The 144,179-nt window shown below is 47.1% G+C and overlaps 1 protein-coding gene and 1 long non-coding RNA gene across 4 annotated transcripts; both read right to left on the reverse strand.

Annotated features, from left to right (window-relative positions):
- Window positions 1-6,228: 6,228 nt before the first annotated feature.
- LOC133754326 (exportin-6-like) lies at window positions 6,229-85,877 on the reverse strand. 2 transcript variants are annotated; one of them, XM_062184786.1, is made up of 22 exons: window positions 85,769-85,877; window positions 84,825-85,022; window positions 78,359-78,518; window positions 74,240-74,317; window positions 65,301-65,754; window positions 62,005-62,131; window positions 55,083-55,192; window positions 42,749-42,857; window positions 41,468-41,557; window positions 39,631-39,700; window positions 33,423-33,582; window positions 28,938-29,030; window positions 22,445-22,589; window positions 20,730-20,876; window positions 19,765-19,954; window positions 15,115-15,270; window positions 13,968-14,082; window positions 13,657-13,828; window positions 11,706-11,867; window positions 9,552-9,650; window positions 9,215-9,445; window positions 6,229-6,828 (listed from the first exon to the last, which is right to left on the reverse strand). In XM_062184786.1, exons 1-22 carry the CDS (start codon window positions 85,793-85,795, stop codon window positions 6,727-6,729), a joined length of 3,195 nt encoding a protein of 1,064 aa, XP_062040770.1. In that variant the 5' UTR covers window positions 85,796-85,877; the 3' UTR covers window positions 6,229-6,726. The 2 variants fall into 2 exon arrangements, with proteins under 2 accessions (XP_062040770.1, XP_062040769.1); XM_062184785.1 differs by having other exon boundaries at window positions 41,468-41,560.
- Window positions 85,878-90,206: 4,329 nt separating this feature from the next.
- Window positions 90,207-128,539, reverse strand: LOC133754324 (uncharacterized). Of its 2 annotated transcripts, XR_009865195.1 has the most exons (6): window positions 128,456-128,539; window positions 122,891-123,073; window positions 121,408-121,529; window positions 117,978-118,099; window positions 93,311-93,395; window positions 90,207-90,289 (listed from the first exon to the last, which is right to left on the reverse strand). It is a non-coding gene; the product is annotated as an uncharacterized LOC133754324 (long non-coding RNA). The 2 variants fall into 2 exon arrangements; XR_009865194.1 differs by lacking the exons at window positions 90,207-90,289; window positions 93,311-93,395 and having other exon boundaries at window positions 117,774-118,099.
- Between the last annotated feature and the right edge of the window lie 15,640 nt (window positions 128,540-144,179).

A 144,179-nucleotide genomic window follows, 5' to 3' on the forward strand; every position in this document is an offset into this window, starting at 1 on the left:
CCCTGGGCCCCTGCACCTGCGTGGGACACCCGGATGAAGCTCCTGGCTCCTGGCTTCGGCCTGGCCCAGCTCCGACCATTGCAGCTATTTGGGGAGTGAAGCAGCAGATGGAAGACCCCCCCCCCTCAAATAAATTAATACATCTTTAAGAAGCAGGAGCCCACGCTATGGCACAGTAGATTAAGCCACTGCTTACAGCGCCAGTTCGAGTCCCAGCTGCTCTGCTTTCCATTCAACTCCCTGCTAATGTGCCTGGGAAGCTTGGACAAATGCAAATCCTCGTCCCCTGCCGCCCATGTGGTGGGAGACCCAGAGGGAGCTCCTGGCTCCTGGCTGCAGCCTGGCCCAGCCCTGGCTGTTGCAGCCATCTGGGGAGTGGACCAGCAGATGGAAGAGCTGTGCGTGCGCGCGTGTGTGTGTGTGTGTTTCTCCTCTATCACTCTGCTTTTCAAATAAATAGATCTTTGAAAGAAAGAAACGCAGCACTCGGCCTCTGCCCTGGGGCAGCACCGGCGAGCGTTTTGTTCCCCGTTCGCCCTGTGAGCCTGGTTGCTACGCAGAGCCCCTAAACCCCTTGGGAGTCCCCAGGTGACAAAAGCATCTCTTGTTCCACAAGGGGAACTCCCGTTCAGGCTCAGGAGGGGTCTGGTTGCCAGGGGAGCCAGCACCCACCCCCGGGGAGGAGCAGGCCTGGGGGTTAAGTTCATCACCAGTGGTAACGTCGGCATCAGCCATGCTCACCTGAGGACGCTTCTAGAAAAACCCAGAAGACGAGGCCAGCAGAGTGGAGCCCCGGGCCCTTCGCCCCTGTCCTCTGTGGTAGCCCAAGCCCCGCCCAGCCCTGGCCCTGGCCTTCAAACCCATCAAATCCCAGGGGGAGTTTGCACGAGGACCGTGAGCGCGGTGGGCAGCAAGACGGCGCCCAAGGCACCACAGCGCCGGGCCCCAAATAGATATTTTTGGTCTTATTATTTGATAAGGAAATGCAGGTAACCTGGGGAGTGGGCACAGAGAGGGGATCTCCCCACAGGCACGTCCCCCCCCCCCCCGTCCCGCCCCGCCTCCATCCAGGGCTTTCTGGAGACGGAGATGAGTGGCCTGGGCTGGAGAATGAACAAGCCCACAACCACAGCAGGCTCCACGTTCAAGGTCCAATATCCCAGCAAACAGACCCGCGCCGCTGGGAGCCCCGGCGGGTACTGCAGCCCCTGCCAGGCGGCCGCCACCACAGGTGCCCTCCGCGCCCCCCGCCTGGGGTTTTAGGCTGCCTGAGTTTGGGGCAGCCACAGGACCGGCTGAGACCCCTTCCAAGCACTTGCCCCGGCCTAGGCTGTGCTGGGGAGAGCGGGGGTAGGGCTGGGGCAATGCTGTTTGGTTTTCGTTATTGACTAAAATTCCTGTAAAACAGCACATATACAAATTTAAATAGCACCCAGGGCCCCGCACTCTCCCGATCCCAGCCATATAGGCCTCATGTTCTCCGGCCCGCCCGCCTGGCTCCTGCCCCTGGACCTTTGCACGGCTTCGGGAGGAGCGGTCGTGCGGAGGTGGGTGCACGTCCCTGTCCCCATGTCCCCTATCCCATTCCCGAGACACAACCGGAAACGGCCGTCGATGGTTGGTTTAGCCTGCCTCGCTGGGGACCAGGCTCGGCGTGCGCACCGCCGAGGCCCACGGGAAGGAGCCGAGACTCACCGTGCGGATGAGGAAGGAGGGCAGGGCAGGCAGCGAGCCCATGAGGGCCATGCGCCGCCCGCTGCACCAGCCCGGCTGAGGGGCTCAGCACCCCGCCCCGAGGCCAAGGGGACAGAGCACACCGCGTGACGTCACACACAGCGCCGGAGCGCGCGGGGTGACGTCACAGAGAGCGACGGAGCACGCGGGCGGGCAGCACACACAGCGTCGTGTGCGACGCCGGAGCGCTCACCGCCGCGGGCAGGTCGCCTGCCACGCGTGAAGTTCCAGTTCCCCGTACATAAGGCGGGGGTGACCTTGCAGAGGGCGGAGGCCGAAGCTGGCCATCCGGGCTAGCAGGTGCCCCGGCAGGATCCCCTCCCTGCTCCGCGCCTGCTCAGTGGCTGGGGACTCTGGGCGGGAGGTGTCCCGCGGGAGCGCGCGCCGCTGCTCTGTGCTGCTGGAGCAGCGCGTCCCCGACGGCGCGTGGGGGGGGGGGGGCCGACTGACCGAGGACGGAGGCCCCGGGGGCAGGCGCCGATTAGGGGGCTTGCGACCCGCACCAGGTCCCTGGGACCCACGCCCGCCTGTGCTTCCAACCCAACGCCCGGCTAACGTGCAGCCTGGGAGGCGACACTGGACCTGGTGGCTCAAGTGCTTGGGTCCCCTCAGCCGCAGGGGAGCCCGGGGGGAGCTCCTAGCTCTGGCTGCGGCGGGCATCTGGGGAGTGGACCAGCGGATGGAACCTGGCTAAGTTTTCGTGTGCCCCTGAGTCCAATCAGAGCCCATTTTGCCAGCCACCCAGTGGTCACACTCGTGGGCTCGTGGACACGCACGTGTAGGCTGTCCTGCAGAACCCCGACACCAGCTCAGGGCTCCTCTTGCTCCCTGCCTCGCTCTTGACCCAGGATGTGGCCTCCCCCCAGCCCAGCCCCGCCTGCGCCACCCGCGAGCAAATGTCCCAGCCTAGGGACGCGCAGACCCTGCCGGGGACGGAGCCCTGCTGCGCACCAGGAAGCCAGCCGGCCCCCAGGGAGGGACCCAGGCCCCGGGCTCCTGGGTCCCGTTCCTGCAGCAGCCGGGAAGGCGGTGAGAGGGGCAGAGCGGCCGCCCCGCCCCTGGCTGGGACCAGGGCCGTGCGTGACCGGGGTCCTGTCCCTCGAGCAGATGTCCTGCGTCCCTGACTCAGCGTGAGGTTTATGAGTGACGCGGGAACACGGCGGCCGAGGCAGACCGGCGCTGGGTCTCAGTTGTGGCTGTGTGGCCTTGGGCCAGTCACGCCCCCTCTCTGAGCCCCCACGTCCTGCGGGCATTTGTGCTGGGCGGCGCAGATAATCCCAGGAAGAACAGGCCCAGAGCTTCCGCCGGGCTCCGGCCACTGCCCGGGTGGCTCAGGCTCACCGGGACAATTAACATGCGGCACACACGCAATCCAGAGTGGGAAGCGCCGCTCCCCGTGCGCCCTTCCAGGCTGGCGGCAAGGTCACCGCGACTCCCCAGGCTCCGTGTGGCCGCCAGGGACTTCGCCTCTGCAGTGGGGGCAGCGCCCTCCTGGGGCGGGGTGGGGGCTGACGAGGACATGCGTCTGTCTCCAGCTCCCCCCACCATTGTCCGCAGGGCTCTCAGAAGCTCAGGGCCGGCCCCTGCCACGCCCACACCACCATGGAAGGCCAGGTGTTTGGAGATAAAAGCACAGGCAGGCAGGCAGGCAGGCTACCCTGGGAGATGGTACGGACTGGGGGAGGAGGGGAGGGAGTGCCAGGTCACATCAGGCCTGTTGCGGCCCAGGCGGGTGAGCGGCCAGCAAGGACACGGCGTCCCTGCCTGGACGCCGCACAAGCCACCACGGGGGGAGGGGGGTGGACCTGAAGGGTCCCCGGGCGCGCTCAGCCTTTCTGGGGGCTCCTGCTCCGGGTCAAACCTTCTGCGGGGTGCTGGAAACACAGACTGGGCCCTGAAGGCTCTCAACGTCGGGACGGGGGGGGGGGGGGTCTCTTCCTCTGAGAGTAGTCCCAGGGGTCAAAACAGTGCCTGGACCCGCCTTCCAAAGAGGAAGGGTTGCCGCCCCTCCCACCGCACAGTGAGCCTGGCTGCCTCAGGTGGGACTACAGGACCCAGTCTGTTTGCACCTGCTGTGCCAGCACTGTCACTGACAAGCTCTCTCATTGCTGAACACGTCCTGGTTGGGGGTTCAGCTGTGGTAATCCCCCTCCCCACGACCTCATCCAGGCTTCCCGGGGCCCAAGTGCTTGGGCTCCTGCCACCCACGTGCGAGACCAGGATGGAGCTCCTGCCTGCTGCCTGGCCCAACCCGGGCCATTGTGGCCATTTGGGGAGGGAACCAGCAGATGGAAGACCTCTCTCCCTCCCTCCCTCCCTCTCCCTCTCCCTCTCCCTCTCTCTCTCTCTCTCTCTCTCTCTCTCTCTCTCTCTCTCTCTGTAGCTCTTACAAATAAATAAAGCTTAAAAAAAAGTCATGTTCTCGTAGGCAGTTGTCACCACATAGTGGATAAAAAGGCTACAGGCCAGCGCCGCGGCTCACTAGGCTAATCCTCCGCCTGCGGCGCCAGCACACCGGATTCTAGTCCCTGTCAGGGCACCGGATTCTGTCCCGGTTGCCCCTCTTCCAGTCCAGCTCTCTGCTGTGGCCCAGAAGGGCAGTGGAGGATGGCCCAAGTCCTTGTTCCCTGCACCCGCACAGGAGACCAGGAGAAGCATCTGGCTCCTGGCTTCGGATCAGCGCGGTGTGCCGGCCACAGCGGCCACTGGGGGGTGAACCAATGGAAAAGGAAGACCTTTTTCCCTGTTTCTCTCTGTCCACTCTTCCTGTCAAAAAAAAAAAAAAAAAAAAAGTACAAAATAGCAGGTGCTCAATTTAAAAACAAAAGGTGGGGAGCAAAATGATCTCACACTCCAATCTGCACGCATGCAGGGAAATGTGGGAGACGACACATCAGCACTGGTTTTCTGTAGGCACACAGGGTTGACTACTTTAGAGTTTTCTGGGGCTGGCGCTGTGGCGAAGCGGGTAAAGCTGCCACCTGCAGTGCTGGCATCCCATATGGGTACCAGTTCAAATCCCGGCTGCTCTACTTCCAGCTCTCTGCTATGGCCTGGGAAAGCAGAAGATGGCCCAAGTGCTTGGGCTGCTGCACCCACATGGGAGACCCAGAAGCTCCTGGCTCCTGGTTTCAAATCGGCACAGCTCCGGCCATTGCAGCCATTTGGGGAGTGAAACAGCAGATGAAGACCTTTCTCTCTTCCCTCCCTCTCTGTCTGTAGCTCTGCCTCTCAAATAAATAAATAAAAATTTGAAAAAGGAACCTCTAGCCTTTCACCGCCATGAGGCTGGTGGTCAAGAAAGACCCCAGAAAAGATGGTTATTATACAGAGGCGTCATCAGTTCCCAGGGCAAGCGGCTGTTCCGGTGGTGGATGTGGGCCACAAAACCTCCGTGGAGACAGAGAGCCCCTCACCCTCCAAGGCGGCAGGGGGAGCAGTGCCCTTTGTTCAGTAGCCCCCACCTGAGACTGCTCAAAAGGTTCACTGTTGTCCCCTCTATCACCACCCGATTCCCGTGCTCGCCCAGGACCGGAAAGCAAATCCAAGTTCAGGCTCACGTCCTAAGGCCTGCTCCGGGCCAGGCCCCAGAGCACTGAGGGCAAGAAACAGTTCAGAGGCCTTTCCGACCTCCCCACTGCCCGGTCCTGAGTCACCCAGCCTCTGTTTGCACACAGACAAGCAATGGGAGTCCCTCCACCCCACACAGAAGCAAAGGCCTCCCCAAGTCCTGCCGGAGTTCCCTGCCCATGGGTGGGGGTCACAGGCAGCCACTGGGCTCAGCCCTCACCCCCAGCAGGTGTAGGAGTGCACGAGAGCCCCTGTACCTCCCTCATTCCTGAACCGTGGCGCGAACTGGGAAGCTCTGACCCGGAGCAAGGGGTTGTGCACGCACACGCGCGCACACACACACCCCTCTGCTGCTCACACCTGCCCAGCACCCCCACAGCGATAGAAGCCATCAAACCACAACTCTCTCCCTGCCTACACTGACCCCTCCTCTTTCTCAGGAACTGCACCCCCCAACTCCTCGGGGAGCCCCACCCATCACACCTACCACAGGAAGTGCTGCAAACTCTAGGATGGGTACCTACCGTGCACGTGGACAGCTGGGCAAGGCTCCGGCACTGAGACCTGTCAGGGAGCCCTCCACCCCTGCCCTCACTCGCCCTCCCGCCATCCCCACTCCACCCTCTACCCCTGGGTGCTTCATCAAGAGGCCTCCCCTCCTGCCTCCACAGAGCCCTCAGCTCCGGCCAGGCATCCTGGGAAGGAAAGGAGCAGGCCTGGATGCCAGTGCTACCTCCCCCACGAGCTGGCTGTCCAGGCGGCCACTCCTGCCCTCGCTAGAACTGGGGTCCTGGTCCGCCCGTGGCTCCGAGTGTCCTGCCATGGAGGCCTCAAGCCTTGCCACCCTGCTCCCCCAGCAGGATGCCGGCCAGGCAGAGGCCCGAGTGAAAAGAAGCCCCCGCACCATTGTTTTTATAACAACAACATAAGCGTTTTATTTCTCATTAAGCCTCTTAGTCTCTTAGTATCACAATGGAATGCTGAGAAAACAAGAACAAAAACACAGTCTCTGTGAATCTCTGACAAAGAGCCGAGATTTCAAGGTGATCGGGGGAGGGGCTGGCAGAGGAGTCCCACAGCAGGGCTGGCGACATCTCTCCCGGGCTGCGGGGTGGAATGGTGGGAAGGCAGCGCTGTCCTCGCTGTCCTTGGCAGTTCCGCTCCTGACTGCTAAGTGCACCCTCTGCTGGAACCACAGGGGATCCTAGTGCCTCCCAGGCACCCGCCTCGTGACCCTCTGCCTCTTCCAAGCACCCTGGGAACTCCAGCCAGCGCTCCGAGGGCCCCCACAGAGCGGAGCGGAGGGACGGGCGCAGGCCACACTGCTCGGGTGTGAGGACGGCAGGGCGCTGAGGCTTGTCTGGGCGCTCTCCGCGGTGAGGGTGGAGGTGGCGGTGGTGCAGGTGGCACGCGGGGCTGGGCCTAGAGCTTCACGGTGCCGGGGGGCAGGCTGTGGTTGCAGAGTCGGTAGTAGCGCAGGTCGTTGACCAGCCTGTGCACGTTCTGGGTGAACGAGGGCAGGTCCTGGAAGGCAGGGGCACCGCTGTGGCTCAGCCGCCCTCCCACACTCCAGCTCGCCCCCCACCACATCGCGCCAGCTGCTTCCACACCCGGACCCCCACCAGAGAGGTACAGGGCCTTGCGGGACAGGGAAGGAAGGGGCCGCACCAGGGACGGCCTGCTCCTGAGCCTCCCCCACCGGCCTGCAGGCAGCCCCAACCCACCCGAGTGAGCCAGCGCACAGGGATGGGGACACATCCATGTGGAAGCCCCCCACAGTGTGAACCTGGATCTCCAGAGCGCACCGCCCAGGCTGCCCCCCTGCCACGCGGGATCACCCGACGCCTCCTGCACGGCTGCAGGCCAGCAGCAAAGCACGTGCTCAGCACACACATGAGGCCCGTGTCCAGGTGCCGTCTGCTGTGACCCCGGGACGCGCCCAGGCTCAGAAGCAGCTGAAGGCACGCCAGGCCCTCTGACCCCACCACAAGCTGCCTGCGGGACGGCTGCTCATGCCTCTTCCCTGGCCCCAGCAGGCTCACGCTGCAGGCTCTGCAGCCACCACACTCAGTCTGAATCCTGCTTCCTGGCTCTGTAACTGCCAACCATCCAGCCTGTGTCATCTGGGAACGCTGCTTGCCCAAGCCAGAGCACATAGTGAGCTGGGCACAGTGTGGCCTACAGAGGGCACTGCGAGCCCATCTTCCCAGCAAGACTGGGTGAAGGCAGGAGCTTGTGGCTTCAAACTCACAGTGAATTCATGAACAGAAGGGGCAATGCCTTTTTATCTGAGAGGCAAAGTTAGAAAGAGAGAGGGAGAGAGCGAGCTTCCATTCGCTGGTTTACTCCCCCAAAAGCCATAATGGCTGGAGTTGGGCTAACCCGAAACCAGGAGCCGGGAGCTTCTTCCGGGTCTCCCATGTGGGTGCAGGGACCCAAGACTTGGGCCATCTTCCACTGCTTTCCCAGACCATAGCAGAGAGCTGGATTGGAAGTGGAGCAGTCGGGACTAGAACCAGCGCCATGGGGGTTGCCTTTTAAACAGCAAATCGGAAGTTCCAGAGTGGAACCTGAGTGTGCTTCCCTATTTCTTCATACACACCCAAGTGCTTCTGATGTGTAAGTAGAAGCAGAAGCCGTGTTTTAAAATCAACAAGTTGACTGAAATTCATGTCGTTAGAAACTGATCATTAATACAGAATCCGGCCTCTGATGAAAGGGAGGCGGGGCAGGGATGTGGCACAGCAGGTTAAGCCACAGCTTGCGATGCTGGCCTCCCATATGGGAACGCTGATTTGAGTCCCGGCTGCTCCACTTCTGACCCAGCTCCCTGCTAATGCACCTGGGGATGCAGCAGAAGATGGGTCAACGCTTGGGTCCCTGTGGAGACCCAGATGGCGTTCCTGGTTCCTGGCTTTCGCCTGCCTCAGACTTGGCTGTTGTGGCCATCTGGAAAGTGAACCAGCAAACAGAATGTCCCTCTGTCACTTGCCTTTTAAATAAATTGATAATCTTTAAAAATATATATAAGGAAGGAAAAATACCCAAGTAGCTGAAGTGAACTTCCAGAAGCTCAGGAGAGGACCAGACAAACCCAAGTAAAAGATGATCCAAGACAAAAGTAAGTCGGATGTGAGAAGAAACCGCCCCACCACACATCACAAAGCAGAGTCGTTACGGCTGCTTCACGAGAGCAGCTGCGGCTCCCCACACTGACATGGAGGCACGGCCATGCTGTCGGGACCTCCCCTGACCTGACCCAGCATCAGGCGGATAAAGATGAACGCCGCTTACTCCACAGGGGAAGCTCCCTGAACAGCAGGCTGGGCCCTGAGACTGGGGCACCTGTGGCAGGAAGTGAAGGCAGCGCCCAGGAAGGAGGCCACGGCAGACGCCGGGCACCGTGCAGCGGCATGGCACACGTCACCAGCGATGCTTGCTGTCAGGTGGAAATGGCCCAGGCGAGTGCTGTGAGGGCCGCTCCCAGGACTGGCGGCCGCAAGGTCAGCCCCAGCTCTAACCCCGGCCCCACGGGCACAGCTGCCAGGCACCAATCTTCTCCGCCTGTCTGCAAGTTTGGGCAAGAGTACCTGGCACGGCTTCTACCACACCAGTGCTGGCCTCGGAGGAGTGCCTCCCCATGAGGAGACAAGGGCAGGGCAACGGCACAGGTCAGGACAAAGGAGCTGAGTGCTAGGCCCAGGAGGTGGGCACACGTGGCTGAGACGACAATGCGGAAGCCAAGACTGGGGAAGAGTGTGTGCCCCTCCACCGAAAGGCCCAGCCCCGGGGCATCCACTGGACAAGTTGCAGCCAACCTCCAGAATGGGCACAACTAGGCCCGGGCCCTGACGAGGCCCACCCTCACCCTCGGCCCACACTGGCCCTGCTTTCAGCCCTCCCGTCTCACCCGATCCATCTTGAAATTCCGCCCCAACACGTTTTTCTGGTTGGCATCCACACCATCACAGCCGGTCAGGAACTCCGGCAGGAAGGCTGCAAAGAAGCCGTCGAAGTCCACAGAGGCCATGTTGTAAATGGCGATGCCGATCTCCTCCTGCAGGAGGTCATGGGACTTGTGAACGAGGACCTGGAGCAGCACGTTCACGAACTGGAACAGCATGGTGGTCCGGAAGATCTTCTGCAGGCAGAGAGAGACCAGTGAGTGGGGGCCACGGCAGGTCCCAGTGCCCGACCCGAGGGGTTGGGACCTGGTCCATGGCTCAGGAAGGAGACACAGCATTTACCTTGTGGTACAGCTTCTGCTTGGCATTGAGAGTCTCCAAGTAGAAGAGATTTTGCTTGAAAAGGTGGATGTCAGGCTGGAGAAAGGACTGTCCAAAAGCCTAGGAAATAAGCCCATCATTTTATAAGCAGCATTTAAACCCTTCAGACTGGGGCCGGCACTGTGGTATAGTGGGTAAAGCCACCGCCTGCAGTGCCAGCATTCCACATGGGCGCCGGTTCAAATGCCGGCTGCACCACTTCCGATCCAGCTCTCTGCTATGGCCTGGGAAAGCAGTAGAAGATGGCCCAAGTCCCTGGGCCCCTGCATGCACATGGGAGACCTGGAAGTAGCTCCTGGCTCCTGCCTTCAGATCAGTGCAGCTCCAGCCACTGTGGCCAATTGGGGAGGGAACCAGTGGACAGGAGAGCGCGCTCGCTCGCTCGCTCTCTCTCTCTGCCTTTGCCTCTAAGTCTGCCTTTCAAATAAATACATAAATCTTAAACCTCTCAGACCAAGTCTTTCCAGGCCCTCGGCCCTAAGCACGAGCCTGCCCTTATGTGGAGGGCCACAGCGAGCGCACCTGCTGTCCCAGGCCTCCCGACCTTCGCTCAGACCTGAGGAGTGCTCCTCACAGGGCTCAGCCTGAGTCTTCCCCACGGGGTCCTGCTTCTTCTTTCTGCCTCATCTCACACCCCCCTTACAAAGCTCTGAGTCCCGTCTTTGGGAACCTGCTGCTTTCACATGGGGTGGAACATTGAAATCCACCTTTGGTGGTGTCCGTCCCAGCCATGTGTTCCTTTCCATGGCTGAGTTAGCCCATAGCACGGATGTGCCCGTTTGTACATCCATTCACCAGCAGATGGGCATCCGCACTTTCCCAGTTTGGGACAATCAGGAAACAAGCCATTACAAACACCTGCGTTCAGGTTGTATTGTTTGCCTGTGTTTATCTCAGGTAAAATACTCAGAAGTAGAACTGCCCACCAAACCATAGCTACACATAAGCAACTGCCAAACTGTGACGCTGTGACCAGCCCTGAGCCAGGGCAGCACTGGAGAGGGAGGGGGTGGAGAACAAGGACCTGGCTACTGCAACCCAAGCCCTCCAGGCAGGAATTCCCACATGTGTGTTGTATGTTTGTGTGTGTGTGCACACTGTACATGCATGCCCACATGCATGGTGTGTGCTGGCTGAAGGGAGGAGGGGTAGAAATTCCTCTGGCTTCCCCATGAGGAAAAGCACACAATGAGAAAACAAGGACAGCCCCCCCCCCATGCCCCCGATAGTCTGGGTCTCAGAATACAGAAGCCCGGGACCCGGCAGGCTAAACTGCTCCCTGCCACGCCAGCATCCCATATGAGCACGTGTTTGAGTCCCGGCTGCTCCACTTCCAGTCCAGCTCCCTGCTAATGCACCTGGGAAGGCAGGGGACGATGGCCCAAGTGCTTGGACCCTGCACCCATGTGAGAGACTCAGATGGAGTTTCTGGCTCCTGGTTTTGGCCTGGCCCAGCCCCAACCATTACAGCCATTTGGGGTGCAGACCAGTGGATGGCAGACCGCACCCTCTCTGTCTCCTTCTAACTCTGCCTTTCAGATAAACAAATAAATCTTCTTTAAAATCAGTCTTTTAAAAAAAACAATACAAAAGCCTGACAGCTGAGTGCAAAAGGCAGGGATCATCTGACAGCAGCTCCCAGCAGCCCAGCGCTGCCCATAGGGGCCCCCACTGCCAGGAGCCTCAGGACCCACACAGCTCACTTTTCTACCAGACAGAAGCATCACCACTGCTCACTCCTAGGGCAGCACCTCTGCTGATGGCCGTCCCCCACCCCCCACAGCATGAATTAGTGCTGGGGGTGGGTGCGGGGGGGGGGAGGGGCAGGAGGCAGGCAGTAAGGAAGTGACACTTGTCAAACACCTGTAAGCACCACACACTTTGTAAATGTGATCTTACTTAGCCACCCCTCCCAAAGCAGGCAGGATCAACCCCGTTCACAGAAGAAGAGACAGAGGCTCCCTACATAGTGAGAAGCTGGGCTGGGCTTCAAAGACAGGACATGCTGCAATGGCCAGGTGGAAGGAGGGGGGACCACACGCCAGGAAGTCAGCCAAGGAACAGGCGGGCCAACGGACCCAGAGTGGGGTGCGCCTGTCCTCGGCCCTTCCTCACCTGCATGATGGCACTGAACTGGGGCTCGTTCTCCATCTGCTCCTCGGCTAGCCCCCGCTGCACGCTGGCCAGCACGGTGGACTTGAAGAAGTACCTCCAGTTGTGATGGAGGGTCCGGAAAAGGAGCTCAAACAGCTCGGCCTTCACATCCGGGGAGGGCCGCTGTGGAGACACACACGGACGCTCAGCCCTTCCCTTCCCGCAGCCTCGGCCCCGCGACAGAGGCCAGAGAGATGCCTGCTGCCAGCAGCAGGGCACCACCTGTGCAGAAAACCCGAGCCGACAGTGTCGCCGTGCACATCAGGAGCCCTCGGCAGAGACAGACGCCCCCAACAGGGCCCAGGGGCCCTTTTTCTGATGGAAGCATTCAGCTCTACACACCAGGCAAAAAGGCAGCCGAGTGAAGGGCCAATTAGGACCACAGATTCTCTGTTCTGAAAAATGCCAATATGACCGTCCCATCTTGGTGCTGTTGTTCACTTTCCTAGGGCAAAATCTCAATTCCAGCTAACGTGTTGGTGTTAGGCAACCTCTCAGGCTAACAACAAACAAGATGTCTTAAAAGCAGCTAGGGGCCGGCGCTGTGGCTCACTAGGCTAATCCTCCGCCTTGCAGCGCCGGCACACCGGGTTCTAGTCCCGGTCGGGGCACCGATCCTGTCCCGGTTGCCCCTCTTCCAGGCCAGCTCTCTGCTGTGGCTAGGGAGTGCAGTGGAGGATGGCCCAAGTGCTTGGGTCCTGCACCCCATGGGAGACCAGGAGAAGCACCTGGCTCCTGCCATCGGATCAGCGCGGTGCGCCGGCCGCAGTGCGCCAACCGCGGCGGCCATTGGAGGGTGAACCAACGGCACAAAGAAGACCTTTCTCTCTGTCTCTCTCTCACTGTCCACTCTGCCTGTCAAAAAAAAAAAAAAAAAGCAGCTAGGAGAGCGAAGTTTACAGAGCACTCAGGAACCACCAAGAAGCCGTCAGGAGGACCTCCTGGGGGAGCCACACACCACGCTGATCGCTCTCTGGACCCGGCTCGCTCTTCCTGGCCTCGGAGATTCTGAGCGCAGCAGGAGAGGGGGAGGCAGCTCAGCAGGGTTTCCCAGCTTAGCTCAAAACCTCCAAATCAGCGGACAACAGGTCCAGAGGTCTTTGTAGAACTCAAAATTATAAAGCCCAGATATATTAATTCAGCCTTGATTAAAATGAAACCGGCACCAGAGGCCACAGGCTTCCGTGGCAGGAAGCCATACAGGGCTCCCGTGTGCGTCCTGAGGCGAAGCGACCATTCCGGCCGCTACAGGGCTGGTCTCCCCTCAACTCGTGCAGCCACTGAAACTCCCATGTCTCCGTGTGAATGCTGGATGGACTGAGAGAGCAGATTCAAGCTAACTGTGGTGCCTGAGAGTGGCTATCACACACCTGATTACTAAGTACAGCCCCCGCACTGTAACCCCCGAACCGTGGCCTCAATAAGCCTTTGCTTTCCCAAAGACCCTCCTCTAAGGCATCTCAAAGTAACAACAAGCAGACTAACACAGCAACCGCTTACTTTGTTCTTACAACGGACAGTTAGAAATGTTAACTCTCACAACTCAAGTTCCACCTGTAGGACCGTGGCAGGTACCATGCCGAGGGACTGAGGACACAAAGCTTCCCTGTGACACGGAAGCTGCCTCGCGCCCTTCAGGCCGTGAACACTCTTATGAGGGCAGCATACGTGGTGATGTGTGTTGACCGATCTTACCGACCTAACCCGTGATGGTCAACCTGGCACATGCACACCACACTGTCTCTAATGGATTTAATCAATACAGAGAGACTGTACAAAGCTAAATGCCATCTTTCTTGGAAAAACTACTTCACAAGAATACTACAATGACTTGAAAACACAATGCCTTTTCCTATTTCAATACTCCCCAAACTCAAGACGGGGTAGCACACAGCACGGCCGGCCCTCCTACCTCCGCGATGATGGGGTACACCTGCTCCATGCACAGGGCGATGATGCTGGGGAGGAAGGGCTTGAACACCTGGCCAGGCTCCTGCACCACCACCTGCAGGATCTTCAGGAACTTCTCCACCACGCGGCAGCCGGTGCTGCCCTCGTGCAGGATGCTCTCCGCCAGCTGCTCTCTGCAGACAAGAGGACGGCACACAGTCACCAAAGCCATGCTTCCCTGCCGACCAGCCAGTGCCCGAAAGCAGCCGACAGCCCCAGGCCCCACTGCTTCTCCCTAGAACCCAAAAACCTCGGGCAGCAGCCGGCGGTTACCTGGTAAACATGTTGAGGAAAGTCTGTATGATCTGCTCAGTGAAAGGCACGCCCATCTGGACTCGAAGGCCTCGAAACAGGGTGAGGAAGAAGCTCAGCATCTCATCAGTCACATCTAAGGGAAAGAGCAAGGCAGGAGGTCACGGCGAGGCTCCGAGGGGTACCCAGCCCGCGCTCGCTGGACTCTTCCGCAATCTACACTCTCTCTCCCCGAGGCTTCCTGCACCACCAGAGCCAGTGACAGGAAGCAGGAATGATAGAGCACACGCAGAGAACACGGCTCCGGTGCATGGACCTCTGCTCCCCGGGTCCCCACAGGAACCAATGATCAAGCGAAGCCCTCACAGCCCAGCCTCCAGCACGATGGATCACTGTGTGTGCACGCTGACCACTGTCCAGTGGGATCAACGCCTGGGACTTCAGCCACTTCTCTCCCTGACCACAGCCCCTGCACCTGGGCCAGGGGGCAAGTGGCTCAAAGTGGATAATGAGGGTATACACCGGCTGCACAGCTCTGCCCCATTACATGGATTAACTGCAGAAAATACTGGCTACATGTAGCGCAATTCCAATCCCACATCTCAAACTGCACAGAATGAGCTTGTAAGCGGCCATCGGTGAGTGTGTGCTGACGGTGAAGCCCCTGGTCCCCTCCAGGGAGACAGACAAGACCACGGTAAGTACTCTCATGATGCAGGCCAACAGCCCCAGGGCAGGAGTGAGCCTCCATCAGCGACCGGGACCAACTGGGACGGGCCACAGGATCTCAGCCAAACTGCCCCACCGAGGAGCTGAGCAGCTCTAAGCTGAAGACATTCTCTCATCGCTGTCATGGAAGGTCCCGCGACTCCCACGTCCACTCATGTTCCAGAGTGGCCAAGGCAGACTCAAAAAGGCCAACCAGGCCAGGGGCCTCAGCGACTCTGAGCCACATGACAGCAGTGCCGAGGCCACACTGACAGCTCTGCCCACTTCCCCAAGCGGTCTTGGGCCCAGCTGCCCCCGCAAACACCATGGTGCCCCACCCTGAGCGCAGCTTCCCCCTTCCCCACTCACTGGGCAGCCACAGTGAGTGCTACCCCTCTGACCAACTGCTCTGGCTCTTGGGAGTGCCATCCACCAGTGAGGCCTCTGGGCCAGCTCCTACCTGACTGATGGATAAAAGCTGGAAAGAGGGCCAGGGAGACCTGAACGGATTCCTGCAGCGACTGGTAGCAGATCTGGCGGGACTTGGTGGACTCCCCAGAGATATTCTCCACGATGTCTTCTAAGACACTAAGTGTCTGGTGGATGATCACTTTGGCTGCAAATTGAGATCAGGGTGCCGATTACGATGCGGCTGAGGAAAGCAGGATGCGAGGGAGCACGGGGGAGGGGAGGGAACTTGCAGAGGCATCCAGAAGACGACCAGGAAGCCCGGCCAAGGGAGCAGGGCCTCTGCAGGCTGGGGTGCCAGGGTTTCTCTCTGTAGCCTACTCTCTAGGTACTTGTTTATCTTACTTCTCTCTCTGCTGCCAGGACTCCAGCTGCCCACCTGCTTGCTCACATTCTTGCCCCTACCCACTGGCAACAAGTCCACAGGAAAAAATAAATAAAATGAAACGATCCCCAGGTCAGGTGCCTGAGATTCAGTCAGAACTCCACACTGCCGAATGGGCTGGTGAGCGAATCACCACAAGCAAGAATGGACACGTGCAGTCAGCCTGCTCCTCCAGTGTGGTCACGCACACACACGGCTTGTCCAGTCCTCAGCCGAGCAGCCTGCGGCCTGATGACACGTATCATTCTGGGTGACACAATCTGACAATGCCCCAGTGCATGAGTTCACTTTCTGAAACCATGCAGAATGCAGGGAACTGAAGCAGTGGCAGCAAATGGGCAGTGAGAAACCCCTGGCTGTGAGCCACACGCAATCCCCAGATGGCTCCACACGCTGGGCTGGATGCCTGGCAGCCCCATCTTTGCCGGGGTGCAACTCAGACACGAAGCTGGGACAAGGTGAACAATGTGCCTGGCGCAGGAGACAACCCAGGACAAGGAAGCCGTCACTGCTCCCAGCACATGTGGAATGGAGCTTCCCACCAGCCTCTCCAGGGGACCCCATGGCTCAGCCTGAGCCTGGTGCGCTTAACCTGGCGACCTCCAGAGGCTGACCCAAAGCCGGCTGAGAGCCAGCTTCCGCCTGGCAGCATGCTCTGAACGTCCCCACACCCCGGAGCCCAGCCACCTCTGTGGGGGTTGACGCGGCTGCAGGGAGGGGGGAGCAGAAAGTCGTGTTCAGGAGGTAAGAGATTTAGGTCTGGCCCCCAACTCTGCTTGATCCTGAGTGCCGGTTTCCTCCTCTGAAAACGTGGACAGCACCACCTCACCTGGAAGGCCGAGGAAGGACAAAGACAGCAGCCCACAGTAGGCCTGGGCCAGCACACCAACCAGTGAACACCACCGAATGAGGAGCCACTCACAACAACTCCAAGCACATGAACGTTTCCCACACCAGGCAACCACAGGCCCAGGGGGAGAGACCTCTGCCCCGAAGACAACTCAAACAAAAACAAACACTTATTTAGAAATCTCGGAAAGCACTGCAGGTCTGTGTAAGAGGAGTGTGGGAAGTGAACTGGGCTCCACCTCCACAGGACAGGTGTGGGAGCCCCTCAGACCCAGCAGTGAGCCCTGGGCCCACCACTTTCTCTAGGAGCCTAAGCAACTCCCGCTTGCCAGGCAGCAGCGAGACAGTGCCTCTCCGATGGTCAGATTTACAGACACTGCCTGAAGCAGGTACAGTGACCACTGTCAATCATGGGGCAGGTACACATCACTGCACCAGAAACCGCTCCAAACAATCAGAACGGACCATGGAACATTCAGAAAGAACGCCTAGACTCTCCAAGCATGCCACGGTCATGAAAGTGAAGAGATAGGGGTGCTTTCCTACAGGAAAGGAGACTAGAGATGCGACCCTGGAATACAGCCTCGGTTTTTCAAACACAAAAAAAGAGTATTTTGGTAATAACTACTGGAGAAAATTTAATGTGGTGTATACGTTAAATGCCATTACTTCAACACTGCCCCACATCTTGACCACGTTAATGGTGTTTGCTTACAGTGCAGACAGCACCTTGTTCTGTAGAAAGGCAACACTTTCACCATGGAAGTGGTGACGTCTGTCCATCTCTAAAAAGGTGTGTGTGTGTTGGTAGGAAGAAAGCACCACCATGGCAAAACAACACCTGGTAAAAGCTGGGTGAAAGATACACAGAACACACAGACTGAACAGACGAAGCCGTTCACCTTACTTTTCCAACTATTACATAGGTGTGAAGCTACTTCAAATTATAAAGCTGGGACAGGAAAAAGGATAAGATATGTCTCACAGGATCACAGGGAAGACCAAATGAAATAATGTACACAAAGTTTTCAACCCATTCAACAAATGTTAACCATGCTCTTAGCTACATTCACCCAGCAAACCATCACTGTCACTCAGCTGACACGACACTTTCCAACCCTCTGAAATGGTCTTAAGGCTTGCTCTGGACAATGAGCTGTAAGAACCACTGCTCACACCCCTCCCTAGTGTAAGCACACATTGAAATGGGCCCTTCACCAAGCTGGATCCTTAAGCCCCAAGTTCGATGTATAGAAATGTTTTCTTGGGGCCAGCGCTGTGGCGTAGCAGGTAAAGCCGTCGCCTGTAGTGCTGGCATCCCATTTGAGCGCCAGTTCAACTCCTGGCTGCTCCACTTCCAATCCAGCTCTCTGCTGTGGCCTGGGAAAGCAGTAAAAGATGGCCCAAATCCTTGGGCCCCTACAAACACGAGGGAGACTCTGAAGAAGCACCTGGCTCCTGGCTTCAGTTCAGTGCGGCTCCAGCATTGCAGCCAATTGGGGAGTGAACCAGCAGATGGAAGACCTTTCTCTCTGTCTCCCCCTTCCCCTTCTCCTCTCTCTGTGTAACTCTGAGTTCCAAGTAAATAAATGAATCTTTTAAAAAAAGAAGTGTTTTCTTGCACTAAAGCCACTAAGCTATTGGGTTGCTTGTGACCACAGAGCTCACCCTAGCCTATGCTGACTGAAATAATTACCAAGCACGGTCAAGTGAGGAAAGAGAGCCTTCAGCTTTGTAAAACATGACTCCACAACAGCTGCACACGTAATGCCCACACTGTTTAATCTTCCTATACCTTAGTATCCTCATGAACAAACCAAGACAATTAACAGTCCCTAACTCATAAACTGATGGGAGAATTCAAAGAATTACTGTTTTTGAAAAAAAACTCGAAAGTAGGATCACAGAGCAGAGTCTGAAGTCGGGTGCTGGCACAGCCAGAGATTGGATGTGGATGCAAATCTGCCCTGGGGGACCGGTCCCAGGACCCCCCAGAGCCATGTGTGGATGCCCGGGTCCCTTACATAGAATGGTGCAGTGCCTGCAGAGCACCCAGGCCCATTCCCTACCCACAGACCCCAGGGAAGCATCTCCAGATTCCTTAACACCTAACGATGCTAAGTCGTTTTAGGGAAGCATGACAAGAAACAAACCTGTACATGTTCAGTACAAATGCAGCGTTCTTCCCAAATATTTTCAGCCTGCAGCTGGATGAACCCAGGCATGTGGAAGCCATGGACAGAGACCTGAGTGCCCAGAGTGGTTTACCTCAGTAGGTAAGCTACGGCAGGTGCTGTGCAGTAGTGGGTGCAGGCAGCTTGAGAAGCCCACACTCCATGTCACAGTGCCTGGATTCAAATCCCGCCTCTGCACCCAATTCCAGCTTCCTGCAAACGTACAGGAAGGCGGCACAGGTGGCTCAAGTACTTGGGTCCCTACCAACATGTGGGAGACTCAGACTGACCTGGCTCCCAGCTTTGGGATGGCACAGCCCTGGCTATTGCAGGCACCAGGGGAGTGAACCAGCAGAGGAGAGGTGTCTCATCTTTGTTTCTCTCTCTCTTTCCCCCTCTCCCTCTTTCTGCCTTTCAAATAAAAAAAATACAATTTTTAAAAACATAAGTAAGCTACTATTATCCAACTATAAGCATATAACATAAGATACATTTAAAAATAAAAAAAGAAAGAATAACAAGGCATAGTTATATTGGTTATTTTCTAAAATATTAAAATTGACAAATTCAGGAATGTTCCTTTTCCTTCTTTATACTATTCTAATATTTTTGTACAATGAACACACATTAATCTTCCTGATTAATGTTCTTAAAAATACAGAGTATTCTTTATTGTATCTAATAATTCATGAAGCATTCTACAAGCGACATCATCTAAAAATATTTCAACCTTTTCTTACTGTGAAAACAAACTGTATTTTGAAAACATGTTTTACTATCTGCTATTTCAGGAAGACTTTCCAGAAAACCTGACACCACATACTTGAACAAGAGTTCTGGTTCTTTTTTTCCCCCTCTTTAATATAAACAATCGAACTTCAGGTGCTGTGTGTAAAGACCCCAAGCGCTTTCAAAACCTCTGAATTATTTTATTTGGAAAAAGATCAGAGGTTTGTACAAGTATCAGAAATGGATCAAGTCACCATGGCTGTATCTTATCGATGGGAAGGCACCATCAACAGTGACATCCACAAACGTCTGTCTTAGTCTCTGGCATGTTGGACACTTACGCCAGACAAGGGGCAACCTGCACTCAGAAGTGGATCCAGCTGACGAGTTCACCGATTTCTACCTGGTGACAATGGACAAAGGACTTCACATCAGGAGCCTCAGGTGCAAATCTCATCTGCCACAAAGAACAATCCTGCCCTACCAATGTCCTTGGGTCACTTACTGTCATCCAGTGGCACCTTTCTCTGCGGAGTGACGGCACTGGGTTTCAGGTCGCGATAGTCCCGGGAGAGCGCGGAGATGAGGCTGGCATGGTTGATGGAGCGCACAGGCCACTGCTGCTCATTCTCTGGAAGGTTCGGCCACGGAAGCAGTAAGATGTTAGAGAGGGCTCGGCACACCAACACCTGCGCCTAAAAGAGACCCCAAAGGCATCCATCGGAGGTCAAAGAGCAACAGCAAGCCCGGCCGCCGGCACCCACTGCACACTCTGTGCCCAGAGCCCCAGCCGGGGACTCTGGCAGCTCTGTGGTCCAACCCTAAGGCAAGCCAGCGAGGACAGAGGAATGCAGCAGTAAGACCAAGTCTGAGGCTAGGGCACCCCAGTGCCAGGCTCAACAGTCAGTCCTGGCCCTCTTCCTTCCCATCTCATCTGGCACTGGAAGCTCTACAGGGGGAGCAGCCCCTCAGCGGCTGGTTGCCCACACTCTCAGAAGCTGCTGAGAGCAGAGCCGGCTGGCGTCTCTCCCCACCCACAGAGCCGTGGTGCAAGGAGAGCAAAGGGCTCCCACCCAGGCGCTCCCCTCCTATTCCACTCCTCTGTTCATTCGAACCTGAGCCTCCTAGAAGGGGTCTAAGACACTGCCTGAAGCTCTTCAAAAACCACACACACAGGAACAACAAAACCTGGACTGGTTTGGACCAAAAAACCATAGAGAACCCTCAGACCACAGACCAAATTACCAGGTGTCGAGGCTGCAAAAGCCATCGCCTGTCAAGAGGCGCCTTCCCACCCCCGACGGGGCCGCACCCTGACTACACTGGAAAGGGCGCTGCGAGGATCGCTGAGGACCACCTGCCTGTGCCGCCCAGGTAAGAACTCTGTGCGGGCACGAGCTGCCCGCTGAGTACGAAGAGGCCACACTCTTCTTCCTCTGCTTTCCTGCAGCTGGGGAGCCCGGACCTCACCTTATCAACCAGCCGCTGGGCAGAGGCATCAGTGATTCTGTTGAACACTTTCTGCACTGCAGGGATACTGATCAGAAAGACAGGCCGCACAGTGGTGGCCAGTGAGACCAGCAGGTGGCACGCAGACAGCAGCAACTTGTCCTGGACCTGGAAAGGGAAGAGGGCGTGTCAGCTCAGCCCCACCCTGGGCAGACAGGGACTGGCAGAACTATACTGAGGCAGCCATGAGCTGACCCTGGCTCCCAGCTGCCAATCAGAGCACCCAGGCCAGACTCAGTGACGATTCCTGGGATGACTTCAGGCCCGCAGCGCCTGCCCCAAGCCGGGGTCCCCTCTTCCAGCTCCTTCACCGTCCCTGTGACTCTGAACTCTGTCACCCTCAGCTCAGCCATCTGGCAGCCCCCTCAGTCACACGTTCCCACACAACTCCTCGGCACATCACCAAGGGACCCCTTCCAACAGCCTGGGACCCCCCCACCCCCGCACTCCTCACACCCAGCCACCTGCCTCAGTCCCACCGTGTGCACTGCGTCAGCCACGCTGGTCTCCCCTGTGCCTTTCTGCTCAACTGCCTATGACGGCCGGGGACACACTCCACGGTCACTTTGAAGTCAGCATGAGGGAGAGCATTTTCTAAGAGTGGCACGAGCATGATGAAAATGACATGCCACAGGATCAGGACAGGTAGAGTTGTTCAGGAAAAAATATTACGACAATTCCCTAGATCCACAAAATATCCCCCAGTCTCAACCCAGGATCTCCATTTATCTAAGGAGAACACTTAACAGGCTAAAGCAGCATTGGTGAATGCATGCACTGTTTTCAACAGCGGCAGCCTGGGGTCCAGGGATGGCCTGGTGGTTACTGAGCGTGCTGCTAACTCCTACAAATCACAATTAAAACACAACCTAAATTTATGAAAAATAAAACATTGTTCTTACTAAAACAATACTGTGCTAAAAGTGGTACATGTTATGCATGCATGGTTAAAACTGTAAGACAACAAAATGAAAACAAACTTCTACACTCATGGGCTCCAGAAAACAGGCACACTGCGAGTGGCAGTCTTCCTGGAGGACAGCACATTGGACTCTGGCAAACTACAGGACAGGAGCTTCTGCCAGCAGAAATCCATCTCACAGCCCCAGCGGCACAGGGGAGCCCCCCAGAACAGCCCTGGGCAACGGGAGAGACCAGAGGTGCTCTGCATACACACAGGAGACCCAGGAGCACCATGAGGCAAACAGCCGCACCACTGGCTATCTGTGAGCTTTTCCTTCTGGGTAAAAGCCCAGGGAAGTCTACAAAGATATACAACCAATGCTGCCTGTGCCTGCCTTGGAAAGGAAAATGCTTTGGAGGGGAAGATTACAGAGTATCACAAACTCTTGAGTCTGTACATGTGAATACGACTTTACTTTTTCACAATGAGCACGAAATTGCTCATTGTGGGACTCACAGAGCTAAAAAATAAAGCTGTAATTGAACGTACAGGGGCTCTGGAACATTCCTGTTTAATTTGCACTACCTTCGAATTCCATTTGTTCAGGAGCTTTCTGAAAACCCCTTTGCTTGTGAACTACAACTAAAAATGAGACACACTGCATCAGAATGGCAAGAGCCAGGATCTAACTGTAATTCTGATTTCACGGTAAACAGGCAGATGGACAGAAGGACGGACAGAGGCCCCGGCATGGCCGTGCAGGTTTGAGGACCTTGGTGTTGATCAGAGGTGTGATCGCATCCATGGTGGTGGAGATGAGCGTCACAAACTGCTGCGTGTTCTGCCGATGAGCTTCGCTACAGTACTGCGCCAGCCAGTGGGAGTAGGCCTGGAGGGCGGCCAGGGACTGGGCGTGCCTGCGAGAGGAACGAGACAGCTCAGGTGACTTTCATTCCCCTAGGATGCAAGAATTCCATCCACGGCGTGTGCTGGCCCAGGACCCGGGCGACCGCACAGAAATCACCTACTTGCTCACACAGAACCTAAAACCTACAACACTTGTTATCTAAGTACTGCTGCCGCCACCTAGAACCCAGAAGGCACTTAAGTAGAAATAGGCCATCACATTCAGTCCCTCTGTGACACACGTATCTTCACCTGAGATGATAAATGATAAAAACGCAATCAAAGAACTTAGTGACAATGTGCTGCCTTTAGAGCTAATAAAGCTTTTTTTTAGTAACATGATTTTTTAAAAATTATTTATTTGAAAGGATGAGATACAGAGACAGAGGGAGGGAGGGAGAGAGAGGGAGGGAGAGAGAGAAAGAGAGAGGGAGAGAGGGAGAGATGTCTTCTATCCACTGGTTCACTCCCCAAATGGCTGCAACATCAGAAGCTGGGTCAATCCAAAGCCCAGAGCCTGGAGCTTTTTCTGGGTCTCCCACATGGGTGCAGGGGCCCAAGGACATGGCCATCCTCCACTGTTTTCCCAGGCACATTAGCAGGAAGCTGGATTGGAAGTGGAGCAGCCAGGACTCGAACTGGCACCCACATGGGATGCCAGTACTGCAGGCAGCGGTTTTACCTGCTATACCACAGCACCGGCCCCAGAACTAGTAAAGGTTAACACGCAAGGTGTGGACAACTAACAGGTATTACAGCTTTGCAAATAAAGCTTTGATAGAAGATTCTGGAGGCCGGGCTAAGCCTCTCCCTCTCTCAGTATGTAACTCTACTTCTCAAATAAATAAATAAATCTTAAAAAAAAAAAAAAGATTCTTGAACTTGAACTTCCATCATGCCATATGTTCTATCTGGTTGGACGATAACTGAGGCGCAGGCTGTCTGACTTCTGTGATCCGTGCACTAAGACAGACATTAAGAAGCCTCACTGCTCATCAGAGACAATGAACAGGTCTGTAACAAAGAGAAGAGCTGTCTCAGAGTTTCCAACCCACCTACAATGAATTACTCCCTTGCAGTTACAGCAGTGAGGCCACTGGGGGGCACTCTGAGATGATGTAATATACTGCTCCCTGCTGTCTGGCTCCAGATCCCTGCCTCCACCACTGCTACTCTGGGGGCTGCAATTGGTCTTTCTCCATCTTTCCTTTTCTCTTCCCTGGCTGGCATCCCCTAAGAAGAGCCTCCCTTCCTCGCGTTTTCTGCTAACCCACTATAAATGCACGGATTGTTTTCACTGACCACGGCGTAACCCACTATTATCCTGCTAAACCATTCTTTTCTCGAGGCTGGGCATTTCCTTCCTTCCTGACTCAACACATTCCCAGGAACTCCTGCTGCAGACTGGGCGCCTTTCTCCTTCCAGGGGAGCCTGTGAGTCAAGTCCAAGGCCAGGCCCGGGGCAGCACTGCTGCCGACTGCCACGCCTTGGAGCTGGGACACAGGCAGACACCACTGTAAAAACCAAACTCAGCACCAACAACTACATGGCAAATCCACATTAGGCACCTCCTGCTAGGATGAGAGACACCAGCAACTGTCTAGTAACAATGTTTAACTTGATCTAACACCGTGGACACTGGACAAACCCAGGCTACAGAGTGCTCCTTAAAAACATTTTTGTAGGTCTGACTCTCCACCAGGTCAGTCCTTAGTCTCTGCTCGCCAACCTGTGCACACACACGCGCAGACGGGAAACTGCTCGAGGTTACAGGCGACACACTTCCTGTGTGCTTCATGATTAGTAAAGTCTGGATTAAAAACAGATACGAAGATATTCCTGGTAACACTGGGGAAACCTGAACTCGGACTATACTCCACACAGTACATGATATTATGGCATCCACTACATTTTTTTGAATGTTGATTATGGCATAATGGTCACATAGGAGAATTATATTATTCCTAGGGGATAAGCACATACACTCAAGGATTTATGGACAAGGTGATAGGTCTGCAAGTTATTTTCCTTCTTTTAAAGCTATCTTTGTGGGACTGGTGCTGTGGCACAGCAGGTTAAGCTGCTGTCTGCAGTGCTGGTATCTCATGAGCGCTGCTTCGAGTCCCAGCTGCTCCACTTCCAATCCAGCTCACTGCTAATGCCCCTGGGGAAGCAGTGAAAGATGGCCCAAATGCTTGGGCCTCTGCACCCACACAGAAGACTCAGTCAGAACAAGCTCACTGCTCCTGGCTTCAGCCTGGTCCAGCCCTGGCCCTTGCAGCTATTTGGGGAGTGAGCCAGCAGATGGAAGACACCTCCTCCCCCACTCCTGCCCCACAGCCACCACCTCTGCCTCTTTGTAACCCTGCCTTTCAAATAATTTTTTTTTTTTTGACAGGCAGAGTGGACAGTGAGAGAGAGAGAGACAGACAGAGAGAAAGGTCTTCCTTTGCCATTGGTTCACCCTCCAATGGCCACCGCGGCCGGCGTGCTGTGGCCGGCACACCACGCTGATCCAAAGCCAGGAGCCAGGTGCTTCTCCTGGTCTCCCATGCGGGTGCAGGGCCCAAGCACTTGGGCCATCCTCCACTGCTTTCCCGGGCCACAGCAGAAAGCTGGCCTGGAAGAGGGGCAACCGGGACAGACTGGCGCCCCGACCGGGACTAGAACCAGGTGTGCCGGCACCGCAGGCAGATTAGCCTACTGAGCCGCGCCGCTGGCTCAAATAAATAAATCTTTAAAAAAAAAAAAGGAGTTGGCAGACTTGTTCTGCAAACCCAGAGTTGAAATGTTCTAGGCTTTACGGTGACATATACTGCACGTCACAGCTGTTCCGAACAGTCAGGGATGATGCGTAAATCAACAGGTAAGGCCGTGTTCCAGTAAAGCTTTACAAAGGGCAGCAGGCCAGATGTGGCACGGGCGCTAGGCCTCGGGACAGGGCCATGTCAAGGACAATGACTCTGGTACCAGACTGCCCCTTTCTCAGGTCAGACTGCCCCTGCACCAGGTTTCCTGGCCCTCAAACTCAAAAAACTCTCATTATGTTGCCCATTCTTTTCCTCAACTTTCCCACTTCTGTGCATCTAATCGTATATATACTTTAATACAGATCTCGTTTTCTTGGGAGAGCTACTTAAAACATGGTAACACCAGGCTGATTGCAAGGCTCTCTAATCAGAACTTGCCACATGAGTGTTTCTATGGGCCACCAAGGTGTCGTGGGAAGCAACTGATCTGAGGCCAGTGTTACAGGAGGTGAGAGGAATTCCCAGCCGAACACAGAGAGGAGTAAGCAGAATGAGAGTCATCACAATACGCTGCAAGGGGCAGCGGGCGAGCAGGTCAGGGGTTGGGGGGCTGAGCACTGCTGAGTGCGGACTGCAGTCCGGGAGATTCTCCCTGAGGCACACTGCCGCAGAGCAGGGGCTTTCCCAACACTAGTGCTTTCCTCAACGCCAGGGGCTCGGGCGACCGCCACATTCCACTCTGCCCCAGACAGAGGCAGCAGATGTCAGCACTGCTTCTGACTCCTTCTCTGGCCATCCTGTAACACACAGGAGCCAGTGGGTTCATACTGTGGCCTGCTGATGAGCACAGTCCAGTAACACCCCGTCCCCAAGTCCCCACCCCTCCATCCCTTCCACAGGTTGCTTTCCTGATGGTTTCCCAAGTCCGTGGAGTTTCTCGAAGTGTACTCTCCTGCTTCTTAACAACCTAGGGTTCTTGTTTAATATGCAAACACCTGAGCTTTGGGCCATCCTGCCACAGTCAGAATCTCAGAAAGACTGTGTACTGTGTATCCTACTGTGATACAATACATCTACGTTTTCATCTATGGCTCCTGGCTCACAACTCCCTAGTCCCTATAATTTCCTAACTGATTAGGACAGGGGCTGGCTTTGTGTGTAGCAGGTAAAGTTGCTGCCTGCAATGCCAGCATCCCATATGGGCATTGGTTCAAGTACCAGCTACTCCACTTTCAATTCAGTTCCCTGCTAATGCACCTGGGAAAGTAGCAGAAGATGGCCCAAGTACTTGGACCCTTGCACCCACATGGGAGACCCAAAAGAAGCTCCTAGCTTCTGGCTTCAGCCTGCCCCAGCCCCGGCTATTGCAGCCATTTGGGGAATGAACCAGAGGATAGAAGAATGGGCCGATCTGAAGACAGGAGCCTGGAATTTCTTCTGGGTCTCCCACGTGGGTGCAGGGGCCCAAGGACTTGGGCCATCTTCTACTGCTTTCCCAGGCCACAGCAGAGAGCTGGATCAGAAGTGGAGCAGCCAGGACTCAAACCAGTGCCCATATAGGATGCTGGCACTGCAAAGTGACAGCTTTACTCATTATGCCACAGCACCAGCCCCAGAATAAAATAAATCTTAAAAAAAAATTAGGGCAATAAAAATATTTTTTTGTACTGTATTTCAATAAAATGAAGCTACATATATATCAGCTGTTAAAATGTTGGTCTTTAGTCCTCGGGTCCAGCCAAGTTTCAGAGGTGGTACAGAGATGGTCTTTATTACTTACGGCAAACCCTTTCAAGCACACTTCCAGAGCCCACGTAAACATGAAGCATTTCTGGGGAAGCCCCCAGTAACCACAGGACGGGAACTCGTCCAGGAGAACCAGCCTTAAGACCAGAGGGTTGGAACCTCCAGCTCTACCCCTGCAGCAGGCCTACATATGCAGCTTCTACACAAACCCAAAGAACTTGTTTCAGCAAACTTCCAGATAACCCTTCCCCCAAAAAACCACCCAGCCCTATTTTAATCTCATCACAATCAACCAGATGTCCCTGCAGGTGGGCTCAGTGACACTGAGAAGAGGACTCAATCCTGGAGTGAGCTCCCCTTTCTAAGAAACCTCCCCCAACCCACGGGGGCTGGGTTCAGGATCCTGAGAATTAGTGGTCTCTAGTCCTCATCTTCACCTTAGTGATGCAGAAAGCCAAAACAGTCCTCATTAAGATGTCAATCTCCACCCCCACTGAACATGAAAAACACGGAATATACGTGATAATTCAGTGGGCATGTGTTCCCACCCCCTTGTGAAAGAGCATAACCTTTCCCAGAATGACCTGGAAATTTAATGAATCTGTATGACTTCCCTGAACGAGAACTGTGTGAGGACCTCTGCCTTATGCAGAAGCCTGGTTTTCAGTCATGGAACAACCTTGCTCTGGCTTGAACAGCCCAAGAAACCCATTTCTACTTAAATGAGTGCCTTCTGGGGCCAGCGCTGTGGCGTAGAGGGTAAAGCTGCCTCCTGCAGTGCCAGCATCCCATATGGGTGCCGGTTCAAGTCCCGGCTGCTCCACTTCCGATCCAGCTCTCTGCTGTGGCCTGGGAAAGCAGTAGAAGATGGCCTAAGTCCTTGGGTCCCTGCACCCACATGGGAGACCCAGAAGAAGCTCCTGGCTTTGGATCGGCCCACCTCTGGCCATTGCATCCATTTGGGGAGTAAACCAGTGGATAGAAGACCTCTCTTTCTCCCTCTTTGCCTCTGCCTCTCTGTAACTCTGCCTTTCAAGTAAGTAAGTCTTTTTAAAAATAAATAAATAGTCACTGCCTTCACATTTCCATTGGCAAACACAGGAGACAAGAACCCATGGTTATTTCACCCAACTGCAGAGGATCCTTGGGGGGGGGGGAGATACCCCTTCTTTCACACCTTGCCCTTTCCACCTGCTGCCTATTGGTACCCTCTGTAACAACCTTTATAAGAAAGCAGTAAACACAAGTAAGTGCTTCCCTGAGTTCTGTGAGCCTCTCTAGCAAATTAACTGACCCTGAAGAGGGGACTGTGGGAACCCCAATTTATAACCAGCTGGTTAGACGCTCAGATAACCTGGGGTTATCTGACTGGTGGGGAAGCACGGGAGGGCAGTCTTGCCAACGGATTCCTTAATTTATGGAACCTGAAGAACAGAACGGAGAGAACACCAGCTGGTGTCCACTACAGAATTAACTGCTTGCCTGCTAGACACACAGACACACCTGTGAGTGTGAAACTGTCTTTTCCACATACCACGGTTTCAGTCACTTGTCTGAGACTCACAGCACACAGGTGTTTCCACACCAGTCCCCACACACTGATCCTGCTTTGGTTCCCACCACACCACGAGCTTACCACCTCCCAGCCACAGGCCCTGTCTCAGCTTGGACAGTCTCTGCTCCCTACAATGTCTACCCCAGCTCTCATCAGCCTGACAAATCCCAGTCACCTTTGCCCAAGACACAGAGCACAACCATCGTTCTCTCAGTCTGGGAGTGTTCCCCTTCACAGCAGCTGCTACTGTCCCTGTGAGAGAGAGTAGGTAAGGTCTCTCCGGAGAACAGGCAAACATCCAACTTACACGTCAATGAGGTCCGGTTTCAATACTGATGGCACGGCAGTTTCAATGTTGTACAATTTGATCTGAGATCCATACAGAGTGACCTTGACCAACCTGTTGGCAAAGAAATAGGCAAGACAAATATTCAGCTTATGGCCTGCAGCAGACAAAATGGACAAGATACCAACAAAAAGGTCCCAAGGACAGCTTTTTCCTCATACAAAAAGGAATCAAGATCAGACCTCAATTTTATCCTGAAAATAATCTGAGATGTGTATGAAGACTGACAGACAAGGACACTTACACTAAGCACTACTTATAGAAATTTCCAAAACAATATAAATATCCAGAGAATGCAAATTAATGTACATAATAAAATGATGCTTGAATATTTAATGACAAATATCAAGGTCTTTGAAACATGAAAACGCTGTAACAAAATATACACAGAACATATTCTAACTTTTTTTTTTTAAGATTTATTTATTCATTTGAAAGTCAGAGTTACACAGAAATAGAAGGAGAGGCAGAGAGAGAGACAGAGACAGAGAGAGAGAGAGAGAGAGAGAGGTCTTCCATCCGCTGGTTCACAGCCCAATTGGCCACAACAGTCAGAGCTGTACACGATCCAAAGCCAGGAGCCAGAAGCTTCCTTCAGGTCTCCCAAGTGGGTGCAGGGGCCCAAGAGCTTGGGCCATCTTCTACTGCTTTCCCAGGCCATAGCAGAGAACTGGTTTGGAAGTGGAGCGGCCTGGTCTCTAACTGGCGCCCATATAGGATGGGATGCCGGCACTGCAGGCAGCGGCTTTACCCACTACACCAAAGCGCCAGCCCCCTAACTTTGTTTTTTAAGGCTCTTCTCCTAACAGAAGAAAGGCTGGAAGAATTTTCACTGGAACAGGCTCATCGGTGCCATTTGCTCTGGGGATGGGATGGAAGAGGTAGATGATGGATGACCTTTTTCCTCTACTGCCCTTTATTTCCAAATCATCTACAATGAACTCATAACAAGGAGAATAAAAAAATGTTTTTAAAAAGTAGATCTGCTCTTTGGATGGTTTATCTAAATAGGCTGACATGGATCTTTCTATAAATACATTTAATGATAAAACCATCTTAGCTTTCATTTAAAAATCATTTTTATAAGGAAATGTTTCAAGTAGACAGATACATAAGAAAGAAAATACAGCAAAATGTCCACTGCAGAATATAAGAATTCTTCAGTTAAGTATGTGGGTAAATGGAATTAAAAGTATGAGTTTGTTTTGGCACAAAAACTTTTTTTCAACATACATGGGAAATGCATATGATGAAACCAACTATGCAAGGAATTCAAAATTGCTTTTGCACCAAAATAAACTCATACTTTTCATTTAACTTTCCATGAAGTTTTTGAAGTATCCTTGTTTGGTGATGGGTATTCCTTTTATAATACTTTGGACTTTGCTGAAGATTTAAGAACTCTGGAGTGGGTGCTGTGGCATAGCAGGTTAAGATGCCGCTTGAGGGGCCGGCTCCGTGGCGCAGTAGGTTAATCCTCCACCTGCAGTGCCGGCATCCTATATGGGTGCCGGTTTTAGTCCTGGCTGCTCCTCTTCCAATCCAGCTCCCTGCTGTGACCTGAGAAAGCAGAAGATGGCCCAAGTGCTTGGGCCCCTGCACCCACATGGGAGTCTGGGAAGAAGCACCTGGCTCCTGGCTTCGGATCAGCGCAGCTCTGGCCACTGTGGCTACCTGGGGAGGGAACCAACGGAGGGAAGACCTTTCTCTCTGTCTCTCCCTCTCATTGTCTGTAACTCTACATCTCAAACAAATAAATAAAAATCTTTAAAAAAAAAAAAAAAAAAGATGGCGCTTGAGACTCCACATTGTGTGTCAAAGTGCCTAGTTCAAGTTCCAGCTATTCCATTTTCAATCTGGCTTCCTATTAATGCATCCCAAAGGCAGCAGGTAATGGTTCAAGTGTTTGGGCCCTGCCACCCATGTGGGACATGCGGATAGAGTTCCTGGCTCCTGGCTCCAGCCTGGAATATTGCATGCATTTGGGGAGTGAACCAATAGATGAAAAATGTATCTGTGTGTGTGTCTTTCTCCCTGTCACTCTAACCTTCAAATAAGTAAATAAAAACCTTAAAAAGAAAATGTTTATGATCAAACTTTAGAAGAGGGAGAAATAAATGCTTCTAGAATAAACTGAAGTGTTTTTAAGTCCAATTCTCTTAGAATCAAGTTGTTGAGCTGACTGGTTCACAGGGCTTGTTGGGTGCCAAAAAATAACAGTACGAAATAACCAGCTCTGTTCAGGAAACTGGAAGAGCCTCTCTTGCTGGAGACAGACATCTCTTTCCTAAGTAAAGGGGGAAAAACCCAAGACCTGGCTACATTATCTCTGTGCTTCTCCTATGGAAACCTGGGGATGTAGCCATCAACTTGGGAACTTGCTAGAGGCAAACTGCCCCATCCTACCCTCAGGCTGAGTGTGCAGGTGCAAAGACAGAACTGGAAGTTGGCACCTCTGAAAAGCGACCACATTCTGAAAAATGCTCCTCTCTGAAAGGAGGAGAAAGCAGGATTTTACTCCAAATAGAAATATTACAGCTTGGGGCTAGCATGGTAGCACAGTAAGTTAAGCTGCCACCTGCAATGCCCGCATCCCATGTGACCACAGGTTCAAGTCCCAGCTGCTCCACTTACGATCCAGCTCCCTGCTAACGCACCTGAGAAAGCAGCAGTGCTTGGCCCCTGTCATCTATGTGGAAGACTCAAATAGGCTTCCAGGCTCCTGGCTTCAGCCTGGCCCAACCCCAGCTGTTGCAGCCACTTGAAGAGTGAACCAGCAATGGAAGATCTCTCTTCCTCTCTGCCACTCTGCCTTTCAAATAAATATATGCAAGTTTGGAGAAAAAAAAAAGAAGAACCACAGATTGTTTGGGGTTGGAGAGCTGTCATAAAGGGCACTTGCAATCAACAAAGTGAGGGTTAATAAAAGCCAAGGTTTATGGGAAGTTCTAGGAAACCATGACGCTAACTAGGAATCAAAACTGTTCTTATCAGTAAGGGTTATACAAATGTGCATTTGATGTAACTCTTCAAAGCCTGTTTGACATTAAAAACAGATTTCTAAATGTCTTTTTAAAGATAGAGTTAGACAGTGAGAGAGAGAGACAGAGAGAAAGGTCTTCCTTCCGCTGGTTCACCCCCCAAATGGCCACCACGGCCGGAGCTGCTCCAATCCAAAACCAGAAGCCAGGTGTTTCCTCCTGGTCTCCCATGCGGGTGCAGGCACCCAAGCACTTGGGCCATCCTCCACTGCCCTCCCGGGCCACAGCAGAGAGCTGGACTGGAAGAGGAGCAACCAGGACTAGAACCCAGCGCCAATATGGGATGCTGGCGCCACAGGCAGGGGATTAACCAAGTGAGCCATGGCGCCGACCCCTGGTAAGCAGTCTTAATATTAGGTCTGTCTTGCAGAAAGCACAGACCCTGCTGATCACGTGGGCTATGGAGATGGCGCAGCCCCGACAAGAGCCCCTCCTGACACTTCATTCAAATAAGATCAAACAGCAAGTGTCTCCTGTCAAATGATGACTCTAGGGGCTGGTGCTGTGGCGCAAGGGTTAATGCCCTGAAGCGTTGGCATCCCATATGGGCACCGGTTTGAGACCCGGCTACTTCACTTCCGATCCAGCTCTCTGCTATGGCCTGGGAAAGCAGTGGAAGATGGCCCAGGTCCTTGGGCCCCTGCACCTGCATGGGAGACCTCAAAGAAGCTCCTGGCTCCTGGCTTCGGATTGGTGCAGCCCCAGCCATTGCGGCCAATTGGAGAGTGAACCAGTGGATGGAAGACCTCTCTCTCTGTGTAACTCTGACGTTGAAATATATAAATAAATATTTTTTAAAAAAATGATAACTCTGGATCTCTCCTACATCTCCTCACTGCATACACAAGGTGAAGATGGCTGACAGTAAACACAGGTAATGGACCTAACCCTGGGAGACACCAGCGCCCCTGGGCTCCACACAGAAAGAGGAGGAAAGCAGACTCTGGATGTAGTTTGGGAAGTGCGCAGCATTCAGACTCAGTAAGCTGCCTACCATCCCAGTGCACCCTCTTGTGAATTATGGGACCTGAGCAGGGTCTTTGCCATCTCTGAACCATAACCTGCTCAACGATAAAATGGAGCTATCTGTATCTCAAAGAATATGAAGGTAATTACAGTTTTTTGAAATTTTGTGCAGTTTTTCATAATATGCACTTTCCATGAGCTCTTTGAATATCCCTGTATGCATGCATTTCAAAAATTTTTGCACCAAAATATACTTTTAATTCCAGTTTCCTGGAACTTGTTAAGCACCTTGTAGGATGAAATGAGATAAAACGTGCAAAGCCACTTTTGAGAATAGCTTCCGACTGTACGCTGCTTTTCCTGTTTCTGTGAAAGGGGCACACAGAAGGTGCCCCAGAGCTGAGGAAGGAATGGCCCCATATCACAGCTGCTGGCCTACCTCTCCACGACCGTGAGGGCGTCATTGAACCTCGCAGCAAACACATCCCCGATAAAGTACTCAGCCAGGCGGCCCGCAGCCTGCAACAGGGAACTCAAGTCTCTGAGGGAGCAGTGCAGCCGCCGACAGTCGTTCTCCGCCGTGATGTTCAGCCTGTGTCCTGGAACACAGCAGCCCACGAGTGTTCAGGGGAAGAACAAGCTTTCGTTAAGCAAGACCACAGCCTGCGGCAGCAAGACCAACTGCTGAAACCAAGCAAGCCGCTAAGTACTTCCCAGGTCCAATGCCACCCCTTGGCTGCTCCAGTGGCTGGACAGGGACAGACAGCTGGTTGTGCTAATGGGGACCATGGGTCTAATCTGGTTCCTCTTCATCCAGGAAGGTGCAGACCTGGGGAGGACCAGGGGGCTTGCCCAACATGAGTCCTATCTCTGGGGCTAAAGCTAAATCTGTGACTCTAAACCTGCTGCCATTTGCACATGGCCCTGTCTCAGATGGAAATCTGTGGGCTCACAGGCAGGATAGCCTGGCTAAGAGAACAGGGGTACAGTCAGCACCCCAGCCAGGAGGACTGTATGTAGTACAGTACATACTGAAGGGCACAGAACCTGGGTGCGGAAGACCCGATTCCCTGCCACTTCCTGGCTCTGTGCCTCATCAGACTCTTCTGAGTCTCAGTTTCCTCATCTTTAAAATGGGGATGTGGGGGTAGGGGTGCTATCTACTACTCCAAGGGCAGGAATGCATTTAGGAGCCTGTAAACTAGGTTTGGATGACTACAGACACCACAAAGCTGGTGGCATCGAAGACCCCCAGGTCATTCCTTGTCAATGTAACTTCTGAGCAAGGGAGAGGCTTAGAGGAAGGCTAAGGGCATCCTTGTTCCGTCACTTCCTTGCACTGTGTGCTCCCTCTCCTCACCAGTGTCCACAGACAGTGAGCACGACCAGGCCAGGGGAGCCCTCCTGAAACCCGCTGCCCCGGGCGTCTGCAGCCCCTCGGCTCCCTCAGTGTGCTTCCCACCCGCCCTCCACCACCACTTCTGTCTTCACCCTGTTAGGAAGCCAGCACCAGCCACCCTCCCTCGGGGCTCCTCCACCACCTTCCCAGAGCCCAGACGGAGCACACAGTTCCCTTCAGCAAGCAGCCGGAGCCCAGAGGCTCTCCCCTGCTAAGAGCCGGGGGCCCAGACTCCCCAGTATCAACCCTGTGGGACGTGGCCTCCTCCCTCCATTCCGTCAGCAGGGCCTACAGAACGTCCCGTGCCTCACGTCTCTTCCCCTGCATGAACTGTTTTCTCCGCCTTGACTGCACATCATTTCACCCTCTGCCACACCAGGGCCGGCTACGTCTTACGTATGCTTCATGCTCAGCAGGCACCATCTGTTCTAGAGGCCTCCTGCCCCCTCCTGTGTTCTTCATGACACCCCACACCCGTAAGGAGGTAAGCTAATGACTCCCGAGTGCCCAGCAGTATGGGTGATGCCCAGCACAGCCCTGCTACAGACCAAGTGGACCACAGATGACTCAGGTGACCTAGAGCAGGATGGGTCTCGGGGCTTCACTTGCTCGTGCTGTCCTTGTGAGCATCCACTTCCACCATTCCGTTCCCAACTGTAAGGGCTGTCAGAACGCACACAGCACCCTGGGACTGGCACTGTTTGTAACTGTCAGGAATGAGAGCTGGCAGATGAGGAAGTGACTTAATGCTGCCTCAGATCCTACATTAACTTCCAAGTGACAGGGCTGGCAATAGGGGCTGGGACAGCCCCCCCCCAGAGACAGGAGCCTGGAAAGGGGGACACCATTACAAGGGATCACATTTCAAAAAGCAGGCAAACAAAACAAAGGGCAATACAAGAAAGGAACTAACTAGAAGAGACACAAAGGCCTGCTTTGACCTGCTCCAAATCACCTGCTCCCTCCTTCTCCACTGAACACAGGAGCGCCTCGGTCCAGGAGGCCGGCCTCTCAACCCACAGCAGCCCTACACAGGCCACCGGGAGGGGGAGCCAGCCCTCCACAGGATCAGCCAGGAGGGAGTTTTGGCCATGTTTGTCATGTGAGAGGGTCACTGCCTTTGTGGACCACAGAATGACACAGCCCTAATCCCTCAGTTGGCAAAAATACCACAACCACACACCTTCTGAATGTCAATGGGACTTCCAGAGTTACAGCTGGGCAACTGACTCCTGGGGTCGGTTTCTAAAACCTGGTGCTTTACTGCAACCAAACAGGGCTCTGTGGGTAACAAGTCCTCAGGGTAAAAATGCACCCCGATATAGGGGTGTAGGGGTAGGACAGGCCCCCGGGGAGAGGAGGTCCGCTTTTCTTTCAGCAAACAACGTGGGAAGGCTGCTGAGTCGGCAGCAGGAGCCCCTCGCTCTCACTAGAGGCAGCCATCTTCACCTGCGCGCCCTCTCCCGCCAGCCTCCACCCGCACCACTAGCTCTCAACTTACTCATTGTACTTAGCACCTTGAGCCGAGGACCCTCAGGAGTATCTAACCATGACGTTTTTAAATATTTTAAGCATACAAGGGAGACATTCTATGCTTCTCTTAAAAATAAACCCAAAGCACCTCCCCAAATCAAGTCTCCGTTTGAGTATGATCCTTAACAGTTATCAAAAAGCTTAAAAATTTCCCTGAGCTAGCTTCCCCCTTCCGCCTATCCCAGCACTTCCCTCCACCACTTGGCCCTTCTTGTCTCGACTGCATGCTAGGTAGCTCAGTGCCTCCAGAGGGAGCCATCCACCTTGGCACAACTTGGCAAACGGGGCAAACTTGCCGCCTCACTGTCCCCCTCCCACTCCTTGAGGGCAGAACGCAAAGCAAGCCAAAGTTGGCTGAGCCATGACAGCCACGGGGTGCAGGCAGGGGTGACATTCTTCCAAAGCTCCTCCTGACACCTGCAGCCCTGGGTTCCTTTCATAACCCCCTCATCCCCTCCTCCTGAGAATCTTCGCCCTTACAATCACTCCCTGCTAACCATGCCCTAATTTGTCTAGCAAAGTGCAGTAGCTAGAATAGAAAACAGCCCAAGAGGGCCATGTATGTGCCTTAATTATTAGACTGAGCCATGTGAAACTGCTGGAATCTGACCACTTCTGACCCAACCACAATGCAATCCCACACAGTTCAACATAACACAGGTATGCCAGCTAACATTCCCGTTCATGAAACCTGCAGCTGGTTCTTTCCCAAATCAAATCCTGCACCCCTATCCACTGCAGCCTAGAGATCTAACCATTACCACCAGAAAATCATACAAGGAACCGACTAAACTTGAGGAGGTGGGCCAGTGTCCCACTGTCAAGTTGTTCAGATCCACCCGCATTTTCCATTTGGCCAGTAGAAACAGATTCCACCCCCACCCCACAAAAATCACAGATCATCTGCCACATAGAAGCTTCAGATGCAAATATTGCAACACAGAGAGCTTTAAAGAGATAAAATGTCAAGGCCACACAAAAGTTTTATCTCCCATCCATAAACCAAACCAGCCTGAAGCTGCCTGGATGTGCCCTGAGCCACATCCAAAGAATAGCTCCTTGGCAAACCATTCCTGGGGAAAAAGAAAAATCTTAATGTTAAACATAATTTAGTCTTCTCTTTTTTGTGGGGGGGAGGGTTAAGGGTGAGGGAGGGAGAGGTATGAAAACTAACATTTGAAGTATTCCACTTTGAAAGAACAAAAAAAATCATAGGGCCGGCGCCGTGGCTTAACAGGCTAATCCTCCACCTTGCGGCGCCGGCACACCGGGTTCTAGTCCCGGTCGGGGCGCTGGATTCTATCCCGGTTGCCCCTCTTCCAGGCCAGCTCTCTGCTATGGCCCGGGAAGGCAGTGGAGGATGGCCCAAGTGCTTGGGCCCTGCACCCGCATGGGAGACCAGGAGAAGCACCTGGCTCCTGGCTTCGGATCAGTGCGATACGCCGGCCTCAGTGGCCATTGGAGGGTGAACCAACAGCAAAAAGGAAGACCTTTCTCTCTGTCTCTCTCTCTCTCACACACTATCCACTCTGCCTGTAAAAAAAAAAAAAAAAAAATCATAAACCATCCAGGTCTCCCCTATGGGTGACAGGGTGTCCCATGGGGGACAGGGTGACAGGGTGTCTTCAAGCCATCACCCGCTGCCTCCCAGGGAACACATTAGCAGACAGCTAGAACTGGGTGCACAGACAAGACTCAGACCCAGGCACTTCAATATGGGCTGCAAGTGTCCCAAGAGGCGACTTGAATGCTGTGCCAAAGCCCAGCCTAGTAAGAGGGTTTCTTAATCAACCAACAGCAGGTAAGGCAGAGAGGAAAGGATGCCCTGCCGAGGGTAGAGAGGTGCACCACGGTGTGCCACAGCCATACGACACACTCTGTCTTGGGCTACCGAGGAAGTGGAAGTAGAGGAAATACCAAACAGCACATGGGCCTTCTGAATTTGAATGTTCTAATGAACGATGGGGGAGTTCCTGCTAGGCTGGGAAACATCCCTGTAGGCTTTGCTGCTGGCCAAAATGTACACCCAATTGTCACGAAAGATCACAGTGGCAGAAGAGGGCAAGAACTGCGATTGGCTGCCATCCACACAGTTCCACCATGAGTTCAAGCCTGGGGTAGAACATAAATGCAGGCTAAAGGAGGGGCTGTAACCTACTGGGGGAAAAACGGCTTCGTTTCTGTTGAGAGGCAACGAGCCTGACGAATATAACGTGGAGGTTGTCTGGGGGGCAAACGGCCATGGGAACCAGGGAACAAACTGTCCTCAGTTTCAATGTTTTAATAGCTTTCACATTGGAAACTTGGCTTCTGAGCCACCACGGGACGGGGCAATGCTTCGTCATGCATCAGAAAGTTCATTTTACAACAGGAAATAAGTATTTCTCTGGCCTGTGAAGCGTTCGCCACTGGAGTGTGTAACAAGGATCGATGCTGAGGATGAGATTTATAATTGATCTGGAGGAGTGAGCATGCTGTGAAATTGCCGGCTAATGGGCTCCAATGATGGCAGGTATGTGCCATTTGGATTAGGGAAAGATAAATGAGATGATCGTTCTAGGAGAACCTCTGCGTCATCAGTCACTTCCCAGGAAAAGGATTTAAGACTCACTGCAGATTGTTTTCTCACGACAGACTCCACTCGATGCTCAACAGCCCATTATAACAGCGCACAAGAAGCCCAGGGGCCCTCTTTTCTTTAATAGATCAGGAACATATTTAGGGCCCTGAATACAATCTAATTTGAATAGTGGCCCTGAGGGAGAGACCACCTGGGCACAATTATTTCCAGCAATGGATTCTAGAAACATATGCAGCATTTGTGCATGGTCAAATGATTTTCATGAGTGCGGCCAGTGTACTTTAAAGACATGTTTCTTTTGAAAGTGCCTTTTACAAAATGCTGTGTATGCTGTTCTGACCCCTCTACAAAGCCAGAGCCTACACTTGGGACAGGTGGAGTCCCATCACCCTCAAACATCATCTTGGGACTAGCATTAACCAGCTGTGTGAGCCAGGAGAAATGAACATCAGTGATGTCTCTGAACATCAATTTCCTCTTCTCTGAAACAGAAGTATTTACTAAGTACACCTAACACCTCACAAGGCAGCTGAGAGACTTCAACAACCTAAGTAAGTAACACAGCACCTGGCACATAAAGAGTCATCAATGAAAAACCAAAACACGCTAATCCCACACCCCACACGGCGAGGCCTGGAACCTGCAGCCAAAGCCTTCCCAGCCAGCCCCAGTCAGGGCCTCCCCTGCCACTCACAACAGGAGAGCCGGGGAACACTGCTGCCCAGGGCGTGCCACACGATTCAGCTCGCTCGGAGGCAGCTCCCAAGTCCCCTGATTCTAGCACCCAGGCCAGCCAGAGTACTGCAAAGTCCAAAGTCACCTTCTTCCATACTTGTTGACTCAAAGGACCTAAGGAAATACCCCAGGATATTAAAAGTCTTACCTTTTTGCTCCAAATGAGCTTCCTTACCAAACACCACTAGGAAACACTGTTATAACCTCAACTTTTACCTGTCCACAGCTGAGCGTGGGTTTTTAGTTTTCCCTGTTTAGAAGTGGGGGGGAGATTTTGTGCAGGGATGAGGGTGGAGCTGCAGTGGACAAATCACAGTGTAACAGCAGAGGTGGCAGGAACTACTAGCAGTCCAGTTTTCTTTTTTGTTTTATGAAATTAGAAAATCAAATCCAGTTTACCTGACCCTGAAGTAACTATAAATTGCTGCAATCCCAAATATACTTCTAAATTGTCCTGAAGAACTGGGAACTGGAAAAAAAAAAAAAAAAAAGATTTTTTTTTTAAAAACTCGTAAATCTAAGTTTTAAGAGCATTCTAACATTAAAACATCACAAGTACTTATGGGAGACAGGCGCAATCAAAGACTATTTTCTTGTAACCTTTCTATTCATCTAGGAGCAGTATGCTCCTCTTAGGTACCCCCTGCCCCAACAATTTCTTAAAAAGATTTACTTATTTATTTGAAAAGCAGAGCGACCGGTGCGGGGAATAGGGGGTTGGATAAACAGCTCTTCCTTCTGCAGGTTCACTCCCCGAATGGCTGCACCTGCTAGAACTAGGCCAGGCCAAAGCCAGGACCCTGGAACTCCACTCATCTCTGCTTTCCCAGGTGCACTAGGAGGGAGCTGGATCACAAGTGGAGCAGCCAGGACTCAAACTGGTGCTCTAGTACGGGATGCTGGCACCACAAGCAGTGGCTTCATCAGCTGCACCACAAAACCAGCCCCATTTTCTACAATTAAAACCACCAATTAACATATAGAATAAAAAAGAAAACAATATATCAGTTCAACACTTTTTTATTCAAAAAGGCAGAGAGACAGAAATCTGTATCATCTGCTGCTTTATTCCCCCAAAAGCCCACTAAAGCCAGGGATTAGCTAGGCCAAACCCAGGGGCCAGAAACTCCATCCAGGTCTCCCAAGTGGGTGGGCAGGGGCCAAGCACTTGGGCCACCATCTGCAACCTCCCAGGGTGTGCACTAGCAGGAAGCTGGGACGGGGGGCAGAGCTGGGACTTGAACCCAGGCACTCTGATCTGGGTGAACCAAGCAGCAGTTTAACCACCGTAACAAGCACCTGGCCCTTTTTCTTTTCTTTTCTTTTCTTTTTTTCTTTAAGCAAAGGGTGTTGGGGTGTTCACTATAACACTCCCACCAGGGGACATCAAGCCCCCAAATGACCTATACCTTCTAAGATTCTGAGACAAGACCATATCTATCTACATATAAATCCAAGACCCTATGCTTGAAAGAAACCTGAGACATGGCTTATTAAAGTGCATGGCAAAGTGAAAAAAATGGGCTAAAGCATTTGGAAGTCCATTTGCTCATGTAGCAGATAGCACTGTGTAAGCTCAATCTTTCTAAGGCTGCTACACTCACCACACTAAGATAAAAACAAAACAAACATGACAGGCCCCTAATGAGGGCAGATGGCAAAGTAAAATGACGTTGCACCATTCAGAACCCAAGACACACCTAGATTGTTCAGCACCAAAGCTGACCCCCAAAAGCTATCTCGCCTTTGAGGAAGAAATTAATTAAATCAAATCTCTCCCAATAATAAGCACCATTTAGAGAATGACAGACGATTCCAGCACATAAATACAGGAAGAGAAAGCCAGCAATTTGCCAAGAGAGAGCTCTGAAGAGGCGCGCTTTGTAGCAATCTAACTTTTATAAATAACATCTCCTTTGCATGTCTGGCCACCTCTGAGCTACTGAGGAAGGCGTTAGGCATTAAGGCTTTGCAAAAATTCCTGTTACAGCCAAGACTAAATAGAGCTCCCAAAAGTTGATTTATTTTGTATAGATGTTAGTATTTGTTAAGTCTGATAGTCAATTATGGCAATTATTTTTCTCTGTCCAAAAAAAAAAAAAAAACCATATAGATACTACATGGACATAGACAGAGTAAGGGAGAGGGTGAGGGAGGTATACAGGTGAGTGCAACAGCCATGCCACACGAGCAAGCAAATAACAAGACTCTCCATTCAGCTTCCAAGGTGAGTTACCAGTGTGGAGAAGGCATGCGTGGGAAGGAGCTCCATCACTTTGGCCACCACCTCCAAGCTCTGGCGCAAGTACCGCTGCCACTCTGTCTGCTGCTGTGGGGACACACAAAGTCATCAGCTTTCCCAAAGAGGCAGAACCTAGTCACTTTCCCTGCCAATCTCTCTGCTGCCTCAAGTCCACTCTTCCACATCACATTCTGAAGGAATGTAAACTGACAGAACCAGGTTATTTGGTACCATAAAAAGACCAAACTAGAATATTTTTTAACCCAGTGAATTGATTATATAAAAAATCATTTCCTCAGAAAGCAAATGATCCAGACAGAAAAACCCACTTTTTCCCCTAGGACCACAGGAATTCAGAGATAAAAGAGTCACTTGTGAACCACAGACAGGCAGCATCGGCATCCTCTGGGGGCTTGTCAGAAATCCAAATTCTGTGGCCTCACCCCACCCTCCAGCCTCCAAGCATGTTATAATAACAAGCTGATCCAGTGAGCCTTAATGATGTAAAAACTTCAAACACACTGGCCTAAATCATAAAGTTATTCAGAAATGGAACTCAAGTTTGCCAAGCACCTACTGTGTCCCAGGCACACAGGGAGGCTTTCCCTTCGTGTGCCTAACGTAACTGCCAACATGGACAGTAAGTCATGTCACTCTCCTTTCAGCAAGTGAGGAAGTTAAAGCTCTGAGAAATTCAGTACCCAGACCTCTAGCTCCTCTTGAGGCTGCAGGGATTCAAATCCAGGCCATCTGGTTCTCGGCACCCGGCGCTTTCCAACCCAAACATGGCTACCCTCAAGGTCTTGGCCATGCCACAGTCACTCTTATTTTGAGAACAAGAACAGTTACTTGAAAAATTTTAAGTGCCTGGTGGTTAAGAAAAAGGAACACTAAAGTTGTGTCCTTAAAAGACATTCTCCTCATCAATGCTGAGCATGCCAGCATCAATAAATTCAAGATCCATCTGAAGAAGTATCAGCTTACAAAATACACTCAAAATGGACTTCCTTTCACAATGGTCATATCAGTTAAGGACCTCTTTATTCCCAGCAGTTTCCAGCTAGTCCAGGGTGGAGAGCAAGGAAGAAAAACAGAAAAGATGTGGAGTTCTCTCATGGAACCACTTTGCACTCCTCTGCTCACGTTCTGGTCCACATAGGTACAAATGCCTACAAAACATCTTTCAGGGAATGTCCCAAATAGAGCAGTAAGAGATTTTTTGAAAAGTTACAGATCTCCGTTCTGATCCATGGCACAACACACAGTGCTGCTTACATCGTCATCCAGAGTCTCATCGTCCAGCTCCTCCAGCTGGGCCTGGTTGTATCTGAACTGGATTCGATTCAACACCTCTGTGAGCAAGAGGACCAGGGCATCTTCGTACCTGTGTGGCAGGAAGACATTGAACATCAGGTGAAAAGCAGCTCAACTCAGATTTTGGAAAGGCTTCTGCACTACAAAAGGAATGGTGTCCATGTTGGATGAATATGTACAAGGAGCATCTAAATTCCTGACGCTTAGCTTATGGGTCAGCAAGTGTGTATGTGAATAGAGTAGCAGCAGCTATGTCCCAAGTACCACGTATCTTCTTATGGAAAGACCCTTTTATTATTAAATAGTACCCTTCTTTGTCTCTATAATAATTTTTGTCCTGCGGCCAGTGTTACGGGTTAAGCCGCCACCTACAATGCTGGCATCCCACATGGTCCCCAGATCGTGTCCTGGCTACTCCACTTCTGATCCAGTTCCCTGCTAATGTGCTTGGGAAAGCAGCAGAGGATGGCCCAAGTTCTTGGGTCCCTGTACCCATGTGGGAGACCTGGAAGAAGTTCCTGGCTCCTGACCTCCGCCTGGCCCAGCCCTGGCCATTTGGGGCCAACTGGGGAATGAACCAGCAGCTGAAAGACCTCTCTCTCTCTCTCTATCTCTATCTCTCTCACTCTCTAACTCTGCCTTCTGAATAAACAAAATAAATCCTTAAAAATAATAACTTTTGCCTTGAAGTCCATTTGCCTGATATTAATATAGTATTAATTAATTAATCACTATTAATTAATTAATATAGTATTAATATATTACATGGAGTATTTTTTCCACCCTTTACTTTAAACCTGTTTCTGAATCTACTGTGAGTCCCTTATGCAGGTGAATCATAGTTGTTTTAATCCATTGCACCAATCTCTGCCTCTAATTGGAGAATTTAACCCATTACAGCTAATGTAATCAGTGACAAGGGACACTTGTTCTCTGCTTTCTCCACATCTCATATTCCTCAATTCCTCCATTACTTCCCTCTTTCGTGTTGAGACATTTTCTACTGTAGCATTTAGAATCCTTTATCATCTTCTCTAGTCTAGATTATGGGCACTGTACAGAAACATCAATCCAATGACTCAGTGCTTCTGACAGCTTTGAGTGGCAGGTGCTATCATCACTATTTTTCTGAAGAGGAAAAAACAGTTAACAGAAGGTGAATTGCCCACAGTCACAAAGCTACCAATTTTGTATCCAGGGTTCCTGTACTCAAAATCTCAAGTGCTCCCTACATATAAACCATCAATGGGCTTCTAGCCTGCTCTACCCAATCCTCTAAGAAGACTTAGAAAGCAGAGGAAGAAATGGAAAAGGCTCAGGAAAACTGACCCTTTGGTCTGTAACAAAGAGTAGTTTCTAAAAAAATAAATAAATACTCAGAATCCTAAGTATGTCTATCACTCACGTGTGAGAACCTAACTCAGAAGTAAGCAAGTCATAGGCAACAGTTCCTCCCACAAGGGCCAACAAACCACTCATTTTCAAGAACTATGCTGCCTAAACATCTGCCCATCCTGTTCGGCACCACCAACAGGGACAAGGGATGAAGACCGGAAGGCAGGGGAGGGGTGAGGGCGCTCCACTCTTCCTGTGGGCTCGCCATCCTGGCAGCATTGCCCCAGCAATGGCCAGCTGAGAACAGCAATCGGTTCCAATTCCAGCCACATCCCATATGCCCAGAACCAGCCAAACTGTGAACCCCAAGCTGGGCCACTCCCTCTCCTTAAAGGAAGGGATCCTCGTTCCACAGTTCCTCTGAACTCCCGCAGCAGCAGGGTGGGCCTTTCCTGGATCTGAACCCTAGCTACACAGGCTGCCGTTCTGATCCTCCAGATCTGTCAACTCCAACCTCTTTCCTTTGTACTCCTCATCTTATCAGTGTTAGCTCAGTGCTCTCTTATTTATTTAAAAGTCTGAGTTAGAGAGAGAGAGAGAGAGAGAGAGAGAGAGAATCTCCCATCCACTAGTGCACTCCCTAGATGGCCACAACAGCCAGCACTGGGGCCAGGCTGAAGCCAGGAGCCAGGAGCTTCTTCCAGATCTCCCACAAGGGTGGCAGGGACCCAAGCACTTGGGCCATCCTCTGCTGCTTTTCCCAGGCCATTAGCAGGCAGCTGGATCAGAATTGAAGCAACCAGGACACGAACTGGCACCCATATGGGATGCCAACATCATAAACAGCAGCTTTACCGATGTCGCCACAACACCAGGCCCCTCAGTGTCCCCTTCCTAAAACCTAATTAGTCCATTTCCTACATTGAATTCTCTGTTAAAATCATTAAGAGTGGTCTCTGTTTTCCTGATGACCCTAACTAATATATACCACCAAAGCTGAACAACAATACAAAGACCAAATGTAGTCCATGCTGTCAGAGTTACACAAACCCTTAAGAGTTTTCACACTTCAGAGTCTGGCAGCAATAAGAGCTCATTTCTTTTTTTTTTTAAAAAGATTTATTTATTTTATTTGAAAGTCACAGTTACACGGAGAGAGGAGTGGCAGAGAGAGAGAGAGGTCCTCCATCCGCTGGTTCACTCCCCAGATAGCCACAACAGCCAGAACTGCACCAATCTGAAGCCAGGAGTTCTTCCGGGTCTCCCACGTGAGTGCAGGGGCCCAAGCATCTTCCACTGCTTTCCCAGGCCATAGCAGAGAGCTGGATCGGAAGTGAAGCATCTGGGCCTCGAACCAGCACCCATATGGGATGCCGGCACTGCAGGCAGCGGCTTTACCCACTACACCACAGCACCTGCCCCAAGAGCTCATTTCTTAACCAGAAACAGAGACATTGCCCATCCACCTCTTACTGACAAATGACTGAACAGCCAAACAAACACCAGTCCAATGCTAGATGGACAACTGAGCACAGCCCAGCAAAGAATGCAGGCAGGGAAAATGACTTAAAAAAAAAATTAGTAAATTAGCGACATCTGTGGGGAAAATCACTCCACAGAGTCAAACCCCACTTCAGTAGACTTCAGAGGAAGGTGTAAGATCCCACACACAGGCCTGGAGCTTAGATTTGCCACTTGCTTACCGAAGTTTCATGCTACACACTGCTGTGACAGACCAAAACATTTTCACAGTTTTTCTAAGGAAGAAAAGCCATTTAAGACCAGAGGACAGACCAAAGAAGAGATGAATGCTGCCACCTACATAACTGTCTTCCTGGACTTTGTACACAATGATAACCCTAAATTAGACCAAAAATTCTTAGAGGCAGTTGGTGACTCTGGCTGCAAAAAAAAAGTACTTAACCACTTAGAAAACAAAGCCCCACCTCAGGAACAGGCTAACGCATACACAGAAAGCTGACAACCCAAGAGCACGCAGTGGGGGTTGGGAGAGCACAAGAGTATGGCAGGTGCCTGCCCTCTCCACACCCATTCTCCTCTTCTGCCTTGAAAGACAGCACTGCACTGAGGCCAACTGAAAGCATCTTGATGGAAAGATCAATGGGATCAAAAGAAGCCACTGAGTGGAGCTTCTGGGAGAAGTTCTTTTGCCCGGGCTCTCCCACTTCTCATCCTAGCTGCTGGATTGTGGCTGTGGTATCCGCAGCACCGTCACGTGTGCTGTGCAGGTGTAGAAAAAACATGAGAAGATCCCAAAGTGACATGACACACAGAGGGGTCACCAACCACTTCTCAAGGGAAATACCACCAACAGATGACAACCTGACAGTGACACAGAGGTGGGAGTCTGAGGACTTTCAGGCTGCTACTGCGACAACCTCCATGAGGCTCTTCAGGTGGCAGGTGGCACAGACTGAACTGTGTCCCGGGCCTGCCCTTCCCCAGTGCTAACACCCAATCCTCTCCTAACCCTCAATGCGACAGGGCCTATAACGAGGCAACAATGGTTAGATAAGGTTATAAGAGTAGGACTTTAATCCACTAGGACTGCACCCTTAAAAAGGAGAGAACTTTCTCCTCCCCACACATGCATAGAAGCTGGCTGTGTGAGCTCACTGTGAGAAAGCCATCACCTGCAAGCTGCCCGAAAAAATCATAGCAGAGACTAAATCTGCCAGTACCATGACCTGGGACTGGGAGCCTGTGGAGCTGTGAGATAAATAAATGTCTGTTGTTTGAAGTCACCTGGTCTGTGGTACTAGAGAAGGTAAATGATAAGGAAAAGAAAGCGGTAACTTCCAAGAATGAAGGAAAAGCAAGAGAGTTGGCAAGCATTTGAGAGAAAATAATAGACTATTTCTCTCCTAAGATCTCTAAAATACAGATGATTAATGAAAGCAAAAATCAGAACACTGATCAAGTTTTCAAAGTACATGGACAGGGGCCGGCGCTGTGGCATAATGGGTAAAGCCATCAACCACAGTGCCGGCATCCCATATGGGTGCAGGTTCAAGTACAGCTGCTCCACTTCTGATCCAGCTCTCTGCTATGGCCTGGGAAAGCAATAGAGGATGGCCCAAGTGCTTGGGCCCCTGCATACACGTTGGAGACCCGGAAGAAGCTCCTGACTCCTGGCTTTGGATCAGCACAGCTCCAACCGGTACAGCCAATTCGGGAGTGAACCAGCAGATGGAAGAGCTCGCTCATTCTATCGTTCGCTCTCCCTCCTCTCTCTGTGTAATTCTGACTTTCAAATAAATAAATAAATCTTTAAAAAAAAAGTACATAGATAAAAGCGTGGTAAACACAACATGAAGCGGGGCATGTGGTGGCCGGTTTCTCAGAGACACCGCGGTAAGATGCTGATAGGAAAACGTAGGCATATGTACTGCAAAACCCAGAGCAACTACCAAAACCCCACAGAAAGAGATCTACAGCCAAACACTCAGTAGTGGCACTATGAAAGGAAAACTAAATGCAAAGGCAGCTAACATGAGCCCTAAGAGAATGAAGCTAAACTGAGAGAACTGAGAGGAGACACATGAGAGAGACACACCTCTCTCAGTATCCAACAGAGGAAGTCAGAATAAAGATACCCCATGTCACCTCTACAGCCAACCTGACCTGACACTGTGGAACACTCCACTTATGACAGCATGACACTCATACACGCTCTTCTCCCAAGTGCACAACAAACAACTCCCAAGGAGACAGGGTCACAAAATAAACCTTACCAAATCTGAAAGAATCCAAAACACACAAATTATGCTTACAGAATACAATAAAATCCACCTAGGAAACAGTAACAAAAAGACATGTGGAAAATGCCCAAATATTTGGAAATCAAACAGCAAAGAAGAAATATCCAGGGAAATTAGAAAGGATTTTAAATTGAATCAAAATGTGATAAAGCCAAAGCAATGCTTAGAGGGCAACTGATCAGATTAAATACTTCTATACACAATGGACAGGCATTTGGTGCAGCAGTTAAGCCACTGCTCAGGATACCCACATCCCATATCAGAGTGCTGGGCTCGAGTCCCAACTCTGATTCTGATTCCTGCTTCCTGCTTATGCACACCCTGGGAGGGAGCAGATGATGACTCAAGTAGTTAGGTTCCTGTCACCCATGTGGGAGATGCTGAGTGAGTTCTAGGCTCCCAGCTTCAGCCTGGCCCAACCCAGATTTGCAGGCATCTGGGAAGTGAACCAGAGGATGGAAGATCTCTCTCTGTCTCGATGCCTCTGTCTCTTGGTCTTTCAAATAAAATTAAAATAAACAACAACAACAAAAAAGCTCTTGTATACACAAGAGAGATAAACCTATACAGCTCACAAGTTCTGAGGATGAAATAAAATTACAAATATAAAGCTAACTACATAACAGATACTCAATAAATACATAATGAGAGTGGGCCTTTAGCCAAGAAGATAATGGTTGAAATTCAGCTTACTTGGGGCTGACACTGTGGTGTAGTGGATAAAGCCGCTGCCTACAGTGCTAGCATCCCATATGGGTGCTGGTTTGAGATCGGCTGCTCCACTTCTGATCTGCTATGGCCTGGAAAAGCAGTACAAGATGGCTCAAGTCCTTGGACCCCTACACCTGCAGTGGGAGACCCGGAAGAAGCTCCTGGCTTCAGATCAGCGCAGCTCCAGCCGTCGGCCAATTGGGGAGTGAACTAGCAGATAGAAGACCCCTCTCTCTCTCTCTCTCGTTCTCTCTCTGTATAACTCTGACTTTCAAGTAAATAAATAAATCTTTTAAAAAAATAAATAAATAAAATACCTGCTTACCACATTCCTGGGTTCGATGCCCAGGCCAAGCTTTTAACTCCAGCTTCCTGGTAATGCAGACCCTGGGAGGTAGCAGGTGATGGCTCAAGTTAGTGGTTTCCTGCCATCCTTGTGGGAGAACTAGATTAGGCTCCTGGTTCTGGGCTTGGGCTCTGGCCTAGCCCTGACCATTATGGGCGTTTGAGGAGTGAACTAGAGGACGAGGGTTCTCTCTGTCTCTTTGAGACTCATAAATAAATAAATAAGATGAATAAACAATAAATGAACTGAACCAAAAAAGAAAAAACACAAATGTACAAATAAAATTCCAAGTTAGATAACAACAGACTGAAGCATAATCCTGAATATTGAGTTTTTTCAACCCAATAAAATAACTGACACCACATTCACTTGCTCTCTGGGGCAGTCAGCAGCAAGGATCTCTCTTCACAGGAGCTAGAGAGTGGTCAGAGCTCTGATGTAAGCCTAGGTAACACCTTCTATCAGCTGAACCAAAATGTCATGTGTGACAGCAGCACTTCCTCTTTAGTAAGCAGAGTGACCCACGCTCACTCCTCTGTTTACAGCCCAGTGAAATGTCACCTGGCACCACTGTGCCCGCGGTGGCCAGCACCCCCTAGCACCCCCAGCAGTCTCCTGCTGAAGGAGCTCACAGGACATGATGCAATGACTTCAGGCTGCCTCACACGCTCAGGTGTCCTCATCTCCTATACACGGGCAACTCCCTTCACACTGACAAGCAAGAAGGAAAGGGAGTGACAGAGAACGGGAAAGAACACATGTTTATGGATGGGGCACCTGCTGTCCGTGGGAGTACCCTGTACACGCTGATCCCTTCCATTTTCTCAACAGCTTAAGAGGAAGGCACAACCATCCCCAGATAGGAATGAGGAACAGGGAAACTGAAATCCAGGCCTTGCCACCAACTCAAAATGGCAATCAGGACAATCTAGCCTCCCAGTACTTCTGCTCAGCAGGGTATATGGCAGAAGGCTCACCCCAATAACAACTGCAATTCTCTATAGCTCTGGTCAAGAAACTCTGGAACACTCTCAACTGAGCAGGAACAAACAGAGTTACGACTTCCAAGTTCCTATAACCAAGAATAACCCATGTACATTTGTGCTTCTAAATCTGTAGCCTACAATGCCTACCGCTTTGTTGTGATGAATGATGCAAAACCTACAAACCACAAGGGACAGGAACTGAGTGCTGCCTCTGTGACTTAACCACACCTACGTTTCCCAATTAAGACACCAAGAAAACATTTTTGACTGCTTCCTGCAAGATCAGTTGCTTCTGAAATTACAGCTTAAGACACAAACGCTGACTACCAAAGCATTCCATCTTCTCCCAGATAGATGTCACTAGCTGGAAGCCCTCTGATCACCTCTACAAGCTCTCAGCTAAAATAAACATCACCACCAGCAGCCAGCACTCTTTACCAGCTACTGTGGCAAAACAGAACTTCTCTGATATACTGGGGTGATTGTCAAGCTTTCAACACTTTCATTTAAAAGCTTTTGAGGAACAGGTGTTTGGCCTAGCAGTGAAGTTGCTGCTTGGGAGCCTATATTCCACAGCACAGTGCCTGGGGCTGAGTCCCAGCTCTGCTCCCAATTCCAGCTTCCTACTAAAGAGCACCCTGGGAGGCAGTGGGGAGCCCGAGTGACTGGGTACTTACACTCCTGTGGGCGATCTGCAGTGGGTTCCCAGCCCCCAGCGTCAGGCTGGCCCAGCCACTGTGGACTTCTGGGGAACGAGCTCAATGGAAGCACTGCTCTCTCTCACTTGTGCATTCTCACACACATATTTAAAAAAGGTTTGAGCACATCTACATACACATGTAACATAAGGGTGACCAAAAATACATGATAAAGATTTATTTATTTGAAAAGCAGAGAGAGGTACAGAGAGAGAGAGAGAGAGAGAGAGAGAGTAAGGAGGGGCTCCATCCACTGTTTCATTCCCCCAAACAGCAATGGCGGGGGTAGGCCAGGCTGAAGCCAAGACTCTAGAACTCCATCCAGTTCTTCCACATGGGTGTCAGGGACCCAAGGTGTACCAGTAGGGAGCTCAATCAGAAGTGTAACATGGGGCCTGCACCATGGCTCACTTGGTTAATCCAAAGCCTGTGGCGCCAGCATCACATATGGACACCGGGTTCTAGTCCCAGTTGCTCCTCTTCCAGGCCAGCTTTCTGCTGTGGCCCGGGAAGGCAGTGGAGGATGGCCCAAGTGCTTGGGGCCTTGCACCCCCATGGGAGACCAGGAAGAGGCACCTGGCTCCTGGCTTCGGATTGGCGCAGCACTGGCCGCAGCGGCCATTTGGGGTGTGAGCCAATGGAAGGAAGACCTTTCTCTCTGTCTCTCTCTCTCTCACTGTCTATAACTCTACCTGTCAAATTAAAAAAAAAAAAAAAAAAGGAAGTGTTAACACCCAAGGCTCAAACTGGCATTCCAATACAGGATGCAGGCTTTGCCAGCAGCAGCTTAACCTACTATGCCACGCCAGTCCCTAAAAATTTATTATAAGCTGGGGCCGGCGCCGTGGCTCAACAGGCTAATCCTCCGCCTTGCGGCGCCGGCACACCGGGTTCTAGTCCCGGTCGGGGCACCGATCCTGTCCCGGTTGCCCCTCTTCCAGGCCAGCTCTCTGCTGTGGCCAGGGAGTGCAGTGGAGGATGGCCCAAGTGCTTGGGCCCTGCACCCCATGGGAGACCAGGAGAAGCACCTGGCTCCTGCCATCGGAACAGCGCGGTGCGCCGGCCGCAGCGCGCTACCGCGGCGGCCATTGGAGGGTGAACCAACGGCAAAAGGAAGACCTTTCTCCCTGTCTCTCTCTCACTGTCCACTCTGCCTGTCAAAAAAAAAAAAAAATTATTATAAGCTGAAGCTCAAATATTTCCTCTGTGCAGCCCAGTGGACTGACACCCACATTTTTGCAATCTCCTTCCCTAGACCACTCGGGAGTGTCTGACAGGACAAGCAGTTCACATGCTGGACACCCCATAACAGACCAACTCTGAAGAGTTTTTTACTTTGCTTACTAAAGGTATGAAACTGTTATACAGAAGTATATGCTTAAAAACCTAGTGAAAAAAATTTGAAAGTCTCATTTAGAATGATAGTCAAATGATCAGTGGTAAACAATCATCATGTTTAAAGCAGTTCAGGCTGCACCATTAACAACCACAGTAGCAGAACAGACGCCTGGGCTAGCAGGCCAGCATCTGCAAGTGGCTACTGGCCTTTTTTAACTGTCCACCGGCCTTGTCCCTTAACCCCTGCACAGCCAGGAGACAATTTCTATTACTTATTGCTGCTGGTATCAACACAGCAACAGGCAGACACTGAACCAGGGATTTTAGACACAGGGCTTCCTTAAATCTTGACCACCCTCCAGGAGCGGTATTAGCATGTCTACCTTGCAAGGGGAAATGTGACCAGCACATGACTTGAGCAGAAGCAGACAAGGAGTCTCATCTCTCCAGACTACTGCCAGTTCTACTGGCACAGCGGTCTGCACTAGTGAGCACTTCATACTAACAGGCTGCTGCTGTGGATTTTCTCAGTGGAACTATATTCTTCACACCTCCCATTCCCACGGTGCTTTAAAAAACATTTTCATAGTAATCATTTCTTCAGTTGATTCTCTCAACAAGCCTGTGCAATCTGGAAGCTATATATATTTACTACTAAATATAGAAATATCAGGCACAAACACAGGAGCAAAAGACATACCTGTTCAGCATACAAGAAAAATATATGGGTGGAAGTACCTTTTAGTCAACAACTCATTCAAAAACAAAATTGCTTAAGTTGGCCACTTCACCAAAACCAGGATCTACTATTGTGTAACAGTATCTGATACAGGAACACAGAACGCTAGCATTAAGCACATGTGAACAGAAACCACAGCAACTGGGAAGCTATTCTGCAATCACAAAAATGTTTGAGAACTACCACCCAAAAACATGCTTAAATTTGCAATGCAAATATCTCTTTATCTTAACAAGTCACAGAACCGCGGCTTTGAAATGGCTGTAGATGTGCGGGGGAGTCTCTCGTCTCCAGCCCACTCCATTCGGCACATTTCTGGGGCAACAGTGTTCGCTAACTCTACCACCAAAGACTGAGCACTTGCAATGTGCCAAGTGGTCTTAATATGCTATTTCATTATGTCATTGAATGTCTCAACAATTATCCTCCCCTTTTTACAAATGACAACACAGAAGATCTCAGTGGCTACACAGAAGCTACAAATGCAGAATTCAGACCAAGGGCTGCCTGAAACGCAGTGATGGCATCCACACTATTCTAACCCCCTCACCCACTGAACATGTCTCACACACAGTGACCACTTAATCTGACTGCTCTTATAAATACTGTGCTGGGCCAGCAGTGTGGTGCAATATGTTAAGCCACCACCTGCAACACCAGCATCCCAGATGAGCCCTGGTTCGGGTCCCAGCTGCTCCACTTTGGGTCCAGTTCCCTGCTAATGCACCTGGGAAAGCAGTGGAGGATGGCCTTAGTGCTTGGGCCCCTGCACTCACGTGGGAGACTCAGATGGAATCCTGGTCTCCTGGCTTCAGACTGGCCTTCCCCTGCCATCGTGGACATTCAGGAAATGAACCAGGAGACAGAGGATTTCTCTTTCTCTTTTTCTCTGTAACTCTGCCTTTCAAATAAATAAATCTTTAAAAATACATACATACATGCATGCATACATACATACTATGCAAAGAAGCAAGAACCACGCCCAAACTGCGTAAGACCTGCAGACCCTCTTAAGTAAGTACGATCAAGTGCCTAGAGCTAGATTACTTAGTACTCTCCGGCTCTGACTGCACGTGTGCACTACAAATCCAAGAGCTGGGTTTAATTTACATGGAAACCACTCTGCACCTACAATGCAAAAGACAGCGTTTTGTCTCCTTCCTAACTGCCCGCATCCTGAGGATATGATGTATGTATCTCACTAAGAAAAGCAGCCATTTTATTTCCTCCCTAAGTGGACCCTTCCTTTATTTTCCTAGCATGCTGAATCTCCAATTTCCCCTCCCTCTTGTTGACACCCAGGGGGTACTAAGATTATATTGTACAGGAAATAATTTTCTGCCTGCAAGCAAGAAAAATGGACTTCAGAAACACAAGGGAGGAAACCAAATCTCTCCCCATTTTCTGTATTAAAAAATACAATAGGGGCCGGCGCAGTGGCTCACTTGGTTAATCCAAAGCCTGTGGCGCCAGCATCCCATATGGGCACCGGGTTCTAGTCCCGGTTGCTCCTCTTCCAGTCCAGCTCTCTGCTGTGGCCTGGGAAGGCAGTGGAGGATGGCCCATGTGCTTGGGCCCCTGCACCTGCATGGGAAACCAGAAGGAAGCACCTGGCTCCTGGCTTCAGATCAGCACAGCTCCGGCTGTAGCAGCCATTTGGGGGGGGTGAACCAACAGAAGGAAGACCTTTCTGTCTGTCTCTCTCACTGTCTAACTCTGTCAAATAAATAATAATTTAAAAAAAAAAAATAACAAGTACAAGAGATTATCTCAAAAGTGTTTGATTATAGGTTAATTTCTTTACATCTTCCTATACATCTTTTCTTAGTTTTAACAATAAATATATTTTTTCATGACAGGTATTTACTAATTTATTTAGGAAGTTTTCAAATACATATGAAAAGAATAAAAACACAGTGAGCCCAGCTCCTAGCAGGCAACTTTCACATCATGATCAAGCCAGGGCCAGCTCTGCCTCTTCTACACACCACCACTTCCCTCCCTACCCCAGTGGGTTATTTCAAGCAAACCCCAGATGTCACATCATTTCATCCAATAAATGTAGGTACTTATTTGTATCTCTAAAATAAGGGCCTTTAAAAAAAGTAAGATACCACAAAAGCAATATCACACTTTAAAGATTAACAATATATATTACTTTTTTAATCAGAAAAAAAGTCAAGAAAATAGGATATTTAAAAGACAAAAACAAAGAAGATACTTAGTAGTATCACTGCCCAGACAGCGCCGTGGCCCAGTCTCACTGGACAGGTCTGGTCGCACCGCAGGCTGCCCTTTCAGGCCACAAGAGTAAGTGGTGACAGTGACTATCTCTAGTTATCAGTGTTTCTGGGGTTTACCTGTTGAGAACTGCTTCCTTGTCTCCCAGACGACTTTTAATTTTACTTGTCAGATAGTCCAAAAAGAGCGTCCAGATATCCAAACAAGAGAAGTAACCTTCGTGAGTAGGCTATGGTACAAAAGAAATCCAGACAATGAGATTACTTCATGCAACTATTCTTCAGAAACACACACACCAGTGTTCATTTCCACCAGAATGGTGAAACCATAAGCCTAGACTCCCTTAGTTTCCTAGTAGTCCTAACTAGTGGGTTTTAATCCATCAACTTTCACCACTGGGCCCTACTGAACCTAACAAGTCTAGCATACCAGGTAGCACAGTACTGGGGAGACACCTGGCAGGACAATCTGAGGGCAAAATGGGCCAAGATCTTAAAGCCTGAGGCTGGTGGAGAAGGCTCTTCCAGACCAGGCAAGTCAAATCTGTTTTAGAGAAAAACCAAGATCCAAGAACAAGAGTTGTTCAAGATCAGGGTAGGATCAGATCCTTTTGCATCCTAGGTAACTTGATCAATGGAGCAAGTGAGCCCAGAAAATGGTTTGTTACCACCAAAAGTAAGTTTAGTGGCTCCAAAGGTGACAGGTTTATACACTGAGAGTCTGGAAAGTAACATTTGCAGACTCCCTATGTAAGAGACTGAAAACTGAGCTCATTAAGTCTGACCCTCAGGGCACTGTCACATTTGCAGAAGTAGGGCTGTCAAACAGGCTAACAGCGACCTCTAACCCAGTAGTGGTGGGCACAAAGGGAGAAGGCAAGAGCAACCATGTAGAGCCCATGCCTGAGTTACTTTCTCAAGAGCCTTACGATTCTATTTCACACAAAATCCACACGCTACACTCTCCAACACATGAGCCTTCCCATACACATCCATTTTCAACCTGTGGCCCCGGATCCCTGACACACCCACTCGGATTCTCACTACTTCCCAGAAGCCTTTGGCTTTGCTAGTGACTGCCTCACTGAACTTCAAACTTGGGTCAGGATGAGACAAGGAAAGAAATAATGCTATTATCTTCTTGGATCAGTTTCCTTCAATTGATGAGCCACAGGAAATCCCAAAGTTCCAAAACCATAAAAGAAATTTGCCCAAGGGAAAACATTGGGTGTAGCATGCAGTGAGAGTTCTGCACCTAAGCTGAACTCTGAGCCATAAAAACCATAGCTTAAAAAAACAGGTGAGGGGCCGGCGCTGTGGCACAGTGGGTAAAGCCGCCACCTGCAGTGCCACATCCCATATGGGCGCCAATTTGAGTCCTGGCTGCTCCACTTCCAATCCAGCTCTCTGCTATGGCCTGGGAAAGCAGTACAAGATGGCCCAAGTCCTTGGGACCCTGCACTCGTGTGGGAGACCTGGAAGAAGCTCCTGGCTCCTGGCTTCAGGTAGGCGCAGTTCCAGCCGTTGCAGCCAACTGGGGAGCAAACCAGCAGATGGAAGACCTCTCTCTCTCTGCCTCTCCTTCTCTCACTATGTTAACTCTGAATTGCAAATAAATAATAAATCTTTAAAAAAAAAAAAAAAACAGGTGAGGTCCAACCTCACAACCCAAAGGGTAGCCCTAGAACACGACTGTGCAGCTCCATGAGGGCCATGGACAGGAGCAACTTGAGGAAACGAGACGACCACACCCTGTCTCCACCTCATACCTGGCAAACCAGGACGTCTGTGACATGAAATGAACCAGGACAACAAGCAGGAGCCTATCTAAGAAGCCATGCAGAAGTGATATGGGTAGCTGGTCAACTTGCTGAGCCTCCCTTGAGTGAGCTGTCCTTCCTTCATCTGAAAATACCCGCCAGTCTCCTCAATGGAACACGCCTGGTCAGAGCATGCGCAAGCGCTTTTTAAAAAGCAACACCACGTGAATCCAGCCTTCATGGCCACGTCAAAGTACTTTACAGTCCTGCATGCCATCCGCATGGCTTCGATTAAGGACTGATTAAGGATTTCCTGTACAGCTCAAGACTGGAAGCAAAGGTTAGCAGACACAGCCCAGCGCAATGTGGAACACCACCGTTCACATTCAGACCCGCACGCTGCGCCGGGCCCAAGCTGCCCCTGACCTGAACGGCAACAATCACTGCACACACAGGTTGGGAAAGGCAAAACATGGCAGGCTGACTCCACATCTGGAGTCACTTAACTTTCCAGGATCTTCATAGACCTATTTTTAAATGTACCTGTATATATGCTCACATTTACTTTTCAGATTTCAGGGCTAATGGATCACTGACATTTTTAAATTTTATTCATTCTTTTTAAAATTTTATTCTTTTTTAAAATTTTATTCATCTTCTCACTCATTCATTTGTTCACTTATTTACTTATTTAAGAAGCAGAAAGAGACTTCTCACCCACTGATTCACTTCCCAAATGCCCACAACAGCCATGGTTGGGCTACGTCAGGCAAAAGCACAGCAAAACCAGAGGGTTCTGGTAAGCAGTGAGAATCCAAGGGGATGTATCAGGACTGCGGGCCACAGGTCGAAACAGATGTGTATGGATGGCAGTAACCTAACTACCTGAGCCGTTACTGCTGCCTCCTGGGGTCTGCATTAGCAAGAAGCTGGAGCCCGGTATCAAACCGAGGTGCTCCAACATGGCAGCGGGTGTCATAACTGCTACACTGCTCCCTGACAGGTTCTCTTTAAGCAGCTAAAGGGCTTACAGTGTTTAGCTTTGACTGGCATTGATTTATTTGATCTAACAGTCTTGGAGAGCAGAAAGATATTTGTCTTCTCATCTTAAAGTAGAGTCACTTACACCAAGGTGACAAGACAAATAAGGAAAAGAATGAGAACAAGAATGTGGCTCCTAAAATCTCTGATCCAAGGCACGTACATCATGGTGTCACAGTAGAGCTGTAGCTTGGGACGCCACATCCTTTATGGATGCCAGTTCGCAACCTGGCAACTCCACTTCTGATCCAACTCCCTGCTGATACCCTAGGAAACACAGTGAAAAATGGCCCAAGTGTTTGGGCCCTTGCCACCCACATGGGAGACCCTGATGAAGCTCCTGACTCCTGGTTTGGGCCTGGCTGAGTCTTGGCCATTGAAGTCAGTTGAGGAGTGAACCAGCAGGTCTGGAAGACCTCTCTCTCTGTGTCGCTCCTTCTCTTTGAGGCCTTCAAATAAATAAATAAAAAGGTTCATGGTATGGCCAGCACTGTGGCGTAACGGGTAAAGCTACCACCTGCAGTGCTGCCATCCCATATGGGGGGCAGTTTGAGTCCAGGCTGCTCCACTTCCAATCCAGCTCTCTGCTATGGCCTCGGAAAGCAGTACAAGATGGCCCAAGTCCTGGGCCCCTGTACCCATGTGGGAGACCCCGAAGAGACTCCTGGCTTCTGGCTTTGGATCAGCTCAGCTCTGGCCACTGCAGTCATTTGGGAAGTGAACCAGAAGATGGAAGACCTCCGTCCCTCCGTCCCTCCCTCCCTCCCTCCCTTTCTCTCTCAAATAAATAAAATAAGCTTTCAAAAAAAAAAAAGAAAAAAAAAAAGATAAATGAAGAGGGGCTGACGTTGTGGGTTAAAGCTCGACATCCCATAAAGCAGCAGAAGATAGCCAAGCAGTCGTGCCCCTGCCACCCATGTGGGAGACCTGGATGGAGTTCCTGGCTCCTGGCTTCAACCTTGCCCAGCCCCAGCCATTGCAGACATTTGGAGAGTGAACCAGCAGAAGGAAGATTGAGATCGATTGATCTCTCTCTTTCTCTCTCTCTCTCTCCCCCACCCTATGTAACTCTGCCTTTTAATAAATAAATCTGTTAAAAAAATGCAGAAAAGGAGAAATGGTTAAAGAAAGACACAGTAGCACCACTCTTGGTCTTTTTATTGATCTTTCAAAATGTTTACCAATACTAAAACTTTAAAAATTTTAAAAGACAAAAATATTGAGTACTCATAATAACTATCTAGATAAAAAGAAGCAAGACATGTTCCCACTTTACAGACAACAAAGCTATGAGAAAATAAGACCCTACTTTTAGTGAATAGGTAAGAGCTTAAAGCTCTCTCTGGAGACCATTTAGTTCTTGAGTCTTAACTCAAAGAACTCCCTGCCATCAGGCCTTGATCCTGGACACGCGCCATCTTTGCTCTGCTCTGCCTCCCCAGCAGCCAATCTACAGTAAGCGGAAACAGGGCACCTGCCTGGTTCTTGTCCCTCTGCCTGACACTCAGAATCCCTTTCCATCTCGGCCTCAAGGACACCCACTCCCACAGTTAGCAAGTCTAGATCAGAAAGAAAACTTCCCATACAGGAAGACAGGAGAGAAGGGAGCTTGGCCAACAATACCTCTGGGTAAAGCGAGGACATGTGTCTTACTGCTCCCAATATACATGTATTTGTATATTCCAGTTCAATGGAAAACACATAGATATCTAGTAGGAAAAATTCATTAAAGACAAGCACTAGACAGGCCAGTAGTGAGGCACAGTGTATGACACCACATCCCATACTGGAGTTCTGGTTCAAGTCCCAGCTGCTCCACTTCCAATCAGCAGATAATGGTCCAAGGGCCTGGGCCCCCGCCACCCACATGGGAGACCTAGATAGAATTCTAGGGCCCTGGCTTTGGACTGTCCCAGCCCCAGCTGGTGCAGCCATTTGGGGATTGAACTAGTAGACAGAAGACCTGTCTCTGTCTGTCTGTCTGTCTCTCTCTCTCTCTCTCTGTCACTCTGCTTTTCAAATGAATGAATCTTTTTAACAATGAGCACCAGGAATGACCCTGAAGCCCATCTTCACTGCAGTCAATATTCTTAAGTGGAAGAACTGAAATCTAAGGAAATTAAAGGCTTATTCAAGGACCCAGATCTAACAGACACACCAGAGCTCAAACACAGATCCCTTGGGACCAAGTCCAAAGGAGGAAGCATAGCAAACACATGCACACTTTAAAATATTTTTATAGCTTCCTTTCAGATCCCCTTTTACAAAGGGAGTAAATCTCTAGACATTTCCACCAAATTTTCCAGATAACCCCTTCTTTCTGACCTCAGCAATGGCTCCTTATCTCTCTCAAACCTGCTATCTTAACCTACCCACTCAACACTCCCTTTACCTGTCTATATGCTCTCAAATCCTCCTTTCTTCCTGGTCTCCTTGACGTTTTTCCTATATCCAGCTCAAAATGGTCCCACCTCTGAGGCTCCGCTCTTACATCCTCTCCCTCTCACAACCTCTTCATCACCTCTTCTGTTCCCTCCTAGGCCTGGGGAGCTCGGCGGGTTTCTCTTCTTCTTCTGCACTCCCTGGCCCCTCTGTCAGGCACCCTGACTCTCCTTCGGGCTTTGGTCCTCTTCCTCCTGTCCCTTCTCCCAGGAACGATTCACCCTCACATCCAGTACTCTTATTCATACATGCCAAGTCTCGCTGCGAGAAAAGGGAATTTCCACACCAAACCCTTGTTCCAAATCCCCCACCACACACATACACTCCTTCCAGCCTAGAACTTGGTCTTTCTTCCAGCCTCATTCAGCCACTCTACTTTTAAAGCAGATACCCCACCGAGCCAGCAGTTTCAGTCCCTATCCAGGGCTGGGGAACAAGCAGCCTGTGGGCCCTCTATAGTCTGCGAAGTCATTTGGTCTGGCCCTGCCAAGATAACCACAGGTGGGACTCAAAATCCAATCACTCTATAGCAGGCTAATTTTTAAGTTGGTAATTTCATATGCTATGCAAATGATGTTATAAATCTCCAATGGCCCTTGGCAAAGAAAAGGTTCCTTACCCTTGCACCAACAGAACGATCTACCTGTATATCAAAAAGCACACAGAAGATGTTCACGGCAGCAAGAAGCATGGTCACCAAGAACTCACGGCAATCAAATCAGCAGTGGAGTGGACTTTCAGACAACGGCTTCCTGGACCACAATGGAAATGAACAAACTGCTGCCACACACCACACAAAAGACTCTCCCAAATGGCACAGCAAATCAAGAATGCAAATAAAACAAGCACATGCTATACACTTTCATTCTAAGATCCACCATAGGCGAAATTCATCTAGTGTTAAGGTCGATTCTAGGATTATTTCTGGAGAGAAGGGGGTAAAGTGACCACAAAAGAGCTTGGGAGGATTTCTGGGGTGCTGGTGACGTCCTATTTCTTACCTTAGATGGTGTGGTCATTTGGGGAAAATTAATCAAGCTGTATGCCTACTATTTATGTACTCTGTATGAGTGCCATACTTCAACCAAAGGCTTTGTAAAACACACACACACACACACACGTATGAGGGACAGGCCATGACAGAAATGCCTACTGGACTGTGGTGACTACTGCACAGCTGTATCAATTCACGTCACATCACTGAAGTGTACTATTACAAAGAGAGAATTTCATGCACGTAAAATCATACCTCAATAGAAAAATACGTCCACAAGAACACCAGGTCACTAGGCTAGAAACTCAGAGACAGACCCTGCTTGTGAAGGTGGTATGTCTCGCTCCTGAAATACGACAGGAGGCTCAAAAAACTATTTGTTAAATTGGAAAAAAAGAAAAACTGAACACCACCAAAACTACCTCTCAAGAGCTTCACCATAAATAATTTTGTGCAGAGTTTCAGTGAACAAAATAGAACTAAAGGTGCTAATTGCGGACTTTTTCTGTATTCTGCTTCTCTAACATAACAGTAATTAAGAGCAGACTCTGTGGGTCCAGTGCCTGGCTCCACCACTTGCTAACTGTGCAGCCCTGATCAAGTAACCCTTTGAGCCTGAGTCTCTGGTCTGGAAAGCGGGAGAGAATAACAGTCACAGTACCTACATCATAGGGTCACTATGATGACTACATTTTAGCTTTACACATCAAGCTCTGTATCAATGTCTGGGAAATAAGGCTTACTCCCGAAAATGAACAAGGCAGACTTGTTTCCCGGGGAGGGAAGGACAGTTTTGGTGCTTTACCTGGTGAAACGTGTACTTGAACAAAAGTGTCAGAAACTCCACCACAGGGAATTGGGAGTAGGACTCAATTCTTCTTAGGTGAACACTCACAAAGAGCCGCAGAAAGTCAGTAAACTTCTCAACGTAGCTAAATGAGACAAGAAGACAAAAGGTGACCTAAGAAACCCAGCCACCTCCAGAGAAGGGGACTTAAATTCAATCCAAACTTCTTTCACAGAGAACTGTACAGCTTTATGATAAATTTTCAGTTTAAAAACATAAAGGCCTGCAGCAATTACCTACAGGACAGGCAACCCTTCATTCCATTACCACCTGAAACATAGCAGAAAGCAACTTCACTCCTCAGACACTGTCTCCTAAAGCCTTCCTAAAGCTAGTGCCCTCAGATTTTCTAACTTGTTCCTGTTATGACCCAAATGAAGTGAAGGCAGAGAGTTACTGCTCTAAAGCTCCCGGGCAGACCACTGCGCCATTTCAACTGACAAGTCTAGAAGGCTGGTTTTCCTTGCTAGGAGGCCAACATACTACAATAGTGCTCGCGTAAGAACAAGTCAGTTCAGGCATCCAGGGAAGGTATACTCAGGCTTCTAAACGAATGTTCATTTCCCTGCTCTGGCTCCCTGTGCTAATTAAACATAGCACATCCTGCACCACTCTAAGTGTGATTCCAAATATAAAGCAGAGTGCCTGGCAGAGCTGGGCAAGCTCGGGGACTATTTAGTCTGATGCCTCCAGTCTACAGATGGAGCCCAGTGAGATAAAGTGACAGCCCCAGGCCACTCAGCCGGCACCGGGGCTCTGGGCCCAATCCAGGATCTCTCTTTCCACATCACAGTGAATTCCAAATTCATTTGTATTCACAAAATCATTTCACAGAAGAGTAAGGGGCACGGCTGCAAGGGTAAGAGAGTTTTGTTATTAAATACACAGCACATCATCACTCCCACATTTCAGAAACTGTCATTTTAAGCCCCTAAATACCAAAAGGTGCTTAGAAAATGAGATGGACATACCCTCTTAAATTACATTTCAGAGACCAACAAAACAAAGGGAAGACTTACTAGGCCTTAGCCAAAAGTTAAATAATGGCTGAAAGCAATTCTGAAACTCATAACTGCAAAAGGTTGTTTTTCAGAGCAGAGGTATATGAAATAGGAAAGGAGAAGAAGAAAACTGCTCCTCAAAGAGCACAGCCCACATTCTTCCTGGGACCTGTGCCCCTGCGGGCAGCCAAGCTGCCTGCCTGGCCGCCATGTGGCTGGCTGACATCCACGTGTCTGTATGCAGCCTTTGAAAATACACAGAAATTTGTTTTGATAAGGAAAATGGCTGTCTTTGGGGACCATGAGCCAAATACTTGAAAAACGGGCACTAAAATCAATGGTTTTCAGAGAGAGGAGAGCATGAAGAGACTTCCCTCTGAGGGCTCCAACACTAAAACTCATGAGCCGGAAGTCCTTGTTCCTCAGTCTTCTCATTACATTATACATAGTTTTACATGGATCTCAAAGCCATCAACCGATTACTGCTCTTTAAGAAGATGCACTCAATTCCCTACCGCCCATAAAGGAACAAAGAGAAGTCCTGGGTAAAGTATCAAGCATTTGGATTTTATTTTAAGCTCCAACCCAATTAAAAAAAAAAAAAATACAAGGCTTTCAGATTTTATTTCACCTCATTTTCTTTCCCTTGCCCACCTTCTGGTACAGGAGCTAATGAACAGTAGAAAGTTAGGGAAAAAAAAAAAAAAAAAAGGCAGTGGAGTACGAGGAGAGAAGCCAAGGGCCTGGTTAAGCAGCTCCTAAACAACTGAGAATGGATTGAGCTGTTTAGAATTAGTGGTAAGGGACCCCAGAGCCAGGAAGCAAGCACACAGGGTTGTTTATGTCACCTTTCTGCTTCCAGGTACCTCTCAGCTTTCACAGGGCAAGAGGAAGCATAGGATTAAAATATAAAACCAAGAGCAAAACAGTTATATGGAACAAATCAGTACACAGAGAACCCATACCCTCCGAATGTAAGCCATAACAAGGTGTCTATGACTCAAAACAACCAACATTTGACAAGTGGTACAAGCAGCTAGGTTTTTTTTTAATTAACATATGATAACAACCTTCCTTAAAGCTAAAAAAGATAAGAAATTGTATGAATATTGATTTCTTTGAATTCATACAGAAAGCCATGACCAAATAATGAAAAACAATACTTATGGCATTAAGAGTTCCTTTGTGATTACACAAAGCAAATGTCACACAAAAGTTATTTACATTGAACCGAATCAAAACTATCTTACGTATCAATTTTTTTAACATTAGAAAACTTAAAACAGTCCAATTTAAAAAGCACTAAACCTTCTTAGCTTTAGACACATATTCTACCAAATACTCTAAAGAAAAGGAAATAGCTGAACTCTGTAGCACTTAATAACAAAAAACTTTCCAAGGAAAACTGATTAAAATATAACTTCTGCTGCTAGGTAATCTATAAATATTCACTACTAAGTCAATACAATTTATCAGTCTGGAAGTTTCAGAGCAGACAACAGGACTGTCCAATTTCCCTCGTGTTTTTACACAGCGGTAGCATTATGCTAACGAAGCTGTCAGATGCAGAAATGACATCATCTGCAAGGAAGCAGACAGAGAGACCCTGACTCAGAGTCCTCTGCAGAGTCCTCTTTTAGGGACAAAAAAAAAGGCTAGGGAATTTTAGGGTCCATTAAAGGGAGCGATAAAGAAATAAACATAGATGTGTATCAACCTGTGCCCACCTTACCATCCCTATCTTTGGATGATAACTTGCTGTCTGTGTAAAACTCACATAATAACAACACTCCTAGACACTGCAAGATGTTCATTTGGGAAAAGCCAAATAGTAGAAGCTGACAAGCAACGCCAAGTGAGAAAGGCCACTGTGATGCCTGTACCTCCACGGACCTCTTCTCCTGTGCTTGGCTACGCATGAGCAGCAGTCTCAGCTCCTGCACCACCTCAGACCTGCAGGCAAATAGTGAGGAAGAGGGGGAAAGAGGAGTGGAAGGGAAGACAGGAGGAGGATGGGGAAGAGACAACAAACCTGCACAATTCACATCACTTTTCAAACTCAACTGAGTTCCCTTTACCACCCTAGCCCTTCCAGCTCATCTCGGACTTACTGGTGCACACCTACCTTTCTGATCCTCACCAGAAGCCCCATATTCTGAAAGCAAAGAGGTTACAAACACTATGCGGCACAGCGCGATACACAGTCACAGCCCCTTCTCAGGGCACAACCGGCGGCATGCCTGCTTTCATTACCTCTCATCAAGCTCCTCTAGCCTGCTCTTCACCGTGTGGGCATTGTTATCCTTGGTGATTTTCTGCAGGAGGTAGAAAGTCTGCTGGAACATACGCAGTAAATACTCCTCGAATTCCATAGGCACACAGTTCTTGGACATGAGTTCATTGATGCAGGACATGGCCAGGACCCCAAGCCGACCACGCTCCTGACCCAAGACACAGTTCTGGCTGCTGCCGTTAACCGACGCCATCTTTCTAGCCCGGATGTCACAGCCAAAGCGCGCAAAGTGGAAGATGGTGGTAAGGAGGGACGGGGTGATGCTGGCAGACAGAGGAATCCAACTGAAGAGATGGGCCAGGCACTCCAAGGCCAGGGAACAGATATACTCACTCTCCACATCAAGGATGGGAATTGGCTGATTCAACAGTTTGGCTGAACTAGGGCTCTGCAGCAGGTTACTTAGTAGGTCACCTGAAAGTAAAAAAGGCTTTGAAGGGCACCACTATCAAATCTCCTACAAACTACTTTAAGGAACTCTCCTTCAAAGACAAAAAAAAAATCAATTCAGTTACCTCAGAAATCAGTATGTTCAGTATTAAATGCCAATTATAAAAAGTTGACAGCAGAGAGCTGGCAATGTGGTATACCAGGTAAAGCTGCCACCTGTGATGCCAGCATCCCATACAGGCGCTGGTTCAAGACCTAGCTACTCCACTTCTGATCCAGCTCCCTGGTAATGTGCCTGGGAAAAGCGGTGGAAGATGGCCCAAGTGTTTGGGTCCCTCATTCATGTGGGAGACCTAGTAGAAGCTCTGGGCTCCTGGCCCAAACCTGGCCATTGTGGTCATCTGGGAAGTGAACCAGTGGATGGAAGCTCTCTTTCTCTTTCTTTCTCTTTCTCTTTCTTTCTCTCTCTCTCTCTTTTTCTCTCTTTCTCTTTCTGTGTGTGTGTGTGTGTGTCCCTCTAACTCTGCCTTTCAAATAAATAAATAAATCTATAAAAATAAAAAAAGTTCACAGCAAAGCAAAGTAACATCTTGTTCTGATTCTCATGGGGGAAATATGGATATAACCTTAGCATTGACTTAAATTTAATTTCAGTTAAGATCTGTGGAGTAGCAGTTTCCAGGAGGCAGAAAAAATGGGGATAGAGGAGCTGTTTTGCAGCTGTAAAACTCCATGCTTATCCAAATTATTCTTTTCTTCGACTGTCCCCCCAAAATCACAATCTTGTTTTTGAAAAAATGACATATGATCATTAAGTGAATTTTAAAAATCCCTAATACCATACATAAAGCAAAACTCGATGGATTAAAGAGTTAAAACTTTCAGCTCTTAACTGAAATGTAGGGCCAGGAAAAAGAAGACTTATGAAAACTACCCAAAGACAATTGTTAATTAAAACAAGGATAAACTCAATAACATCAGAACTAAAGAGTTTCTAATCAATGAAAACAATTATGGGAAAGTGACCAAGCAGATAAGACAGCCAAGAAGATATAGTCACAATTTCTAACACCAAAAAGAACCAAAATGTAAAATATATAAGAAAAATGCTGTACCATCATAAGAAGAACCCTAATATGCAGGTGGGTAGTGGACACAAAGGATGATTTTCAGAAGAAATTCGAAGGGGGAACAAGTGCACACAGAGATATCAAATTCACTAGTAATCAGAAAATGCAAATTAAAAGGGGATGGGAAAAGAACACTGGAGGATGGCCCATGTGCAGGGCAAGGAGTGGCTGTGGGAATGTCCATGCAGCACTGGCAGGAGGAATAGCCACTCTGAAGGGATCCTGGCACTCTGAAGTCCTGGACACATTCATATAGCCTATCACCTGACCACTCCCCTCCTGGCAAAGTTCCAAAGCCACCCTCACAAGGGGACAGGCAGTGGTCCGTGCGGGTGTGGGAACTGGAGACAGCCTGGCGTCCTCGTTAAGAGAGAAAACAGGTAAAAGCTGGGGGTGTGGATGCAGATGCCATGGCCTAACAGGCCTGGGCAACACAGATGGGGAGACCTTCCAGACACATGCTGGACCAAAGTGAACCATGGAATCACAGCACAACCACATCATTACTTATATTGAAATACATGGACACAAAGCAGGAAGGGTATACAACATGCTACCGGAGAAAAGGATGTACACTATATACATACAAAATGGCTGTTCACTGTAGGGAACTGGGACAGGAGGAGAATGAAGATGAGGGGAACAAATAAATGAGAGGAGCCTGATGTAAACCCATACTCCTCAAGTGCTACAACTAAGCACTTGTGATGAGCACCTGTGGTTTACACTGTTTAAACCACGCATCACTACAAAGCAGCAAGTCTGAAGTTTGGCCCAGGAACCCTAGAGGGTCCAAAATGCTTTCAGGAGTTGATAAATTCAAAGCTATTTTTTAAAAAACACCAAGATGGGGGCCGGCGCTGTGGCTCAGTATGTTAATCCTCTGCCTGCGGCGCTGGCATCCCAAATAGGCACCGGTTCTAGTCCCAGCTGCTCCTCTTCCCATCCAGCTCTCTGCTGTGGCCTGGGAAAGCAGTAGAAGATGGCCCAAGTCCTTGGGTCCCTGCACCAGTGTGGGAGACCTGGAGAAAACTCCTGGCTCCTTGCTTTGGATCAGCACAGCTCCGGTCGTCGCAGCCATTTGGGGAGTGAACCAGCAGATGGAAGACCTTTCTCTCTGTCACTCCCTCACACTGCCTGTAACTCTGCCTCTCAAGTAAATAAATAAAATCTTTAAAAAAAAACAAAACAAAAAAACACCAAAATGTTCTCCTCTTCGCTAGTTCTTGCTGTCTTGCAGGTGTACGGCAGGGCTTTCCCGGGGCTGCGTTATCCGTGCTACTGCATCAGACAGGACACAGAAGCTGTCTTTCACTAAACCACATATTTAAAGACATCTGCAGAAACGTAAAACAACACCACTCTTTCAGTAAATCTGTCGTTTTGTTTTGGAAAATAAAGTTATCATTTATTAAAATATATAATTTAATAATCATAATGGATTCATCATGGCTATTTTTAAGTGAATTAACAAATATTTATAAATTTTCTTACCTTTAATATCAATGGATGTAACTCTATGAGGACCTCTATAGTTTTTAAGAGTAAAGGGGCGCCAAGGACAAAAATCAGAGCGCCCCCCCGGGCTATACATCGTCAGTGGATCCAAGAACCTGCACCAACAGAACTAGAATTTACCAGGCCCACTCCCACAGCCACTGCAGCAGAACCAGAGGGGCCAGGAATCCATGCTCTGCAAGCTCTCTAGGGGCTTCTTTTGCTTGCTGAATTTTTTGCAAGCACTGAACTAAAGGAAATCATCCAAAATGAAATGGGAAGAAAGCTGTACAATTATTTTAGAGAAAACAAAAGAAGAAAAAACCATCAAAACTCTAAGAGAACTTTCCTAAAATAGATGTGACTCAATAAAATAAAAGGGCATATTCTGTCCCAAAGGAAAAAAAAATGGCAGTGATCCATATTAAGAAACTGAGGGGTGAGGAAGAAATGCAAGCAGAAAAAGTGCACGCACAAAGGAGAAAACGTTCCTTCCGATTTCTTCACAGTAACATTCAAAGCCAGAAGACAGTAGCACAGGGGCTACAGGTTCCAGGGCAAAGCATGTGTGAAGAGGAAGGTGACTCTTCCTCAAGCACGTGAGACTCAGGTAACACACTGCCCTCACAGTCTTCTCAAGGAGGCTCCTGGGAAATGAAGAGTGAAGGGATGGAGACGCTGCGGCACAGGGACTAACGCTGGCCTTGAAAGGAGCACAGAACCAGGAGTAAACACGCACAGACGTTACACTTGCTCATCTTTCACAAGCAAGACATCCTAAAACAAAGGTCTAAAAATCAACACATGCAGTCAGAAACTGGTTTTCAGAGCAAAACATCTATGACAATAAGAACACCCCCACTTGCTGTACTGCTGTTCTCTGCTTAGCCAGGTACTAAAAGCTTCACCTGCACATTCTCATTTAATGCTCACTCCATCTGCGAGTCACTAAGGCCTGCAGCTGGTGAGAAGTGTATGCATAGATCTGTATTTAAAACCATGCACTATTAGCTGTCACGGTGCTCTCGCAGCGGGCTCAGTTCCAGGCCGGCCCCCAGGGCCGCCACACAGCTGCTCTCACATGGCGAGCCCACGAGTTTGTCCTTTGATTTTAATTATTTTCTAAGGAAACCCTGTCCCTCTCCCAGCCTCGTGCACATATGTACTTAGTTTTTATAGCAAAGAATATAAATTTGCTGTTGATTTTTCTATGAACTTTTTACAGAAAAAAAAAGATCCTGAATAAGAAAAAAAAAAAAAAAAACATGCACTATGTGGATGAGAAAGATATGATACCCTGACTTTTACTGCCCATCAAAGCCAACTCAGAACTGTAATCTTTACACAGTTTCATTCAGCACACATTTTTCTTTCCATTTGTCCAATCAGAGAGGTGGAGGCTGCCCAAGCGCAGTCTGAAGGCAGACACACCAGTCTGCCTGCTCTCATTCACCCTCAGAGACATCTATTCTCTTTTTGCAACCAAGGACACGGACGGCCAGAAAAGGTATAAAGGCACAAAGTAAGTGGCAGGGGAAGGAAGCAGGGCAGAACTAGGGACACAGTTAAGGCCAAGCCCTGGAACGATGTTTCACATCCCTCCCTGCTCCACCGCTCACTGGCGATGGGAGCCCAGCAAGTTACACTACATGAGCCGTTCCCTTATTTGTAAACAGGAGCTAAAACCACCACCCCATGTCACTGCAGTCTGTTCTAGTGAGATGAGGGGCCACTACGGGGGTGGGGTTAGGAAACAAACCAATGATTCCGGAACCATCCTGAGAACTATTCCATACATACCCCTCAAACCTTCTTCTACATCTCGTCACAGTAACTGTTCAGACAGGTCCCTGGACTCAGTTCAGACAGAAAGCTCAATTAAAAGAACACATAAGGGAAAAGAGACGAAAAGCCTAAGGAACTAATGATGAGGGGCTGGAGGGGAATTCAGGCGAGCAGGGGCGGGATGTGCTAGGAATCAGCCTGCTTACTCACTGGCCCTAAGGGCTCTCAGGATGGACTTCTTCTACAAAACTAAGCTTGTGGTCAAAAAAGCTGTACAATTTTCTAGAAGTTTCAGTGCTTAACTTGGTGTCTAAACTGCATACTCAGTTGAGCAAAAACATCAAAATAAATGTTAAGTCATCAGCAATCTCCAAATAATGAAGCAAGACCTGATGACTTCACTTAAGCATCATAAAGAGAAAAAAATGAACATGCAATTCTTTTGTTTTTTTTTAAAGGGGAAGTATATCAGTTTAAAAGCTTACTTAACTCCTAGCCATCATCCCCCACGACACTCAATTTACTTTGCTTTCCTCAAACCAAATTCAAGACTTTAAAAAAATGTAATGCTAAGTATTACATTTACATTAAGTATTACATTAAGTTTTGAGGAAGCAGGCATGCCATCTTTGGCTTTGCTATTTGAAGGCATCGTCAGTTCACATTGTATTTCACTCAGCCTTCAAACAAAACTGAGGCAACACCTAAGAGGTAACCATCTAGTTCTGATGTTCCCTAACTTGGCCCCAAGAAAAATAAAGCCTACCAAAGCATAAACTGAGCTAGCTCAAAGCACACATCTGATCAAAGGCAACTGAAGGGCATGGCTTTCAGCAGTGGAAAAGAATCCCAGAAAAGCAAGTCTTACCACAGTAAATGGCCAATGCTAACCGAATGCTAAGCTGGTCCTACACCACCTGAAGACAAATCAAATGTGGAAGAACTACTCTTTGTGAACTCTGTTTACATGAAATGAAGAGCTTAAAGACTGCAAATTGTACAGTACTGAAAAGTGTTCGTTCAGTTATAAAACTAAATCCATGTAACCTCTGCAAATCTTTCATTAACCATTCAAATGTAAAATATAAATCTGCTAAGCTGCCTCAAATATCCACCTAAAGAATGATGGTTGCACATAGTACAAATAAAAGTTCCACTCTTACAGACTTTAAATAGACTCTTAAACTCTCTAACAGTTTGCAATCCAAGTACAATATATGGAATTTGGAATAAATTAACATACTATGAGCAGTCCCCCAAACGTCATGATATATTTTAAATTGTAAGTAATACTACAAGCGTTTCAACTTGCATATACAGACAACAAGCTACATCTGGGCTTAGGGACGCCTCATTTCAACAGCCCAATGCCTTAGGTAAGGAAGAAAGATGTGGAAACGTTTCTCACTAGCCACACCAACCTTTACAGGACAGGAAGAAGGATGTGCCAACTCACAGGATGTACTCTACTTGGAAAGCATTTGTGATCACTGAGTGTCAACAGAAACATTAAGAAACCAACAGTTCCTGCTCAGCTACAATTTCCTTTCTCCATCCATCCTTAAAATTAGTCATTTTTAGATGACTTGCACTCTTGACTTTTTAAAGAGCTATCAGCAAGTCAACAACAGGAGTAACTGTGTACTTACGTCTCATGTGGGATCTGTCCTTAATTTGTTGTCCAATGTGAATAATGCTATAACTAGTACTGAAACAGTATTTTTACACTTTGTGTTTCTGTGTGGGTGCAAACTGATGAAATCTTTACTTAGTATATACTGAATCAATCTTCGGTATATAAAGATAATTGAAAATGAAAAAAAACACATGGTTTTAAATTGGACATTGCATAGAAAACCAGTTTTTAAAAAATATTATGTAGGATCTCTGTCCTTAATGTGCTGTACATTGTGATTTAATGCTATAACTAGTACTCCAACAGTATTTTTCACTTTGTGTGTCTGTGTGGGTGCAAACTGTTGAAATCTTTACTTAATATATTCTAAACTGATCTTCTGTATATAAAGAGAATTGAAAATGAATCTTGATGTGAATGGAAGGGGAGAGGGAGCGGGAAAGGGGAGGGTTGCGGGTGGGAGGGAAGTTATGGGGTGGGGGGAGCCATTGTAATCCATAAGCTGTACTTTGGAAATTTATATTCATTAAATAAAAGTTAAAAAAAAAAAAAAAGAAAGAGCTATCAGTAACTACATACAATAACCAGCAATCGACACACTACTGAATAACCACCGCAAATATGTACAGGCGTTTAGCAGATTATCCTTAACCAATGGAAACCCAATGCTGACTACTGCCAATTGGACCCCAGCATGTCCTGGTGGCCAACAGAACTTTCCCTGAGCTTCCCACATTCCTGTGCATCTCCTTGGGGCAGCTGACCACCCTGCAACCTCTGCAGAATGGCACACCTCCAGGCTCACACAAACTCAGGACAAACAATGCAGCCAGGAAATTTGAGGAAAAGAGAAGGGAAAAAAAACATAGCCAGGCCGGCGCCGTGGCTTAACAGGCTAATCCTCCGCCTTGCAGCGCCGGCACACAGGGTTCTAGTCCCGGTTGGGGTGCCGGATTGTTTCCTGGTTGCTCCTCTTCCATTCCAGCTCTCTGCTGTGGCCCGGGAAGGCAGTGGAGGATGGCCCAAGTCCAGGGCCCTGCACCCCCATGGGAGACCAGGAGAAGCACCTGGCTCCTGGCTTCAAATCAGCAAGATGCGCCGGCCGCAGTGGCCATTGGAGGGTGAACCAACGGCAAAAAGGAAGACCTTTCTCTCTGTCTCTCTCTCTCACTATCCACTCTGTCAAAAAAAAAAAAAAAACATAGCCTATATTATGGAGCCGGCGCTGCAGCGTAGCAGGTAAAGCTGCCGCCTGCAATGCTGGCATCCCATATGAGCGCCTGTTCGAGTCCCAGCTGCTCCACTTCCAATCCAGCTCTCTGCTATGGCCTGGGAAAGCAGTAGAAGATGGCCCAAGTCCTTGGGTCCCTGCACTCAAGTGGGAGACACGGAAGAAGCTAGGGGCTTCGGATCAGCACAGCTCTGGCCGCTGCAGCCAACAGGGGAGTGAACCAGCAGATGGAAGACCTCTCTCTCTGCCTCTCCTTCTCTCTCTGTGTAACTCTGAATTTCAAGTAAATAAATAAATCTCAAAAAAAAAAAAGGAGGGGTAACAAATTTGGAGGGACAGCAATTATACACTGAATGGGCAGAAGTGGACAACATAAACATAAGATCAAAGGTGCCAGGGGCTGGTGTTGTGGTGTAATGCGTAAAGCCGTTCCTGTCCCAGCTGCTCCACTTCCAATCCAGCTCCCTGCTAATGGCCTTGGAAAAGCAGCAGAAGATGGCCCAAGTGCTTGATCCCCTGTCACCCACGTGGGAGACCTGCATGAAGCTCCTGGCTTCAGCCTGACTCAGCCCTGGCCATTGTGGCCACTTGAGGGGTGAACCAGTGGATAGAAGATCTCTTGCTTTCTCTGGCTCTAACTCTGCCTTTCAAACAAATAAATCTTGTAAAAAAGAGAAGGAGATTAAAGGTCCTTCTCGGGGCAGGCATCTGACTTGGTAGTTCAGATATCCATGTCCCATACTGGAATGCCTAGATTTGATACCCAGCTCTGGCTCCTAACTCCAGCTTCCTGCTAATGTACATGCTGAGAGGCAAATGTGATGATTTCAATAACTAAGTTCCTGCCACCCATGTGGGAGACCTGGATCGAGTTCCCAGCTCCCAGCTTGGCCAAGTCCCAGTGACTGCTTTTAGGCAATGAACCACTGGAGAAGAACTTACTCTCCTGTCTCTCCCTCTCAAATTTAAAAAAAAAAAAAAAAAAAAAAAAGCAAAAAAGCACCATCTTCATCTTCATGATGGGCAAGGAAGAAGCAAGATGCAGTGTTCAAAATATTATATAAGAAAGTACAAGTACTTCTGAGGAACAGCAGAAAATTCGCTCCATGGAAAATATGGCCAAAGAGAGATTAAGGAAGAATCAATACACATCTGAGGCAGCTAAGCTGGTGCTGACCCTGCTGAGATCCCCTGCTGCACTGAACAAGAGGAATGCCACAGGGACCATACCACTTTCTCCTGAGGTCGGGGATGGCGGTGGAGTGGCGGCAGTAATGCTGTGCTTGTCCCAGACAGTCTCCAAGATACCTATCAAGAAAGAAGGAACTGAGTGTAAGAGAGTCATACAGTCCCACGTGTGAAAATCAGATTTAGAGAAATGACTCATTGTCACCTTTGATCAAACATCAGTACTTAAACATCTCTGTATCCAATGTCCTCTGGCAGCTAGTGGCCGTGCCTCACCACTGCACTGCCCACTATCTTCTGGAGGGCACTGTCCCCACTCAGAGGATCTCCGTTGCGCCACCCTGACCTTACAGTGTGGCTTCTCCTCACTATTTCCCCCAACACTGGCCTTCACCAAGGTCACCTGCGTAGACTTAGAGGCCACTTTAATCCTGATTCTCCTTGACCACTCTGTGGCATTCCATGCGACTGCCCAAACCCTTCTGCCAACAAAGGGGCCTTGGGTACTGCTCTTTCCTTGTTTTCCCCAGTTTCTTGGAACTCAATTCTCTCTTCTGCTCACCCATCGCTGACACACCCACCTCCCAGGTTCCCTCACTGGCCCTCCTTTCACTGTCTCTGCTGGACTCAACCACCCTCTGTCATGGCTTCAACAAGGCAGACTCTGAAGCCTCACCAGTCTGTCTGTCTGTCTGTCTGTCTCTCTCTCTCTCCCTCTCAGCCCAAAACTCACCTTGACTATACAACAGGACTTTCAAAAGTTTACGGATAACAAAATAAAATGGTATATATTTTGGTGAAAAATTTTTTAAAACCCACACATGACGGGTTTTCCAAAAGCTCATGGGAGGGGCCATGGCGCAGGTTAATCCTCCACCTGTGGCGCTGGCATCCCATATGGGCACCGGTTCGAGTACCGGCTGCTCCTCTTACAATCTAGCTCTCTGCTATGGCCTGGGAAAGCAGTAGAAGACGGCCCAAGTGTTTGGGCCCCTGCACCCAAGTGAGAGACCTGGAAGAAGCTCCTGGCTCCTGGCTCCTGCTCAGCGTAGCTCCGGCCATTGCGGCTATTTGGGGAGTGAACCAACGGAAGGAAGACCTTTCTCTCTGTCCCTTTCTCTCACTGTCTATAACTTTACCTCTCAAATAAATAAATAAAATCTTAAAAAAAAATAGCTCATGGAAAATGCATATTATGAAAAAAAACTATGCATGGATTTTAAAAAATGTTGGCACCAAAGTAAGCTTTTCTTTTAATTCCCTTTTCCATGCACTTTCAGAAGTACCGTCAGTATACCAAACAGCTACATGACAGGAACTGACACAAGGCAAGACATCCACAGATCTGCATATAATCCAGCTATTCCCTGAACATCACTACCTGGATAGCTTTCTCTCAAAAACCTGCCACTAAGCTTCTTCCATTCCTCACCAGTAAATGGTACACTCCACACATCCAGGCAGCTGGACCCTGCTCAGCCCATCTGGCACGGCCAGCCTCCGGGCCAGCGCACACAAAGGCTTCATCGAAGTGATCCATTCGCTGTTCCTTCAGTGTGGGTCTTTCCCTTGCTCAACCCCTGACCTGCTCTTCTGTCCTAATCCCAACCTAACTGCTACTTGTCTCCATCCCTCAGAATGTCAACCAGCTGTTGCCTCTTCCAGGAAGTCTTCTGCCTGCTCCATTTTGCCTGCAAATAAAACGTACTTCTATAATTCTTAGGACACTGTTTTTTTAAAAAAAAAAAAAAAAAAAAAACAGGTGCAGGTGTTTGGTCAGTGATTTAGATGCCTGCATCCCAGATCAGATTGCCTGGGCTCCAGTTCCGGCTCTACTTCCAAGTCCAGCTTCCCACTAGTGCACATCCTGGGAGCAGCAGGTGACGACTGCAGCACCTGCCACCCACACGGGAGACCTAGTGGAGTCCCAGGCTCCTGACATCAGCGTAGCCCAACCTTGGATGCGTGGGCATTTAGGAAATTAAACAGTGAATGGACGATGTCTGTCTCGTTCTCTGTCTCTGTCTCTCTCTCTCAGATGAATTAAAAAATAAAAAATTTAAACCACTATTCTTTTGTTTACTTATCTCTCCCCTACTAGAGTATAAATTGCTAGAGGGCAGGAACCATGTTTTATTCCTTTTTACATCCAATAAAGAAACTGGAACATAAGATGATCATAGGGGCCAGCACTGTGGCGCAGTGGGTTAAAGCCCTGGCCTGCAGCACCAGCATCCCGTATGGGCACTGGTTCTAATCCCAGCTGCTCCTCTTCCAATCCAGCTCTCTGCTATGGCCTGGGATAGCAGTAGAAAATGGCCCAAGTCCTTGGGCCCCTACACCCATGTGGGAGACCCGGAAGAAGCTCCTGGCTCCTGGCTTTGGATTGGCGCAGCTCCAGCCATTGGGGCCATCCGGGGAGTGAACCAGCGGATGGAAGACTTCTCTCTGTCTCTACCTCTCTGTATAACTCTGTCTTTCAAATAAATAAAATAAATCTTTAGGAAAAAAAAAAAGATGATCATAAAGGTTTGTAAAGATAATCTAGTCTCAAGACACTTAACACTACAACATGGATAAATATTGAAAACATTATGTTAAAGGAATGAATTCAGACAGAAAGGTCATATATTTTACGATTCTATATTTTATGATTCTATTTTTATGAAAAGCCAAAATAGGCAAATCCATACAGACAGAAAGTACAGGAGTAGTTGCCATGGGTCTGGGGGCAAGAAGAGTGGGAAATGACTGCTAATAGCTACAGGGTTTCTTGTGGCGTGACGAAAATGTTCTGGAATTAGACGTAGTGATGGGTGCACAACCTTGTGACTATGCTAAAAGCCACTGAATTGTACTTGTTTTTCTTTTTTTTTTTTCCTTTTTTTTTTTTTTGACAGGCAGAGTGGACAGTGAGAGAGAGAGACAGAGAGAAAGGTCTTCCTTTGCCGTTGGTTCACCCTCCAATGGCCACCGCGGCCAGCGCGCTGCGGCTGGCACATCGTGCTGATCCGAAGGCAGGAGCCAGGTGCTTCTCCTGGTCTCCCATGCGGGTGCAGGGCCCAAGCACTTGGGCCATCCTCCACTGCACTCCCGGGCCATAGCAGAGAGCTGGCCTGGAAGAGGGGCAACCAGGACAGAATCTGGCAACCCAACCAGGACTAGAACCCGGTGTGCCAGCGCCACAAGGTGGAAGATTAGCCTGTTGAGCCACGGCGCCGGCTGAACTGTACTTTAAAATAGCCAATTTTGTGGTATGTGAATTCTATCTCAATTTTTTATTTTTAAGCACAGTAGGACACAGAAGTGTAAGACATGGTCCCTAACTCTAGAAATTTAACATCAACTTGGAGTTTCTCCATTACCTCTATAGATTTAGGGGAGCATAGGAGCACATGATTAAGTTCATTCTTGAACAATCATTCTTTCAGCCAATTTTCAGTGCCCGCCTCATGTCAAGCACTAAAGAAGACATACAAAAGAGAAAAGTTCCTAGATATCTGGGTGGCACTAGAGAGAAAAATACTTCTTACTACGGGTAGCAGCCAGGCTGCAGCACCTCCAGGGTCCATGGCTGGCACTGCACGTGCCACCTCCCCAACATGCAGGCTCCAGCAGCAGCACAGGAGAAACAGCCTTTGGGTCCCGGTGTGCTCCGCCCTCTCTCTTCCTTTCTTCCTGTCTCACTTTGTGGTTTGCTTCCTGTTTGCTCTCATCCATTACACACAATAAGGCAGCTCTAATCAGACAGAAGAGGTGAAATGCCACAGACAACTACAAGCTGGTGCATGGGCTGATACCATGGAATGGGTGGTTTTCACATCTTCCAACTTTCTGACTTCTGATCTTTAGTTCAAACTATTTTAAGCGACTGTCCCTCACCTTAAATGCTATAACCAACGTTTCAATTGCTTTGCTATGATCTGCACTATACTTCATTAACCACAGTTACAACGAGGACCAAGTAATGAAAGACTAAAGGAAAACTACTTACAAGCCTGTTCTGAGGTACTGTTGAGTGCTAGACACTGGGCTATAGGTGCTGGGAACGTAACACAGAATTCTTCATTTTATGCTTAGTCTCAGAAATGCTGAGTGCCAAGGCCTGAGCACCGGGGATCCACGGCAGGCTACTGGCCTTGGCACCACCAGACTGCTCACCTGTCAGAAGCCCAAGTACTGTCTGCACCTGGTCCAGCAGCAGCTTCCGCAACTCCTCCTTCCGAGCCACACTGAGGTCCTCCCGGGGACAAGCCAGCTCTTCTGACGTTGTCTTCAACATGATCAGCCCAAGGGGGGTTGTCACAGGAGACTGGATCAACTGCCAGGAAAAACAAGTTCTGAGCACAGCACCAACTAATAAAGTACAAAGAGGACTCAGTAGTACTAAACTTGTGAAGTATCTCTATGTTTGTTTAATATGAGGGGCCAGTACTGTGGCGCAGTGGGTTAAAGCCCCAGCCTGCAGTGCCAGCATCCCACATGGATGCCGGTTTGAGTCCCAGCTGCTCCACTTCCGATCCAGCTCTCTGCTGTGGCCTGGGAAAGCAGCAGAGGATGGCCCAAGTCCTTGGGCTCCTGCACCCATGTGGGAGACCCAGAAGAAGCTCCTGGCTCCTGGCTTCGGATCAGTACAGCTCTGGCCATTGTGGTAATTTGGGGAATGAATCAGGAAATGGAAAATCTCTCTCTCTCCAGCTCTACCTCTCTCTATAACTCTGTCTTTCAAATAAATAAAATTTTTAAAATATCCTATATGAACAGCCTACATAAATCAACACTAATCAACACACACACACACACACACACAAATCATGCTCCATATAACAATGTTTCTATCAACTACAGACCACATATACAGCAGTAGTCTCCTAAGATTATAATGGAGCTGAGAAACTCCTAGGGCCTGTATTTTTACTGAATCTGTCTCATGCTTAGCCATGTGTTATAAGTGCCTGCAGCATTCAGGACAGTAATATGCTGCTCAGGTTTGTGGCCTGACAGGAACCAAGTCTGAGTCAGTACATGTTACAGGGACACAATCACCGAACGATACCTTTCTCAGCTGTATCCCCCGTCAGGAAACATGGAACTGCAGGTATACACAGTGATGCAGACATCAGCGACTGGGCTACACAAGCCAACCTGTGGTCTCTTGAACATTCAGGCTAACTAAACTTCACAGCTCTAAGCTTTGCAGGCAAGCCAGCAACAAGCACAAAGGACTAGGGTCATGATCCCGCAAATCCCTAAGTAGCCAATCAAGTTACTTTTTCTTTTTTTTCTTTTTTTTCTTTTTTTTTTTGGACTGGCAGAGTTAGACAGTGAGAGAGAGACAGAAGAGAGTTATAGACAGTGAGAGAGAGAGACAGAGAGAAAGGTCTTCCTTCTGTTGGTTCACCACGCAAATGGCCACCATGGCCCGAGCTACACCAATCCGAAGCCAGGAGCCAGGTTCTTCCTCCTGGTCTCCCATGCGGGTGCAGGGCCCAAGCATTTGGGCCATCCTCCACTGACTTCCTGGGCCACAGCAGAGAGCTGGACTGGAACAGGAGCAACCAGGAAACAATCCGGCACCCCAACCAGGACTAGAACCCAGAGTGCCGGCGCCGCAGGCGGAAGATTAGCCTAGTGAGCCACCGCACCGGCCAAGTTAATTTTTCTATCACCTGTAATATTTCTCCTTCCGTAAGAAGGTTTAATTACAAAAGAGGAAGAGAAAAGATACACCTTCAACAGCCTAACAATATTTACACCTACCTCATCATTTTCACAACATTTGGATCTTTCTAATACATTTTTTTTTAAGTTTCCAGAAATGATCAAAGTGAACTGCCACTAAAAACTCCGTTGAATTATATGCTGCAATCTACACAGAAGCAACAATTTAAGGAATACTTCACCTTTTTCTTTAATCTTAAGTAACTAAAGTTCACTCCTGGACTGTTACTTACTCAGGTTACAAAACACAAGCTTTAGGGAAGAGGAAGACCCGTACAGACCATTCAGTCTCACCTCAAGAAATGCAGGCACTTTCCATTCCCTTGCAAACAACTCCTCCGGAATGGGAACTCAGCCTAGCTCCCACACTGGAGCACCTGGGTCCTATACCTGGCTCTAGCTCTTGACTCCAGCTTCCTGCCAATGCAGACCCTGGGAGGCAGTGATGATAGCTCAAGTAAGCAGCTTCCTGCCGCGCACATGGGAGACCTGAATTATACCGCCAGCTCACCAATCTGGCCCAGTCTAGCCCCAGCTGCTGTGGGCATTTGGGAGTGAACCAGAGGACTGGAGCACTCACTGTTTATCTGAGAGGCAGAGAGAGAGAGAAGAATAGAAAACTCTTCCCATCACAGATCAAAGAGAAGCTCATCCCGCAGAGTAGGGAAAGTACTCAATGGAACTCAAGGTAGATTCAACTGCCCTCAGAAGCAGAGCTATGTAAACCCAGCAGCAATGAGCACCATGTGAAAAATGCTCCCTTCAGAATCAGTTCTCTCGAATGCTAACACTTCAAGTATACCCTACACAAGTGTTCTCTTCATTTCCTACAAATCTGACTTATTTCTAACACCAACTTAACTTCAGTAATGCACTAGGGGAGGAAGAGGAAACCCTCATCTCTCCACTCACTGTCCCTACATGAAGCAGAGCAGACCCTCGGTATACATCTCTTTCCATTCGGAGACCTCCGGGTTCTCACACTGGACTCTGAAAACTGCCATTCCTTCCCCTTTTTCCATTTGTTTTCCTCTCCTACCTCTTTCCTCCCTATTTCCCAACCCCTCATTCTTACTCTCTCAGAATGCCTACTACTGCCACGTACCCCATTTAGCAGTACACACTTTCTTGCAGATGGAAAATGCATCTAAGCTGCCCAGAAATTTAAAAAAAAAATCTACAACACAGAAAATCTACCTTAAAGCTCTCCCTATCTCATCATTTGGGGAGAAGGGAAAGAAGGTCAGACAAAAATGTGAATGAAAGTTATTCTTTATGTGAGGGAAGGGCTTGCTCACTTGTGCACTTATTCTTCTCTTCAGCTTGTATCCACAACTTTTCATTAAAATGGTGTTTCCCTTCACCTTCTTCACATACATCATTTAAGCGCATAACATAGGTAATTCTGCAATTTATTTTTTTAAGATGTATTTGTTTACTCGATAGGCAGAGTTATAGACAGAGAGAGGGAGAGACAGAGAGAAAGGTCTTCCATCGCTTGTTCACTCCCCAAATGGCCACAATGGCCAGAGCTGGACCAATCCGAAGCCAGGAGCCAGGAGCTTCCTCTGGGTCTCCCATGCAAGTGTAGGACTCAAGCACTTGGGCCATCTTCTGCTGCTTTACCAGGCCGCAGCAGAGAGCTGGATCAGAAGTGGAGCAGCCGGGACACGAACCGGTCCCCTATGGGATGCCAGCACTGCAGGCAGATGCTTAACCTACTACACCACAGTGCCAGCCCCCGTCTCTGCAATTTATTTTAACAGACAATAAACACCTTTAAGCTGAAGATCAGGGGAAGGTTTCCAGTGAACTTCTGAAAAGGTTCAGCAGTTTTTATTACATAATCAACCAACCACAGAAGAAACAGTAATTTTCCCAATGCTGCTTCGCCCCTTAACTGTCTGGCCCCAGGCACATTCGGCTCAACAGATCTCAGGAATCTAAGAACAAATTCTCAAAAGGAGCCATGAGTGTGCTGATGCAGGTGGAAGGGAGGCGAGGACCATCAGGGTCTGTTTCACCTTCAATTGCTTCTTCTCCAGTGGCCTAGAAAAGGCATAGGCAACCCACAGAGCTGTAGGTATCTTCTGGGATTCCAAACCAACTGTTCTCTGCCTGGTAAGGTAATTACCACAATTATAACATAAACTGCACACATACCAAGCCAAGCAACACAGAGTCTGGGAATACAAAAAACTATGCACCACAGACTGCAAACAGACCATGAGGGAACTGAGCCAGAAAAACTTTTTAGATGGTTTACACAAAGGATCATGTGACGATAAAACTGATTCCATAGCCTGTCTGGTCTTGTTTAGCAACACGGAAGAAAAGGTTCATTCTATCACATAATCAGAAATGTCAGCAGTTGAGCACTGGCTCATGTGTCACTGACCTGTTGCATGCATAAATAAGAAGCGGGAAATACTACAGAGGGAAGGGGTTTTAAGGATCACTTACTCCAACTTGCACTTTAGAGGAGGGGAAGGGGAAGCCCCCAAGTGGCAGGTGTCACTGAAATCAGAGTAGATTTTACAGAAAGCTGGGTGCAGGGACCACCCTGCTCCTCCAGGTCCAGGGGCCTTGCCACGAGGCCGTGTTTCCAAATAACAAAGGCTACATGAGGGTGGAGTCATTTCTGAAGGGGTGGGAAAGGGAAGTAGCAGAGGCCAGAGGAAGACAAGCGGCCTTCTGAAACCTCCATCAGCACTTCACCTAAAACTGCTCTTCCAAATTCTCATCATCAGAGACCAGACAGGAAAGGTTCCATTCTCAGTCCCAGGGATGGACCCCAGCTGGGCAGAAAGGGCTCCTCCTCAATCACTGCTGTCCGGACTGTGGCTCTCTGTCTCCATTCCCTTGCTTCTTGTCACTGAGATCCCAACCTTTCTGGTCTTTGCATCTCCAGCAGGCTTCCCCAGCTCCCTCACAGAGAGCAGAGGGAGCTATCCCAAGTGTTCTCAACTTGGAAAAAGGCAGGGGCCTGGGAGCGAGCTGGGAAAGTCCTTCTCACCTCCTGGCCACCCCCGGGGTGCTTTCCACTCACAGGATATCCTCTCTGCCCAACACTCCACTCCCCTAGATACCCTCAGGACTCAGGCTCTGCTCTAGGCTCCGGCCCCCAGCGAAGCCCTCCCCTAAACACACCCAAGGATGAGCCCTGTCATTTAAGCTGGAATCCATCTCCTTCATGATGCTCAGAACTGCCTCAAAGTCCACATTGGCTTAGTGTGCACTGCAGCCTCCCCTCAAGAGCAGGAATCTGACAAAAGCACTCTGCATCTGTCCAGACCAGATCCTCACCACGCGCTTGCTCATAAGCACAAAGCTGGTACTCAACAGTTCACCGAACAGATGCATCATCTCCCTAGGGAGATCAGACCAATCAACCGCTACATACATCACAGCTGAATCACTAAACAAAACAACCAAATGAAGAATCTGTGCCACTCTGAGAGGCAATCTGAGAGAAGTAATACTGACACTTGGGTTTTTTAAATTGCCGCCTCACTCAAGAGGTTTGTGGGGAGAGCAGATAGAACATTAGAAAATGACACTGTTCTGGAAAGTCCTGAGCCTATAGTTGCTATAGTTGCTGACACTAAAACCAATTTTCAAAGAGTTCTTATTTCTATAACTGCATACAAAGCCAATTTCCTATACCCCAAAACTGTCTCGAGAGCAGGACAATGTTTCCAAGATGATCAGAGGACTCCAATGAGCAAAGGCACCTCCCTCTCAGCTTTCAGGTCCTGACCACACAGGAGGGACATACAAGTCCTGTCTTTGTAATTTGTTTTTTTTTTTTTTAAGATTTATTTATTTATTTGAAAGGCAGAGTGACAGAGAAAGAGGAAGATCTTCTATCTGATGATTCACTCCACAAACTGCCACAATGGCCAGGTGATGCCAAGAGCCAGGAGCTTCTTCCACGTCTCCCATGTGGATACAGGGGCCCTAACACTTGGGTTATCTTCTGCTGCTTTCCCAGGCCATTAGCAGGGAGCTGGATCAGAAGTGGAGCAGCCAGGACACAAACCACCACTTTGCAGGCGGCAACTTATCTGCTGTGCTACAACACTGGCCTCAGAACACAAAAGTTTTAAACACATGTTCTACATGAACCTACTCCCCTTCCTCTACCCCTGGCCTGGAAAATCCCCCTGAGCAATAAACCTGGCCGTCGCTCCAGACTCCCCTCTTCCTCAGCCCTGCCATCTACCTGGACTCTCTCCTACAGGCCTCATCTCCACCCACCAAGTAGGTCTGTTTGCCTCAAATCCTCCTTGTGCTGTCCAGACTTTTAACAACAGCAACCTCACTGGTCTCCTCCTCCCTCACCTCATTCTTCTGCAATCCAGACTGGAGCTGGAGTCATCATTCCAACGTAAAAGTATGGCCATGTCTTGTCCCTTCTCAAAAGTTTCCAATAGCTCTCAAGGAAAGACCTTGAATTTAACATCGAAACCCCCTGCCCATCAGTCCAGCCTTCTACTCTGCCACAGCCACCTCCTCACCACTGACACGAGGCCACTCTGCACATACTCGCTCTACAGGAATCATCACAGCACTGGATAACCGCTCGCACAGCTGTTCTCCCAAACTACCTAGCATCGTCTTTCCACAATACCTGGGACAGCAGAGAACAGGCTTTCACATTCTTGCTGAACGGAATTTCACAAAAGGTTAACAAAGCGACCAGGTTTCACCCATGTTTCTCCACTGCACAAAGATACAACATGTCTCAAGAATACAGAGAGAAGTGAACATAATCATCCCCCCCACAGTCACCTTGCAGCTGCAGTTCCAAGATGCTACTCTTAAAACTCCTCTGCAAGACAAGGAAATAATCACTTCTACAAACCAACTGTGTATAAGATAAAGTTCCTACGTACATCCTTACCTGTAAAATGTTAGTAAAAAAGTCATGGTAGAACATGGGCCAATCCTGACGTCCAATATCAACAATAACTTTGCAGAGTTTGTTCCGGATAAAGTAAGGTAAGGTTTTATGGTGAGCCAGAAGGAGTTTGGGCAGGCAGCCACGGATTTCCATCTTATCCTGAGATGGGACCCCAAGCCACATTTTATTGATCAGATTCTGCAAAAAATATATATCTTTTAAATTATAAATCTATATAAACAAAAATAACTGATTTTCATCCCACAATTAGCTATATAATCTCAATAAACAATAAACTTATTAAAATAAGTTTAGGGTAATCTGACAAGAATAATAAAAATGTTCCAACCTATAACACAAGTCCAGCCCTAGGATGATCTGCTAAATAATTCAGCAGGGACAAAAAGCTTTATGGACAAAAACTTTCCATTACACTACAGCCTCTAGTGACCACCAAAAATCAACAACAGAAATAACTATATCATCCAAAAATAGAATGGCCTGGTGTACAATGACACCACCACTTTTAGGAACATAAAGCTAAGTTGGAGGTGGGGAGAATACAAAATGGCACAAGCAATATGACTGTAACTTCAAATTTTTTAAAGCATACACAGAAGACAAGCAATGGAAGGGAGCTGATAGAAGCAAGAGTCTTTGTGGTTGGAGATGATGATAACTAGCTATCATCCCCTCCTCCCGGTAACAGGGAGAGAACAGGTACATATTCCCACAGCAACCCACCTACCCAGCCCTAAAGGTGACCACCCACCTGCCTTTCCTAGGGCGAAGAGGGAAAAGTACCTGGCAACAGCAGACTTGCAGACAACAAGGGCAGTGTGGGAAGAGGTCACAGAGCCCAGGCAGCACCACCTCTCAGGTGTCTGCAGAGCAACCCTGTAGCTAGAAAACACCTCTCAGAAGAGTATAAGTGATCTACTTACCTCAAAAACCGTTAAACTGTACATCATTACATAGTCATTCCTGGTGCTGGAGAGAAAGTACAGGCAGAATCTCCAGGCTCCTATCTGCTGGGCAAAGTTATTAAGAAGCTCCTCTGGAAAAAGCAAAACGACAACAAGACTGTGAACATACACGAAGCTAACGTACACCAGGGCTGTCGTACTTTTAAACACACCTCTCTCCATATAACGAAAATGGAGTCAAAACCAACCATAGAATTCAGCTGATTATTCAAGAAAGAGAAAGAAAAAATCCCATTTTTTTTTCTGTCTCTGAGGTGACCACCAAAGCTGACAGTGTTTTTAGCCATTAAAAAGCCAGTAACTCTGCTATGGAAACTTCTTTCTCAGTAGAGAAACTTTCACTGGCAAAGTTCGTATTTAAACTGGTGTGCAGAAAAAGAAAAGATCAAGACTAACCTCACAAAGAAAAGAGGAGGAAAAATGTGAGAGAGTTCAAGATGGCAAACTCTATTTATTTGGATTGGTTTCCATTTAAAACAGCACCAAAAATAAAAAAATTTAAAAAAAAACAAGTAAGGGTAACACTCACAAGAGCTGTCCAAAGCAGCCACATATCACAAACTAGAAATGGTTCTCCTCGTCCTTAGGCTGCGACGGCATCAGTCAGAGTGCAACAAGAGCAAGTACTAGAGCTCTCTCCCCATCATCCTGGGCATGCTCCCACTTGGTCACTTTGACCTGACCCACTAGCCATGAAACATCATCGCTAAGAGATTCTAAGAAGACTGCAGCAAAGAGAGGGTGACGCTGCTGTGAGTCCCCTATAACTCAGATTAAAGCTCCATGGCACCTCATTAAAACTCCACAACAGCAGGCTGAGAGTCTGTCCTACTGATGAAGCGGAGGTTTCTATGAATCCCAGGGGTGGAGTCAGGCCAGACACAGTGAGCCATGGCTAGAAAGGAAGCACTCTGGGCTCTGCTGCGGACTCTGCCACGAATTTCCTGTGTGCCCCAGACCAGGCAACACTCCCCGGTGCTCCCATCTCCTCCACTGGGAAAATGACCAGACGGCATCTTGAGGCCCCTGCTAACAGGATCATCAAACTCTGGAGCATTAGTAATTCACCTTTGCACAAGGTGGGTGGAGCCCTTTCAGAAAAGGCCTCCCCTGGGGCCGGCGCTGTGGCAGTGGCTTAAAGCCCTGGCCTAAAGCACTGGCATCCCATATGGGTGCTGGTTCTATTCCTGGCTGCTCCTTTTCCAATACAGCTCTCTGATACTGCCTGGGAAAGCAATAGAAGATTGCCCAAGTCCTTAGGCCCCTGCACCTGCATGGGAGACCCGGAAGAAGCTCCTGGCTCCTGATCAAAGCAGCTCCAGCCGTTGCGGCCATCTGGGGAGTGAACCAGCAGATGGAAGACCTCTCTCTCTGTAACTCTTTCAAATAAATACAAAATAAATCTTCAAAAAAAGAAAAAGAAAAGAAAGGTCTCCCTTCTTTCTCCCAGCTAGCTTAGGAAAAACCTTCCGTTTGTTCTAAGAAATAGAAAAGAATCAAGAAGCAGTTCCAACCCACACACTCAAATAAAGCTGCAAAGGGAACTGATCTAAGACATGCCCACCGGAGAGAACCAAATCCCCGGATTTCCCTTAGCCTGAATGTAAAGGAGACATTTGTAGCATCTAGTTATTTAAAACTACTTTAAAATCAAATTAGAACACGAACATGTTCAGAAGGTGACACTTTTAATTCATGAACACACAAAATGAGCAAGATTTTATTTACAAATCAAAAATTATAAAAAGGGGCTGGCGCTGTGGTGTAGCCAGTAAAGCCGCTGCCAGCAGTGCCGGCATCCCATACAGGTGTCAGTTCCAAACCCGGCTGCTCCACTTCCGATCTAGCTCTCTGCTGTGGCCTGGGATAGCAGTAGAAGATGGCCCAAGTCCTTGGGCCCCTGCACCCACATGGGAGACCTGGAAGAAGCTTCTGGCTCCTGGCTTTGGATCAGCAGAACTCTGTGGTTGCAACCAATTGGAGAGTGAACCATCGGATGGAAGACCTACCCCTACCTCTTCTTCTCTCTGTGTGTAACTCTGACTTTCAAATAAATAAATAGGCACCGGCGCTGTGGCACAGTGGGTTAACACCCTGGCCTGAAGCACCTGCATCCCATATGGGCGCCGGTTCAAGACCCGGCTGCTCCACTTCCGATCCGGCTCTCTGCTACGGCCTGGGAAAGCAGTAGAAGATGGCTTAAGTCCTTGGGCCCCTGCACCCACTTGGGAGACCAGGAAGAAGCTCCTGGCTTCTGGCTTCGGATCAGCGCAGCTCTGGCCATTGTGGCCATCTAGGGAGTGAACCAGCAGATGGAAGACCTCTCTCTCTGTTTCTACCCCTCTCTGTAACTCTGTCTTTCAAATAAATAAAATAAATATTTTAAAAAATGTATAAAAGCCGGCGCCGCAGCTCACTAGGCTAATCCTCCGCCTTGCGGCGCCGGCACACTGGGTTCTAGTCCCGGTCGGGGCACCGATCCTGTTCCGGTTGCCCCTCTTCTAGGCCAGCTCTCTGCTGTGGCCAGGGAGTGCAGTGGAGGATGGCCCAAGTCCTTGGGCCCTGTACCCGCATGGGAGACCAGGAGAAGCACCTGGCTCCTGCCATCGGATCAGCGCAGTGTGCCGGCCGCGGCGCGCTGGCCGCGGTGGCCATTGGAGGGTGAACCAACGGCAAAGGAAGACCTTTCTCTCTGTCTCTCTCTCTCTCACTGTCCACTCTGTCAAAAAAAAAAAAAAGTATAAAAAAAATTAAGAGAAAAGGGGTTGGTGTTGTGGCATAGCAGGGTAAGCTGCCACCTGCAGTGCCAGCATCCCATATGGGTACCAGTTTAATTCTGGGCTGCTCCACTTCTGATCCAGCTCCCTGATAATATGCCTAGGAAAGCAGCAGAAGATAGATCAAGTACTTAGGCCCCTGCACCCACATGGGAGACCCAGAAGCAGCTCCTGGCTCCTGGCTTCAGCTTGGCCCAGCCCCAGTCATTGTGGCCATTTGAGGAGTGAACAGTGGATAGAACACCTCTCTCTGTCTCTCCTCACTCTCTGTAGCTCTATAAAAATAAATAAATCTTTTTTAAAAAATTAAAATCCAAAATCATTTCAACTAAAACAAAACAGAACAAAAACAAAACAAAACAAAAAAGAAAATTAAAGAAATTCGAGTGTGTGTGATACAGCAGACTAACGGAAGTGAAAGATCTACCTACACTGGCAAAAATCACCACCGCTATTTTTTTCTCTAAGTCTAAAACTAACCAGGGGATCAATTTGAGGGCAAGAAGAGGGCAGCCCTGCTGAATAAGAAAAGCAGCCCAGGGAAGCAGGCAGCATGGTCTTCCAAGCCACATGCCTGACCATCCCGTGGGGGCTCAGCTTCTCTCAGGGATGCCTTGCTGATCAACGCTCTGGTTCTCTACAGTACTCTCCCTCAGAAAGCCAAGGCTAGGACAGGATAAGTTCACAGCAGCCATCCACGTGGAAAATTAAGAGGCACGTGGTAGCAATTGCCAGGAGCAGCTGGGATGCTTCGAGAAGCAGGAGCAACAGAGACGCAGCCAAAGGGCTGCAGCTCACCTGAAAAGCAGAATCCCAACAGAGCTTTGGACCCAAAGCAGAATTGCCTGTAATGTTTAACTGGACTGCTTGATCTAGAGAAGTTATTCTCTCCTTTTTAAGTGCAGACACTGGTCTTATTCATGTAATCCCTTTGACACTTAATCCTATCTTTTTGATCAATTATGAACTTAAATGGGTCAATTTAACAAGAAGGCATTGCCACATGCCACCTTGATGGGATTGAATTGGAATCCCTGGCACATTTCTAGCTCTACCATTATGGGTAAGTCTGAACATGGCCCATGACTTCTCTGGGTATCATCAATGCATTCATGGCATCCCTGCCAAAGGTCTCCATCCATTCCCAAAACAAACGATTAAAACTTTCTCCATCTTTGTTGGTCTGCTCATCGACATACAAATTTGAGTTGCCTCTCTGAAGAGTTCCTGATGATACAACCCAAGAGATGCCTGGGGAAATGATGTTATTTGCTATCCTAAGGTTCTGAAACTTAGAGCAAGTGCCTCTGGTATTGACTCTGGCATGTGAATCTCAGCCACACATGTGATGCAGTGTCTCTAGGAAGGGAACCTCTGTTCTGCACATTCTGTGCTAGCAAGGGTGAAACACTCAGCAGTGAGTTCTTAGGGCAGACTCCTGCCCTCTATTTTATGTCACCATATACAATACTTGCTCATTAGCTGGGGTCACCATGCAAGATGGATCACACCCCTCCTGGGCCTAAGCTCTACCCCCTGGAATGCCATCCACAGTGTTTGTTCTCCTAGAGGTTCCTCTTGAAAATACATATAGGCACCTGGAGGACACCTGCTGTACTCTCACCTCTAGGCCCAGAATCTGCAGCAGCAACCTTTTCACTCCACCAGCTTGGACTTTTAAAGACGTGCATCTTGACGGCACCTGACAACATGCAAATAGGAATCAACAGAGCACATCCCTGCCTAAATAAAGATCATAGCACAAAAAAGATCTGGAATAAACCCTAGAACACATCCCTCCATGAGTCTTTGCATCTTCTCCTTTTTTGCTTTTTCCCTCCCTACTGAACCCTCTTAATCTTCACACAGTACATCCAAGGTCACCTGTTAGGTGCCTTATGTCACATTCAGTTGGAGTCAACTTTCCCTCTTTGTAATTTTGCTGTAGCCTTTAATTCGGAAAATATTTATATGGAATTATTTTTCTGCCTTTTTGAAATATATGTACATACTTTTCACAGAATAATAAGATTTTGCCAATCTTTTTGAAACAGAAATATCTTTCTCTACTACCTAGGAAGTACCTCTTTGACTTGTAAATATCAAAGAAGACAGTTCGAAAGTCCTGGTTTTAGTAGGAGACTAGGTGCACAATTTCAAAGGCCAATTTAATTCAGTGTAAAAATACTTTCTGTCATAAAGTCTCAAGTATATTTTCCCTTTGAATACAGACACTTAGCAAGCACAGACCAAGCCAATTACCATAGGACTTCTTATAAATCATATATGAAAAATGTATTATCAAATATCCTTATCAAAGATAATTTATATTAACAGTATGTAATGGGTTAGATCTGTTTTTAATTAAACTGACATTTCTTTCTATTGTTTCAATTTCTTACTGGATTTCCAATGATGACACTGAATTCTTGAGTAATGAAGAAATTTCTTTCTCATCTCTTACAAAGAACCTTTCTAGTTGACAGATATTTTTTTAAAATATATTTCCAAACACTGCCCACAAAGCATATATAAGCATATAAGGTATCCTAAAGCTTCCCTTTAGTGGGTCCTTGGAAGATGCCTTAGAAGTCCCTAGAATCCCAGGATTCCAGTAATTGAGCCACCACTGATATTGGCGCTTGTTACTTACAAAAATCTGTACTTGGTACTGTTTGCATTCTATAAGCACTTGCTTAAAACAGTTAACCAGAGTCCTAGCCAAGCAGTGTTTCCTTCTTTTCAATGCACCTTGTATGTTGACGTCTGAAACTGATTCAGATAATGTGGTACCCAGAAGCTCAACTACACACATGCACGTGTACTGAAATGACCTAAAGATCTGAACTTCAGCTTCTTCCTCGTGACAAAAGGGCTGTTAATCTGCACCAGGAGACTCCTAATTCTACTCCTCTCCAGGCACTTAAATAGTTTCAAATTCTGGGCCTGGCCCAGCCTAACTGTTAAAACCATTTGGGGGAATGAACTAGCTAATGGAAGCTCACTCTCTCTCTCTCTCTCAACTTTGCCTTTCAAGTAAATAAATAAACCTTTAAAAATAAAGGTGTCCAGCAATGAATGAATGTTTTTTGTCAAGCATGTTATCATTTTACAGTAAATCTAAAACTTTATGCTGCCATATATGAACCTTTATGAGGAAATATAGATGTACTTCATGTCTACAAGTTTATATTTCAAACTACTACAATGAAAATTTTGAAGAATAAAAATATATTTCATCATTAAAGAAATGATTTAAGAGCCAGTGCTGTGGTATAGAGGGTAAAGATGCCGCATGCAGAGCTGGCTTCCCATATGGATGCTGGCTTCAGTCCCAGTTGCTCCACTTCTGATCGAGCTCTCTGCTATGCCCTAGGAAAGCAGCAGAACATGGCCCAAGTCCTTGGCCTCCTGCACCCATGCAGGAGACCTGGAGGCAGCCCCTGGCTCCTGGCTACTGCCTTTGGATTGGCCCAGCTCCAGCTATTGTAGCCATTAGGGAGTGAACCAGCAGATGGAAGACTTCTCCCTCTGTCTCTGCCTCTCTGTAATTCTCTGCCTTTCAAATAAATAAATAAATCTTTTAAAAAAGAAATAATTTAATATTGATTAACTATAGTCCTGAAAATAAATGACTACAACATCGTAGTACGAATGTTAACACATTTAAAAAAATCTGTCTTCTAAAGGAGTAGTATTAATGTTTGGAACCTGTGACCTAAATTTGCAGTGAAGTACAACTAAAAACTTCTAATTCCCGAGCCATTAAATACTGACAGTTTGTAGAATTCTCAAGTTATTACATATAACTCAGATTGCTACATGTGTTTCTGATTCTTACTAGGAGGAATAATTCACATCATACACACACACACACACAACACCCCACAGGCTCATACTTTTTATTGTGTGCTTCCATTGTATTCACTTAAACATTTAACCAATATTTAATTCATATACAATACAATTCCCCAATTTAAAGAGTATACTTCAATGGTCTTCACATTATAATCACGTGGTTGTGCCTCCTTACTACAGTCAATTTCAGAATATTTTCATTATCTTACAGAGAAACTCCATACCTCACAGCAGTCAATGAACTTGTTCTCTAAATTCCAAAGTTCTAAGTAACGCTAATATATTTTTTGTTTCTATGAATTCGCTTCTGTGGGGGCATTTTTGTATAAATTGCTTAATATAATATGTGGTTTTTAAGATAGACTTACGGGGCTGGCCCCATGGCTCACTTGGTTAATCCTCTGCCATCTACTCCATTGTTTCCCAAATAATGGGTGTTGGTAGATTGTCTTTGCCCAGATTACAAAACCATCTAGCATAGGCATAAAGACTGGTAGTATCCTTTTCAGTGAATATACAACTGTTAGAATAGATGCAACAGATCCCATTAATTAGTGCACATGCTCCTGGTTTTGCCAGTATGCATTTTATGGCCAGCTAGTTGTCCATGACTGTCTTAGAGCACCCACGGACTCAAGCAATTGCCATTCAATCTGGCCTGAAGTGTAGGCTCTAGTTTGGCCCACACAATAAACAGATTTTTAAACAGTTTTCTATGGCCTAGCAGGATCTCCTACTGTCATACTACAAGAACTATGGAGTTTTCCTCACAACAGCAGCCTTCTGAGAGAATAAACGATAGGTAAAACATGTGTGCCATTAAGTGTAGCAGGTTCAATATGATAAAAGCAAAGATTTTACTCACCCTTCTTCCCTTTGAAGATGTATTCGAGATCTTCAATGCATTCACAAGCGTGAGCAGACTTGTTCTCTGTGTGCACCTGTGAAGACTAAAGAGGTAGAACTGAGATCCTTGACAAATGTACCCAGCTTGGGATGCCCTGAATTTGACTTCACTAGGAGTGCTGAGGAGCACCTGGTAGGATCCCTTTCATTTAGGCTGCTGTGGATCAGAGGAAGAGTCTTTGCTCCAAGTGTCTCTTAAGCCTTGGTCTCCTGGGGACAGGCTGTTCATGACTTTTGGGACCTGGCACTGTGAGAATTTTATTACCATAGTCCATTAGCCTCTTGTACAGGAAAAAGATTAATAATAAACTGTTATCTGATCCTGTATTCCTGAGTCAAAAGGGTGTCAGAGGTGAAGAAGACCTTTTTATATAGCACTTTAGGCAGTTTTAGAGAAGCCTCAGGTGTCACTTTGATCCTGATGGCAATAGGTAAGAATTTAAGTCATGATTCTGAGGTCTTTTGGCAAAGCTTAGCCAGCATTATCTTAAGAATATGACTAACTTTTTGAGTTCATTTGATGACTAACGTCCCCAAGGGGCATGGAGATAAGAAATCCCTAAAGCAGTCACTACATGTTGAGGTACTTTCTTCAAGACAATATGTAGCCTTTACCCTCTACATATGCAAGGAACTGCTGGCATTAAACCTACTCTTCCAAAACAGTGAGAGTCATATATTAATAATCCTCCGTTCAGTGCATGGCCTTATGATTGACAACCCACCTCCAATGGCATCCTTTGTGTCTGCAGTCAGGAGCGCTCTTCCTTTCCAAATTGCTCCATGTGCATGGAACTCAAGGAAAAAAAACTGGAGCCTGTAATATTAACTCACTAGCTCTTCCCTCATTGCAAGGCTCTAGTTAAAGCAGTAACTTTGGCCTTTTCCGATCAAGTGCTAGATGGCAATGTCTGAGATTCTATCAACTAAGACCCACTGTGCCATAACCTGCCTTTTTAACTTTATAATGATAAGAAAATCAAAAAAGAAATGAGATTTTTTAAAAAAATAAAGAAATGAGATTTTTAAATAAAATACACACAGACAGAAAGCAAAAGTTTCTGGGGGAGAAAAGAGGAAAACCAAAACGAAAAGAACAACAAAAACAGCAATAAAAAGAACAGGCAAAACAACAGGATATGAGTCAAAGTAATTATTAAGATTAATGCTATTCACTATCCTAATATTTTAAACAAACACTATATATGAAATATACTATAATCATCAGTGAATCAAAAAAATAATCGAATGTGAGGAAACAAAAATAAGGAAAACAATAACAGACAGTAAAACACTGATTCTTATAACTAAACTAAAAAAAAAAAACTCCTAAGAAAATAAATCATTAGGGATAAGAAAAAAATACAAAAGGTGAGACACACAACAAATAACCAATTAGAAAAAGAAAAGAGAAAGTAAACAAAAAAAAAAGAAATTACAAGAAAATCAAGAAAGAAATGAGATTTATAATAAAATACACATACATAAAATACAAAAGTTTGTGCGGGAGAAAAGAAAAAAAACAAAACAAAAAAAATAAAATAAACAGCACTAAAAAGAACAGACAAAAAAACAGGTTACGAACTACATTAACGATTAAGCCTAGTAATATTCACTATGCTAATATTTTGAACAAACACTATATGAGCATTACATATACTCACTAGTAATTCAAATGAATAACCAAATGTGACAAAATAAAAACATGGAAAAATGTAACAGGTAGTAAAACACCAACTCGGATACCTAAACTTACAATACTAATCATCCTATGTAAATAAAGTGATTACACAGGAGAAAAAAATAAAAAGTGAGGTAGACAAGAATGAAACAAACAGCAAATGCAAACAAAGAGTAAATAAAAGAGATGACAAGAAAATCAAAAAAGAAATGATGCTTTTAAATACAATGCACACAAATAAAAATCAAGGCTGTGGGGGAAAAAGAGGAAAAACAAATCAAAAAGAACAAAATAAATGCCATTAAAAAGAACAGGCAAAAAAACAAGATACGAAAAACACTAATTATTAAGATTAATTCTATTCCCTATGCTAATATTTTCAACAAACACTACATACGGATACACTATACTCATCAGTGATTCAAACTAAAGAGTCATAAGTGACAAAACAAAAACATGGAAAAATGTAACAGAAAGTCAAACACAAACTCGGGTACCTAAACATAGAATACTAATCCGCCTATGTATATAAAGTGATTACAGAGGAAAAAAAATTAAAAAGTGAGGTACACAAGAATTAAACAAAAAGGAAATGCAAACAGAAAGTAAATAAAAGAAATGACAAGAAAATCAAAAAAGAAAGGATGCTTTTAAAGAAAACACAAACAAATAAAAAGCAAAGCTTGTGGGGGAAAAAAGAGGAAAAACAAAACAAAACAAAAAGACAAAATAAACGGCACTAGAAAGAACAGGCAAAACAACAAGAAATTAACTACAATAATAAGTAAGATTAATTCTATGCCCTGTGCTAATATTTTCAACAAAAACTACATATGAATGCACTATACTCATCAGTGATTCAAACTAAATAGTCAAAAATGACAAAACAAAACCATGCAAAAATGTAACAAAGTAAAATACCAGCCAGCAGAGCCACGGCTTAACAGGCTAATCCTCTACCTTGTGGCGCCGGCACACCGGGTTGAAGTCCCGGTTGGTGCGCCAGATTCTATCCCGCTTGCCCCTCTTCCAGGCCAGCTCTCTGCTATGGCCCGGGAAGGCAGTGGAGGATGGCCTTGGGCCCTGCACCCGCATGGGAGAGCAGGAGAAGCACTTGGCTCCTGGCTTTGGATCACAGAGATGTGCTGGCCACAGAGGCCATTTAAGGGTGAACCACTGGCAAAAAGGAAGACCTTTCTCTCTGTCTCTCTCTCTCTCCCAACCCACTCTGCCTGTCAAAAAAAAAAAAAAAAAAAGAAACAAAAAAACACCAACTCTGATACCTAATCTTAGAATACTAACCTTCCTATGTAAACCAAGTGATTACAGAGGAGAAAAAATAACAAAGTGAGGTACACAAGAATTAAACAAAGAGGAAATGCAAACAAAGTAAAGAAAAGAAATGACAAGAAAATCAAAAAAGAAATGATGCTTTTAAATAAAATACACACAAATAAAAAGCCAGGCTTGTGGGGGAAAAAGAGGAAAAACAAAGCAAAAAGAACAAAGTAAACGGCACTAAGAAGAACAGGAAAAACAACAAGATATGAACTACACTAATTAGTAAGATTAATTCTATGCCCTATGCGAATATTTTCAACAAACACTACATATGAATACACTATACTCATCAGTGATTCAAACTAAATAGTCAAAAGTGACACAACAAAACCATGGAAAAACGTAACAGAAAGTCAAACACCAACTCGGATACCTAAACTTAGAATACTAATCATCCTATGTAAAAAAAATTAATTAAAGAGGAGAAAAATAAAACGGTGAGGTAACGAGAATTAAACAAACAGCACATGGAAACCGAAAGTAAATAAGGAAATGACAAGATAATCAAAAAAGAAATGATGCTCTTTTTTTTAAAATAAGCTCCATTGCACTTTACATTTTTTTTTTTTTTGACAGGCAGAGTGGATAGTGAGAGAGAGAGACAGATAGAAAGGTCTTCCTTTTTGTCATTGGTTCACCCTGCATTGGCCGCTGCGGCCAGCGCATCATGCTGATCCAAAGCCAGGAGCCAGGTGCTTCTCCTGGTCTCCCAGGCGGGTGCAGGGCCCAAGGCCTTGGGCCATCCTCCACTGCCTTCCCGGGCCATAGCAGAGAGCTGGCCTGGAAGAGGGGCAACCGGGATAGAATCAGGCGCCTCGACCGCGACTAGAACCCAGTGTGCCGGCGCCGCAAGGTGGAGGATTAGCCTGTTAAGCCACGGTGCCGGCCAGAAATGATGCTTTTAAAAAAAAACCACGCAAATAAAAAGCCAGGCTTGTGGGGGAAAAAGAGGAAAAACAAAACCAAACAAAAAGAACAAAATAAACAGCACTAAAAAGAACAGGCAAAACAACAAGAGATGAACTACACTAATTAGTAAGATAAATTCTAGGCCCTATGCGAATATTTTGAACCAACACTACAAAGGAATACACTATACTCACATCAGTGATTCAAACTAAAGAATCAAAAGTGACACAACAAAAACATGGAAAAATGTAACAGAAAGTAAAACACAGGCCAGCAGCGCCATGGCTTAGCAGGCTAATATTCTGCCTTGTGGTGCCGGCACACCGGGTTCAAGTCCCGGTTGGGGCGCCGGATTCTATCCCGGTTGCCCCTCTTCCAGGCCAGCTCTCTGCTATGGCCCGGGAAGGCAGTGGAGGATGGCCCAAGGCCTTGGGCCCTGCACCCGCATGGCAGAGCAGGAGAAGCACCTGGCTCCTGGCTTTGGATCACAGAGATGCGCCGGCGGCAGAGGCCATTGGAGGGTGAACCAATGGCAAAAAGGAAGACCTTTCTCTCTGTCTCTCTCTCTCTCCCAACCCACTCTGCCTGTCAAAAAAAAAAAAAAAAAAAAAAAGAAAGTAAAACACCAACTCTGATACCTAATCTTAGAATACTAACCTTCCATGCCGGCGCCGTGGCTCAACAGGCTAATCCTCCGCCTTGCGGCGCCGGCACACCGGGTTCTAGTCCCGGTCGGGGCACCGGTCCTGTCCCGGTTGCCCCTCTTCCAGGCCAGCTCTCTGCTGTGGCCAGGGAGTGCAGTGGAGGATGGCCCAAGTGTTTGGGCTCTGCACCCCATGGGAGACCAGGAGAAGCACCTGGCTCCTGCCATCGGAACAGCGCGGTGCGCCGGCCGCAGCGCGCTACCGCGGCGGCCATTAGAGGGTGAACCAACGGCAAAGGAAGACCTTTCTCTCTGTCTCTCTCTCTCACTGTCCACTCTGCCTGTCAAAAATAAAAAAAAAAATAAAAAAAAAAAAAAAAAAAAAAAAAAAAAAGAATACTAACCTTCCTATGTAAATCAAGTGATTACAGAGGAGAAAAAATAACAAAGTGAGGTACATAAGAATTAAACAAAGAGGAAATGCAAACAGAAAGTAAAGAAAAGAAATGACAAGAAAATCCTAAAAGAAATGATGCTTTTAAATAAAATAGACACAAATAAAAAGCCACGCTTGTGGGGGAAAAAGAGGAAAAACAAAACCAAACAAAAAGAACAAAATAAACGGCACTAAGAAGAACAGGCAAAACAACACGAGATGAACTACACTAATTAGTAAGATAAATTCTAGGCCCTATGCGAATATTTTGAACCAACACTACAAAGGAATACACTATACTCACATCAGTGATTCAAACTAAAGAATCAAAAGTGACACAACAAAAACATGGAAAAATGTAACAGAAAGTAAAACACAGGCCAGCAGCGCCATGGCTTAGCAGGCTAATATTCTGCCTTGTGGCGCCGGCACACCGGGTTCAAGTCCCGGTTGGGGCGCCGCATTCTATCCCGGTTGCCCCTCTTCCAGGCCAGCTCTCTGCTATGGCCCGGGAAGGCAGTGGAGGATGGCCCAAGGCCTTGGGCCCTGCACCCGCATGGGAGAGCAGGAGAAGCACCTGGCTCCTAGCTTTGGATCACAGAGATGCGCGGCCGCAGAGGCCATTGGAGGGTGAACCAATAGCAAAAAGGAAGACCTTTCTCTCTGTCTCTCTCTCTCTCCCAACCCACTCTGCCTGTCAAAAAAAAAAAAAAAAAAGAAAGTAAAACACCAACTCTGATACCTAATCTTAGAATACTAAACTTCCTATGTAAATCAAGTGATTACAGAGGAGAAAAAATAACAAAGTGAGGTACACAAGAATTAAACAAAGAGGAAATGCAAACAGAAAGTAAAGAAAAGAAATGACAAGAAAATCCAAAAAGAAATGATGCTTTTAAATAAATTACACACAAATAAAAAGCCAGGCTTGTGGGGGAAAAAGAGGAAAAACAAAGCAAAAAGAACAAAGTAAACGGCACTAAGAAGAACAGGAAAAACAACAAGATATGAACTACACTAATTAGTAAGATTAATTCTATGCCCTATGCGAATATTTTCAACAAACACTACATATGAATACACTATACTCATCAGTGATTCAAACTAAATAGTCAAAAGTGACACAACAAAACCATGGAAAAACGTAACAGAAAGTCAAACACCAACTCGGATACCTAAACTTAGAATACTAATCCTCCTATGTAAAAAAAGTAATTAAAGAGGAGAACAATAAAACTGTGAGGTAAACGAGAATTAAACAAACAGCACATGGAAACAGAAAGTAAATAAGGAAATGACAAGATAATCAAAAAAGAAATGATGCTCTTTTTTTTAAAATAAGCTCCATTGCACTTTACATTTTTTTTTTTTTTTTTTTTTGACAGGCAGAGTGGATAGTGAGAGAGAGAGGCAGATAGAAAGGTCTTCCTTTTTGTCGTTGGTTCACCCTGCATTGGCCGCTGCGGCCAGCGCATCATGCTGATCCAAAGCCAGGAGCCAGGTGCTTCTCCTGGTCTCCCAGGCGGATGCAGGGCCCAAGGCCTTGGGCCATCCTCCACTGCCTTCCCGGGCCATAGCAGAGAGCTGGCCTGGAAGAGGGGCAACCGGGATAGAATCAGGCGCCTCGACCGCGACTAGAACCCAGTGTGCCGGCGCCGCAAGGTGGAGGATTAGCCTGTTAAGCCACGGTGCCGGCCAGAAATCATGCTTTTAAAAAAAAACCACGCAAATAAAAAGCCAGGCGTGTGGGGGAAAAAGAGGAAAAACAAAACCAAACAAAAAGAACAAAATAAACAGCACTAAAAAGAACAGGCAAAACAACAAGATATGAACTACACTAATTAGTAAGATAAATTCTAGGCCCTATGCGAACATTTTGAACAAACACTACATACGAATACACTATACTCATCAGTGATTCCAACTAAAGAATCAAAAGTGACACAACAAAAACATGGAAAAATGTAACAGAAAGTAAAACACAGGCCAGCAGCGCCATGGCTTAGCAGGCTAATATTCTGCCTTGTGGCGCCGGCACACCGGGTTCAAGTCCCGGTTGGGGTGCCGGATTCTAGCCCGGTTGCCCCTCTTCCAGGCCAGCTCTCTGCTATGGCCCGGGAAGGCAGTGGAGGATGGCCCAAGGCCTTGGGCCCTGCACCTGCATGGCAGAGCAGGAGAAGCACCTGGCTCCTGGCTTTGGATCACAGAGATGCGCCGGCGGCAGAGGCCATTGGAGGGTGACCAATGGCAAAAAGGAAGACCTTTCTCTCTGTCTCTCTCTCTCTCCCAACCCATTCTGCCTGTTTAAAAAAAAAAAAGAAAGTAAAACACCAACTCTGATACCTAATCTTAGAATACTAACCTTCCTATGTAAATCAAGTGATTACAGAGGAGAAAAACTAACAAAGTGAGGTAACACAAGAATTAAACAAAGAGGAAATGCAAACAGAAAGTAAAGAAAAGAAATGACAAGAAAATCAAAAAAGAAATGATGCTTTTAAATAAAATACACACAAATAAACAGCCAGGCTTGTGGGGGAAAAAGAGGAAAAACAAAACCAAACAAAAAGAACAAAATAAACGGCACTAAAAAGAACAGGCAAAACAACAAGATATGAACTACACTAATTAGTAAGATTAATTCTATGCCCTATGCGAATATTTTCAACAAACACTACATATGAATAGACTATACTCATCAGTGATTCAAACTAAATAGTCAAAAGTGACAAAACAAAACCATGGAAAAACCTAACAGAAAGTCAAACACCAACTCGGATACCTAAACTTAGAATACTAATCCTCCTCTGTAAAAAAAATTAATTAAAGAGGAGAAAAATAAAACTGTGAGGTAAACGAGAATTTAACAACAGCACATGGAAGCAGAAAGTAAATAAGGAAATGACAAGAGAATCAAAAAAGAAATGATGCTCTTTTTTTAAAATAAGTTCTATTGCACTTTACTTTTTTTTTTTTTTTTTGACAGGCAGAGTGGATAGTGAGAGAGAGAGACAGATAGAAAGGTCTTCCTTTTTGTCGTTGGTTCACCCTGCATTGGCCGCTGCGGCCAGCGCATCATGCTGATCCAAAGCCAGGAGCCAGGTGCTTCTCCTGGTCTCCCAGGCGGGTGCAGGGCCCAAGGCCTTGGGCCATCCTCCACTGCCTTCCCGGGCCATAGCAGAGAGCTGGCCTGGAAGAGGGGCAACCGGGATAGAATCTGGCGCCTCGACCGCGACTAGAACCCAGTGTGCCGGCGCCACAAGGTGGAGGATTAGCCTGTTAAGCCACGGTGCCGGCCAGAAATGATGCTTTTAAAAAAAAACCACGCAAATAAAAAGCCAGGCTTGTGGGGGAAAAAGAGGAAAAACAAAACCAAACAAAAAGAACAAAATAAACAGCACTAAAAAGAACAGGCAAAACAACAAGATATGAACTACACTAATTAGTAAGATAAATTCTATGCCCTATGCGAATATTTTGAACAAACACTACATACTAATACACTATACTCATCAGTGATTCCAACTAAAGAATCAAAAGTGACACAACAAAAACATGGAAAAATGTAACAGAAAGTAAAACACAGGCCAGCAGCGCCATGGCTTAGCAGGCTAATATTCTGCCTTGTGGCGCCGGCACACCGGGTTCAAGTCCCGGTTGGGGCGCCGCATTCTATCCCGGTTGCCCCTCTTCCAGGCCAGCTCTCTGCTATGGCCCGGGAAGGCAGTGGAGGATGGCCCAAGGCCTTGGGCCCTGCACCCGCATGGCAGAGCAGGAGAAGCACCTGGCTCCTGGCTTTGGATCACAGAGATGCGCCGGCGGCAGAGGCCATTGGAGGGTGAACCAATGGCAAAAAGGAAGACCTTTCTCTCTGTCTCTCTCTCTCTCCCAACCCACTCTGCCTGTCAAAAAAAAAAAAAAAAAAAAAAAGAAAGTAAAACACCAACTCTGATACCTAATCTTAGAATACTAACCTTCCTATGTAAATCAAGTGATTACAGAGGAGAAAAACTAACAAAGTGAGGTAACACAAGAATTAAACAAAGAGGAAATGCAAACAGAAAGTAAAGAAAAGAAATGACAAGAAAATCAAAAAAGAAATGATGCTTTTAAATAAAATACACACAAATAAACAGCCAGGCTTGTGGGGGAAAAAGAGGAAAAACAAAACCAAACAAAAAGAACAAAATAAACGGCACTAAAAAGAACAGGCAAAACAACAAGATATGAACTACACTAATTAGTAAGATTAATTCTATGCCCTATGCGAATATTTTCAACAAACACTACATATGAATAGACTATACTCATCAGTGATTCAAACTAAATAGTCAGAAGTGACAAAACAAAACCATGGAAAAACCTAACAGAAAGTCAAACACCAACTCGGATACCTAAACTTAGAATACTAATCCTCCTCTGTAAAAAAAATTAATTAAAGAGGAGAAAAATAAAACTGTGAGGTAAACGAGAATTTAACAACAGCACATGGAAGCAGAAAGTAAATAAGGAAATGACAAGAGAATCAAAAAAGAAATGATGCTCTTTTTTTAAAATAAGTTCTATTGCACTTTACTTTTTTTTTTTTTTTGACAGGCAGAGTGGATAGTGAGAGAGAGAGACAGATAGAAAGGTCTTCCTTTTTGTCGTTGGTTCACCTTGCATTGGCCGCTGCGGCCAGCGCATCATGCTGATCCAAAGCCAGGAGCCAGGTGCTTCTCCTGGTCTCCCAGGCGGGTGCAGGGCCCAAGGCCTTGGGCCATCCTCCACTGCCTTCCCGGGCCATAGCAGAGAGCTGGCCTGGAAGAGGGGCAACCGGGATAGAATCTGGCGCCTCGACCGCGACTAGAACCCAGTGTGCCGGCGCCACAAGGTGGAGGATTAGCCTGTTAAGCCACGGTGCCGGCCAGAAATGATGCTTTTAAAAAAAAACCACGCAAATAAAAAGCCAGGCTTGTGGGGGAAAAAGAGGAAAAACAAAACCAAACAAAAAGAACAAAATAAACAGCACTAAAAAGAACAGGCAAAACAACAAGATATGAACTACACTAATTAGTAAGATAAATTCTATGCCCTATGCGAATATTTTGAACAAACACTACATACTAATACACTATACTCATCAGTGATTCCAACTAAAGAATCAAAAGTGACACAACAAAAACATGGAAAAATGTAACAGAAAGTAAAACACAGGCCAGCAGCGCCATGGCTTAGCAGGCTAATATTCTGCCTTGTGGCGCCGGCACACCGGGTTCAAGTCCCGGTTGGGGCGCCGCATTCTATCCCGGTTGCCCCTCTTCCAGGCCAGCTCTCTGCTATGGCCCGGGAAGGCAGTGGAGGATGGCCCAAGGCCTTGGGCCCTGCACCCGCATGGCAGAGCAGGAGAAGCACCTGGCTCCTGGCTTTGGATCACAGAGATGCGCCGGCGGCAGAGGCCATTGGAGGGTGAACCAATGGCAAAAAGGAAGACCTTTCTCTCTGTCTCTCTCTCTCTCCCAACCCATTCTGCCTGTTTAAAAAAAAAAAAGAAAGTAAAACACCAACTCTGATACCTAATCTTAGAATACTAACCTTCCTATGTAAATCAAGTGATTACAGAGGAGAAAAACTAACAAAGTGAGGTAACACAAGAATTAAACAAAGAGGAAATGCAAACAGAAAGTAAAGAAAAGAAATGACAAGAAAATCAAAAAAGAAATGATGCTTTTAAATAAAATACACACAAATAAACAGCCAGGCTTGTGGGGGAAAAAGAGGAAAAACAAAGCACAAAGAACAAAATAAACGGCGCTAAAAAGAACAGGCAAAACAACAAGATATGAACTACACTAATTAGTAAGATTAATTCTATGCCCTATGCGAATATTTTCAACAAACACTACATATGAATACACTATACTCATCAGTGATTCAAACTAAATAGTCAGAAGTGACAAAACAAAACCATGGAAAAACGTAACAGAAAGTCAAACACCAACTCGGATACCTAAACTTAGAATACTAATCCTCCTATGTAAAAAAATTAATGTAACAGAAAGTAAAACACAGGCCAGCAGCGCCATGGCTTAGCAGGCTAATATTCTGCCTTGTGGCGCCGGCACACCGGGTTCAAGTCCCGGTTGGGGTGCAGCATTCTATCCCGGTTGCCCCTCTTCCAGGCCAGCTTTCTGCTATGGCCCGGGAAGGCAGTGGAGGATGGCCCAAGGCCTTGGGCCCTGCACCTGCATGGCAGAGCAGGAGAAGCACCTGGCTCCTGGCTTTGGATCACAGAGATGCGCCGGCGGCAGAGGCCATTGGAGGGTGAACCAATGGCAAAAAGGAAGACCTTTCTCTCTCTCTCTCTCTCTCTCTCTCTCCCAAACCACTCTGCCTGTCAAAAAAAAAAAAAAAAAGAAAGTAAAACACCAACTCTGATACCTAATCTTAGAATACTAACCTTCCTTTGTAAATCAAGTGATTACAGAGGAGAAAAACTAACAAAGTGAGGTACACAAGAATTAAACAAAGAGGAAATGCAAACAGAAAGTAAAGAAAAGAAATGACAAGAAAATCAAAAAAGAAATGATCCTTTATATAAAATACACACAAATAAAAAGCCAGGCTTGTGGGGGAAAAAGAGGAAAAACAAAACCAAACAAAAAGAACAAAATAAACGGCACTAAAAAGAACAGACAAAACAACAAGATATGAACTACACTAATTAGTAAGATTAATTCTATGCCCTATGCGAATATTTTCAACAAACACTACATATGAATAGACTATACTCATCAGTGATTCAAACTAAATAGTCAGAAGTGACAAAACAAAACCATGGAAAAACCTAACAGAAAGTCAAACACCAACTCGGATACCTAAACTTAGAATACTAATCCTCCTATGTAAAAAAATTAATTAAAGAGGAGAAAAATAAAACTGTGAGGTAAACGAGAATTTAACAACAGCACATGGAAGCAGAAAGTAAATAAGGAAATGACAAGAGAATCAAAAAAGAAATGATGCTCTTTTTTTAAAATAAGTTCTATTGCACTTTACTTTTTTTTTTTTTTTTTGACAGGCAGAGTGGATAGTGAGAGAGAGAGACAGATAGAAAGGTCTTCCTTTTTGTCGTTGGTTCACCCTGCATTGGCCGCTGCGGCCAGCGCATCATGCTGATCCAAAGCCAGGAGCCAGGTGCTTCTCCTGGTCTCCCAGGCGGGTGCAGGGCCCAAGGCCTTGGGCCATCCTCCACTGCCTTCCGGGCCATAGCAGAGAGCTGGCCTGGAAGAGGGGCAACCGGGATAGAATCAGGCGCCTCGACCGCGACTAGAACCCAGTGTGCCGGCGCCGCAAGGTGGAGGATTAGCCTGTTAAGCCACGGTGCCGGCCAGAAATGATGCTTTTAAAAAAAAACCACGCAAATAAAAAGCCAGGCTTGTGGGGGAAAAAGAGGAAAAACAAAACCAAACAAAAAGAACAAAATAAACGGCACTAAAAAGAACATGCAAAACAACAAGATATGAACTACACTAATTAGTAAGATAAATTCTATGCCCTATGCGAATATTTTGAACAAACACTACATACTAATACACTACACTCATCAGTGATTCCAACTAAAGAATCAAAAGTGACACAACAAAAACATGGAAAAATGTAACAGAAAGTAAAACACAGGCCAGCAGCGCCATGGCTTAGCAGGCTAATATTCTGCCTTGTGGCGCCGGCACACCGGCTTCAAGTCCCGGTTGGGGCGCCGGATTCTAGCCCGGTTGCCCCTCTTCCAGGCCAGCTCTCTGCTATGGCCCGGGAAGGCAGTGGAGGATGGCCCAAGGCCTTGGGCCCTGCACCTGCATGGCAGAGCAGGAGAAGCACCTGGCTCCTGGCTTTGGATCACAGAGATGCGCCGGCGGCAGAGGCCATTGGAGGGTGAACCAATGGCAAAAAGGAAGACCTTTCTCTCTGTCTCTCTCTCTCTCCCAACCCACTCTGCCTGTTTAAAAAAAAAAAAAAAGAAAGTAAAACACCAACTCTGATACCTAATCTTAGAATACTAACCTTCCTATGTAAATCAAGTGATTACAGAGGAGAAAAACTAACAAAGTGAGGTAACACAAGAATTAAACAAAGAGGAAATGCAAACAGAAAGTAAAGAAAAGAAATGACAAGAAAATCAAAAAAGAAATGATGCTTTTAAATAAAATACACACAAATAAACAGCCAGGCTTGTGGGGGAAAAAGAGGAAAAACAAAGCACAAAGAACAAAATAAACGGCGCTAAAAAGAACAGGCAAAACAACAAGATATGAACTACACTAATTAGTAAGATTAATTCTATGCCCTATGCGAATATTTTCAACAAACACTACATATGAATACACTATACTCATCAGTGATTCAAACTAAATAGTCAGAAGTGACAAAACAAAACCATGGAAAAACCTAACAGAAAGTCAAACACCAACTCGGATACCTAAACTTAGAATACTAATCCTCCTATGTTATCTTAATGAGAAAGCCCCAGAGGCTTAAAGGGTTAAATACTTGTAAAATCCTACAGGTGCTTTCAAAAATACTGTGAAGTAAGCAAGTGCCTCTTGTTGGTTGATGAGTTTATAATTTTAAACATGGCGACTTAAAGTCTTTTGTCATCCACAGTTATATATGATCTGCTGCTCATAAAACTAAAGCGTTGTTGGTTCTGTGTTTAGCTGTCCTCCTATAGGTTCCTATGGACTTTTTCCAGCCACTTCTATTGTATTCAGTACTTTGGGATGGCTCTGTAAACAGATGAAGCCAATAATGTATTAACAGTACCAACTGAGAGAAAGTATGGTTAACTGAGGTTACTAAAAACAAAAAGCAATTCAAATCAATTGGCAATCTACAAAAAGAGTTAAAGATTTTAAAAGCTATTATTAAAATTGCTATATTGGTCTATTATGCTATATTATATGTGTGTACATATTGTATGTCCACATGGGGAAATTTTATTAAGAGTTTTATTTTAAATGGCTTATAGATAAGATTGTCCATAAATTTAAGCTGCTAAAATCAATCAAAGATACATTTTAATTTGTGGGACCTGAATCTGTGTATCATATGTTTTAGACTTGTTGGTAGAAAGAAACTAAAAACATTTTAGATGGTTGTGCTTAAGTTTACTGGCTAAACAAACTACACCATGTTAGATATTTAAGAGGTGTTTTCAAATACATGATTCTTAAAATTTATAGAAGGCATTGGACCTTCTGGTAAATGTTTTCTTAAGTTGTTATCTAATGGTTGAAACTGTTTGCTAAGTATTCATGTGATATTGCTATTGTCAGCAAGCGATCTAGGACTTGCTCCCTCATTTCTCTATTCTAAGCCCAACTTATTCTTTCATTTCTCTATTCTCTTCAACGTAGGAAACTAATTCTATTATGAAGGAATCTGTAGGATGCACAATTTAATCTTTAGACCTTATAAAAGAGATGGCTAACATTTTTCTGCAATAGCATAGCCAAAATAAGAACTCAAATAATAATCTCATAGCTAGATTCACTTCGCCATCAGCGAAGTATACAGTAAGTAGAAAAAACCTCCCTTTCAGACCAAAGGGAAAGAAAGTTTTAAAGTGAGAATATAATTTTCCTCATGGGCATTGTCTACCTTAGAAAAACTACTACAGAACATGCCTGTGACTATAGACTTGTAGTTCAGGCCACCGAAAATTAGAGATGGGACTTGGCCACTCCCTTGACTTGCATCCTCTGGTCTGCTTGAACAAAAACCAGGAGGAAAAGAAAGCTCGGCATCAGAAGCAATGGGTGGCAGGCCTATAAATGGCTGATCTGTACAGTGATCTGCCCTCAAGGAGACCCAACAGGCCAGTCCACTGCAGTGGCTTTCAATGTGGTAAGCCTGGGCTTCAGCAGAAGTCAGCTTGTGAAGAGCCCTGGCAGCACTGCCAAGAGTTGGATCACTGGAAATGGACCTGCCCTGGAGTCGAAGGATGCCCAGGTCAGAGCCACAGATCTTATTGGCTCTAAGCTGAAAAGCCCTTCACTCAGCCCAACTTCCAAAGTGACCACTGCAGCTGAGGGGATGGTCAAGTAGGGTCAGCAACATTGCAGGCAGAACTGTAAATTTCTTGTTAGAGATGCCCCCTGCCTTTACCTGGCCAGCTCTCCTCCCAGGCCAGCCAAGTAATGAAAGTCAACAGAGTGCCTTCCCCTAGGAGGTTCACACCTCCCTTAGGATATACCCCATGTGAAGAGATAGATAGGTCTGGGCCTCTGAATTTACAAGGCCTAAAGCCCACCAGATTATTATCAAGCCCCTTCCATCAGGTTCTATTTGCCTCTCAATCAGAAAACTTAATTGTAGCTTAGACAGCACCTTTCTTAGCTCCTCTAATAATGACTCTGTCCTTTGTTCTAGGCCCTGTCTAGTGCACTTGGGCCTCATTCCTTTGTAATCATAACCTCTACTCTACCACCAATGGCTCTACTCCCAACCTGTGTTTACTGATGGTCCTCTTCCCCACTTAATGCTGTATAATTGTTCTAACCTGGTAAATGCCACTCTTAAGATCATTGGTTACTATCCTCACTCTGTCTTTTATGACCTTGTCTAAATATGATCAGAGTCGGCAAACTTGGAAGGCTTCCATAGCCTTGGCAACTCATGACGACAGCCTAGGATGGTTACTGGGGCCATAAACTAGAGTGTCAATTTGTTGGGTCAACAACAGGAGCCACTGTGCACTTGCTCCTCATGTGGGATCTCTGTCCTTAATGTGCTGTACATTGTGATTTAATGCTATAACTAGTACTCAAACAGTATGTTTCACTTTGTGTTTCTATGTGGGTGCAAACTGTTGAAATCTTTATACTAAATTGATCTTCTGTATATAAAGATAATTGAAAATGAAAAAAAAAAAAGAATACTAATCCTCCTATGTAAAAAAATTAATGTAACAGAAAGTAAAACACAGGCCAGCAGCGCCATGGCTTAGCAGGCTAATATTCTGCCTTGTGGCGCCGGCACACCGGGTTCAAGTCCCGGTTGGGGTGCAGCATTCTATCCCGGTTGCCCCTCTTCCAGGCCAGCTTTCTGCTATGGCCCGGGAAGGCAGTGGAGGATGGCCCAAGGCCTTGGGCCCTGCACCCGCATGGCAGAGCAGGAGAAGCACCTGGCTCCTGGCTTTGGATCACAGAGATGCGCCGGCGGCAGAGGCCATTGGAGGGTGAACCAATGGCAAAAAAGAAGACCTTTCTCTCTCTCTCTCTCTCTCTCTCTCTCCCAAACCACTCTGCCTGTCAAAAAAAAAAAAAGAAAGTAAAACACCAACTCTGATACCTAATCTTAGAATACTAACCTTCCTTTGTAAATCAAGTGATTACAGAGGAGAAAAACTAACAACGTGAGGTACACAAGAATTAAACAAAGAGGAAATGCAAACAGAAAGTAAAGAAAAGAAATGACAAGAAAATCAAAAAAGAAACGATCCTTTATATAAAATACACACAAATAAAAAGCCAGGCTTGTGGGGGAAAAAGAGGAAAAACAAAACCAAACAAAAAGAACAAAATAAACGGCACTAAAAAGAACAGGCAAAACAACAAGATATGAACTACACTAATTAGTAAGATAAATTCTATGCCCTATGCGAACATTTTGAACAAACACTACATACGAATACACTACACTCATCAGTGATTCCAACTAAAGAATCAAAAGTGACACAACAAAAACATGGAAAAATGTAACAGAAAGTAAAACACAGGCCAGCAGCGCCATGGCTTAGCAGGCTAATATTCTGCCTTGTGGCGCCGGCACACCGGGTTCAAGTCCCGGTTGGGGCGCCGCATTCTATCCCGGTTGCCCCTCTTCCAGGCCAGCTCTCTGCTATGGCCCGGGAAGGCAGTGGAGGATGGCCCAAGGCCTTGGGCCCTGCACCTGCATGGCAGAGCAGGAGAAGCACCTGGCTCCTGGCTTTGGATCACAGAGATGCGCCGGCGGCAGAGGCCATTGGAGGGTGAACCAATGGCAAAAAGGAAGACCTTTCTCTCTGTCTCTCTCTCTCTCCCAACCCACTCTGCCTGTCAAAAAAAAAAAGAAAGAAAGTAAAACACCAACTCTGATACTTAATCTTAGAATACTAACCTTCCTATGTAAATCAAGTGATTACAGAGGAGAAAAACTAACAAAGTGAGGTACACAAGAATTAAACAAAGAGGAAATGCAAACAGAAAGTAAAGAAAAGAAATGACAAGAAAATCAAAAAAGAAATGATGCTTTTAAATAAAATACACACAAATAAACAGCCACGCTTGTGGGGGAAAAAGAGGAAAAACAAAGCACAAAGAACAAAATAAACGGCGCTAAAAAGAACAGGCAAAACAACAAGATATGAACTACACTAATTAGTAAGATTAATTCTATGCCCTATGCGAATATTTTCAACAAACACTACATATGAATACACTATACTCATCAGTGATTCAAACTAAATAGTCAGAAGTGACAAAACAAAACCATGGAAAAACGTAACAGAAAGTCAAACACCAACTCGGATACCTAAACTTAGAATACTAATCCTCCTATGTAAAAAAATTAATGTAACAGAAAGTAAAACACAGGCCAGCAGCGCCATGGCTTAGCAGGCTAATATTCTGCCTTGTGGCGCCGGCACACCGGGTTCACGTCCCGGTTGGGGCGCCGCATTCTATCCCGGTTGCCCCTCTTCCAGGCCAGCTCTCTGCTATGGCCCGGGAAGGCAGTGGAGGATGGCCCAAGGCCTTGGGCCCTGCACCCGCATGGCAGAGCAGGAGAAGCACCTGGCTCCTGGCTTTGGATCACAGAGATGCTCCGGCGGCAGAGGCCATTGGAGGGTGAACCAATGGCAAAAAGGAAGACCTTTCTCTCTGTCTCTCTCTCTCTCACAATTACTCTGCCTGTCCAAAAACAAAAAACAAAAAAAAGAAAGTAAAACACCAACTTTGATACTTGAACTATGAATCATGATCCCCCTATGTAAATAAAGTGATTACAGAGGAGAAAAAAACAAAAATGTTGAGATACACAAGAATTCAAAAATTAGCAAATGAAAACAAAATTAGAAGAATGACAAGAAAATTTAAAAAATGATGTTCTTAAATAAAATACACACATAAAAAGCAAAAGTTTGCGGGAGAGAAAAGAGGAAAAACAAAACAATAGAAAATAAACGGACTAAGAATAGGCAAAACAAAAGGATATGAACTACACTAATTAGTAAGATTAATTCTATTCACCATGCTAATATTTTCAACAAACACTACATATGAATACACTATACTCATCAGTGAATTAAACTAAATAATCAAAAGTGACAAAACAAAATTATGGAAAACGATAAGAGTAAGTAAATCACCAACTCTTATAACTGAACTTACAATACTGGTCCTATGTAAATAAAGTGATTACACATGAGAAAAAAAAATTAAAATTTGAGATACACAAGAATTAAACAATTAGCGAATGGAAACAGAAAATAAATAGAAGAAATAACAAGGAAATCAAAAATGAAGTGAAATTTTTAAATAAAATGCACACTTAAAAAGGAAAAGTTTGTGGGGGAGAAAAGAGGAAAAACAAAACAAAACAAAACAAAAAGATCAAAATAAAGGGTACTAAAAAGAACAGGCAAAACAACAGGATATCCACTACACTAATTATTAAGATTAATACTATTCACTATGCTAATATTTTGAACAAATAGTATATATGAATTACACTGTACTCACAGTGGTTCATACAAAATAATCAAAAGTGATGAAACAAAAACATGGAAAACTCTAACAGAAAGTAAACACCAGCTCTTTTAACTAAACTTACAATACTAATCTTCCAATGTAAATAACATGATTACAGATTAGAAAAAAACAAAATGTTGATATACCCTAATTAAACAATTAGATAATGAAAACGGGAAAGTAGTAGAAGAATTGACAAGAAAAATTAAAACAGAAACGAGGAGATATTGAAATGAAGTAAAAATGCACAGGTAAGTAGTAAAAGATTTTGGTGGAATGGTGAGAACAAAATGAATAGAACAATAAAAGAACAAAATAAACAACACACTAACAAGTAATAGACAAAACAGCAAAATATGGAAAGACACATGGCTTCGTCCAGTTCTCACTGGTCAGCATCCAACTGCTTCCTGGAAGAAATGGACAAAATCCTCCGCCAAGTCAGGGATTCAAATAGGCAGCTGGAATGACATCACAATGTACCTCCCAACATCACAGCAAGAAATGGACACATCACAGTTGGGGATACTCCATGGCAGTTTCCAGCAATATCTGTCCATTTGATTAAAGAGAAAGTAACCCCAGAAAATCTTTGCTTAGGTTAGTGATAGAAATTGCTATTTATTTTTTGCAAAATTAACACATGTAGAATGTTTCAATTGCCTCCTAAAGTCTACACCCCAAATAGCCTTTCCTTCCTCTTTAACATCTGAGTGATAGGTCCCAACATGATGGGACCACTTCCCTGGCATCATGACACTACCACAAAATGTTCTGTTGCCCATGACAGCTCAGGTGCATTGTTCATATCTGTAGAGCTGAGCGGGAGATGTCTTCCATCATTTCCCCTATGTTCATGCTCAGATTGCTCATTGGAATCCCTGGAGGACCACGAGGTAGTGGGCTGATGTGGTCCAGTGCAGAAGGCAAAAAAAGTGCATACTGAAGAATCTGTAGCCCACAAAGCTATGCTTCAAATTGTAGGGAGTAAAGCAAGACATTCCCAGAGATTTCAGTGCTTTTTTGCTATTGTAACAAGACCTTGTCTTGGGTATTTGAAAATTTTCACACTGTTCTCAAGGCTGGGGAGAGTAAAATTGAAGACCAGCAGATCCAGTAATTTGAAAGGGCTCACTTTCTGCTTCTATGTTGGTGCCCTCTTCAAAAAACTGATAATGAAATGGAAGGCTGGAAGCCTGCTATTTACCATATGTGTAAGAGTTGAAAGAGAGCATTGTACCCCTTTAAATACACCAGTATGACTGAGTTCAACATGCAAACATTAGGGAAAAGATGGCCCCTTTTTGAAGTGTCCTCACAAGGTGGAAGAAGTGAGTGGACCCCTCCAAAGTCCCTGCAGAAAGTCCCTCATCCTGGGTCTGGTGTTGAGGTGCACTGGTTAAGCTGCACTCTGCGATGCCAGCATCCCTCTATGTGCACCATGTTAAGCTGCACTGTACTGCCGGCACCTCTCTATGTGTGCTTTAAAGATTCAATAAGTTGGGGGGCTAGGGAATGATACAATGAAGTTTGTGCTTTTGGAATGTTCCTGTTGGGATGTTAATGCAGAATCTATAGTAAAAACCTCTTCAAGACTAGAGCCACTAAGAGGCCCTGAAGTGATAAAGACCTAGAGCCTAGGTCACAGACCCAACTGACTGAACAGAGGGAATGAGAGAGCTGCAAGCCCCCAAGATGACTCTTCTAAAATGACTGAAAAACACAGAAGTGCACCTTAGAGAACTTTGTTTTTGAGAATGAATATTTATGAATATTCATAATGAAGAAGAAACTCAAAAATCTAAATAAAAAAAATTTGACTTGTATAAAATGGGCAAATAACCTGTGCAGATATTCTCAAAACAGGATTTACAAGTAACCTACAAGTAATGGAAAAATGTACAATGTCACTAATCATCAGGGAACTGAGAATCAAAATCACCATCTCATTCTAGTTAGAACAGTTTGATCAAAAGATAAAAGTAATGAGTTCTGGTAAGGGTGTGGGGAAAGGGGATCTCTTGGTAGGAATGTATATGACTGTAGCTATTATGGAAAACAATGCAGCCAATCCTGAGAAACCTAGAAAAAGCACTGCTATATGCCTCAGTTATCCTACTACTTATGTGTATCTATGAGTTGAAAGTATATTGAAGAGACATGTGCACTCATGTGTAATGTTGTACTATTCACGGTAACCACGATGTAGAATCAGGTGCCCATCAACTGCAGAATGGATAATGAAAATGTGGTATACCCATGCAAAGGAATGTTAACAGAGTGGGAGGCCAAGGCAACTTCTACTACTTTCCTAGGCATAGCAGAAAGCTGCATCACAAGATGAGTAGCTGGGACTAGAACCAGTTCCCATATGGGATGCTGGTGCTTCGTTCCAGTGCTTTAACCTGATGTGTCACAGTGCAGGCCCCCAGGCATACTTCTAAGGGTATAGTTTAGAAAGTTTCCATAGGACTCCAAATCCCATTAAAATAGATGGTAAAACTCCCATCTTAATTGTTCAACTGGAGGCCAGTGCTGTGGTGCATTAAGTTAAAGCCGCTGCCTGCAGTGCTGACATCCCATATGGGCACTGGTTCCAGGCCCGGCTGCTCCACTTCCAAACCAGCTCTCTGCTATGGCCTGGGAAATCAGTAGAAGATGGCCCAAGTGCTTGGGTTCTTGCACAAGCGTGGGAGACCCAGAAGAAGCTCCTGGCTTTGGATCAGCTCATCTCTGCCCATTGTGGTCATTTGAGGAGTGAAACAGCAGATGGAAGACCTTTCTCTCTTTCTCCGGCTCTACCTCACTCTGTAACAACTCTTTCAAATAAATAAAATAATTTTTTTTTAAATGTTAAAGGAACATATTATGTGTTAACGTGAACATATAGATAGGATTAAGTGTTAAAGAAATCATATGAATAGCATCAAGTGCCTGGTAATAATAATAGAATTAAAAAGGAGGGAATAGGCCGGCGCCGTGGCTCAACAGGCTAATCCTCCGCCTTGCGGCGCCGGCACACCGGGTTCTAGTCCCGGTCGGGGCACCGATCCTGTCCCGGTTGCCCCTCTTCCAGGCCAGCTCTCTGCTGTGGCCAGGGAGTGCAGTGGAGGATGGCCCAAGTGTTTGGGCTCTGCACCCCAGGGGAGACCAGGATAAGCACCTGGCTCCTGCCATCGGAACAGCGCGGTGCGCTGGCCGCAGCGCGCTACCGCGGCGGCCATTGGAGGGTGAACCAACGGCAAAAGGAAGACCTTTCTCTCTGTCTCTCTCTCACTGTCCACTCTGCCTGTCAAAAATAAAAAAAAAAAAAGGAGGGAATGTCCAACATGAGAAGCAGTCCACATAGCAGACTTATAGAATGATAATCTCTTTAAGTAACACTCTGACCTCAGAATCAGTCCTTAAGGAATTTGGATGTGTCTGAAAAGTCCATGAGAACATTTCAGACATGGAAAGCCAAGACACTGTGTCAAAAAATATCCTACATGAAGGATCGCTGTGACTGTGACCCCATTAGAAAAAAAGGAGCCATCAAAAAAATGTACTTTTCTCTGAAGGGAGGAGAGAACTTCCACTTTGTTTATGGCCTTGTCTAAATTCTGCCAGAGGTTGTGGTATTAAAAGCCTTCCATAGCCTTGGCAGCTCATGGCAAGAGCCTCGGGTAATCACTGATGTCATAAATAAGAGTGTTAATTGTAAAATTAACAACAGAAGTCTCTGCATTTACTCTCCATGTAGGAACTCTGTCCTTAATGAGCTGTACTATGAGAATTAACTGCAAAACTTGATCTCAAACAGTACTTTATACATTGTGTGTGGGGATGCACACTGTTGAAATCTTTACGTAGTATAGAGTTGATCTTCTGTATATAAAGTTAATTTAAAAAATAAAGAAGAAAAAGTATGAGATAGAGGAAATAGGAGAGCTGGATAGGGAGGTGGAGGTGGAGAGAGATACCCTTTCTGCTAGTTTAATCCCCAAATACCCATAGCACCTGGGCTGGGCCAGGCCAAGGCCAGGAGTTGAACTCCATCTGTGTCTCCCATATGGCAGTCAGGAATCCAACTCTAGGCCATCATCTTCTGCATCCCAGGCACATTAGCAGAAAGCTGGATCAGAATATTTTAAAATTCCATCCCAGGCACTCCAGTATGGGATGTGGTCACCCCAAGGGCAGCTTAACCCCTGCAAAACGCCCATCCCTGAATGCTATCACATTCTTAAGCACTGTACAGAATATTCACTATACTTTTTATAGAAATATAACTTATACTAATCTCACACACTGCAACTTTGTTAAATTTATTAACTGAAATGGACTTTCAGTGAACTATTTAGTATTCTTTTATACTTTGGATTATATATTTGTCACAAAAAATCAAGTTTTATTCCTTGCTCTGCTGTCCAAAATCCTTTTCCCCGTTTTCACATTACTTTTTTTCAGCAGAAACCTTCCTTACGACATTTAAAAGACATGCACAAGAAAATATTTGAGTCTTGTGGCCAACTATTTGGGGAAATCATTTTGCATTCCTCCATTATATGCAATGTTTACTGTAGGCTTTCCTTAGGTGTTCTTTTTAAGATTTTGATATTTTATACATTTTGAATGAAAAGAAAGAAACAGGGACAACCAGAGGAAGGAGAAAAAGTGATTTACACACAGAGATCTCTCCCGTATGCTGATTTCCATAACAGATCCTTGCAACATCCAGAGCTGAATCAAGGCCAGAGCCAGGACATGGGAACTCAGTGTAGCTCTCCCAGATGGGTGGCATGAACTCAAACACTTGAGACGTCACCATTACCTCCCAGGATCTGCATTAGGAGGAAGTCAGGAAATAGAACCTGAAATTGAACCCTTGCACTCTGATACAGAACTTGGGATTTCCTACATGTATGTGAATTACTAGACTCAATTCCTGCTCCCCACAGGTGATTTTTATCTAGTTGTGGAAATTTCCTTCACATCTTAATTTGCTTAGGGTTTTAATCATTAATGGGTGGTGGATTCAGCCAGATGATTTTTCTTTTAAGATGATCACATGCTCTTTAAATTCACATTGTGTTTTTTCTTAATATGCATTATTTTCTGTTTTTCTTTCTTTCTGAGATACTTATTTTCAAAGAACTTTTTGAGGAGCCCTCATATCAACAAATTCATTTTATTTAGCACCAAGATTTTTATTAATTAATATTTATATCAATTAATATGGTGGTTCTTGCATCAATTTTGATAATTTTTATTCTTGTAGGTGTTTGGTCATATTCCATGTTTCTGAATTTTCATGGAAGTTGTGGGAAAAATAAAGTGAAAGAAGAATGCACAGGACAATCTGCCATCACACTCTACTTCAGTTTATTCCGATGTACCACATAGAAAATAACTAACTGCTCTATGTGCTACTCAGTTATTTTATGAGACAAATGAAATATTGTGCATAATGTAAACTGATATATTGTGCCATCTGGCTTTAGGTTTTACCAACATGACAAACTGAGGGTACATTCTCTTTTTTGTCAAAATTTAGATAATGGACATTAAAACAAGAAAAAAACATAAAATTGTATGAAGAACAACATAAACATGTTGATCTGATGAACCAATGCTTAAATCTAATATGTTACACAGCATCCCATTTACATATATTTATATGTAAGCATATAGTATTTTAAATGAATAAAATATCAGGGCGCATAGGTTAAACCACTGCTTGGGCCCCTCGCATTCTATTTGGCGTGCTTTTAGACCAAGTCCTACTTTGCTTCCTACCCAGCTTCTTACTAATGCACACCCTGTTAGGTGGAAGATGAGGACTCAAGTACTTTGGTCTCTGATACTCACATTGGATACTCAGATGGAGTTCCTGGCTTTTCACTTCAGCTTGGCTCAATCCCAGCTTCTGGGCATTTAGTCCTCTCTCTCACACTCTCCTTCTCTGTCATTTTCTTTCTGTGTTACTTCACCTTTCAATTAAATAAATAAGATTTGGAAATTCAAAAAAAATTTCAAAATATTTAAAATAAGCATAATGATTCACTTTAATAAGGATAAATTTATGTATTTAAAACTATAATAGGTGATATTAAACTTATCACAAACTAAATGTTAGTATATTGTAAACATATATATAAACATATAAATGATAAGTAACTTTACTAAATTGACAAGATATTAAAATACACTTATAGACAATATTTTAACCAGTTCACACAGAGAGAGAACATTATTTCCAAATAGGAAGGCATTTGAAACTTTCAAGGTTTATGGGTCCAGTCATGTCATAAAGGCATAAATCTAAAAATCCTGTATTCTATCATCTATGAAACAATAGAAAAATTACCAATTAAAGTGTTACCAAGAAGTCATTTAGACACATGAAAACTTTACTGAAGATCATCTTACATTGCATTGCCCCAGAATTATTTTTCAGGAATCAGAAAAGTATTAAGTGGGGATTGTGATTATTGCAGTCAGAACATGAAATCAGATAGATTATTCAGCTAAGAATTCTTACAAAATTATCTTTATAAAACAGAAAAATATTAAATGTGAAATGTGACATATTCCAGAATTGTCTGAAATGCCAAATTATTTATAGATTTGTATAAAACATAGATTTGTATAAAGCATAAAATTATTTATAACACATTAAATATATGTCATCACTGTGAAATCGTTATCAGTGTAAAGTATATTACTTGGTCATTAGATGTTCCAAGATAAAAACTCTAGTATTTCTTTTATTTAAAAAAGATTTATTTACTTGAAAGTCAGAGTTACACAGATTGAAGGAGAGGCAGAGAGAGAGAGAGAGAGTCTTCCATCCCCTGGTTCACTCCCCAATTGGCCACAATGGTCAGAGTTGTGGCGATCTGAAGCCAGGAGCCAGGATCTTCCTCCAGGTCTCCAAGTGGGTGCAGGGACCCCAAGACTTAGGCCATCTTCTTGTGCTTTTCCAGGCCATAGCAGAGAGCTGGATCAGAAGTAGAGCAGCCAGGGCTCGAACTGGCGCCCATATGGGATGCCAGCACTACAGGTGGTGGCTTTACCCGCCATGCCACAGTGCTGGCCCCAGAAATCAAGTATTTCTTATGACATCATGTTGTCTTGCACAAACTATCCCTGTGAAATATTCCACTCTGTGTGCATTTGATGTATACATGCATATGATAAAACATATACTGCATGTTCCTCAAACTCTTACATTACAACCATTATGCTTACTTCCCAGTACAAAAATCATTAAAATGTGCAAGATCATCAAAAGGAACATTGGAGAATTTCCCAGAGCCCAACATAAATCAAAACAAAAACTGAGAGGACAAATCAAGCTGAAGGACTATTTTTTCCCCAGGACAGTGGCTAAATACTTGAGCTTCAACCCCCTGTGGGTAAACCAGCTCTCCCTCTGGCGAACTGGAATAAATAAGAAAATATGCCAACTCGTGACTATCCAAAGGCTAGGCATAGCCAAAGTATGCACTAAATTGGAACTAATGAAGCATACAAAAAAAATAAGCTACTAGAACTGAGTTTCAGATTAGATAATGGAATTACATTTCAAATATTTAAATAAATATCAGAAAATGAAAGAATTGAAATAATAATGAGCACGAGAAATAAGAACAAGGAACAGAAATATTGATCATATTTGTAAAAGAACAAAATAAACATTTGAAAATTGTAATAAACAAATATACAATACAGAGTTTAAACATTAAGTTAAACTCAGGTTTTCCATGTCTGAAATGCTCTCATGGGCTTTTCAGCCAGATCTGAATGTCTTAAGAGCTAATTCTGAGGCCAGAGTGCTGTTTAGTTCATTTGTCATTCTACGAGGCTGTGGTATGGCCTGCTTCTCATGTTGGATCATTCTCTCCTTTTTCATTCTATCTATTGTTATTACCAGACACTTGGTCTTATTTATATGATCCTATGACACTTAGTCCCACATATATGATCAATTACACACTTAATATGATTTGTCTAAATATTTGTCTAAATAAGATTGGAGTTGGTGAACTCAAAAGGCTTCCATTGCCTTAGCAGCTCATGACAAGAGCCTAAGGTGATCACTGATGCCATAAACAAGAGTGTCAATTGTTAAGTCAACAACAGGAGTCACTGTGCACTTACTCTGTCTTTAATGTGTTATACTATGTGAATTAATGGCATAACTAGTACTCAAAGAGTACTTCACACTTTGTGTTTCTGTGTGGGTGCACTGTTGAAATCTTTACTTAATATATACTAAATTGATCTTCTGTATATAAAGATAATTGAAAATGAATCGATGTGAATGGAATGGGAGAGGGAGTGGGAGATGGGAGGGTTGCCGGTGGCAGGGAAGTTATGGGGGGGGGGGGAAGCCACTGTAACCCAAAAGCTGTACTTTGAAAATTTATATTTATTAAATAAAAGTTTAAAAAAAAAACAAGTACATGAGCTGCCAATCACAGTGTGCACTAACACTAACCTGGATCAGAAACAGAGGCAAAATTTGCACCTGGGCACTCTAGTATGGGATGTGGGCTTCCCAAGTGGTACTTTAATTACTGAACAATATGCCCACTAAAAGACAAACATTTTTGTCATCAACTTATTAAAACCAAAAGCTTTTCCATGATATATTGTGCAAAACAATGAATATTCTCTTATCGGAACTGATAAGCTGTTCTGTACTCATAGTGGCATAGACATGGACCACAACACACTGAACACCACGATGACTGAATCACATGTCCACATTATGAGGGAGGTGGATGAGATGATAAAGTCCACCCAGTACATGACCAGTATTTAGTGACAGCCATCAGATTGGTCTGGGTCACATTGGAAGATGCCATTGTGTGGAAGAGTGTGCTAGTACTGAAACACAAACAGATTAACCATATGAAAAAGAATAAGTAGAAGATGAAATGCATGTATTTATACTTAAACTGTGCTGACCAGGAGGTGCTAGGACTGATGGTGATGGCCTAGATGATGCTCAGGAGGCAGGTGGTGCAGATGGAGAGGCCCCTCATCATCCTGTTTACGTCGAACAAAGCCTTACACTTGAATTCAGTCCATACATTCAATGACTCAAACAGGTCTGGAGAGTGCAAAAACAGCATAGTAGTGAGCAAAGCAATGTGGACAAAGGCCAGGTGACAGCTGGTCAGGTCAGTGGGCTTTGGCCGCCTATCCAGCAGGATTGTGGAGATGTGAGAGAGGAAGAGGAAGGTGTTGGTTGAGATTCCAATGCCAGCTTGATAAAGAATACACGTACCTGCCCCCTCCACAATCCACTGCAGATGGATGTCTTCCCATCGTAGCATGGTCGGAACTGAAGAGTGGCTGAGCGAGGATTGATGCTGGAAATGACTAAACTGGATGGAGCCCTGGGGAGGTCTAGGGATGAGGGAGAAAGAAAAGGAGGAGGTTTAGATTCAGATATGGCTTGGGAGAAGGCACAGTGTCAGGATGATTCTGTGCCAGAGAAGGATTTGTTTTCAAAACCATGACAGTCAGAAGCAGCACAGCCCTGCCCAGGACATCATCACGGCCTGATGTTTATATTAACAGTGTCATTGTGAGGCTCTGTGCCACCTGATAGGGGCACTGGCAGACACACATCTGATTCCTCTCTGTACACAGCAGGTAATTAATAGGTACTGGTTGGATGAGTGAGCCTAATTCTTCCCAGCCCCTGAGACACCACTGAAAACTGAAGGTCTGCACTCCCTTTTGTAGCTCCCAGGATGCACTGGAGAGCAGAAAGGGGGTGTGCTGTGAGCAGAACACAAGCCTGTGCGCTGCTCCCAGCACAGGCACAGGTGGTGTCAGGTCCTGAGCCTTAGGCTTCCTGGGTCTGGTTTCAGAGACAACCAAATTCAGGTGACAGTGTGGAAGCCTTCCCATTCTGCCTGTATTCAGTTGCTCTTGCAACACAATCAGGTGGAGGTGGGGTGAGAACGAGGCTCCCATCACCTGGACCGCATGGCTCTCGAGAGGGAACCCTGGGGAAGACTGCTCCACTCCACAAAGAACCTGTCCCACCTTCAAGTGTGACACTGTAGGTTTGGATGAGAGCTTTTGTAGCACTGTGTAATGAAAAAAGGCTCTGGAGAAAGATAACAGGGTGAAATGGAGACAGGACACATTGCAATGCTAGTGCAGCCTGCTGGATGTGCTACCTCTGAGGAGTCCCTGGCTCACCAATGCTCAGGTACTTAAGCCAGGCCTTGCACAGGAACAGGAAAAGCATGCCGGTGATCAATTCTGTATTGGCTCCACCAGGGCCTCTCAGATCTCAAGGGTCATCTGAAGTAGAAAGTATTTAAACTAGAGGACAAGGGACTCTCTTCCTTCTATTTCCCAGCTCTCTGGATTCTTAACTTGCTATCGTTCTGTGAAGGGGGCACCATTTTATCTGCTTCAGATTTGTAATAGAAATTCTCCCCGTTTCCCTCTTGCTCACAAATAAGGCTTTTTCTCCATTCGTTGAGGGTGGGGCCCTCAGTGCTGGCTCCTGAGAGGGTGCTGACACTCTGGGACCCGAGTCTCCTCCCCCTCCTGCACACTCCAACTGCTCCACATTCTTGCAGAAGGGAGACAAAGCCACGTCAAAGGCCCTGGATGCCAGGACGACCTTGAGTCCGTGGTCACCCTCACCCATCCCTTTCAAGGCCCTCAGTGGCTTCTGCACAAACAGGCCCCCTCATGTGGCAGAAATCTCTAAGAGGAAGCAGAAAATCCACACATGTACTGACCTGGGGCACTCTAGAGGAAACGGTGGATGAGGTGGTCAGGCTGGCCCCCACAGCGGTGACAGCTGCTAGGTCGATAGTGTAGGTTGTCGGAGACAACGGTCCTTGGATCTTGTCTTCATGTGTGCTGCTGTTCAGAGTGTGCATGAGACGTGAGGCGTTCTTCCCACACACCTCCCAGAAAACCTGGTAGCGTGGTAAAGAAAAGGCGAGAGTGGAGCCAGGGCCTCCCGAAGGCCAGGGCTGAGGCCCAACACCAAGTCCATGTCTTTGCAGGTTTGGAATGACAGGGAGCGCAGAGAGGTCTACTGGAGATGCGACAGAACCACCGCCCCTCCAAAACAAGAGCTCTGGTCAAGGCCCCTCCCTCTGCCTCCCACAGATATTGAAACCACACCCCTTCTCAGACCAAATGGCCTGTCTGCCCCCCAGGCAGCAAGCTTCAAGGGGATAGGGGCCTGGCTTATATTTTGGTATCCTCAGTACCTGCTGCACAGATGGAAGAATGGTCGCCAGCCGGCTGAGTTCTACTTAACATTCTCCTGTCACATTATGGAGGTGTTTAGTATCTCCGTTTTCACAAGCTGATGCTGTCAGTAAACAGAGCCCCCCACCAGTGCTTGCCCTTGGCTTGCATCTAACCTGTGGAAATGCTCTGATGCTGGCCCTGTGCAATGACTGCACCTGTCCATTCTGCCAAGCGCTGTGCCTGCGAAAGTTTTGTTTCACCCGAGTGCACGAGATTTGCTTCCAGCTCTGCTTCTCCCATTTTTGAATGCCTTGTTTTCCTTGCAAAATTTAATTTCCTATTTAGTCCGTTCACTGGGGCCTCCTGATCACAGTTTATTCCACCTTGCATTCCATAGTGATTCAGAGCTTAGGGAAGAAAGATCCAACTAGCTCCAGAATCAAGCCCCTCGGAGGAGAGTTTATGTGATTAGGGAGTGCTTAAAAGGGGCTTGAAATGGAAGGGGCTTGTGATGGAAAACGCTTACAGACTCACAGCAGAGGAAAATCGCTAAGCACACTTGCGTTGCCTTCTTTTCAGGCAATAAACTCGGCAACACTGAGGCACCAGCACTTGTCTTAAGCTTCCTTCTCATTCTGATGAAAGCAATAAATATACTGGAAAGGTGCACTTGCAGGAAAACAAGAATGTACAGGACAGCATTTGGGGACTTTAATATAAAAAAAAAGACCCACTGCCCACTTGCTGTCCCCACAGCCTTCATGGAGCCCGGCAACTTCCAGCACAGGCAGCAGTGTCTGCAGGCTGCGATGGTGCAGATGAGAACAGCAAAGGACAAAGCGGCCAGGGGCTGGCCCACAGCCCACTGCTCAGTGCCTCGGAGCCAAGAGCTGCCTGCAGCTCTGCTGACATCTGAGCATTTACCCCAGCCCAAGGGGACCACTGGACCAACCTCCTCTTGGGCCTAGTCCTTTGCCTCCTCACAGTGTTGGAGCAGGCAAGCTAGCTGGGCCAACCACTCATGGCCACCTCCTCCCACTTGCCCCAGTGCTGGATCTCAGCACCTTGTTCCCCTCTCCTGCCCAGCCAACACTGAGCTGCTCCCTCTCAAGGGGTCAGTCCTGAAACCACAGTGCTTTCTGGCAACCCTGTCTTTCTGGCTGCATCAGAAGGGGAGGGGGGGACAACTGCATAATAGGAAACAAAAGCAAAACCTTCGGGCAATGAGCACTAACACCCCTGGCTGTGTTCTAAGCACTTCACAGATATTAGCTCATTTGAAATTCACCACACACCTTGGGGCTTGGGCCCACTGTTATCCCCATTCTACAAAGGAAGAACCCAAGGCTAGAAACCAACAGCCCTGCTTCACAGCCAGGTTCCTCCTCCTGCCTCCCACAGCGCCCCCTCTCCCTTCCCTGGGGTCTGCAGGAAACTGAAAACCACCGACACTGGAAGGATTTGCTGGAAAATCTCCCAGCCATTTGGTACTTGGCATGACCTCAGAATGCACAGGAGGAAGCAGCTCTGTTAAGCACTTCCATCTTGCCTTCCAGAAAATGTTGTTTGTTTAAAACCTGCTCTTCATCAACATTTACTAAAAGGCAGCATCTTGTTCACCATGTCAACCTGGAGCAGAAACACAGCGATTCCAGGGTCTTCATAGGTGCAGCATTGCTAGGATTTACGAGCATCAACACTGATAACACACACTGCTCAAGTTTTTATGGATACAAACAAAAACCAAAAGGACAACTCGAGAGCCCAAGCTGCTCAGGAGGAACGAGAAAAACAGCAACAGAAAGTGAGCACTGGCACAGCCCGGGTAACAGATGGCATGGGCTGTGCATGAGCCACAGATGGCAGAGTGGTGATTTGTGGCCAGGAAAGATGCCCTCCAATTTACACACCACTTTTGTGGACTGGGCCTGGTGAGCTCCAGAGGCCCTGGCCAGAGAGTGTTTCACCTGGCTCCAGCGAATGAGAGGAGAGGGTTGGGAGCCTGGAGCCAGGGCCCAGGGGCACCTCCAGCTTGGTGTCTTACTTTCTCCGAGTGGCTGCCTAACTGAAACTAACAACCAGAGGGGCTTCAGAAATAATTTTCTGTTGATCTGAAGTAAATTCTCCACAAGAGAGCAGTACATCACAAACTATCTGTCTGCATCCTGGCCCTCATATGTCAGAGTTTATGGAAAGAGACCGGAAGATACTTAAATTTACAGTGGGAGCGCAATGGGCAATTTCCCCAGTGGGTGTGAGGCAGCCTCCCGCTCAGTACCACCCTCTTGCTTCGGGCCCTAAATCAAAACCAAGGCAAGGGGGCTGTTTGCTGAGAACCCTGGCTGATAAACCTTCCCTTCCAACAGGATGCCCAGCTGCTGAGGGGTCCAGAGCAGAGGACTACCCTCTTGGGTGCTTATGTGCTCCCAGCACCTGCCTGCAATAGCAGCAAAGGGCATTACTGGGTGCCTGAAACTGGCTTTTGGATGTCCTGTTTGTCCACATGCATGGCTTTTCTTTGGCTGTACATGACGAGCTACTTTCTGCTTTCTGCACCAGACAGACCTCTGTGGTGCTGCCAGCAAGCTCCCTGGATACAGTGTGTTGGGGCTGGGGGGTGGCAGGGAAGAGAGGCAGTGCATCAGGTGCCAGTGGGGCTGTACCCAGGTCAGGGGTCAGAGGTGACTGTGTGGTGTCTGGCTACTGAAATGACAATTGTCCTGTTTCAGCTCTGGTAGGGCCTTCCCCTCCCAGAGACAGGGGCACAGGTATCTATCAAGCTCTTGGATACACAAGGCACACCTTAGGGTGTTGGCAGGGACAGAAACGCACAGGCCAGCCAAGGTGAGATGGGTCAATGCAGCCACCTTGGGAACAGAGCATTCATCTGAAGAGCTGGCCCAGACTTCTGCTGCCCATGGAGGCACCGTCACCTCCAACCCTGGCCTCAGTGGGGAGGGAGACACTGGTGACTGAACCTACCTGAAAAGCCAAAGCTTCCAAGGTCAAGTTCCACAGTAGACAATAGACTGTTGTTTGTGACTGCAGGTATTCATTTAAATACAGTGGAATGAGTTCATTAAGCCTTATTGGTGAGTACAAAAAGGTTATCATAAATTGGGAAGAATTGGCAACCACCACTTACCCAGAAAACATTGGCACCACTCAAAAGATTATGCCTGCAGCTTTCTCTGAGCTTTAAAACAAGGATGAAGCATGTGGTGTGCTCAGAAAGGGCGGCAGGGCCCAGCTGTGTGTGTCTGTGAGCATGGAAGACCTCTGCCAACCTGCCTGTCTCCCAGATTTCTAAACCATGGCAGGCTGAGCCAGAAGAGGCAACTGCGGCGAGATGGATTATCTGCTTCTCTTGCTCACACAGCCCTGCTTCTGAAATTCATGCTCGGAACACCTCTAATTCAGTCCCAGGACTGGTTCCCAAGGGGTCCAAGCAGGAACACTTTGCACTTCTTCCCTGCATTTGTTTGCTGCTGCTGTGCAGCCAGGTAACTCGAACTCAAAACAGACTCACTGGCATGAAGAGCAGCAACTCACTCAGAAGACAGAACAGCCCAGGACCTGAGCCCAGCTCTGAAGCAAACAGACAGGAGCCAGAGGTCAGCTGTGCTGCACCACATTGGAGTACCTAGGGAGCACAGATAAGCACCCCGTGCATGGGGGCCACATGGTCAGAATGCTGAGTAATGGTTACTGAAAGGAGAAGGATGCTGTCGGTGGCTGTGCTGCTCCTGGCCAGGCAATGGCAGGCCACCTAGCACAGTCTGCCTCAGCCCATCATCCTGACTGTTCCAGGAGGGTGTTATGACACCCATGACTGAGTTGGAGGCCTGAGAGATAAGTTAATGCTCCCACCTGACCCAGAGGAAGAAGGACCTCCCCAACTTCACCCAAGGCTCAGAACTCTGCTGGTTTTATCAAACCACGAGTTTTTATCTTCCACTAATGATATGGGATAAGGCAGGTAGCTAGATTAGGATCAGAGCTAGAGGCCATACCTTCCCTGCCCCATGTTATCCTATCCACCCACCTGTCAATCAGATGACCCTTTCCCTAGGATGTGCTTCCCCCTGCCTGGGACCTGGGGATAGTACCATGTAACCACTCCCCTTTCTAAGCTTGTAAACTCAGTAAAGGGAAGAGTTCTCTCATTCTCTCTCTCTCCCTCCCTCCCTCCCTCCATGTGGACCCAGAGCAAGTAGGGCATGGAATTCTCCCTCTTTTCCCTTCCTGGCCCACTCTTGCTGAGTAATGCCCAAAGGTGTGTGTGTTTTCCTCACCTTCTGAATAAACCTGATCACCTGGTACACTGTGTGTGTGCCTGTACTTAGAATGTTTCTCTAAGTAAGGGGCAAGACCTGGAATAGGAATTCAGGCCCAGCCTGGCCCACAACACTAGGACTGAAATTGAGCTTTAACCTGAAAGCTTTTCCAGAAACCTTTGTCATAAAATGAAATCACTGGAAACCCCGTGAGCGGTGGGCTGTTTCCCCCAGGGGTTCTGGAACCAGGAGAGGTGAGGTTGCTGTGAAAGGGCAGCTGGTGCCCACCCTCCCCGTGCTCAGCTCCGCACCTCCACCCAGGCTGCTCACTGTCTCTTGTCCTGAGGGTCCTATGGGGAGGCTTGGTAGGGACAGTCAGGAGCCCTCTCTTTGCCCTGCCTTTGCTGCACACTCAGACAGTAGGCTTCCAGTGCACATCTGCGGAGTGAGGGAGGGAAAGGCCTCCTGTCCTCATCTGTACGAGGGTCACAGCACCTAGACTTACTTAGCACGCTGCTCTGGGAGTTGAGTGAAGTAAATTCATGTGAGTGAGCACATCAGTAAATGACTGACTACCACTGGTCAGAGACTTCCAAGGCTTGGGAAGACAGCACAAGGAGAGTTAACCTCCAAACACAGAGGTTGGCGCCCACGGGGCAAGATGCCCACAATCTGGGCTGGCTCTCTGGCTTCCCGCCACATGGCCAGGAAGACTTTCTGGTTACCCTCAAGAAGGCCCACTGGGAGCAGTTTCCTTGCAATCAGTATTTGTCAGAATAAACTTTTTTTCTTTTTTCTTTTTCAAAGAACAGGAGCACTCACCTGTAATGATGCCATTTATTCTCCAGGGGGTCCTGCCAGCTGACCTTGAGATATGTCCAGGATCTCTGTGAAGCTCAGATGACCCACTGTCCCTGATTCTACAAATTAAAAATAAAAGCATCTGTTAACACGATAGCCCAACTCTCTTTTGATCTGATTTGCATGGAAGGGTCTAACTACGGACAGGAGTGGAGAGCCAGGGCCAGTTGAAATGTGCAGGGAACATCAGAAGAAATGCAGGAGGGATGAGAAAATTCAAGGCATCCCAGCCACACAGAGAGCTGAAGCTGAAGCTGGAGATTTATACACAGTTGTTTCTTTGTCTGTGATCTAATATAAGTGGAGCAGTCAGGCCAGCTGGATCCTGAAGGCAACTGCTCCACAGAGCCCCTCTGGACAGCTGTCTGCAGCCTTGGGTCTGGCCTGGGAGGGGCTCTGAGAAAAGCCAGGGTAGGGGAGCTACCTATGAGATACCACCTGTCACCACCTCTCTCCCTCCCAAGGGATTCTGGGGACAGGGCTTGAGAAAGAACATTCTCAAGTTCCAGCAACAGGGGCTTCATTTGCCTGGAGTTTCCAGGAGCTTCTTTGCAGCACAGCCCCCTGCTGGCCTGGGAGGCTGCAGCAGTCGAAGTTAACACCGGAGTCAGGGCTGGGCTCAAGAGCTGCCTGCTCTGAGATCAGCTCTGCAATGAAACGCCCCAAGCCTCAGTTTCCTCACCTGTGAAATGGGAAACATAAAAATAACTCTGCAAGGTAATTGTGAGGATAAAATTCAATAAAATGCAAATCAGCCTGCCCTGGTGTTATGAAAATGTTCACCTGTGGGGAACCGCAGGCTGGCCACCTGTGAGAACCTCCTCATCTGCATAGCTTGCAGCAATCGGTCGACCACAAGGCCCACGAAAACAGCCAGGTGAAACAGATGAAACAGAATGGACTCTGCATAAACAACTAGGAGGAACCCGGTGAAACAGATGAAGTTGAGGCAGGACGGACTCTGCATAAACAACTAGGAGGAACCCGGTGAAACAGATGAACTTTCGGCCTGAGACTATACGCGCCCTTTCATCTGATTGGACGATACCAGCGTGAACTGCACATGAAGAGAGCCGCTATTGGCTGTGCAGCGGATGCTCCACGGGACTTGGGGTATAAAGGGACATTGGGAATGGGGTTTGGAGCTCCTCCTTCTCTTTTCTTCTCTCCCCCCCACTCTTTTCTTCTGCCCCCACAAGTAAAAGTTCCTTGAGAACCGAGAAACAGTGACCGTGTCATGATTGCGTTGGACCCTTGCTGGCGAGGGTCCGACATTCACCAAACATGAGCTGCTCACATTACCAAGCAGAAGCCTGTCCTCAGACTAGAAATTGCCTCTGGAGGGTAAAGACACCCAGGTCCAAGCCCTGACCCCCAGCTCAATTCAGTGCAACAACCTGCAGTGTGAGGCTTTCCTGTCTCAACACAGGGACAGCAAGACAGGGAATGAGTCCCCTACAGCTGGAGAGAACCTCATCCTCCAGCTCACCTGGCTCAGGGTTCTGCACTGCCCCTGCCATGGTCTGTTGTGGCTGGTCTGCCCCGTGTGCTGGCCAGAAGGGATAAGGTGGCACTGGGGAGAATATGACGAGGGCTGCATTCCCACAGATGCTGGTTGCTCTGCAGCCTGCCTTGACACCTACACAGCCCTGTACAGATGCATGGGGTCAGGGGAGCAGCTCAAAGAGGAAATGTTCATGGGCAGGCTGAGGTCTTAGGGTCAGACAGGGCTGGTGTGAAGGGGAAAGGAGAGGTGGCTGCACACTCACAAGGCCAGGCGGTGTGCAACTACTGGCAGGCATCCCCGGGCCCATCCACTAACCAGAAAATCCAGCTGCTCAGCTCGACTGGCACTGCTTTCCCTCTCACCATCACAGCTCCACCTAAAGCCTACTCCGGGGTACCCAATTCAGCAGAAATACAAGACACAAATCACAAGTCAGGGAGAAAGAAAGCGTGGCTGGAAGGCAGAATTGGAAACACTGAAAGGAGGGAGGGCACCTGCGGAAGGGACAGGGACTCACTGTCTCTGCGCACATCAGTTAGGTGCCTGCCCTGGCCAGGGTGGAACAATAAATACCCACCTCCTTCCTCACGGACCTCTCACGAGGCCACTAACACTTTTCCAATGATAAGAAAAAAAAAGCGACCCTGTTTTAGGCTGAAACCAGGAGAGCAGGAAGCTAAGGGTGTGGTGGTGGTGCCCAGGGTGGCAGTGTTTGCAGGATCCCCAGGCGGAATAGCTGGGCTATTCTGACCCCTGCTGGCCTTGCTTGTGCAGACAGCAAATTTGTAGAATTCAATACCTTAGCACCATCCTGGGACTTGGACAAAGCCTTCTAACACAACTCATAATTTTTCAAAAATAGTAACAGCTTCAGAAAACACATTCGTCTGCTAAAGTTTTCAGAAGACTTTTCAGGAAAAGGCTCACACGCTGACAAATTTCACTTTTTGAGCGTGAAGACAGTGGAATGGAAGGGCTGTCAAGACTGTCTCGTTCTCCCCTGACTGTGAGCTTCCAGAAAGACAGCCACAGATTTCTGAACTGACTTGTTCTTTCTCGAATGGAGGAGCAAACAAAGCGTTTTGCTCCTTTCACATTCTCAGTGCTTCTGCTTCCTGGATTCCTGCCCTAGCATGTGACCCTTTAGCCCTGCTGGAACCAGCTGGCAAAGGCTGGGCTTAAAATTTGTCTTCTGTTTCTCTTTACTGCCCCCTCTTTCAAGGACTTCTTATTTCAATGGAGCCCTGGAAAAGCAGGCCTGCTAGGTGGAAGTAACTGCAGCACCACTGGTAAGAGAAGGACAGAGGCCATTTCCCCAGCACCCAGACTTTTCTTTTAAAGGCTTTCCCTCACTCAAATATAAAAACATAAGAAATAGAAGCAAGAGCCTCAGACCTCAGATGACTTCAGCCTTCCGTCAAGCTTTCAGAGTGACATTTCACATTGACATGGATGCTCTATCCTTCTAAACAGGAAGAACAGGCTCCAAGCCCATCAAAATCGTGATTCAGTCAGAAAATTCCAAGAACATGGCATAACTTTTGGCTTTTCCTGATGTGAGAGTAATAAGATTTATGACTGAAAAGCAACCATTTATATATTTAATATATATATATATATATATTACATATATATATACACACACACACATAGATACAAACTTTTTTAGAGCATTCATTAGATATTCACAAACATAGAGCATATCCTATACCATTAGACAAACCGTAGCAAATTTAAAAGAACTGAAATCATGCCATCTATGTTCTATGTCCATCATGGAATCAAATTAGAATCAATGCCAAGAATCAACTGAATAGTCTTCAAAGACATGGAAATTAAACAGCATACTTATAAATAATACAAGAGTCAAAGAGGGAGTCTTACAAGAAACAAAATACATAGAACTGAATGAAAATGAAAGAACAGCTTACCAGGATGTGCGGATGCAGCCAAAGCAGCACTGAGATGGAAATTCATAGCCATTGAATGCTTACAGTAGAAATTAAGGAACACCTCAAATTAGAATAAAAAAATCCACCACAAAATATAAGCTAAGTGAACCCAACGACATATATAAATAATTAAATACCATGATAAAGTGAAATTTATTCCAAGTAGACAAGGCTGTTAACATTTGAAAATCAATCATAGTAATCCAACATTTCAATAACCCAAGAAGCAAAAGAAAAAAAAAAAGTTTGTATCAATAGTTAAAGTAGAAGCATGTAGAAAAAAAAACCCAAAATCTGTTCATGGTGAAACTCTCAACAAAGTAGTAATAGTGGGAATGACCTCAACTTGATAAAGAACATCTACCAAAGAAAAAAAATCATTCATCAGAGTGAAAGATCGAATGTTTTCCCTCCAAGATGGAGACCAAGCAAGAATATTTGCTGTCCCCATTCTTATTCCACACAATACAGACACTCCTCAACTCACAACGTGGCTATGTCATGATGAACCCATTTTAAATTGAAGATATCCTAAATCAGAAACACACTTAATAACCCCTAGCAAGCTTCCCAGCTCAGTGACATAGCACACCATGGAGTGTTGTTTCCCCTTATGACTGTGGGGATGAAGGGCCATGGAGAGGAGCAGACTGCATCCCTTCAGCTGAGGAAATCATCCAAGATCAAAACTCACAGTGTGATTTCTACCAATTATCCATCACTTTTGCACCATCCCAAGTTGAAAACCTGTGGTACATTGAACAATTGTATGTTGGGGGTCATCTGTACTAAAAATTCCAGACACTGCAAATAAAGCAAGAAAAATAAAGGGGATACAGATTAGAATGGAAGAATGGAGGAAGGTGAGTGACTACAAAAAAGTAATCTGAAGAATGTTTGTGGTGTTGACATATTGCCCAGAACTAAATACACATACACACACATAAGAATATATAAGACTAGGAGAAATCTTTTTTTTTTTTGACAGGCAGAGTGGATATTGAGAGAGAGACAGAGAGAAAGGTCTTCCTTTTTTTGCCATTGGTTCACCCTCCAATGGCCGCTGCGGCCGGCGCATCATGCTGATCCGAAGCCAGGAGCCAGGTGCTTCTCCTGGTCTCCCATGAGGGTGCAGGGCCCAAGGACCTGGGCCATCCTCCACTGCCTTCCTGGGCCATAGCAGAGAGCTGGCCTGGAAAAGGGGCAACCGGGATAGAATCCGGTGCCCCAACCAGGACTAGAACCCGGTGTGCCGGCGCCGCAAGGCGGAGGATTAGCCTGTTAAGCCATGGCACCCACCTAGGAGAAATCTTAATCAGATTAGTGAATTGTATGTATGCCAGTATCCTGGATGTGATGCTATACATCAGTTATGCAAACGTAAGCTATGGGGAAAACTCTTGCCAGGGAATCTATAACAATCTCAAAAAGTTCAGTTACACAACAGCAACGAGCAGCTCACAGGTGAGTATGATAAGATCACCTGGGATCCATTAATACCAGCTGTAGTGCTGCTCTTTCTTTTTCTACTGCAGTGTGGGCGGGTCCTTAGTTTCAAAGGTCAAACAATTCACATTCTCTTCCTCCCATGTCCTCAACTGGACACAAACTTTGAGGCCATGGTGAGATGAGGTGGACTCTCACCACCACCAAGTGGTGGAGCAAACAAAGCGGAAGCTGGGTCGCTAAGAGGTCAGGAGATTACAAGAGGTCGGGGACTCCAAGCAATAGTTTATCTGATAAGAAACAAGGAGCCAACTGTGCAACTCAGTGGGGCCACACAGTCACGGGCTGCTGATCTGGGGTGAAGAAGACCTGAGCTTACTTGTTGGGGAGGAGAAGTCAGTACGAAACAGACTGAAATATGTAACACAGAGGGACAAGAACAGGGACAGGGAAGAAGACAGGAAGATGAGCAAGGAGGCTTGACCAAGGTCAGAATCTGCACCCTGGAAGGGTGAGGAGGACATGGTTGGTTTTGACCTCTGCAATGCCAGGGAGGAGCACAGCAAAGCTGGCAGTGCAAGGACAGAGAGCAGCACAGGGGAGGGTGAGGGACCCTGCCCTTCAGCAGGGATCAGCACAGCGGCCCGGCTGTGATGGAGCAGGAGCTGGAGCAGAGACATGTAGCAGCTCTGGGTGACTTTACTTAACATTATATAATGATCATTTTCCCTCAAAATTTTTGAACTTCTAAGTTTTGTGGTTTTAATAATGACACAATATTGCTTATATACTGCCAGTCAGTCCATAACTTTTTCAGTCCTCCCCACTGAGACCATTTAACAGCAAAGTGAATCCGACAACAAAATCACAACTTATAATGGAGATATAATGGATGTGAATATCTACGAACCAAATAACACAGCAATGATTCTAATGCAGCAGAAACAACAGGAAAGGCAGGAAAAAAGAAAAACACTAATAAACAACGTCTCAGAATGAAACCGGTCAAGTGGATGAAAAATAAGTAAAAATGCAGAGGACTCAAACAATGTAACCCATCAGGTCTAACTTATGAATGTTCATAGAGTGTTAGTGTAATCCCTTTCTTCTCAAGTGAATATAGAGCATTCATAATCATTGACCAGAGTCACAAAGAAAGCATCAGTAAATTCCAAGAGCTAGAAATATACAAGCAGAAAATTTAGAAATTAAAAACAAAATAAAAACAAAAAGGACTTTCAACCTAGCAATTAAAAAAGAAATTAACTATTAAAGATCTTCTGGGTGAAAAGGGACTGTAGTAGTAAAATTACAGAATTTCTAATAAATAACCATTATTAGGAGCCATGGGATACAGTTAAAGCAGCGATCAGAAAAAATGTGATTGTCTTAACACCTTTACTGATAAAACCAATACAATCTTTAAAGAATGAGAACCACTTAAATTCTTAACTCAAAAACTAGAAAATGAACTTAAAAGTCATCTGAAAGAATTCACAAGGAGGAAGTAAAGTAAAAGCTGCAATTACTGATGCAGAGAGCTGAAAATGATGCACGGAATGATTACGTATTTGGGAAAAAAATGAATAAATCTATAAAAACCCCTCGGTAACTGGATCACAAGATAAGGGGGGAGCACGTGCTGAACCCAGCCCCACAGTGAGGGAGAGCAGGCAACATACTTACACACACAGAGAGGGGTCTTGCCAGACCAGTGGTGATCCTGCTGGCAGATGCACTGACATGCCAATGAGGTAGAAGCCAGCACTGCACTGGTACACTACGCTGCCCCCACCTCCCCCCTACCCCAGGCTACACAGGCTTCCAGGAGCAGGCCCAGCCCCTGAGCCCACCCTGCTGCGCACTTCTGGGGCTCAGGACTTGGGAGGTAGGTATGGGGCTGCCCATGGTTCTGCCTGGCCCCCGCCCCGGCGGCGTGCACTGGCTTAGGAGGAGGGAGAAATGCCCAGGACAGAAAGGGTTAAACCCAGCTTTAAATATTCATGTCATTGTTTTAAAGGTGTAAACAAGGGGCTTCCAGGTCCTCTTAGACTGGCTGTTATGATGTAGATGTACCCACTTCCAGGAATCCCAGTTTCCCATGGCACCCCTCCCCCTTGGCCTTCCCTCCAAAAATGTCAGGATTTATTAATTTTAAGGTGAGGACATGAGTCTTGGGTGATGTGTGTTTCTCGTGCCATTTGGAATTTCTAGACTTCTTGAGCACCTTCAGGATGTAAGGTGTTTAAAAACTTGTTTTTTCCTCCGTCTTCAAAGTCTGGTAAAATAGAAATTCAAAGTGAAGTTAGTCCTTAGGCTCCTTCTCACCTTTGGAGGGAAGGAGAAGGATTGGAAGTAGGAAAAATCCGTGAGTTTTTTTTTTATTTTTTCCTGGTAGGGGTGAGTGAGTGGCAGTGGATGGAGTCTGCTGGGTTTTGTTCCAGGGCTTTCCAAAGTGCTGTTAGGACTCTCAGATGGCTTCAGAATTCCAGTGTTTCCTGGGCAGATTGGTTTCTTGGAGTGGCTGTTGGAGGGTTTTTGTTTTTTTTTTTTTTTTGACAGGCAGAGTGGACAGTGAGACAGAGAAAAACAGAGAAAGGTCTTCCTTTTCCGTTGGTTCAGCCCCCAAAGGCCAGCACACCACACTGATCTGAAGCCAGGAGCCAGGTGCTTCTCCTGGTCTCCCATGCAGGTGCGGGGCCCAAGCACTTGGGCCATCCTCCACCGCACTCCTGGGCCACAGCAGAGAGCTGGACAGGAAGAGGAGCAACCAGGACAGAATTTGGCACCCTGACCTGGATTAGAACCCCGTGTGCCGGCACCGCAAGCAGAAGATTAACCTATTGAGCCACGACACCGGCCGGAGGGTCTGCTCTTAGTACAGTTGTTGGTGTCCCACTGAAGTCTTTGCTCATCCGAAGCATGTTTTGGTAAGGGCAGTTTGGATAACTGCCCACACTAGGGCTTTGTGAAATTTCTTTTAAATGAGCCATGTGCTTCCCAGGGGATGGGAAACTCTATAAATGGAAATTATGTTCTTAATCATAAACTTTATAGGGGCAACTGACACTAAAATTCGGCATGTCTGTAATTCTATGCCCAATAAAGTTAGCAATCGAAAGGTCTGAGAGCACATATGCGGTTCTGTTTGTTTTCTGGTTTGGGGTTTTTTTGTTTGTTTTTTGCTTTAGCCCCCAAGGCTTCCAACCTAGCAGGGCTTCTTGCAGTTACTAACATGGTACCTAATGCCATAAACGCTAGTAATTTGGTATGGTTTACTTTATCCTTTGGGTTTTTGCACTGAAGTCATGGTGAGCAGTGGCTTATTTTGTCAGTGATGTGTGTACAAGTTGGGTGGGATGTTCGCTCTCTAGGAAACAGCTCTGCCTTATAAGCTCAGAGAAGTCTCCCAGTGCTCTCTTAAACTTGAACATGACTTTGTTAAACAGCCATTCTGTTCAAGTTGTGTGCTGTAGGGGGAAGACTTACTGGTTCTGGATTGTGCTGTGTACTTGTGGTTTGGAAGGGACATTATGCTTTTCTAGAGAATTAGGATTTAGCATAGCATCGGGAGGAATTTCATCAAGGGCATTTGCCTGAATGTCCTTTTTCTGCCAAGTGCTTATTGGGCTCTCTCTGTGCAAGAGAGCAAAAGATAGGAAAGGTTTTTCATGGAAAGGCACATCAGCCAGGGTACTTTCTAACCCATGTGCTTGCAGGTTGACAGATGAAATGATCTTATAACTTATTTTAAAGTTCAGGGTGGCGTCATCACGTGAGCCTGCAGGCACACACTTCCCAGTTCAGAGGCAGTCTTCCTTGCTGGCCCTGGTGGCCACAGTTATAAGCGCTGTGCAGATGTCAGGTCTTTTCCCATAGTTGTCTGTGATGCTAGCTAGAGTCCCTTTCAGACCTGTGGTGCAGCGGGTTAATGCCCAGGCCTGAGGTGCAGGCATCCCAAATGGATGCCGGTTCCAGTTCCAGCTGCTCCACTTCCGATCCAGCTCTCTGCTATGGCCTGGGAAATTAGTAGAAGATGGCCTAAGGCCTTGGGCCCCTGCATCCGCATGGGAGACACAGAAGAAGCTCCTGGCTCCTGGCTTCAGATCGGCGCAGCTCCAGCCATTAAAGCCAATTGGGGAGGGAACCTTCGGATGGAAGACCTCTCTTTCTCTCTGCCTTTCTTCTCTCTGTGTAACTCTGACTCTAAACTAAAAAATAAATAAATCTTTAAAAAAGAGAAAAAAAAAACTCTCCCAGAGCTGGGAGACAGACACATAGATCTTCAGACTGAAAGGGAGCAAAAGGGATGTAAAGGGAACCATTCTTGGATACATTGTCATGGAATTTCAGAAGTCCAAAGACAGGTGCAAACAATCCCAAACAAACTCACAGGTTCTGAGAGGGAAGAAGGGAGGGATGGAGGGAGAGAGAGACAGAGAGACAGAGAGAGAATGAATATGACATAACCATGAAGGAATGAGAATCAGAATGGCATCAGACTTCTCAGCAGCAACACCGGACCTTCAACGATAACGGAACAGAGCCTTTAAACTCCTGAAGGAAATGGTTTTTAGTCTAGAATTTTTCCTATTCACAAGCAAGTGTGAAGACTAAAATAAAGATATTTTCAGACAGAGAGAAACTCAGAAGATGTACTTGTCATCAACCCTCTCTGAGGAACTCGTGTGTGTGTGTGTGTGTGTGTGTTTCATCAAAGAAGGAGGAACTGAGACTTTGAGATGCAATGACTTTGAACAGCCCTTGTCTGGACTCTTGAGGAACAGTTTTTGTTGTTGTTTTCACACTATTTGTTGAACTCTATTTAGTGTAGAGTTAATCATTGTGTATACAGTTAATTGAAAATAGATCTTAGTAAAAAAAAATAAGAATGGGAATAGGAGAGGGAGGAGGAAGAGGGTGGGAGTGTGGGTAGGAATAATTACTATGTTACTAAGTTGTACTTATGAAATGCATGGGGGGCCGGCTGGCACTTTGGCACAGCAGGTTAAACAGCCCTGGCCTGCAGTTTTAGCATCCCATATGGACACCCCTGCACCTGTGTGGGAAACCTGGAGGAAGCTCCTGGCTCCTGGCTTCAGATCAGCACAGCTCCAACCACTGCAGCCCAATTGGGGAGTGACCCAGTGGATGGGTCTCTCTCTCCCCCTCCCTCCCTCCCTACCTTCCCCTCTCCTTTCTCTGTGTAACTCTTTCAAATGAATAAATAAATCTTTAAAAAAAGAATGAAAAGCATGAAGTTTGTAATCCTTAAATAAAAGGTTTCTGGGAGGGGAAAAGGATGAATCCAAGAAAGGGCAATATATTGGATATTAAATAATAGTACTAAATTAGGAGTATAATGAAATCTCAAGGTGACAGCTCTGGAGAGAAATCTGCAGAGTAGATCTTATGGGTCCTTGAAAGAAATAAACAGTGGCTGGCGCCGTGGCTCACTAGGCTAATCCTCTGCCTGAGGCGCTGGCACACGGGGTTCTAGTCCCGCTTGCCCCTCTTCCAGGACAGCTCTCTGCTGTGGCCCGGGAGTGCAGTGCAGGATGGCCCTGTACGGGAGGCTGAATCTGGAGAGGCCTAGAGGAAACTTCCTGATCCTCCCTTGAATTTGAAAAGCTGTCTTTAAAGTTTCAAATCCCTGGTGGCAAACACCCCAGCCCCAGGATGCTTCTGCCTAATGATCATTAAGGTGGTATAATCGGAGTGGCTAAGACCCTTTTGCATCACATCACCCCACCTCTTGCCCGCTTCCGCTCTGTACCATACACACACACACACACACACCGTCCTGGGGGTTGGGGAAGGCTGAGTGGTGGGTGGCGCACTTCCCCTCCTCAGCCAAGGGAAGCTGCGGGCAGCCTGCCTAATTCTGGCGGTGACGGTGATGAGGAAGAGTCACCGCAGGCCCAAGTGCTTGGGCCCTGCACCCCATGGGAGACCAGGAGAAACACCTGGCTCCTGGCTTCAGATCAGCGCACTGCGCCGGCCACAGCATGCTGGCAGCACTGGCCATTGGAGGGTGAACCAACGGCAAAGAAGACCTTTCTCTCTCTCTCTCTCACTGTCCACTCTGCCTGTCAAAAAAAAAAAAAAAAGAAAGAAAGAAAGAAAGAGTCCCCAACCATTGCCTTTGGATGGTTTAGAAGCTACATATTCCAAGTGCCCCCCTACTACCCCATATCCCCACTCGCCATGCCAACTGGTTAAAATCTCAGACTTCCTTCACTCACAGCCAGAATGAGCTCAAACAGAGGAAAGTCCCACTGATAAGGACAAACAACGGTGCTTGAATCAACTAGAATTTGCACAACCAAGAAGAGGCATCAGGCTGGGGTCCCATTATGCTACATGATAGAGCAGGGGCTGGGACATCAAGACGAAGTACAGGTTCAAAGGCCGCACCTGACACCGAAAGACAGGCCACAGAACAATAAGGGGATAGGGGAGCACCTGTACCTGGGAATCCCCTAAGGCCCACCCGCCAAGACCTTGAGCTTCCTCAGCAATACTAGATCATCCAACTGTCACATCACCTCACCTAGCTGCCCTGCTTCCAGAACCCTCACGAGGAGATACTTAGATCCTCCCTGATGTGTAGCATGGGGAGTCAAAGCAGGTGAAGCAGGTGCTTCTCCTGGCTTGGCCTGGCCCTGCCCTTGTGCATAACTGAGCAGACAGAGATAACTTCCCAGTCTGAGACTAGGAGGAACACATCCTGGGGGGTGGGAAGAGAGGACACAAGCCCAAAGCATTTGAAACCTGTGGTCTGAGAGAAAGACAGATACTATGCTGAGAGAATGGGGCTGGGGGAAGGAAAGAGAGGAAGCACAGAATCTCTAATGGAGAGAAGGAAGCCATCATTTGGAAAAGTCACAGAGAACTGGGAGAAGGCCAGGCTTTTCCTGACCCTGAGTTAACATGGGAAATGGTTGGGGTGGGCGGAGGTTCACACACTGCACTTGACAGGGCTGCAGTCTCCATGGAGCCTCCTGGATTACAAGCAAGTGTGTGTGCGGTTGGCCATGGAACTAGCATTCCAGAGAACGCAGAAGGCGTTGGAGGAGGTGCAGAGTGGGATTGGGAGAAGACAGAGCAGTACTGGGGCGAGTGGGCAGGAGCCCAGGTGGGCTGCATTTGGGTGATGATGTACGATAACAGACTAGAGGCTTGGTAGTTCCAACGGGAGCTCTGGAAAGCACAGATGCAGTTACAGATGCAGACCCGGGAGCCAAAGACAGCTGCCCTGTGTGGACAGATGGTCAGTTCTCTGGGACCTTTACTTAGGGCTTAGATTAGAATACGAATAACAGTTTTCCTCGACTGAGAAAATGCAGGCACAGACGAGAAGATTGTGAGGATCAGAGCTGGCAGGTGCTGTTAACAGCCCTTCACCATGCTGGGCAGCAAAGGAAGTCACACCAAACAGCAAAGCAATGTCCTGTCACTGTCCATGCAATGGGAAAAGTTGTTTTCTTCTTTTTTTAATGCGGTACTGAATGTGGGGACTGTGAGAAAAATGACAGCTTTTACCTGCTGCTGGTGGACATTTAAATGAAAACTAACTTTCTTCAGGGCAATAACAATCAAGTGGAAAATTTAGCATCAGTTATGATTCAGCAAGGTCACTGGTGGGGATTTATTTTAAGGAAATAAGTATGGATGTTCATAAAGACAGGTTTACAGAATCTAAATGACCAAGAAAGAGATGAGACTTGAATAAATGAGTTTTCCCACAATGCTATGCACCACTGGAAAACACAGATAAGGAAGTGCATTTAGTGATATACAAGGAGTTAATGAGATATTAAGAATTTTGTACATTCAGGATCCTATTTTTGTGATCAATATATTCAAGAACAAAGAAAATGTGCAAATGTTAATAGTGTTACAATCAAGTGATAGGATTATAGGTCAACTTTTCACTTTTTTCATTATATAATTTTTTCCCAGAATGTGCAATAAATTATAAAAAGCAATGCATGCAAACTGCCTGATGCATTTCCAGTGTTTGATCAGTGCACTTGCTTTGGGAGCCCACGCCCAAACACCACATCTCTGGGAGCCCTCTTGGGTTGTCCAGCAGGAGGCTGGGTCCTGCTTACCTTGGGTCTCCCAACACCCAGCTTATACCTCTTGAAACAGAGCTTCCGCACTCTGTCACCTGGCATTTCTGCGCTCACATACCCATCTCCCCCCTGCCCTGAATACAGAGACTACCGTGCATATGCCATCCCCAGGGCTGGAGATATGACGGAGCCTCACAAATGACCCATGGAGAAACCCACATTTGGCAATGACTTGTCCTGGAACAAGCCTAAGATGTGAGTTGGATCTAAGCCATGGTGTGGACACCCTACTTCCTGCCTGCTCCTCACCTTGGCAGAGAGGAATGGCTTCGCTCCACAGGTAGTAGTGCTGGGGGGTGCCAGGTGCAAATGGCCATGCTGTGTCCCACCACATGGTAGCCAGCGTTGCATCTGAAATGGATGGAGCCACCTAGTGTGGTGCTCATCTGGCCCAGGATGAAACCGGGCAGAGGGGCCCGAGGCAGGCTGCCTTAAGGGGCTGAACAAAGACAGGGCTCAGGGAATTGGGTTCTGCCAGGAGGACGTGGTCTTTCATGCCTGCCCCTGCCCCTTTCTCCTCTCCCCATCTCCTGTCTTCTCGCTGCCAGGTCCTCTGCTATAGGGGAAGGTGTGAGTCATTTAGACAAGCCAAAACACCACACCACAACACAGGAAAATGAAAAATAGCCCAAGAAGCACTCAGTCTCCACTGTGGTCTGAAGGCAGAACTGGTTGTAGGGCCAGGCTCAGCTCTCAAATCCCTGCAGCTCCCAGACCTGGAGAGCCACACCTCACAGCGCTGGTTCTGGAAAGGTGTGACTGCCACAGCATCCCCTTTCTGACCTCCCCAGCTCTGTGGCTTAGGATGAATCCGTGAGGCTTGTGTAGCTCTGGGTTCCTTGGCTGGACATTGGGACTGTACCTACCTCACAGGTTTTTGTGCTTGTCAATCACCAGCACAGCAGAGGTCAGGACACACAGAGCTCAGCAAAGGCCATCCCTCTGCTGTCTGCTCTTAGGGAATGGGACCAGGCAGACCTGGGCCAACCTAGACCATGAACTTGCCTGCAGGGCTAGGGTCATGGCCTCAGTGTAGATCATTCATTGGTTCAACACATCGATCTCAAGTTTGTTATGTGTCAGGTACTGTTCTCAGTGCTGGGGACAGCACCATAAATACAGCAAGGGAAAACCCAGCCCGGAGATCTGGCATTACCAACCCTGCCAGGGCTCTGGTGGGGGGGAGTACGTGAGTCTGGGAAGAGGATAACCAAAGGACCACTCTGCCTTTTGCTTGTCCCTGGGGTCCTTGCCTGGGTTTCCTAAGCACATAGGGTCAAGGTGGGACTGGGGTGCCAGGGCCTTCACAGCCTCTCCACAGCAAAGGCCTCTGCTACCAAACTTGGTGTTTTATTTTTGTTTATATATTTAAAATATCTATTTATTTTCACTTTATTTGAAAAGTGGAGACAGAGAGAGAGAGAGGAAGGGAGAGAGAGAGAGAGAGAGAATATGAATGATGGAGAAAGATCTTCCATTTGCTGGTTCATTCTCCAAATGCTCACAGCAGCCAGGCTGCCCAGGGCAAAGCCAGGAACCAGGGACGTCATCTGTTCTACATGGGTGAAGGGACTCAAGAACTTGAGTCATAATTTGTTGGCTCCCATGGTGTGCATTAGCAGGAAACTGGACTGGAAGCAAGGAGCCAGGACTCAAACCAGCCACTTAGACATGGGTGTCTCAAGTGGTGTCTTAATTTCTGTGCCAAATGCCTGAACTTTTTTTTTTAATTAAAAGGTATACTTATTTGAGAAAAAGAGAAGAGAAGGATGGAGGGATGGAGGGAGGGAGGGAGGAGGTGGAGAAGGAAGAGAGAAAAAGAGAGATAAAGAGAGAGAAAGAAACAGAGCTCCCATCTGCTGGTTCACTCCCCTAAAGCCTGAAAAAGCTGAGGTTGGGCCAGGCCAAAGTCAGGAGCGGGAAACTCAATCTAAACGTTCCACATGAGTGGCAGGAACTCAACTAGAGCCATCATGGCTGCCCAGGATCTACAGTGAAAGGAAGCTGGAATTGGGAGCTAGAGTTGAGGATTGAACCCAGACATTTATATAGAACACAGGCATTAAACCACCAGGACAAACATCAGCCCCAACTTGGTGTCTTAAATTCCTCCCTTCCATGCCAGATGTGTGTCCTTCTGTCTCATGTACTATGTATACTGTATCTATGTGCCCATCTCACTCAGGAACAAGAATCTCAGTTATAAGATATGCTTGGTCAGGGGCTGGCACTCTGGCGTAGTAGGCTAAGCCTCCACCTGTGGCACCAGCATCCCATATGGGTGCCTGTTCTAGTCCCAGATGCTCCTCTTCCAATCCAGCTCTCTGCTATGGCCTGGGAAAGCAGTAGAAGATGGCCCAAGTGCTTGGGCCCTTGCACCCACGTGGGAGGCTAGGAAGAAGCTCCTGGATCCTGGCTTCAGATGGGCGCAGCCCTGGGATGTCTGAACTAGCAGACAGAGAAACTTTCTGTCTCTCCCTCTGTCTGTAACTCTGCCTCTCAAATAAATAAATAAAATCTTTAAAAAAAAGTACACTTGGTCATCATGCTAGATGCATAGCTACTTACACAAGTCCACTGTGTTCTGATTCTTAAGTACTACTTGGTGTTCAATGTCATCAATCCTCTTTCTACATAGC

Source organism: Lepus europaeus (assembly GCF_033115175.1).
Source record: "Lepus europaeus isolate LE1 chromosome 21 unlocalized genomic scaffold, mLepTim1.pri SUPER_21_unloc_2, whole genome shotgun sequence".
NCBI lineage: Eukaryota > Metazoa > Chordata > Mammalia > Lagomorpha > Leporidae > Lepus > Lepus europaeus.

What these genes read in the sequence shown, in the direction of transcription:
- LOC133754326 (XM_062184785.1), bottom strand. Translation starts at nt 85,795, where the DNA reads ATGATGTACAGTTTAACGGTTTTTGAG. An exon ending in CACCTCTGATCAACACCAAG is followed by an intron (nt 20,877 to 22,444) that starts GTCCTCAAACCT and finishes TTCCCTTTCCAG; the next exon opens with GTCCAGGACAAGTTGCTGCT. An exon ending in TGTACCCCATCATCGCGGAG is followed by an intron (nt 11,868 to 13,656) that starts GTAGGAGGGCCG and finishes GTGTCTCCACAG; the next exon opens with CGGCCCTCCCCGGATGTGAA.